This window comes from Hibiscus syriacus, unplaced genomic scaffold (genome assembly GCF_006381635.1).
Source record: "Hibiscus syriacus cultivar Baekdansim isolate YM2019G1 unplaced genomic scaffold, ASM638163v2 tig00110557_pilon, whole genome shotgun sequence".
Taxonomy (NCBI): Eukaryota; Viridiplantae; Streptophyta; class Magnoliopsida; order Malvales; family Malvaceae; genus Hibiscus; species Hibiscus syriacus.
Window position 1 is genome coordinate 1,108,743 of NW_024062780.1, and position 137,861 is coordinate 1,246,603.

Below are 137,861 nucleotides of genomic sequence, written 5' to 3' on the forward strand. Positions count from 1 at the left end.
ATAAGATTGGTTGAGAATAGTTATTACCTGTTCACAATTTATCAGACACCATTCTACCATTGAGCACCATTCTCATATAGAAGACCGAGTTAAATCCATCATGGTAAGGTAGCATTCTTTTTTTCTTTTTTTTCATTTCAAGTTTTAGCCATAGATTAGTTTCCTTGAAGGATTACCAGATAATTTAGATTAGATATAGTTCATAATATGAAAGTATTACCAGATGATAGGCCCTCTATCATCCTCTATTTTTTCAACGGTTTGCTTTCATGATGACTAAAATTTTCATTCTATAGCATCAAAAGAAATTTCAGCAGCTGCCTGCAGTGATTGATGCAGAACGATTGGAATTGCTCAGCATTACAGTAGGTTGTCTTCGATGGGGCTTGAACATATAACTGTATGAGATCAGGTGGTTAGGATATTTGCAATCTTTGTTCAGGTTTCTGGAAATGGAAAATTGTAGCAAGTGAGATCAAGGGTTATTCTTTTTTCGTTTAACAGATTTCTTGTTTTTCCGAAGTTGCATATCAGCGAGCCATCAAGTACTATGTTGCCTTGATTTGAAGAACTTCCCTTCTTCGGAAGAAGTCTGTGGGGAAATATATCTCGGATTCTTTCTCCTGCAGAGCAATATCCTCTTATTTCAGGGCAGTTGCACATGCAGGCTGAATCACAGATCAGTGCAGCAAGGTCCACTTCACCTACTAACCAACTGCCAAAACTGAGATGGACGACTCTCCTATGGAATCTGAACCGCTGAAACCAGCTACTGCAGTTAGAGGCATTAATCTATTAACTGAAGCATCCTTGTATTGTCTTATGCCACTTAATAGATTTGTTCGGATTATAACATAATCAGACAAAATCAATAACAATCCCTCGGTCTGTGTATATTTTAAAATTTTGCCTCTAAACAGAGACAAAACCAACACCATCCAGATTGAATCTTAGAATTCAAAAGATCTCATCTGGGCCAGTTTTGCTCACTTTGAACCCCAAACAATAATAATTAGGTGCCAACGAAACCAATCAACGGTGGTTTCTGTTGCTTAAAGCAGGTCTAATGAATTCTAACGCGATAGAGCTTTTGCATGTTGACCTTTCAACAGATCAACTAACCAATTAATCTTTCAAGCAAGCCAAAGAACACAGCAGTATCCGGCCTAAGCTTTTATACAGTTGATACATTAATTAATACAAAGAAGTAAGAACGAACACGAGATTTTATGTTTGGGAATTTTGAGTTTATAAAATTTTAAAGAACGAAAAGATATTATCAATATAAAAAAAGATAACTAAATTATACGAAAATTTAAAATTTTCATAGAGATACCGTTCCGTCACCCCCTTGATCCAACCACGAGTTTGCATATATCATTTAGTAAAGCATATAGGAAGGTGCCAAAAGAAAATTAAGAGCTGAAAATCAGGGAAGGTGCCGGGAAAGTGGAGACAAGAAGACACAAGTCTGGGCTTAGAATATACGCATGCTTAATCTGGTTCATTTTTATACTTCCAGCGACGCCCCCACGCCCTGGCCCTCTGTCACTCGATATGTCTCAGAACATGCCAACCTGGTTTTCCATTCGAAACTTCACTGATTGTGGGGATTTCCTGCTGGATTTTGTTTCCATGCTTGAACGGTTAATATCAATGATTCACATATGATGACATGTATACATGCATTCATGGTGATAACGATGAACACTTGAAAACATAATGTCATCTATACATACATTCACTTGAATCTTATATAATAATATAGCCTGCAAGCAGCAAGCTTCGAAAGGAATGGAACAGTGAATGAAAATGATAAGCAAAGAAACACTAATTTACTGATGCTCATTCCATAGACATGAGGGCCCATCACTTGATGAGAGTTTGGAGTATATAAAGGTAGCAGGTCACCATCGATCCCTTGGGAGTGCGAGCCAGATAATACCGTCGGCGTTTTATAAATATTCAAAACAACAAACGACAGTACCATGTAAAGCATTAGTTTAATACAAGGGAAAGCACTATGAAGTTGAACCATTCCCCATCTTATAAAACAATGCAAATAAATCGATGAAGAGACGTAGGTTTGCTGGAATCTAAGCTCTTCCCTTTATAAATATACATTGTCAATCCCTTCTGTTTCCCACAACAAAAGGGAGCAACAAAGAACCATTCATGGCTACCAAACATGATGAGAATGCTCCAACAACTGTTCGGGTTACTAAGACAGTTTCCGTACTCCCAAAATCCATACATCCACAACAAATTATCCATCTGTCCAATTTGGACAGGCAGTGTCCTTTGCTAATGTACGTGGTTTTCTTTTACAAATATTCTGGTGCTTTCCAGAACTTGTCTCTGGGTTCGATTTTCAGTTGCTTGAAATCTGGGTTGGAAGACTCTTTCCATTTGGTATCCAGCTGCAGGTAGCTAAGTTGAACTTGAATCCGAGTGATGGTGGTAAGTTTAACCTTTGGTGCAGCAATGGTGGTGCAGTTCTCGTCGAGGCAGATACCAAAGCTAAGATCATTGAACTTGGAGATCTTTCTCAGTACAATGAATTCTTCAAGCATCTGGTTTACAAGCCTGATTTTCATGGGAACTTCTCGGAGATGCCTTTAGTTGTTGCTCAGGTGAAAACACTTTTCTATAACAAATCCCATCTCGATTCATTTGAAGCACTTAGCACACCGAACAAAGTTATATTATTTGATGTAGGTTACCAGGTTTGGTTGTGGAGGCTATGCAATAGGTATTGGTGCGTCCCATTCTTTGTTCGATGGACCAGCTACCTATGATTTTCTCCATGCATGGGAGCTATTTTCTGTAGCTTTACAAAACACACACTATAAAATTTCCATAATTGGAAACATAAGCAACTAATAAGTCTAATATTTATTCATCGAAAGGAAAAAAACATTGGCAGAGCTAGAAAAACTGAGCTCTTAAGATGTTATAAGACAATAAAAAAGTACAAATGTTGCGAGGAACAGACAAGAAAAGAACAGAGAAAAGGCTGATGAAGGCAAAGACAAGGTAACTGATAGATTAGTATCAGTCTCAAGAGGCAAAATCCTTCTTCTGCTGGTTACATTCTAATCTCAGATGCAATCCCCAAGAGAATAATCATTGCATACAAAATCGACGGTGTGCTGGTCTCCGTTTATCATGGCCCTGCATTAAAACAAAGCTAACAAACACAATCATAATTTTATGCATAAATTGTCAAGACGCAGATACTGTTATCAGTGACCAACATTCGACGGCAAATAAGAGATTTACTTAAACAAATATAGTAAACCAGCAAAATTATTGGGCTCATCTAGTTTCTTTCTAAAACCTTAATTACAAAAAAGAGAACTTACCAGGAAATTATGCTATAAAATGATGGAAAGAGTAAATGAAACGGTCAATGGTATAGACATTAGAAACATTCTTACATTAGAGGAAGTTTGCTTATGAATTTAAGGAAAAGATTAATTCTCGGTTTAAAAAAATATTTGACAAAAATTTTCTCATTTCAGCATGCATTCATAGCCTTAGTTTCTATAGTGCAGGCTAATTTGATGGCTGAAACTATGAAAATATAGTTCCCACGTCAGCTAAAGAAGAAACTACTAGTGAAAAATAGACATGACTCTTACCCGATCCATCATCGAACTTGCAAGAGCTTCCAATGAGCCACCATCATCAGAAATGTAACTTCCCTGTGGCATCGGTTGGACAATAAGATAGTCTTCCTTTTCAATATCAGAAATGTAACTTCCCTGTAGCATCGGTTGGACCATAAGATAGCCTTCCTTTTCAATATCAGATGGCTCCGTAATATCAGAAATGTAACGTCCCTGGGGCCTAGATTGGAGCATAAGATGCCCTTCCTTTTCAATAACTTTAGGCAGCATAGCTAAGTTTTTTACCTTTACTATATTGGATGGATAAGGGATCAACAAAATTTGAAGGCTCAACATAATCCAGACTAATGTTGCGGTTGAAAATTGGGTTAATTTGGTCCAAGCATTGTCCCAACCGATCCATTTTACCATGAACAGGGATTAAAGAGTTTATTGCACAGCTTGTAACATTTGATTGGAAAGGGGAATCTTTCCTTGGGGCATTCCATTCGTCGGGTGCACGTCTGATTATTTGACCTGCACTACAGGTGATTGTGAATGTGTGGTCTTGTATAAAATTATTAATAATTAAATATGTAATATTATAATATATAAAAATATAATTATACCGGGTATTTGGGTAACCGGGTCGGGTTGAGTATTTTTTAGGAAAATATCGGGTATTCGGGTAACCCGAAAAATGTCGGGTCAGGTATCCGGTCCGGTCGGATATTTTTTTAAAAAACGCCCTTTTTTTAGTTATGATTGTTGGGTCGAGTCAACTGGATCGAGTATTTATGAACACTCCTAATGGGGACCACAATGGTAGGAGGGCATGCTACACGAGAGAACATGCTTTCGCTTCGAGCCAAAGAAAGTCGGGAACTTTCACGTGCGACGTCTTAGTATACGGTTAAAATAAAGCGCTATTGGTTTTGTTATTATTTTAAATAACAAAACCAGTAAAAAATGACTGAAAACTTCATTATTTTGACAAGTTCTAATTACCTATATAGGTAAACGCGATAAAAAAATCCGGTAAAAAAAATCATCCTCTTTCAACAATTCATTAGCAGCCCACTCAAAGCGATGTTGTCATTTTATTTTATTTCTATACTAATTATGGGTACCTGATCTTTTTATCGATCAATTTGAATAAGATTTTCTAGTAGTGTATTTTTTTCAACTTATTTTATAGTATTAGTAATATTATCTCATTAATTAATTATTGAGACGCAATGTTCTTAATTTGTACTCGAATAGGTTGTATCTTTAATCTTATCTCACTATATTAACTCGATGGAGTTGCATTGGAAATCTGAACCAGTCTCACCATGTTAACGCTGATGTTCAGCCAGTTGGCAAGTGGAGCAATATATTTTTTACTACAATATTATGATATTCCTAGCCATTGTAACAGAGTCTGCAAACTCTTTATCTCAAGGTTGTAACAGTTGACGAATTCCATCAATAGTGTCAACATGAAGTACATTAGTTAAAAACTAATAGTCTTATTCAAGAATGTCAAATCAACCACCCAAAGAAGAACATCTAAAAATAATAATTCGCACCAAATCCTCAAGTATGAAACAAGTCATAGATCAGCCTAACAAAGCTTTTATCAGGCACAGAGTTTCCAGTTTCCACAAACAAAGACAGCGCAGAGAAAAAAGAAACAGTCATTTTGTCAGACAGTCAACCCCCCCTACGCAATTGGGCCACTTCCAACCACCATCGTGTGGCGTTCGATATAGTGCCACATTGTTCTGTTCCTCGTAGTTTAATAAGAATTATTTTGAACAAATAATTATTCCAACCTCCAATGTTGGAAACTTGGAAATTTCCGATTACAACAATTATTCCAATCAAAAAAGCGAAGAAGAACAAAATGGTGCACGCGAAATAGCAAAATTAAGAAACAATTGCTTCTTCTCATTGAATCTGTATGACATCTTTCATTACAACCAGATGCGGGGCTATCAAAGTTGCTACAGCAAACGTACAAGGAAACCATTACAATTATGGGAACAGTGGGGAAAGGATTAGATCTATCTATGTATAAATGTCTCTCTTCGTTGTAATTTCGTTCTCCTAATGTAACATTCTTATTGTACAATGTTCAAGAACAAATGGTGTTAGCGAGAAATCGAATAGCGAGATTATCAACAAAGGATTGTAATTTAGAGGATTTGTAACGGGAAAGCTTCACTTTTTCCAGGCAAAGAGAAGCCAGTAGGAGCACTTAACTCACTCTCCTCCACGCTTGCCCACTCCATTACGGAAGAGCTGGCTCCCGAGGAAGATGAAGACAACGAAATCGATGAAGACGATGAGCTTACAGCGGTCTTCAACAAGCTTCTCCCCATCTTTTTCCACTCGGTTCCATTTACGCTGAAATTACATGAACTTTGCTGCCACAAAACGATCCCATTCTTCTTGTTGAAAGGACCGACCAGTTGTTCAGTCCCATCCTGTTGATAATCTGCTCCAAGGATCTCATAGCCTTCGTTCTCAAACTTGAACATAAAAACCGCAAGCCCATTGTTAAAATCATTATCAAACAACCGGTTATACACGTTCCACGAGACTTGTATCGAGACGCCATCTACTTGGATACGCTCATTGCCTCTAAATTTCCACTTAAGTCGCTTCACTTGCAATACCCTTTTGTTATCAACGCTAAAACACAGCTTCCCATCCTCGTCCGCCTTGAAATCAATGGAGATTTCCCTACTTTTGCCTCCAAATCTGGCTTTTGTGTTGTACACTTTGTTGCCGAGTACGTGTTCTCTTCTCAGAACAAGAGCTTGGGTTTTCCCAGGCTTTTGAGCCCTAGTTCTGGCATAAGCCTCTTTGGCAGAATCGCCAACAAGAAGCGCCATTTCTCCATCAACAACAACAATAGCAATATAGAATCCAGAGTTGGGTTCAGGCCGGATCCAAACTTGCCATTGGAAAGGTCCCAGAAGATTTGAACATTAGGGACCGTGGCGCTGCTCAGTTTTCTTATATCCACTCTTCTTGCAAAAAATTAAGTGCTTGATATGCAGATGAAAATGGAGGGTGGAGAAGGAAAGGGAGGCAGGGAGAGAGAGCGGAGAAGAGGGAGGGTAGTGGGAGGAAGGGTGGAGGTGGAGAGAGTGACCCAGAAACGCGCGTGACCAGGTGAGTGAAAAAAGGCCGAGATGTGTGTGGTAGAGACTCGTAGAAAGGTTCGATTTACCTGAGATTTGTAACGTCGGCGGCGTCGCTATGAAGCTGCTCTCGGCGGCGGCGCAGGGTGGGAAGCAAGAAGGGAACGAGGGGGAATGGTGGTGGGATTGAAGAGTCATCCTTTGTTGGCTTGGGATCGTGTGGACCGAGTTTTCAATGGTTCACAGATGGAGGCACATATTTAAGGTTGGGGGGTTGAGAATTGGAAGGCTTTCCTACCTGAATCTTTCTAATTAGACAGACTTCAAAAATTATTCTAATTTAACCACCTGCCTAAACAATGGCATGTATTGCAACGAATTAATTAACAAATAACTATTGACTAATTACATATTAATGTTTTCGAAGTTTGATCAATATCAACCCAGATTCCATCATTTTAAACACGACCATTTTTTCTTGTAAAATGCACTAGATACTCATTAATTTAATCATATTTTTTTAAAATAAATGTGTAGTGATTCTGACGTTTGGTGGGAAATTAAAAATATAAAATCTTGGGTTATAGTAATAAATAATGGTAACACAAAATTTAGGTCAGGTTGGTGAACTTGTAGAATTGGATCAAATATAATTCAGGCTTTCAATTACGTAGAATTGGAAGTCAAAATGACTCAAAAAAAGCATCCCTAACTGTCTGATTCAAATACTTGGTTGACGATCGCTTGAATTGGGCGGACATCTCTTACGTAGGGTTATCGAAAATGGAGGAATTGAAATCATGGTCCGCAACCTAACAAGCATCCATGTCCCCGCGGTTCATCGTATTTGTTTATTGGATAAACTACTGAAATTGTCTGTAAGTGTTCACTCTGAGGAAGACTTTGACCAAATTCATTATTTGCAACGAAGACAGTTGATGAAAACCAACAGTGATCAGTGATGATGGCGAGCGATGGACATGAAGTTTGATCAGATTCATGCACTTTTGTTGTTGCCATTGACTTTTCAAATCTTCCAAAGTAAGAACTCACTTTCTCCTTTCCTTTTTGGGATGTTCTTAGTCAATCAAACTAATTATAACAACTAAGATAGTTTTTCCCTCAAAGATGAAATAAACCCTAAATAAGGAATTTTTATGGGATTATTATACAGACTCAAAGGAGACGAGTGTGTATAAGATGACAATGTGGAAATTTAATAATGTGTCCAAAGCTAACTCTTTACCTAAATATTCTCCAAACTGCATGCCAGCTACGACAGATGCCTTACCATTTCTCGCTTATTTATCAAGTCACCTTAATTAATTAGGGTAACAGACTAACCCAAGAATATGAAGTTGTTGAGTGATTGACTAATGATTTGTGTGCTTCCATTTTTTTATGGCTTTATATTATTCTTCGTTTTTGTCTTCATAGAATGTAGCAATCGGCTTGCCCTCAAATACTCAAGTTTTTTCACTTGAAATATGGGTCCCCACTGCAGAGTTATGGCCATGTGAGCTCAAGTCTTTGTTCAGTGTATGATAAGGCTGAGCCCAACTTTAACATCCGGAAGTGGGTTTGAACTTGGAAGAGCATGGTCCTTACTTAAAGCTAGCTGCCCTAATTTGTCATCATGACTGATTCCATTAAGGACTGTACATTAGTCCATTATGATAAGGCAGTGGAGCTGCAGGTTGCAGCAAAGTGGTTTCAGTCACGGAACCTGACAAGCCCGTGTCGCTTCTAAGTAACTCTTACTTGGTCTGATAAAGGGATGACAAATGATCGGAACCAGTGTACTACTACCCCAAACCATTCATCAACGGCTCCAATATTGGCAGGTTCTTTACTTACCTTCAACTACACTTTTATCGCAGTCATTGATAACTGGTCGAAATGAACATTGTTAAACGCCACAGGAAAAAGCAGTCACGATCGAAAATGCAATCTAATGAAATCTCTAAAAGCTTAACCCAAGACTGCGCATAAATGTACATAATTGGAGGGAATGAGACTTGAACCATATGCATGTTAGCATTCACATGATCATCCATGTAAACGGAATGGAGAAAAAGGATGAAGGAGATGCCTTGCCGTGCAGTCGAGGCCCCTTCATACAAAAAATTTGAGCTTTTGTTAGTTAAGCAATTTGAAAAGGTTTTTCTGTGCTTGTTGAAACTAATCTTGGCCTTTTTCAGGGTGTGGGCCAACAACCTTTAGGATTTTTGCATGACGATCTCGGCACAAATAAAGCTTTTTTCGGTGATTTCTGGAAAGGGTTTTAAAGACCATATGATTCTATACACCATGATTGGTTTTTGACTACTTTTCTTCTAAGGAAGATCTCACCCTCGACTCTTGTGTTCATCAGAAGGAGCGAAACTCCACTTATTAGACCAGACAATCTATGTTATTTTCAACATCAATCACCAATATGCTCATTTGGCATCAACTCTTTAATTAGCCACCTTACAAAGAACAGAGCATTCTGTTAAAACTTATCAAAAACCTTTTCTTTTCAATTTCTTAGTTGATTCGGAACTGTATTGCCTCGTGACAAAGTTCAGATTTTCACACGAGATTTCAGATTATTGCATTTTCTGACCATGAACAATTACAATGGAATGTGATCATTTCATAATAAGGTGCAATTACACCCTCCCTCTCTCTCTCCCTCTCTCTCTCACTCACCAGATTACCAAAGAATATATGAAAAATATCAGAGGCCAAAAGGTAACAGAAGTTTCAAACTATTAATGATGGCAAACTCACAACATGCCATGATTTTTATCACCTTTGTTGCATCAAAGTAAAACAGTATAATGAGAAAGAAAACAACTTTATTTGTTGTTTTAAAATGGTTGTGGGGAACAAAACCAATTTCCCAACAGGTGACCCATCATGAAGTTCCATTGATGGAGAGAGACTACACACCAAGAACCAAAAAGCAAATACTCATTTTTATACTTAAAAATTTCTCTCTGAATCAGGTAAAATGTTTTACCGGTCAAAAAGGAAGGGGAATCCTGCTTATACATTAAAACTATCAGTTAAAAGCTCCCCTGAAATAGAAAGAGTTAAAGGTTAATTAGGCCTGTGTCTTTTCATATTCTTTGATTCCATATTTGCCAAAAAGGGCAGGTTGTTTCCGGACCACAATCATTCTCGCTAATCATGGTGTTCTAAACTAACATATATTCTAAGTTGGTCTAGTTTTCTTTCCTCCCTCTTGGGGTTATTTTGTTGGCCCTGTTATCTAATCTAGAAAGTGAAAATATTGCTATTTTTAGCTTTATATTTTGATCAACTTTGTTAACTGATTAGCCTATAAAAATCAGCAGAATACCTAGCCAATCGCATTCAGTGTCCCTTGTCTTTTATCGTTAGCAGCGACAATCCCCAACCAAGAGCGTGCTCTTGGTTGAAATGGAACCTAAAATACCACCCCCTTTCAAACCTAACAATTGAAAAATGGTAAGGTAATTTTAATATTGTATTTATGTTCGTTTATTTATTTTTATAAGTGTTCGTGCTCGATTCGTTTAACATTTTCTAACATGTTCATTTTAATGTTCGACGACCAAAACTCTATTTTTACCCTTTTATTTGGAATTCAAAAAAAATAGTGGTACGAACCAACCTACCTCAGTAGTAAAGGAAATCGTTACTATTCTTAGAGATCACAAATTTAAGTATCAGTTGTAAAGGTGATTAAGCGTTTATTTATTATCAAATAGATGAAATTACCTAGAACAAATATCACTTTATAATCAGCATAAAATGTGATTAACCGTTAGTGTCTCATTCTTTTCATCATTTATTGATTTGTTTAATAATGAAGAAATGATCCGCATATCACGCCAAACCCTGTGATAGTGACGAATAATTTGAAGCATTGCAAAGCATAATAATTGGAAATGGGAAGTCCTACATTTTCATCCTCCGAATCCATGATCCAAAAGCAAGAGACAGAGCAGATGATAACATATATCATACCAGAGCTTACTGTACACCGTAACATGGTAGACACAGGGACCTATATGGAAAATACTATCTGGGAAGGTTGAAGGCTCTGAAAAATGGGTTAAAGTAGCGAATAATGGAGTAAAATGTAAAGACTGACGAGAAAGGGGAAGAAATGTGGAGAAAGAAGGGAATTGTGGACATCCTATGGACATAGTTCAATGGAGCCATAGTCAAGCAGCTCCTCAATCATTTGTTCAATGTGATCCTCTTCAAGAGATTTGAACGGTTGGGTTCTTTCTACTTGAGCTTTTTTGACAACCCAATTGGTTTTTGTGTCCTGAACTGCCAACGGTCTCTGCTCCAGCGGGCGGACTCCCACCCCACCGTCTCTACCGGCCATGCCATTGTTGCTGATGATATGTGGAGTGGATGTGGGTGGCTCGGTTTCGGCTTCTGCACTGATTGTTGTTTGGTCATTTGAAGCGAAGCCATGTAGCATTTATGCAGTTTAGCTCTCAAAGTTGCTGACAGTAGCTTGGAACATGAAGACGGGGGTTCATTCGGATTATAAGGGAAGTTTGTTCTAGGCCTCGGTCCACAGATAAGCCTTGCAGCTTCGTCGTAGGCGCAAGCCGCGTCTTCTGCCGTCTCAAATGTTCCCAGCCAAATTCTAGTTTTCCTGCACAAACGGAACGTTAGGAGTCAGTACACTTGCTTGAATAGCGCAAAAGTTGATGGTTTTTCGGAGGGGGGGAATGAATTTAACTTACAAGAGAGGATGGCGAATTTCAGAAACCCAAGAACCCCAATGCCTTTGCCGGACACCTCGATATCGGTGTTGTGGTCTAGCCATGTTAGTGCGGCAAAAAGACGTTGCTTTTGAAAGAGAGTGTTTGTGCAAATGCCTGAACGAGAATGGTTGAGCGAACGAGGGAGAGGAGGGGGCCTTTTTGTAGCTGACGGACATGGTGAAATCCACTGTCATCCAACTTGAAAATTTTGCAGGGCCCCACAAAGTGTAAAGGTTCTTCGATCTTTTCTTCTTTTTCTATTTAGTTACAGTTGGCTGATGGTTGAATAAATATGCAGGTGAAGGGAAATTTCAAACATCAATTCACATGGTTATCAACCTGTGAAAATATATATTTTGTGCATCAATGATCGAGTCAATTACATCGACTGAAGAGTCTTGGACTGCCATAATTACCATGCAAATCCAATATCATTTCCCATTCATCAACTCAAGTTTGTCAGAAAAAAAGGGGGGTAGAGAAAATTTTATCTCGTGTGTGGTTATAATTGAAAAGCTCATTAATGCAGGCCAACATGCTGCAAGTGAAAGGCACGTTGAGAGACAGTTGCAAGCACTAGCTTCGACTATCCTCTTTCTCAGCAGCTATTTCTGACTTGATTCCATGATTAATGAATCCACATGACACAAAAAAGACACTGCAGCAGCTTCCTCACAATTTGACAATTTGGGTTTTTAACCCCTTTTTTTCATACATTTCTAGATCAAATGTTGTCAACTTCATCTCTGTTTTACAGCTAAACCTAACCCTAAATTCTTTATGAAGATTGATTCACAAGTCAAAAAATAAGAGGACCCACTCCGAAATGCAAACGCGTTAAGATAAAACAGAACATGGGTGAGGATCAGAACATCCAATCATCTGACCATGCAGGCTTCACAGGTTCTTTCCCTTTTGCTCCTACAGCCTCACATGCACACACAGTTCATTGAACAAATGAGAGAATTGTTTGCAAAATGTTTTCTCGATTTGATCCCATGCCATTTGCAAGAGAAGAGAAGAGGTGATGTGATAGCAATATGTTTTTCATCGTTAGAAAAGGATATCTCAAAATCTCCATGTGCATCTCACTGTCTTGTTTGTCTTGGCTTTTACGATCTAAACCCAAAATCCAACCGAAGATATCGAATCAAACTAACTCGGTAGGTAGCGAAATGAGGAAGACGACAAATAACGGGGAGATATGAAGAATAAATCAAAAAGTTGTAGCTGTAAAATGGTTACCAAAATATTTGATGAAGCAGAAGCACATGGTGCTGGCAAGTAAACCTCATGAACGGTGATGGTGGATTGAAGAATAATCATGTGGCTGGAAGATGAATATTGCTTTTATATATCTATAAATATAAAAGTGAGACGAATGATTTTATATCGAAATACGAACTAAAGAAATAATATTAGATGTTTAGAATCTACTGAATTTGATCATCATTGAATAATATAAGAAATATATTTAAATTATATAAGAATTAAAATCTGTAAAGATGTCATGGATTATTATTAACGGGTTGATTCAAGTGGTAAGCAGTTTAATATCGTTTAACCAATGTCTCAAGTTTGAGTCATTGTGTATGCAGAAAATTCTCTTTGGAAGACACACCCACACCCACAAAAGTAAAGTGTGCTACTCGGATTGATCCAGATTAATTAGGATGAAACCTTGGAATTGGGAGAAAAAATGTCATTGATTTATTTATTTAGAAAATTCTTGTGCTGTTTTTGTTTTTCACTTTGACATTTTCCTTGTGGATTATTTATTCATGCCCTGCTAGAATTTAAAAGTAAACGTCTATTTGTGGCCTTGTGGGTCTATGGTATAGAATTTTTAAATTTAACATATTTTTCAGATTATTTAATTAATTGAGTTTAATAATTGAAATTAAATTTTTTAAATTGAATAAATTATTTCTTTATTTTTTTACTTTTTGTAATTAATCTAAATTATTCATCTTCACTATCTAATTATAAAAAAAAAAGAGTAGCTTTGTCTCTCTTTTTTAATGTAAAGAACGAGCTACTAGCACTAGTTGCCAGCTTCCGCTAGATCACCTGTTGCACTTCAATCGGAGGAGTGCTGAATGTGCGTAAGCTGGGAGTCATCGGCCGAGTTGTAATACTCAAAATTTTGATTAGTGACTAAAATGTTATAAAGCAATAAAATTCGGTATTGAAATTGGATAATCGGATTGAACCATAATTTTATGAAAATTTGAAGGATATTATAAAATAGTTGAAAATATTATTTATATATTTTAGATCAAAGAAAATTGGCTAAAGTGCAATTTTTAGATTTGATCGAACAGTAGAATTTTAGTGGCTAAAATATAATTTTGTCAAACAAAACTTTTGAACGTAGGCCCAACATTATAGCTCCCCAAAGGACATCCTCACAAGTTAAGACAGTCTAATTCCTTCATGCTATACTTGTGATTTTTTAGTTGATGGATTGATCCAGTCTAATCTAAATAAATAAAGAATTTTATTTATATTTTATTTAAAACTTAATTATAGAAAAATGCAAATATTTATATGAAAATACATTTTTATTACGTTGTTATTTTTTGAATTAAGCATAGATATTATGAATGGATTATGCTAGAGTTGAGTCCAAACTTCATTTTTAGTAACATTTCAAAGGAAGAGTTATGGGTGATTAATGAGTTGATCAGCTTGTAAACAGTTTGAATTCAGTTTGGTCAAAATTCGATAAAAAAAATTAACTTGGGTTGACTCAATTCAAATTCGAGTTCGACCCAAAACTTTAACGACTTGATAATTTCGCGAGCAACTCGTTATTTTTTATATACTTTTTTTAGTAGTTTTCAAAAAATTTATTTCATTCAAAAAGTTATTAATTTATTAATAGAAAAAGATAATAAATAACAAATATATTAAATTTCTAATAAATAAAAAAATATGCTAAATTATTAATTAATATTCTACTATACTCAAAAATCAAATCTTATTTATTATTGTAATATATTTGTGGATTGTTACTTTAGAGTTTAGACTTTGAAATTGATTCATACACTCTTTTGATATTTTTTTTTATTAAATTTATTAATTTATGTTTATATTAATCTTTATATAGTTTTTGTAGATTTTACATATATTTTAAAAAAATAAGATAAAAATTCGATGACTTTAATGAGTAATGAGTCAAACAAAATTTTTTTTATAACAAACACGAATTAAGTACCACCCAACTCGCAATGACCAATAATAGAGTTATGCTGCCTTTGCCGGAAGTCGGACTCAGATCTATTGCTTGGAAGCCAATTATCCTAACCATTGGAATACAAAAATTGGATTCAGTAAAATTACGTTTGCCTGCTATAATTCATGGACACGATGATGATCAAGTGAAAACAGCAGCAGAAAATGATCAGGATTTATTCGAAGAATAAATAAAGTAGGGCTTAGAATGAATTTTAAAGTTTTTATTCCAATGAACATGCATAAGCCCACGGCTTGAGCCGAAAACGAGTGAAAACATATTCGTGGAATAGCCGAAACCAGGCCCAACGAAACCGAGTGAGAAAGACTGTGAACAATCAAATGATGGTGTTTCTGATTTGGGCAATGATTTTCACTGTGCAGGTGCTTAAGAAACAGGAAACATCCATTTGCATGGCTGACACAATGTGCATAGCCGACTGTAAATTAAAAAAAAAAAGATGGTAGCATTGGTCCCGGAAATGGGGTTCCTTTATTGCAGAATAAATAGAAACCATGTCCACAATTTAAGGTTTCACCAACCGAGAACCGGGCGGGATGTGGAGGAATGGTCTCCAGTAAATGGTGTTATTCAATGATCAACCCACATGCCAGAGGCTAATGGTGAGGCTCTCTCATCAATGACATGACCTCAATAACTGTCCGAGAAGTGCAGAGTTTGGTTATACATTTTGAGGGTTTACCTACTTCATTTTTGGCCACCCTGACGAATGATCCCCAACCAAAATCAAAAAAGGAATTCCGGGTTGAGTTGAGTTGAATCATTAGGCTAAAGAATTTAGGAAATGCCAACTTTCTACCTTAATAAAAGATTATTAGCTCTTGTTATAGATTCTTTATGCTAAGATGGAGTTATGAAGCCCATCCTTTTCATGCTCAAGCGGTATTAATAACTTGGATAAACTACGCATTTAGGGTTTTGATATGTTTTTGTATCTAAATTTTCAAAAAAAAAAATCAAAATCGTACATAATGTTTAGTTTTCGTTTTATTTTAATATCCTGTCGTTAAAAAATTAGTGTGTTTAACATTAAACTATCAATTTTGGTCCGTTTTAGTACTTAAACTTTCAAATTTTTCTTTAAAACTTTCAAATTTTTCTTTAAAACTTAACGTTACATTTTGAACGGTGTACTAAAATAAAATAAAAACTAAATTTTAGGTATGATTTTGAAAATAATTGAAAGTTTAAGTACTAAAATAGACCAAAAATAATAGTTTGGGTACTAAATGCGTAATTTACCCTAATAACTTTTATCCAGGATTCAAACCAGATCCGTCCTCTAATTACAAAGAAAGGAAAAATAAGAACTATGAATGTAAGAGTTAAGTTCCATCACTTGTAGATGCTTGTTTTATTCTAGTAGACGCACAAAATGCGGGTTTAATCCTTGTAGATGCTTGTTTTTGGCAATAACTGTATTTGGAGATAGTGTCAGACGAGTAGTTGATCTAATATTAGACATGACTTTCTTGTTGAGAGGTTGTGGGTAAACTTCTAGATACGGTATGTTAAAATTGTCGTAGATAAAACTATGATTCCGACATTAAATTTATAAAATTTATGTTTTGAGGTACGGGTAGAGTTTTACGTTACGAGATAAATTAAAATTTATAGAATTTTAAAAGCCGAATTTAAAAACAAATTTTTAATAAAATATATATAATAATTTTAAATTTTTAAAACCAACGACGCCGAGGTTAGTCCATCTGAACGTGTGTGTATAAGCGGACATCTTTAATTTAGTTCAGAAGTTAAAAGTTCATCACTATCGATAATTTAAAAGTTCAGAAGTTAAACTTTTAAAAAATAAGTCGATTGAGTGAACAAAATATAAGTAATTTAAAAGTTCAGAAGTTAAACTTTTAAAGAAAAAATTTATCAAGATAATTTATTTTTATTTTAGTTCATCACTATCGATCATCCTCACATCATTCGTAACTCTCATCGCTATCTCCCACCGTCATCTTTACGTTATCGTTCATCATTCCTGTGTCGCCCAATCATTTCCTAATTTTCAATCGTTCGTCAAATTACTTTTTAAAATTTAGGAAAATTTTTGTTGGCCTTAATTTAAAGTTTACCCTTTATCATAAAATCTTACGTCTGTTATTGTAAATGATATTATAAGGGATAGATAATTGGTGTACGATTGACTTGCAGAGACAATGATTATAATTGAGCAAACGGGAGACAACGACGACATTGGAAAATGGGTATTGAGAAAGATCAAGATACGAGAGAATAATTTTAGGATTTTATGTTAGAATAATTTGATATAATTTTGAAATATTAGAGATTTATTGAAGTTTTTTAAGTTATCAATTTGATAGAATGTATAAATTTCAATAGTAAAATTATTATTATGCTATATTACTTTACTATTTATGTTAAGTAAATTGCCAAATTTAATTATGGATGGAGGATTAAAATAAAATACATTATTATTTTAAAATAATTACATAATTAAAAAAACATACATGTATACATAGAGATAGATATTGAGATAAAAAAAACATGGAAAGATGAATGAACGGCGGTGGGTTATCAATTTCCCAAGCCATAGAATCCTATCACATTTGAACTTTGAAATCTGTCAGCTTCTCATGTCATCCATGGACCCTACACTCTTTTTTCTCATCTAGAACAAAACTATAAAGGATTAATTGTAAAATAAGTACTCAAATTATACTACTTTTTTAAATAGGTGTCTAAATTTTTTGATAATTCATACGCCTAGTATTACAATCGTTATTACTTCAGGTGTTTAGAGCGTAGCTACCATTAAATTTCTCCATCAAGTGACATGTGTCACGTTATGATAATTTTAAACATTTTATTTTAATTTGTTTAAAATATTATTTTATTTATAAAAAACTTAATTTCTCTAAAATTATAGAAAACCCCAAAATCCATAAAAATCATAAATCCCTAATCTTAACCCGTCGACATTGTCTTTGTAGGCCACAACCATCGCTGCGACGTAGTTCTTATCATCTTCCTAGTCATAGACGCCATACTTACCGTCAAGATCATATAGTGTATCGATTTGCTACGTAGGGTTCATCGAGGTACAAACGTTGATTGGTCGTAGATTGATTGCCTTTTTATAGGGTTATCAATTGTCATGTGAAGGTAAGTTAAGGTGAAACTTCATCGACGATTGACGTGTGTTTAGAGGTTGAAATAAGAATTTTTAAAGTTTTGGGATTTTTTTAAAGTATTTCAAAAAAATTAAAATATAACTTTAGTTTTTAATTATAAATATTTTTAAAAAAAATTATCAAAACATGACACGTGTCTTTTAATGACAAAGTTTAATGGTAATTACGATCCGATCATCTAAAGTTGTAACGTTAGATACCTGAATGAGCTAAAAAAATTTGAATACCAATTTAAAAAGAAAGTATAATTTAGATATTTATTTTATAATTAAGCCAACTATAAAATATTAAAAAAATATAAAATAGGGGTGAGAGCAACAAAAGAGGTGTGAAGTGTTGTTTATATATTAAGGTGCTGTAGAACTTCCCAAAAACTGGAATCTACTCCACCACACAAACAACTTTCCATACATTTTCCATTTTTTAAAAAATACTGTAAAAGAAATTGTTGATATTAAAACAAAATAAATACCCTAGCACAATAAAGAGAAAAAGAAAAAGGCGCCCTCGTGTATATATATATATATATATACACACCCATCCTCCTCACATTTTTAACCTTTTTTTCCTTTGTTTTTTCTCATTCCTCGCCACCCCTATTTCTTCTCTCTTTTCCTCTTACAAATTCCATATATTATCTTTTCTCTTTATATACACTCTTTGTCACCATCTGGGTTCTTATTCTTTTTTCGTTGGGTTTTGGTGATGATGATGACGATGGCGGTGAAAGATGAGTGGATTCGGGCGGCGATGAAGGACGACAACGTGGTGGTTGAATTACTGGTAAGGCTCAAACAAGCGCAGGCTGCGCCACCGGCTCCGAAATCTGCGGTGGTTGCACTCAAATGGGGGATACGTCAGCCGAGGTCTAAGGCTATGTCGATGCGATGCGAAGCCAAGAGACACGGAGATTTCAACGTCAGAGCTAGACGTAGCCCCACAACGCCTCTTTCTTGGAGCGGCGGCGGCGACGGTGCTGCCTCTCCTTACGCCGCCTATGGCTTTGAAGAGACCAGTAAACGAGTCTCTCGCTCTCCGCCTACTGTACCTTCCAGATCCAAGGTTTTTTTTTACTCATCTCTCATTCTCGTTCTCAGCAGCTGATCTTTCGGTGGCATCATTCGTTGGTACCTTCATCACATGGAAAATAACGTGCCACTATCATCAACTTTCGTTTGTATTCCGTCGACGAGACATACTTGTCTAACTGGATAACTCCTTTTTATTGTTTAAACTCCTAGTTTCCAGGTCAAATTAACCCCTCTTTAATCTCCGATTGTACTTTTTTTCTTCCTTTTCATTTTCAGCCGGATAAGCTTTCCTTCCAAAAAGTCTCCGAGGCTTAATCTTCCCCCTTTTTTAGTACGTTTTTCGTAATCTTCAACGTTTAAGGTCGGACTCGATCTATCCGATCACCGGTTTATCAGGCTAACATTTATAACAAAATGAATAAACCATTAGACAAGCAGTGTATCTTTATTTCTGTTTGGACTAAAATGCCCTGCCGCTTATAAGGAGTTTTACATTTTCCACGCGAGGACAACACTGTAAGCAGATTGGAACTCCTTTGACGTTTTCTCCTCGCCTCGTTTTTGGTCAGCTGTCATTCTATTGTTTCCTATTTCTAGATTTACTAAATTACCTTTCCAACCCCCTCTAGATTCTACTCGCTGGGCCGGACAATTTGTCAGGGGATATAAATGGCTCTATTTTGGCCCATCCACCTCCCCCACCGTGTGAGCCGGGAAACTTCCCCGTAGAGGGTCGATCTCCTTTAAGGGTATTTTGGTCATAATATAATAAGTAGGTAGGGTCCATGAGGTGTTGGTATGCGTTCTGTGTTTGGTGTAATGTTGTTAGGGGGCGGATGGTAGCTTTGTTTTTATTAATTTTATTTGGTTTGTGAGGAGAGAGATTATCAAGTGTGGCGCGGTACTGTTAAATTATGTGGGCCTTCTTCATATGCTATTTGTGACTGTGCTTGTATATGTTAATCTCGTGTTTGTCCTGCTACATTTTTTGCTTTTTCCGAGATGGGATATCTTTTATAATCTGGGCCCACACATCCCATCTTCTGTGATTATCATCTCATGGATCATGGACCGTCTGATTTGTGGAAAATTTATTCGGTGCTGGGAAGCCTAGGTTTATACACGTAGTGACCCAATAACTCTTTGCCGTCAGAAAGGTCATACAATATAAAGTCACGTGATGTCGACCGGGGTGATACACATTGAATTAAATCATGTGTCTAGCATCATTGTGATAAAGACGTGGCGAGTTACCATTGGATCAATTCTGTGAGAAGGAGCGGCTGGGTCAGTGGCATTGGCTTTCCAATTTCTACTTGGCTGTCCTCTGAGATGATCTCCAAATCCGCCATTGGAGCTTATGATCAAAGTTAGATTTTAATTGTTTTGAGGGTTTTAGTTGACCCAACTTTCCTAGCTGCGGTGGAGTATTAATCCTCTTAAGAAATTTGTTGGTTCTTGCCTTGGGCCTAAGATTGACTATTGGTTTATGTATGTTGCAGGGTACCGCTGGCAATGAAACCACTGGCACAACTACCAAGAGATCGAGAAGGAAGAAGGTAAAATAGTTGATCTTTATGGTTTATGCAAGAGCAGTAGGAAGTTGATTCATGTGGTATCTTAACTCTGAAGAATTCGTCATATTTTCAGACATTTGCCGAACTCAAGGAAGAGGAGAGCTTACTTTTGAAGGAAAGGGTTCATTTGGAAAAGGTGCGTCTAACGTGGTGCTTTGCTTGAACTCCATATGCCCCCTTGATTGCTTCTAGATAATCTTACAGTCATATTCGTGTTCGTTGGACAGGAGATGGCATCTATGCGTGCTACATTTACAGAACAGAGAGCCAGGAATGAGAACTTGAAAAGAATCAAGGTCAGCAGAATGTTTTTTAGTGTACAAGTTTTTGCATATAATTGGCCTATCAAGAAACCGCTATTTCCTTTTGAGAATGCTTTTATTGCCCTCTTCCTGATGTTAACTTGTTTTATTGCACAGCTTGATTTGAACTTGCAAATTGCAAAGAATGAAGCTGAGGAAGTACCTTCCTGTTTACCCCGTCAGAGAGTCCCCTCGACTCCCTCACATGCCCTTGATGATAGTAAAGCACTGTTAGATTCTTGCGATGTAGGGAAAGCTGTACTGCCTGATCTAAATATTATGCCCGTTGAAGATGATTCCGTCATCGATACTTTATATGGCACCACCTGAAAAAGATGATTCGACTACTTTAAACCCCCCCCCCTCTAGCAGCAAAAGGTTGTGAGAATCTGGTGGGGGACACTGGCCTAGGCAATGATCCATGTGCTGACTGATTTAACTATACGACAAGCAACAAATATCACAGTTTGAGCTTGCTTCCCTTGAAAAGGCAGAAGAAGCTGACCGGCCAAAGAAAAAGAAAAGATATGCAGAGTATTGCAGAAATCCAAGCCTGTGTTGATGGCAAAGATTCTTGCCATGGTGCCGGCCTCCTGCATTCCTCTGACATTCGTTGGGGTAAAACCTCGTTACTCGATATTTAGGAGTTTATATCGAAATGACTGATTCTGTGTAGGTGTAACCTGATGGCTTGGCCGTATAAACTTCTTGAAACAAAAAACTAATCTCAGAATTATGTTGTTAAGAACTCTGTTGAAATTTCAGCAAGGATTGATATTATTTCTTCATGACTGGTAAAATTTTTCGTTTTGTTCAATTTTTTTTTTCCGACAGGATCATAGGGCTGTATATTTGACCGACGCTTACCTGGATAACGACCTAAATAAAGATCGTGTTTGGTTTTTGGCTATTCAGTAGGTTTTGTCAGTGTTGTTCCTTTGACTGTGTCACAAAAGGTTCTAACCTGATGATTGAAATTTCCGATCTTTGAAAAAGGAGCGTTGTAAGAATCACGGCTATTAGAGTTTTGGTCAAAAACGATGCCACCACCCCAAACCTTTGAAATTGGGCACACCTGCTTTTGTTTTTACCCTTGTGCTTTGGTACCACATATCGTAATTGTCGGATTATGCATTATGGATTTGCATAGTATCTGCGTGATTATTAACCTTCCTTTTTCTTTTTTGTCTTTAATAGATGTTTGGGTAAATTATATATTTAGTATCTAAATTATTAGTTTTTGTCTATTTTAATAATTAAATTTTTATTTTTTTCAGGTGTAGTTCTTGTTTTATTCAGTATTCCACCCTTAGAAACTTACGGATGGGCTGATAGCGAATAGCTTTAATGGACGAACAATCAATCTGAACGATGGATCACGAGAGAATGACAAGTCGACCAATATAATTATGTTTTAGACCCATCAGACGATTGACGATGGAGACCAGATGATGAGGAAGTAGAATCCATCAGCGATTTAAGAGATCGAAGCATTTTTTTTGTGAAACGAAGGTTGAAATCTTGTTTAGGGGGTCGAAAAGGTACAAACTGCAATATTTGGGCTTCATCGATCTACAAATGCGATAGTCGACAACTGTAAACGTTACGGCCGACGAGCCTATCCGTTAAGTATTAAACTGTGGGTATTAAAATGAAATAAAAACTAAACGCTAGATATGATTTTGAAAAATTGAGAATTTAAGAATTAAAATAGATCAAACTTGTAATTTACCCTAAATGCTTTTCAAGTGTGAGAGAGAAACACATCCAAATTCCAAAATGGGTACCCGGCTTTTCACCCTTTCGCGGACTTGATAAGTTTTGATTTCGTATCGTATGAGCCGGCAGAAGCCTACATTAGGCAATTCGACCGGTGTCCATATAATAAGCCCATTGATGCTAGAGAATACCGTCCCATTCTGCTTTTTTTAGCCCACTTGAATTGCAATAAACCTATCATCGACAGTAGGGATGGCAGTATGACCCGAACCCGACGGGAAAACCTGAAACCCGGTCAAGTTCGGGTCGGGTTGAATGATATCGGGTTCGGATTCGGGTTTGAGTATAATATTTCGGGTCGGGTTCGGGGACGGGGCAAAAAAAATCCCCGACGATGCTCTCCGATAAAAAACCCGTCGGGGATCGGGTCGAGGTCAGGGATGGGGATTTATTTAGAGTTCGGGGACGGGGCGAGCAAAACCCGCCCCGAACCCGACCCGTTGCCATTCCTAATCGACAGTACTAGTTACCACGTGTTTTTAATTTTTTTTTCATCTGTTATGATTATGTACATTGATTATGACAGTGTTTGATTCTTCTTTTGTCAGTTCACGAAAAATCATTCATGTTTTTAATCTTATCTCAAAAACGAACCTGCAATATTCGTCAACAAGTATGTGAAAATTTCGAATCCATGGAATACAGTTTACGAGTTTATCCAAAATGATAAGATAGCATGTATATTTTTATCACTAAGTTAGTTATAACCAAACTAATTTATGATTATTATTCGATCTTTGTCTACTGTAGGGATGAACCGAAATTTAAAATTCTCTTATATTTTATATAAATTATTTAATTTCGCATCTTATGAGATTTTATAATTTCACACCCTTAAGGTTTTAACATAATATTTTATGTTTGCACTACTTGATACTAATTCCTGCGTCAGTAACTGGTCCATTGCTTTTCCATGCGAGTGAGTTTGCCTGGCCACGTTAACATCAATGGGGAAAATTCAGCTTTAATTAACTGCACTTGTCGACCATGAAAACTGTCGAGTTCTCTCATGCAACAAAAACAAATTGGTGTGTCATCGCATAAATTAATTCATTTTTTCAATAAAAGTTTACACGATAAATGAGAAAGTGATGAAAGCCACAAACTCATCCGAGTGTAGCCAATTTGTCGTCAACGTCGAATACCTTCCATAATTTGAACATATCAATAAAGCCAACAACAACAAAGAACCATTATCATAAAACTTACCTCGGATATTTCAACACATCAATCTTCACACAAATTTGATTCAAAAGCCATGCAATATTAAAATAAAACAAACGTAATAATGATTATAAATAAAGAAAAAAGGCATCTTGTTCATTCAAGAACAACTACCCAATTATTAACCTGAGCATTTTTCTTAACCATTAATTGATAACTTACGCACATATGTTACAAATATAACTGCTCAAATTTAAGACTTTTAAGAAAAACAATTCTTTTCAAATCACTTGAATCACTGAAACCATTCAATAAATACCTATAACTAAACTAAAAATTGAGTAACTTGAGTATATTTTACTCTTATTTTTTTATCGTTGGCCCAAATTTGATAGATACCCATTGTGCTTTCGGCATTGCACGATTGCTTGGATGACGAGTGTTCCTTGAAAAGAATACATCAAATAAAGTGCAAAACTAGGTCCTCAACACCAAACACTAGCCCTTCCATGATTATGATTATGGACAAGGCGAATCATGGCTCCCTACCAGTGGCTCTGCGGTTTACCATCTTCGCTTCTCCAACGTAACAACGTTGATTTCATGGACGACATGGCAGCGGTGGCAGGAGGAGGAGGAGTTGGTAGGGAACCCATAATGAATGTGAAAATACTTGTGCATTTATATATTTTAATGCATCTTTTTCCGTCTGAAGTTGGAAAAAAATTGAACCTTTAATCTGTCTTGATAATATTGTAGACGCATTATGTTCTGTTGCTATGTTCGTTTAAAGAGCAATTGCAACATGTTCGGGTCCATGCAATGGAAGCAGTTATGGCTTGTTGTGAAATTGAGCAATCCTTGCAGAGCATAACAGGTACGGTCTACAAATCTAGCAGATGATGTTTTGGAAAATATCCCAAGTTGACTGATGATGAAGAAGACCAAGTTGACGGTGATGGCAACATGTTTGATGGCGGTTTGGACGGACCAGATTCAATGGGATTGGGGCCTCCGGTCCCGCCCCAACAGACAGTGAAAGGTGTTTGATGGAGCGTGTGAGACAGGAATTGAAACATGAACTCAAACAGGTAACCAATCAATCCACGAAACATATTGATTTTGTAGAGAAATAAGGCTACGGGTGGATCCTTAACAGGGTTACAAGGAGAAGATTGTTGACATAGGGGAGGAAATTTTGCGCAGGAGAAGGGCGGGAAAACTCCCTGGTGACACCGGCTCAGTTCTAAAAGCCTGGTGGCAGTCGCACTCCAAGTGGCCATACCCGACTGTAAGTTGTAGGACACTCAACCCTCAACCCCAAGCGTCCATACCCTGAACCCTAAACATCTGGCTTTGCAGGAGGAAGATAAGGCGAGGTTGGTTGAGCAAACGGGTTTACAATTAAAACAGATAAACAATTGGTTCATCAATCAGAGGAAGAGGAACTGGCACACAAATCCATCCAACAGCAAAGGGAAAAAGTAAGGTGAATCTTCTTCATGTACCTTTTACAGCAACCGGAAGTCATGCAGAAGTTAAAACAATGGTGATCGGTGCATGTAAATGGGAGACAATCCAGATCAATCACAACATCATATATATCTTCGACGATGAATCCGGCTTCATTGAAATTACAGCAATGTAAGCTTTCAAATCGAACTGCTGAGGGGTTTAACCTGGGCAATGGGCTAACACAGAGGATCTATGCTCAGTTTTAGGCCCATTGGACTCTCAACTCAACCCTCTAACTTGCAAGATTTCCATCCATGCATCGGGGACATTTGGTTATAAGAATCTGGAATAGCATCATAGTATTTTGATTTCGAACATTAGTAGTAGGGAGTAATGTAACATTTTCAACAGTATATTTGAAAAACAAATTCATGAAATTAAAACGTATTTATACCAATAGACGACAGTATAAGTTAAGCCATAGGTATATATAATATAAGGTATATACTAGTGACGGATCCAAAAATTTAATAATATAGTTCAAAATTTTAATTTTCTTTTCTTAAAAATAATATATATGATTTTTTTTATTTTTTCTATTTTTTAACACATTAAATTAAATGTAATCATTTACTCAAAAATAATAGGATGCACTTGACCCATACAGGGCTTAATGCATCCGCCCCTGGTATATACCGAGGGACTAATCCTTCCATCACAATACGTATACTCGCGTTGGTGGAAGTTGGAACATTGGAATACATTTCAAAACAAATTAACTAGTAATGTTGCAGAAAATAATCTTTTTTGATTGATTAATTTGAACATATTGATTGAATTTAATGACAAGTACTTATTGATAATAACATTATATAATATGTTGAAGAATAAAAAGGCAGGAAGATGAAGATGTAGAAAAGTTGGTAAAATTGGTTGGGTAAGTCATAACAAGCTTAATATCGTTTAAGTAAGTTTCGAGTTCGAGATTTTATATATACAAAAAATCCTTATTGAAAGATTCACTCACAAAAATCAGATATACAACCTGAGTTAATTTAAAAAGACGAAACTTTAAAATCGAAGAGTAAATCAAATAGAAAAACTGATAGAACCGGAAATTGTGGAGTGTTGCCCTTAGTTGGAATCCAAAAACTAAGATATGGGAATGCCTGCCATGGACAAACTCAAAGCCTAATCCCTTTTCCTTGGGGAGCGAGCTCCTCATACGCGTTTATTGGGTCCATTCCCATTTTCCTCCTTTCCTTGACTTTTATGCCCCATTTTCACATTCATGCAGAGTGTAATCGCCTTAAGTTTGAATTGCAGTATTAGCAGCTTTTTATTTATTTATTTATTTATTTAAGATTGATAACCACTTCTTTCTACTGAGTTTTATTCTATTATTGTTTATGTAAAATTATGATTTTTGTTGATGGAACAAATAGGTTATTATGATTATAGATGGTGGTCGAATAATTATAAATATTTTTTAATCATCAATAATATACGTTCACCCTATCAATATAATTGTTTTGATATATGATTAATAGAAAAAATAACACCCTCTTAACCACTATTGAGACTACTTTGGTTAAAAAAAATTGAGACTACTTGATAGGATTTAATTATTAAATTTAATATACAAGCAAAATTAAATCTACAATTGGGACATATGAATCCACGAGGGTATTTCCGTCTCAAAACCTTTTTCAAAAACAACGAAGGATCACAGTACAATTACAGAGTGGTAAATCTGTAAAAATGTCTGTCGTTTTTATTTTTTATTGTGAATGTATCAATGCTGCTCATCTCTCTTTGTTTACTACTTCCTAATCCACATTCCTTAATTCCCTCTTCAATCTTGTGTCATTTTTCTTTCGCTTTCCGTTAATGATTCCTCTCTTTTTTACGAGTTAGAATGGTGAAGGATTTATCTTGGAATTCACAGCCATTTTCTCTTGTGATGATCTTTCTCTTCCTAATTTCTACTTCCTCAACATTCTCCCATGGAGTTTCTGTTTCTCTCTCTCCCACACCCTTCGTACAACTCGCTTCAGGTACTTCACTTGTTCTCCTCCCTTACTACAAACAATACATGCATGACGTTATTAAGCAATTGGGCTGAAAAGAGAATGAATGTGACTGCTATCTTGACGTTCATCATTTTCAGGGAAAGAAAATGGAAGTGACGTAAAGAGTGCTGTGGAGTTTTCAGCGGTGGAGGTTCCGGTTGGTGAACCTCTTCCGCCATTGGAGGTTCCGACTTCTTCATCCCTTGTTTTGGCTGCTCGAAGGACTTGCAGAAAAGATCCTCTTAACGGCTTCAAGAGATACACGGGAGGATGGAGCTTCAGGGAGCGCCATTACTGGGCTGTAAGTTTACTCAGACCCCACAGTCAAGATGAACCATTTTGATGATTTTTTTAACTTTCCATCCATCTTTTCGGACATGATCATGTTTCATGCCGGTTTACTCATATCCAGTTATTTTCCACTTGCCTGCATATGATGGCTGTTGGACCCTTGATTCTGGTTCAAAGTTTTGAATGTGTTGGTGATTTTACATATAGGTCCTTTAGTATGTGTGATTTTGACACGTGGGGTATTCTTGATTATCAAACATTCTGGTTAGGGTCCCACCGTTCCCAGAGCTATTTCAATAAGATCATTAGAGAGTTGGAAAGTTCACTGTATTTAGCAACACCGAGCAATGCATTTATAATTTCTATACATAGCAAGCAAGATTTATACCAGTAATTAGTGTTACCAAACACTTACAGCTAATAATTTTATTGATCCTTTAAAGACCCTTTAAGGGTCCTTGGCTTTGTACTTGGTTTTACCTCTTGTTTGCACTAAGTTTTTTTTTAGTACTTTTGATCCATTTTCATGTCCTAGCAGTTGGATTATGTGTAATTGACTATATTGCAGCCTGTAGGTATCAGTTAAATATTTATGTTCTGGCTAATCATTCCTAGTTTTGTTTAAGTGCAGTCCGTTGCTTATACTGCAGTTCCCCTATTTGCAATTGCTGCAATCTGGTTTGTTGGCTTTGGTCTCTGCTTATTGCTAATTTTGGTCATTTATTTCTGCCGCAAAAGGCGGCCGTATGGATATTCCCGAATCGCTTGTGTAACCTCTCTCATCTTCCTTGTGTTGCTCGCAGTTGCTGCAATGTAAATGCATCTTTCTCTCCTGTCATCTTAATGTTGAATATTAATGGCATACTACTTCTCAAGTTTTAATGCTTTGTTCTTCTGTTTCAGGCTCGGTTGCATTGTACTATATGTTGGTCAGGAGAGGTTTCACAGTAGCACTACTAAAACATTACAATATGTTGCGAATCAAGCTGACCTGACTGTTAGGAAACTAAAGGATGTGTCTGACTCTCTTGCAACAGCAAAGCAGGTTGGAGTTGATAAAGTTTTTGTACCTTCTAATGTCCAAACCGATATCGACGACATAGGAACAAAAATTATCTCCTCCGCAGGCGCTCTAGCTGACAAAACGGAGGATAACTCGGATGATATTCGAGATCTTCTAGATTCTGTGTAAGTGAAGGATTCTGAAATTTACCTGTTTAAGAAAAGCTTTGTTCATTAAAGCTGTGTTTCAATGCTGTTACAGGAGAGTGGCTCTTATTGTAATAGCTGCTATCATGCTTCTATTGACATATCTTGGATTCTGTAAGTTGCTATGGTTTGGAATTTCTTCTTCCCCTAAATATTAGAAAGTTTGTTGGTTAATGTATCTATGCTAATCTTCTTGTTTCAGTATTTTCGATTTTCGGGATGCAGCTTCTTGTTTACATGTAAGTTAACTATGAAATTTCATTCTCCGGTGTTTACGAACAAGGATCATTCTAAGCAAAAGGGTTTTAATGCTGTATTTATTTCAGCCTGGTGATACTAGGATGGTTGCTTGTCACCGGAGCATTCATTCTCTGCGGTACATTCCTTGTTCTCCATAAGTAAGTTCCATCATAGTTCGATCTATATTTCTGTGACTCACTTGTTCCGAGTTCGAAACCCGAGTACCCGATTGATGTTTCGTTTGATGCGCTAGTGTGGCAGCAGATACTTGTGTTGCAATGCACGAATGGATCCAAAACCCCACTGCTCATACGGCTTTAGACGACATACTGCCTTGTGTCGACAATGCTACAACCCAGGAGACATTGATGAAAAGCAGGGAAGTTACTTCTCAGCTCGTTGAAGTAATTAACCAGGTCATAACCAATGTTTCCAACATTAATTTTTCACCAAACTTCCCAACCGTGTACTTCAATCAATCCGGTCCTTTGGTACCGGTACTCTGCAATCCGTTTTTTGCCGACCTTACCGAGCGAATTTGCACTCCCGGTGAAGTGAATGCAGATAATGCAACCATGGTAATTTAATTCATATAACCCTACAACATCAATGCAATGCATTATTAACCTGCACAGGGAAGTTCTTTGTATTTTAAGGGAAGATTTTATGATTCACTACAGGTATGGAGGAACTATGTCTGTCAGGTTTCTGCAACCGGGATATGCACTACGACCGGACGAATAACTCCGGCCTTTTACGACCAAATGACAGCAGTAGTAAACGTGGGTTCGGCATTGTACAATTATGCCCCATTCCTGGTTCAGTTACAAGACTGCACATTTGTGAGGGAAACTTTCACAGGCGTTTATGTAGAACACTGCCCCGGTCTACGCCGATATAGCAGATTGGTTTATACAGGGCTGGTGATGGTCTCTACAGCAGTTATGCTTTCTTTAATCTTCTGGGTAATATTCGGTCGGGAGAGACGCCATCGCCTTCACACAAAACAGATAAGTGGGGGTCCTGAAGCTGACAAAGACTCTTGAAAAATAAGGTTTTCCTTTGAATGTGTTGTAATACAATGGCAGTTAGATTTCCCGTGTGGGATTTGTACGTTGTAACGTTAAAGATTTGCATAATCAGATGAAAGGATTTGTATTGAGGGTAGATTTTTCTTGGTTCATTTGCTTTGCCAAGATATTTGGTTTCGTCTTTTTTCCCCAGAAAAAAAAAATCTAGTCCACGTTAAATAATATATCCATTGAAGATAAATTATGGAGAAAACAAAAGAAAGATGAATGACAAAATACGTAGTTTGTCCAATATTTTGAAAGTGATATAAAAGTAGAATAATATGGGCTTTCATTTATTTAAGAAAGTGGACTTCATAGACAGAAGGCTCCTTCCAAATTAAAAAAAGGTAAATTATAAATTTCATCGTTAAACTTTATTCTTTCTTTTATTGTATTCACTGAATTTTAAAATATTTAAGTTATCTTATTTAATTTAATACATTGATTTTTTTGTTGCTCCGTTGATAAATAATTAGCGGCATTAAAATAATTCTTTCTTTAAAAAATAAAATTTTAACCGAAATGACGTTATTTTACATCAATATAAAAGATCATTTATAACGCTATTATAAAGAAAATAATGTAATAACAAAAAAAAAATCAATGTATTAAATGTAGCGAGAAAAAAAAAAGATACTCATGGAATCCAACAAGCAAAGCAAGGGCGCCGCCGCCGATCGAGCTTCCAAAGCCTTCGACGAGGACACGGCGATCTTCACCAGCATGTCTCAGGAGGTCAAAGAAGAAGATAATCGATTCTTCCAGAAACGCGACCACGAAGGCGCGATGTTAAAGTACGAAAAAGCCCTTAACCTTCTCCCTAAGAACCATATCGATGTCGCTTATTTGCGCAGCAACGTGGCTGCCTGTTATATGCAATTGGGCATCGGGGAGTACCCTCGCGCCTTCAATGAATGTAATTTGGCTTTAGAGGTTTCTCCAAAATACAGCAAAGCTTTGTTGAGAAGAGCTAGATGTTATGAAGCTTTGAACAGATTGGATTTAGCTTATAAGGATGTTTATAATGTTTTGACTATTGAACACAATAACTCTTCTTCTTTGGAGGTTTTGGACAGCGTTAAAAACCTCTATGGATGAGAAAGGTATTACTGTTAACGAAAATGAACTTGGTTTGTTTGATAATGAGCCTTCTGGGGCTACGCGGTTGCGAAAAATGGTGAAAGAGAAGTTGAAGAAGAAGAAGAAGAAAAATGAAGGAAAGAATGTTGAGATAAACAAAAAGACTGCCAATAATAAGGTTACGGAAGAGAAGCCAATGGAGGATAAGGCCGTTGTGGAGGAGAAGGTAAGTCTTGCCAATGAGGTCAAGGATGAAGAGGTTGTTGTGAAGATTGTTGAGCAAGAGAAGAAGGCTGTTGAGGAAGAAAAGGCGATTACGAAGACGGTGAAGTTGGTGTTGGGGGAGGATATTAGGTGGGCGCAATTACCTGTGAATTGTACTATTAATTTGCCATGACTTCAACAGATGATCTTAGGTTATCTGAATCAGTTGGTGGTGTATCAGGACTCAGGAGGATCCTTTAGGTTCTATATTGTTGAAGTTAGTGCAGACCAGGAACCAGCTTATGGAGGAGTAAGTAAAGAGGAAAAAAGTGAAGACTGAAGAGAAATCGAATGATGTTGTTGAGAATAGTGAAGCTATAAAGGGAACATGCATGGATGATTGGATTGTCCAGTTTGCACTACTTTTTAAGAACCATGTTGGGTTTGATACTGATTCGTACTTGATCTTCATGAACTTGGGATGAAATTATATTACGAGGCAATGGCAGATGCTGTGACAAGTGAAGACGCGCAGGAGCTGTTTGAAATCTCTGCAGATAAGTTCCATGATATGGCTGCTCTGGCATTGTTCAACTGGGGAAATGTTCACATGTCCAGGGCAAGGGAGCATGTAAGCTTAACAGAAGATGGTTCGAGGAAATCTATGTTAGTCCGAGTTTAGATTGCGTATGAGTGGGCACAAAAAGAATATGTTTTGGCGGCAAAGAGGTATGAGGAATCATTGAAAATTAAACCAGATTTTCATGAAGGTCTTCTTGCATTGGGGCATCAGCAGTTTGAGCAAGCAAAACTCTGTTAGTACCATGCAATTGCTTGCAAGATTGATTTAGAGAGTGGGCCTTCGGAGGAGGTCTTGAGGCTTTATAATAAGGCAGAAGACAGCATGGAGAAGGGCATGCATGTTTGCCCTACAAAGTATGTGTTGTCAAAGTGTTAATTTGATTTATATTATATAGTACAAACATGCTTTGCATACGAAAGGCGCGCCAAACATAACTACATAAACTTGAATTTCTTAGAGAGAAAAATAATTATTTTAATATTTGAAACAATTATTTTATTTATTTTTAAATGATATAAATTGATTTTATCATCAATTTAAAATCTTTATATAACTTTAAATTAGTATAAAAATTAACTTGTATATTTAATAAAACTTATTAAATTTAATATTTTACTATTTTAAAATTATATATATATATATATTATAAAATAAATTAATTAAAAGAACATAAAAATAATATATAAAAACAATAAACTTTTCAATAAAAGCATGTAAACAGTGAAAGAAGCTATGAGATTGTTATAATAAATAAATATTAGAGTGGGTTATAGATTTGGGTAGATTTATCAGTAATTTTATATATGTATTAGGATTAGGGTTGAAATGATAAAAGTTTATTAAATGAGAGTTTTCTGTCGTGAATTTTCTGCCGATCTCTCATGCCCTGCTGTTCTTCTACTTTTCCTGTTATCACTGTCTATCTTCTTCTTCTTTCTATTTAATGTGATTTTTTCTTATTTTCTTAAAAAAATCTGAAAAGCGTAAAGGCGCTGGCACCAAGTACCCGACACCTAAAGCCCGTAGGCGCACATCCTCACCCCTCCCGTAAACCGCTTCGTACCAACCCAGGCGGGCACTACCTTCATTGCCCGCCTTTTAAAACTCAGTGTGAGACTTATATTTCATTTTTTTAATACGAAAGAGATAACAAGCAGGCTAGCTAACTATTCCATTGGGGACCGGTATACCTCCTGCATCAGTTTGACACAGAAGCTGAAGCTCAACTGGAGGAAGCCATAAATTTTGATGACCAAAGGGGAGGCTCCAAGCTAATTTGACCATGCCATCCACGACTTGAATTCCTTCTCGGAACACATGTACGAACTCCATATGTCAGTCTCTACTCGGCATGTCAACAATATACGGTTTCAAACGAGAATTCAACTCCATTCTTCCACCTTGTTTGAGCAACAAGCAAATATCCTTACTACAAATCTCTAGAACGACACGTCTAAGATAAAAGTCCCATGCCAAGCCAAGCCCTTCAAGAACTCTCCAAAACTCAGTATCCATTACCAAGCACAGCTCAATAGCTCTTGAAAACCCACCGAGCCATGCACCTGTTTCAACTCGAATAACCTCCATCACAAATTGAAAGACCAGAATCTGGGTTTTTTTTTTGGCCCAATACCGCAGGCTGGTAAAAAATTTAGGTCATTGGGCCTACCAGTATTTTATTTAACAAACTACAACATTTGCTACAGTCCACTTGGAGGTGATGAATTTTATTCGATATTATTTTTTAATGATCCCGTGCAGTGGGCTTCATGTGAACTATTATTTAATTGAGGGTTATAATTATTCGTTACGTCGATGTGACAAATCCATTAAAAACAATATATATTTTAATTAAAAATAAAATAAAATAATTCGATGAAACTCGTCAAGTCGAGGTGACGAGCTCCTTTGAATTAAAAAAAGTTGTTGTTGGCTAGCCATTGTACAACGGGTAGTAACGACCAAGGAGATGATGAGTTCGACCGAGGATAATTATAAAAAATAATTAAAAAATCAATTAATTTAAATTTTACGAAATACAAAGTAAATAAAAAAATGTCAAAAATAAATTTTTACATGAAAATTACAAAGTAAAAAATCAATTTATCTATGTCTTCTAAGTTCTTGACGATGTCGTGGAGTGGTCGAATAATAATTCCGTGAGGCTCGTCGAGTACGTCGGGGTCATAGGCCTTGATCATTGTCGTCATCATCGTCTTGTCGAGGAGGTGTACCCAACACGCTCTTTGATCCACCTCCGAAAGACGGTGATAGATTTATGACATTTGAAGCCATCATCGTCGTAACTGTTTCGACATACCTTTGGTGACCATATAGGATATGGTCCCACTCACTCTCAACTGCATCTTCTGTCGAAGATGCTTGAGTGTACTGCAATGTATCTCATGAACCTCCAACATAATTCGGTCGAGTCTCGGTTGAAGTGTGAAATGGAGGATTGAAATCGAAACTAGACTGAGATGTGTAATAGTACACTTCAGCCACTGATGCTGGAGCAGAAGAAGACAACGACAAATGCTTTCTTCTTTGACTTGGACTTGGACTTGGTGTGTGTGGCCTGATTATGTTGCCATTCTACCCTATCTACCTATGTCGTGAGATATGGTTTGCCATTTTATTCGTAAATCTAAAGATAGTGGGAATGGTTGAAATCTAAGTTTAGCGATGTAATGTCCCAACGATGGAGGAGCGATAGTTCACACTGATTCCATAGGTCATTGTAGTAAGCGTGGCGCACATGCCAATTTTCATCATGTTTCTCACGCGTATTGATTGTATGGAGCGCGTCCATATCAACCACGATTTTCGTAGGAATCGACTGGTTCGTCGCAAACTGGAACATCACTCTATCACCCTCGTGTCACTCAACAATTGCTTGGTGTAATAACGGCGTCACGACACACCATAAGTGAGACCCCTATAAGAATCGCGTCGGCTATACGCTGTTGATCTTCTCGTCAACATATGGAAGCCACGAGAACTGTAAATATTAAATATCAAAATTATAATATATAAAGTTAAAAAGATTCAAAAAAAAAATAGCGTATGGCATACCGCGAATTGACCAACTATGTCGATCCTCATCTGTATGTCTCGTGCATAGACACTCGCCAACTTCGTCTCCGATATATTATGACGCTATCTAAAATATTTTAAAATAAAAAAATATTATAAACAAATAAAAAATTGAGATTAAAAAATGTTTAAAAAAATGAAGTTAAACAATTACCTTGTAGCAAACGAAAACTCGACTGGGGCGTCTATAATCGGAATAAAAAACGACAAGCGATACCAGGCCCAAGATTGTAGTAGTAACAGACAGCCTGCTACGTCGACTTTTCGACCACGCTGGATAGTTGCATCCTTGCAAAGCTTCCGGTAAAGAAAGACCAAAATCGTCGAGCCCCAATTGGTATTTCGGCACATAGCGAAGTTGTCCAAATATTGTAGATACTGGGTGTGCGCCAAATTACTAAATTTTTCCGGTAATAATATCCCTTCGATCACTTGGAGAAGAAATACTCGGGACGCGAAAACAACATCTGTCTTGGTAGACTCTTCTGTGACTTGAAATTCAGCTCTAACCACGTTATCATTACCCGATAGCCCATCATGAGGTCGGATGGTGGCCATTTTCCCAAGACTTGGTAAACCAACGTTGCGGGTTATAAATGTTTTGCCTCACCATAGGGGCTTCATTCACCGAAACACTGAGTAGGCAAGCAACGTCTTCCAGAGATCTGTTTTGAAAATCGGACCGGCCGGTTCAACCGGGAACCGTTGCTTAGTCCGATTCAATCTAAACCAAACAACGTCGTTTGTTAAACGAGCCAAGTCGAACTCGAGTATTGCTGAGCTCGATTCGAACTTGAAAACTTTAAAAGTAAGCTCAACTCAACTCAAACTCACAAGCTAAAAATTATCAAGTTCAACTCAAACTCGAAATATAATATTGAAACTTGAACTCAAAAAAGCTTGAACTAAAAAAAAATTAGAAGCTCGATTGAAGCCTAAAATTCGAGCTTGATTGAAGTGAAAGAATAGTTCACTCAATGCTCACCAAAAGGCTCCATGATTTTAAATGCCAAATTACCTCTATTATTTATAGAAGTTAGTTGTGATGATCTTCTATGTTTTTTAGCAATGTGAGATTGTTTTGTTCTCATATTTTTACTCTTTAGACTTTTGGGATGCTCTTCTATGTTTCTTAGCCATGTGAGATTGTTTAAAAAAAAATTAAACCAAACAATATCATTTTGTTATGATTTTTAACCCTAAATTTATTTTTTAATTATAGTTATATAATTATATTTATTATTTAATATTTTTTACCTTAAATATTATGTTGTAGTTAATTTGAATCATTTTGTTTCACTTGATTTTATGGTTTTTAACTTATATATGTTATGACTTGCTTTCAATATGACTTGTGATATAAAAAATTATTTTTTATTAAATATTTTTATTTAATTTTTTAAATAATTATGACGTCGTTTGGTTCTTCCGACCGGTCGGACCAGTTCGACCGGTTGAACCAATGAACCGGTAGCATGACCGGTTCGTTAACTGGTCCGGTTCTGAAAACCATGTTCCAGAGTAATCGTCGCCTCACCACTCAGGAAGTGGAACGTGTGCGTCTCGGGGTGCCAATGTTCGATCAGAGCCTCGATCAATACCTGGTATATCTTGAAGCCACGCAAAAATATGGCTTGAAATAGACCGAATTGATACAGATATACCATCATCCACTGATGCGACTCTCTGATTGTCATCCTTGACTACGAATACTCCATTCGTCGTCCAGTTCGCGTTGGATCGACAAAACATTGACATTATCCAGACGTAACATATATTATCGGATTCCCATTTTTCAAGATTTTCACGCAACTTATGTTTGGTAAAATATAAAAACCTCAAACTTCTATTTATACCATAAACCCCAACGATTATAAACATCTAATGTTTTAAAATGTTCGGTCGAACTCGTCACCTCGACGTGACGAGTTCAATAGATATTTTATTTTATAAATTTTATTTTTTATTTTTTAAAAAATATTTTTTTAATGAATTCATCACTTTAACTTGACGAGTCATTATAACACCAATTAAATAATAGCACACACATATCCCACTAAGAGAGCTATTAAAAAATAATATCTAAGATGAGGCCCACTACTCTGACAATAACAAATGACATAGTTTGTTAAATAAAATTCGGGTAAGTCCAATACCCTAAAGTTTTTACCCGCTTGAGGTATTGGAAAAAAAAAAACCCACAATGTGACCTATGTGCACGATCCGTATTTCAGATTTTATTTCATCCAAGTTTGGATTTGATCCGTGTAAATCATTTTTTTCAATGGTTTGAGTTTTTTTACAAGGTGAGTATTAAGTTTTAATTTTTTTAAACTGCAAAAATAAAACAAAAATGTAAAGATTGAAACGAATGAAATATATATGAGTAATCGAATTTATTAATTAAATCATTCTTGTATTCATATTCCACATATCATTAACTATAAATATTGACTGTTAATAGATTAATATTTTTTAAAGAATTATTTTTATTAAAAATAAAAGATTGGAAATTAGAAAAATAAATTAAAATGATTGTTTGTATCATCAAGAGTTTTGACATTATACGAACTAAATTATTTTAATAATTAAAATAATAATAATTTTTTTTAAAGATTACATACTCGAGCACAATAACTGTCAACATAATGATTAAATTCAATTATCAAATAGTTAAAAATATTTAAAATAAATATTTTATAATAATAATAATAAAATAGTATTGTATCTAAAAACAAAGAGGACTATGAGGAGCAATGCGGCTGAAACATAGGGTAACAATTCCAGGAACAGGTTAAGTTAACCCGTTGAAGTCTCTTTACCCTTCGCATCAGTACCCTGAATCAGTATAGTAGAGACTATAGAGAGTGCTTTTTGAACTAGAAGATTGTTTCCTTGTTCGTCTTTCTTTTGACGATCGCTAAAGCGTTCGAGTCTGAACGCAAATTTCCACTGAAAGATTAGATTAGGGTTTTCACTTGATTATCGATGGAAATCATCAGAAGAGCTTCTCATGCAGGATCTTGGTACACTGATAACCGTAAGTCCTTTAATGCTCTTTTCCTTCCTCCAGGCTCCAAACCCTTAACGATTCTCGTAACTAATTCCAATTATTGCTTTTTGCCTACCTTTGTGCGAATTATCTAGTCGAGGAAAAAATATCGTTGATTTCAAGAAAATTAAACAGTTGATCAATGTGGATTGAGGTGCTAAGCCAAGTAATTTCGAAGAGTCAATTTAGATAGTGCCATTTATGGAATGAATTAGTCTTCTGTTAAGTAAAGCTGGATGAAATTAAATTCGTTTAAATAGTTTTAAGTGTTGAATTACAATATTATTAACTGAACTGATCTTCTGAAGTTGAAAACATTGATGGTTTCAACTTGTACATTAAGGCTTTAGGTAATTCATTGTTCACGCCTTGGGTGTAGCTAATTACATTTGTAATTCAAACTTCTAAGAAAACAACATAGTGATTGTTTTTTAATATTCGAGAAATTAATCAATAAAAAGCGAAATGCTGTACTTTTTAAATTATATACATACACATTTATATTTATATATACAATTTTCTCAGCAAAAGAATTAGCGGAAGAGCTTGATGGATGGCTTATGGAGGCTGGCTTGCCTCAATCTTCTGATGTAAGAGGTGTAATTGCTCCGTAAGTTGATCTCTCACCTAGTTATTTGTTTCTTCCATAACATTACTTAAAGTTTTAATGTGTTCTCTTGCTTCTGGTTTTACCGTGACTTGGGAAATTCAGGCATGCAGGCTATTCATATTCAGGACGTGCTGCTGCTTATGCTTTTGGAAATATAGACCCAACAAACATGTGCGCCTTTTATTATACTTCTCCTCTTTGATTGCTATAGTTCAATATCACATGATGTATCTCAATTCCCAGGAAGTATGCTTGTTTTTTTAATCATTAATCATATCTTGAGCTAAATTTTGTTCAGATGGTTTGTTCTGGGTATGTGAAGGTCATGATATTTGAACTATAACTAATTACTTCATCTGCTTTGTTTATTGCTAAAACTGACTGATATGTGAGAAAATTTATAAGTGCAGTTCTCGTGTTTTCCTTCTCGGTCCATCTCACCATTATTACACTCCAAAATGTGCTCTGTCAACTGCTACGGTGTACAAAACACCAATAGGGGACTTACCAATTGAATTGGAAGGTGAAGTAATGTTCATTTACATTGAGCTAAATATAATTTTCTTCTCGTCATTTGCTTTGTTGACAAGTCCAGTAAAATGTCTTATATATTTTATTTAGCTGATTGACTGGGGTTTTTGGTCTTGGTAATTCTTTTACATTGATGAATGTCTTGTGATTTCCCCCCCTCAAATCCCTAAGCCTCTCTCGTCCTGCACGCAAAACTTAAGTAGAGTCATCTGTTTCATCTTTCAGTCATCGAAGAGCTGAAAGCTACAGGAAAATTTGAATCGATGAATCTTCGAGTTGATGAAGCTGAGCATAGCATGGAAATGCACTTGCCTTATCTTGCAAAAGTATTTGAGGGGTAATTTTTAAACATATTTTAAGTAATGCTATACACTTGGTTCTAGTTGAAGCTGATTTTGGGTGATGGTGATATAGGCATCCAGTGAAAGTTGTACCAATTTTGGTAGGTTCTCTTAGTGCTGAAAATGAAGCAACGTATGGAAAGTTGCTGGCCAAATATATAGACGATCCTCAAAATTTCTTCTCTGTGTCATCAGATTTTTGCCACTGGGGTTCTCGGTATATTGGATTCAGTCTCTGCTTCCTCTGAAATCTCACCTTTTTTGTTTGGCATAAATATCATCTTTGTTTTGAATGATACATAAGTTGTCTTTGTATGCATATTGTGATGTAGATTGTTATATTATCCAGGTTACACGAAATGTTACTTTTACTTTCAAACACCACTTGCTCAGCTGGTTCATAGATATGGTTAAATGGGCTCTATACCCGTAAAAGAACAAATACATTATTTTCCTTTGAAGAAATTTTGTTGTTCAATGGTTTTGTCCTGATTCTATTACACGATATGGACCAGCAAAGCTTATGTGATGCTTGGATGAATATAGGCTGACATTGATTATGGTTTTCTACATTGTGGCTCAAATATTAACCTTTTCTACATTGGCGCCAGGTTTAATTACATGTTCTATGACAAGAAGTACGGTGCCATACATAAATCAATTGAAGCCTTAGACAAGATGGGCATGGATATAATCGAAACAGGAGACACAGATGCATTCAAGGCATATCTGTCGGAGTATGACAACACTATCTGTGGACGTCATCCAATCAGTGTTTTCCTTCATGTAAGTGCCTCAATAAGCTTTCTTCAAAGCTATCCAATGGCTTCTTCTTCTTCTTTGTTTAAATAAAGGAAACATTCGTGATTCATCCCTTTAAAAAACTATCCATTAGCCTAATAGCAGAATGGTTAGTTGAGTTTCCTGATTTTCATTTTTTTATCGTCATGCTTATCTTTGAACTTATATTTCAGATGCTAAGGAACATCACAACAAGAATAAAGATCAAATTCCTCCGGTACGAGCAATCCAGTAAGTGCAAAACAACAAGAGACAGTAGTGTGAGTTACGCATCTGCAGCAGCGAAGGTGGATGCTTGAAGATGTGAAAAAATAAATAAAATACTCTCTCGGGGGTGAGAACTTCTGGCAATCCCAACTCATTTGATTTGATCTGTGGTATATAACTTAATTACATGCATTTTGCAAGACCCAGTAATTGGTGGGTTTACTTGCCCATAGTTTGAGACTAATAATGCTACTCTTGTTTCTGAATTGGGGTGCTTTTTAATTCGTATTGGAAGGTGTTTGCGTGCAATATGATGACTATTAAGTTATGTAGAAAGCATATTGCCTGGGCAAAGTAAGACATAAATGACTATCTCGAATGACAAAGTAAAACATATAGGCCCATGTTTTATGCTTATACTTTGCCATTCGAGATAGCCAAATCAAAATGAAAAACTTTTAAACATGAATGTAAATGTCAATTCAAATCATAATAATTATATATTCGGTGCCTCAAATCTTTAATTACAGCGTCAGATAAATCACACTGCTTAAAGTGTCTGGTTTTGTCAATTAACATATCGCCCTAGATGTGCATGTCATTGGCCTTGATTCACAGCTAACCCGATGATGCACATTCAGTCGTAAAAAACACATACCTAAGCTGCACGTATTCTCGTTCCCACGGCATTGATAAGCGTATCAACAAAATTTCAAAATTTTCAACTGTAAACAAAACATTAAAAATTGAACATATATTACTGAAGAATCTCTTAATTGTACGGTCAAACGAAACCCTTGATAATTAAATGTTATATTTTCGAGACGGTGTGATATCTGATCTACTTATGTTGCAGTGAAGAAGAACTTCCTCCCAAACCCTTTTAGTGATGAACAAGTAATATTGTTTTTTAACTTTATTATTTATTAAATGAAAATCCTTTTAAGGTCAAATTAATGTATTAATATCTATCCAAAAATAAATAAAATAAACCCATCTGTTGGGTTAAATTCAGGCCTTATGGGCCTCAAACTAAACCGACAAAAGGGACATTTTAGGAAAGAAAATGTAATAAATGCGCAAAATGTAGGCATATCCCTTTAGCTCAGTCAACGGCTACAATGCTCGTTTTCTGATCAAAATCACATAGATGCTTAACTCCACGACCGACAGGTCTCTGTATCTCTGACATCAAGCACTCCTTCTAGGCTCATGTGCTCGTGGATGCTAATAATATATTCAACTTTAAGTCTCTCTCTTCAATTGGGATTCCTTTCGTTATAGTCTCAGTTCACGATATGCCAAAAGTCACGCAAATGGAAAGTCTGACCGGAAACGATGTGTTATTGTGCTTTGCACTGCAAGCTATGGTTCTCGAGACTGCCATTGTTGTTACTAAGTCCGTCGCTTGGTTGCTCACGATGGTCTAATTTTCTTTTATTTTCTCTATTTAATTTACCCTCAATTGTGAAGTTGCTATTTAATTTTAATGGTAGTTGCTTTTATGCCTTATAAGGATTTATTTATTCTTTCTTGAATTTATTTGGAAATTGACAGCTTTTATATGATAATTTGATTGCATTGTTCTAGAAATTAGAAGTGTGCAATTTTCAGGTTCAATGCTGTTTTTGTTTTTAATCTTTTTGAGGCTAGGGATTTTGTTACTTTGCCTAATAGCTTGTGCAAAAGTATATAGTAGGATGTTAAGGAAGAATTTGGTTAGGATCTTTATAGAGGGGAAGAGAGTAAAAGATATAATGAGTGTTTGGTAGCATTGGTTTATTTAATATGGAAGTTAATGCAATCAAGAGTAAACTGCTACTTTTCTAGATCTAAGAACAATTTCAGTGTGTTGATTGCCTTTTTTTTGTGTTCTGGTACAATAATGTTTGCTTGTTTGTCATTTGGTCTAAACATATATTTTTTGTGTCATATGGCAATGGGAAATTTAATTTTTCCTGTTGTTGAAGTTGTGTCCTTTGATGTGATAACCTGGGTGCTTATTACACATTGCTCTCAAACTGCACCCAGGAAGAAATCTGGTTTTCTTCCCAGCAAGTGTTTGGTGTTTTTTCCAGATGGGAACTCTGCCTAATGGAATTGATATCCACTTGAAAGAGCCTGAAGCAAATGGAGGGTTAGTTGCTCTCTTTTTCCTCTTTCCTAACATGTTCTTGTTCTCTTTTTGTTCCGTGGGATGGGAAAATTGACTAATTTGCTTTTGCAGGTTTCCGCTTGCTCAGCTTCTTGCAGTGAGAAAACCTAGTCCTGAGAACAAGGATGCCAGTGACACAGAGGACGATGATGAAGACGAAGAGGAAGAAGCAGTGGATGATCAAGATGAAGATGCAAACGACGAGGAGGATGCTTCTGGTGAAGAGGAAGGAGATCCTGAAGATGAACCCGAGGCCAATGGGGAAGGTGGCGGTGGAGATGAGGATGATGATGATGACGGTGGTGATGATGATGACGGCGACGGCGATGATGACGACGAAGAAGAGGAGGAAGAAGAGGAAGAGGAAGAGGAGAAAGAGCTTCAGCCACCGGCTAAAAAACGAAAATGAGCTTGAATCTCTTGTTCTAGTAATTTATTGTCTTGCTGAGGTTAGGGGTATGGTGTAGTGGGAAGCTAGAATGGGCTGATTCAAGTTACGGTGGGTGTCTGTCTAAGTTAGAGTAGAGAACATTGTGACAGTTCCGGAAATCAGACTTGTTTGATATTTCCTAATATACAGTTCTAGCATCATTATATAATCTCTTTTGCGTTTCTTTTCTACTTACTATTATTTATGACTTCGATTCTTCAGGCTTACATTTATGCATGACCAGCTTAAAAATGACACTCCTATCTGGTTGTTTCCAACCATGCTCCGGCATACGACTTTTTGTTAATTCCAAGATTCCAACCGGAGGCTTGGTAATTTTGGATTAATATGTAATGTTTTTTCCCCCCGGAAAAATGGGGTGGAGGGACGAAAGGAAGAAGACTCTACCTGATCTTTGACCAACTAAATTCATTCGGGGAGTAAAGTCCCAACTGATCTTTTTCATATGTCCGCTGCTGCTGCTTGTAGCCTTGATATTTTTCATGTGGTTAGTAAAGTTGCTTATGCATCTAAAGTTTACCATACTAGAGAATTCTGCAAAGCTAGCAAAATCTTGCAACACAGCCTTCAAATGGACAATTCCCCTCATAACCCTCTTCCGTGTTGTCCGTTTTTTGCTCTGATTTTGAACCGTCTTCATTAGTAGTTCCATTTTCATCCACACTGGCTTGCTTTTCTGATATCTGGAATTTCACCAGCTTCTCAACCAACCCTGCTTCAAGCATTGCTTCAATGGCTTCTCTTCTGCCATAATACGAGATTTCAAGTAATCGCCACGTTTTCTGAGCTTAAAAGGCTTATAATTCTTGGGATTTCTTTGTGTGTTTCTAATTCATCAACCAAAGGGATTCTGATAAACTTAATCAGTAAAGAAAGAACTCGAATTCTAATCGAGCATGAAGAGTCGCAAAGCAAAAGTTCGAGAATCGAGAATATTTTGGCTTTCAAAATTAAATCTTGAAAATGAATATCAAAACCTTGTGATAAACGATTCTCAAACTCAACCAAAACATTCACTTTCTCATCCTCATCAGCTGAACTTTCAAGTGTTCCCACAAGGTTTTGATCGCTTTCTCGACCGAAATAGGCTCGGATTTCGGTCTCTATTGCATAAGCAACTTGGTAAATCTTGTAGTTGATGATTTGGCGTCCGAGGATGCAAGGGAGGCTATGACCCTGGTATTTTTGGAGCTTTTCAAGGTGAGTTTTGTGGTTGCAAAGCATCTGAGAGAGCTTGAAAAGATTAGGGTGGTCATCAAAAGCGACGCTCTCATCCTTTTCGAGGTCCAAGAAACGTTCGACGGTGGACTGGGGTTCATGTGATGAAAAAAGGGGGCTTTTCTGCAGATCTTTCGAAGCTTTTTGGAAGGATTTTAGCAGCGAAAATAAGTGCTGATCGTCTTGGTTTGATGTTTCCTCCATTTTAGCAGCTCGTTTGCAGCATGTGGTGTGAGGGGGGAAGGGAGAGAACCAAGCTAAACGAGGGAACCCTCTCCCAACTAACAGTCCAAAGATATGATTATAATTATGACCAGACCTTCAACTAATATTGATCAAGGCTAAAACCTAATGTCGATGAACGTGTGCCAGAATCTTCTTCTGTCTCTGCACACATTCCAGTTTCCATCAAATTTGTTGTTTGTGAATTAGTGGTCTAGCTGATGGCCGTGGGCCAAGCTCAAAATTTGGTGGCTGCTAAGCTCAATTTTCTTACGCATTCTAATAGTTTGCATTCTAATAGTTTAAGCTTCAATGAAATTCTTGAAAAATGATCCCTTTAAATTACTTGTTCGAGTATTAAAAGAGTGTTCCCATGTTTTATAGGTTAAACTACATATTTAGTCATCTATCTATTTTTGAGGTTTTATTTGGATCATTTAACCATTATTGAAATGCTTAGCATGGTTCTCATCATTCCAACACTCATCTAAAATATAATCAGACTAGTCGTTTCATCAAAACTTTTTGCATCTTAAACATAAAAGAAAATTGATGAAGATCGATTTAGTTTACACAGCAAGCATTTTATTCATCGGTGCCGGGGAAGGAGACGTCGGTGTTCATTGTGTATCACAGTCACGGAATAAAAGCTGAGGGCTCCATTTTAGATGGAGATTAAGCTTTCCTGATTTAGCACCATCTATTGGAAAACTCTCTTGAAACTCCCCTTCCAATAACACCCTTGTCATTGTCATCGCTATTCTTCCGATTTTTTCCTGCAACACACGTTTGATTAAACCATTGTCACGAAGCTTTTAGCTATTCATGGTTACATTTACCTTCCTAAAAGTGTCATGGTCCAAGATGTCCAAAATTAACATTTCATGCAATGCATCCTCCACTACAAAGTCGAATGTCTGGTTCCACATAGGATTCAAGGTCTCATTAGCTACCTGAGAAAAATTAAGGGAAATGAAGCTGAATTTGCATGCCAAAAAGGCACAACCAATAACAAAAAGAACACTAAAAAAAGCTCACCCTTGTCTTAGCTTTTGCCTCAGATTTCTTCATCGTGAGGACGACAAAAGGGTCTGTCTTTCCATTAAGATCAACCGGCGGCAAGTTTTCACCTGATATAACTATCACTGATAGTACTCCTCTAACAATCACCTCTTTTTTCTTTTGAGCCGCTTTTCCGGGATCGATACCCTCCAATTCGATATTCGAAGGTTTAAGGGCCTTTTCCAATGATGTCAATGAGTAATCATGGTTAAATGGGTTCTTCAAGCTGCTGTCTGTGCCAGAAGGGTTGAAAAGGAGCTCAAGCTGCACCTGTTCGAAAGAATTCATGAAATTTATCAGCAACTGCAACATTCAAGTTGGTTAGGATCATGCCAAGTGTTAATATCATCAACTGGGATACCTACCTGACCCCTGTATTTATTATCTCTTTGGACCACCAAATCCTTGACCAGCTTCAGCCATACTTCCTTCACTTTACCAGGCTCAAGGTCCTTTAATGGAAATTGAGCACAGCCAAGGAGTTCAGAATCCTGAACTCCTTCATCATCAAAGACTTTTACAGTCAAGTGTTGTGTGGAAACATCTTCTACAATGAACTCAAAGTGCTCATTCCAAATTGGATTCAATTGATTGCCCTGAATAACTAAAGAGTTAGAAAACATAAATCCTTGAAAAGGAGATCATATGCATAAGAAAGCATGTATCTTACAATGGTTTTACTGGTTTTCGTTTTATCTGGAAGTGGACGTATAAATAAGACAGCAAAAGGATCAGATTTCCCAATGATGTCCTTATTTGTTAGTTCCTTGGCTTGCACAAGCTTCACATCTAATATTCCAACTGGTTTCAGCTCCAGAAAACTGGTGAAAGGGTTAAGGGTGTTAATCACAGAAAAGCAAGAGCCGGTTACCAGGAAGATTAATGATTGCAGGTTCTTAAACTCTTCAATAACATTGATCTGAAGACAAATCAACAGTGAATTTATCGTAGAAAGAACATGGCAACCTTAGCATACCTGTAATCCCCAGGTATTATTTGTACAATATTCCTAACAGGCCATGTTATAGAATCTTCAATAGCATTCCTAATTGTCTCCTGTGAGTACAGAACTGTAAGATCAGTTCATCAGAATCACATCTCATACTCTCAGTGGTTGAAGAAATTCAATGCAAATAATACTTCTTTATGCAAACTACTTTACATATTTATGAAATACTAGCTCACAAATGATTGCTAATAAAAAGGGTTGTTCTCTTCTATCTTGGAAAATCTACCACAGATTTTGCACTTCTTTAATTTGCCTCCATGATTTATAAACTAAGATGCATATTTTTCAAGTCAATATATAATAACAGAGAAATATATATATAAAAGCAATGAGAAAAAGGCTTCTCCAAACCTCAATTGCATCAGAAACTCCTGGTATTGATGATAGATCACCTCCAACAACTTTAAGTGTAAAATCAAGAGCTCTCTGCAGGAAGAAGCATTCCAGGAAAACATGATATCAATGTAAAAAGTAAATTCATTGAGATATCTATCATTGATGAGTTATTTTGTTATAGCATATAATGTTTTGAGCTTGTCTTTTTCCGTAAGTCGTGAAAGGAGAACAACCGTAGTGGTAATGTTAACAAGAGACGTGATAGTTACCTTCTCTTTCAAGGAATAGGCAACAGCTCCAAAACAAGGAAACTGATCAACAAGTGGTTTGAAGATTAACCTGAAAACCCCAGTGAACCCAATATCTTTTACCTAAATGAACAAGTTAAAATCAGGAGATATTAACCAAGAAGAAGGGGTTTAAGTCAAATTCATTTAACACAACAATCAAGAAAGGAAATTTTGAGCATGAGCAATATGTAAAGGCTACTTGCACGGGCAGGGTAACACCGAGTTTGGTGTTGATATTAAGGACGATGTTCGGGTTACCATCCCACTGCATATCCATCTCCATTGTGATTCCATCAGCACCACTTTCACTCTCAATAATGGAAATACCTAATGAATATTCACAATATTTCAAATTTTGGGAGATAAATCTAATTCACTGATACACTATATATTTTCCTTTTAAAATAAACCAAAGCTCTAATGTACAAGAATGTACCTGTAAATTGTGGTGCAACCGTACCAAGAGTCAGCTTGTCAAACTTCATGGACGATAAGATAGCTGGTGTATATTGTTCCAGAACTGGCTCAACACTCGCTCTTATTAGCTCCGATGCTGCCTATACCATCATAGGGAAAAGGTATAAAATACTTCTCGTTTGCCCCCACATATATATGTAAACCAAAAACTAAACAAATTACCTCGTCGACCGATGGCCAAATCTTTTCAAGTTGGACATTAAGCCAAACTAGCTGTATTAATGAAGAAACCTGTATTAGTAGAGACTCAATGATAACAACGAGAGAGATATAGATTTGATAATGATGGATCTAACCCACCTTCTGGCGCTGAGAGAAGACAACCCAAGGCGGATAAAGCTGGCGCGGTAGGATTTTTCTTGAATCTTGCACCGTCATCCTCGCAAATGCAGCAACCGTCCTTGCCTAGCATAATGTGTCACCATAACACATTAGGAAATGCACGTTCGGAAAAGAGAAGGAAAAAAAAAAGCCGGTAAAAAGCTGGAATTTTGATGCATATGAAATGGGAATACCAGAAAAGCACGACGAGTGGACCGGATTTTAGCATATTTAGCGAAACTAATGATCAACCCAATACCAATGGAGAAACCAACGAACATACCGAAAAGGAAACCCATGATTCTCTTTGGTTTTCGTTGGAACCCCCGATAATAAGATTATGAATCTTGGTGAAAAATATCATCGGGTTTTGCTTTTCCCCTGGGATTTTCTTTTCAAGGCATTGAAAGAAATAGAGCCTTTTCCTAGTGAGGGAAAAAAAACGAGAATTTTGGATCGGGGTGTTGTCAGTTATAGTTGGGGAACTACGATCTACGAAAACGAGTTTGATTTAGTCTCAAGTAACGATCAAGCAATGTACTTTCTGATCTAGAAAGGGGTAATTATGACTCAAACTGACATGGATGAATTGAAAACAAATATCATTATATTAGTAATGTAAAAAAAATGGCGTTACTAGAAACCTATCAACCAATTTTAACGGTCACAAAAGAAAATATTATTATTTTTAGGTTAAGAAATTTATGAACATTTTAAGCTTTTTCCTTAAAAGATAAAAAGTATCGAATATTGCACAATACGTATCGATATTTTCGAGATAGTTGTAATCTTCCACTTCTTCATTGTTTTAACTTATCGATACTAATATTCAAAGTATCGATATTCTAAAATTTGAACTGTGACATTCTGGGGTGCAATCGTATCTATATATCAAATCGTAATACTTTAGGCACAATCGCTTTTATTTTTTAAAATGATAATATTCCAGATTGCAACGTGTCCCATAACACTCTGGGCGCAATATATTATATTAATACACAAGTTGACATTACAAGTCGCAACCTATTTACTTTAGAACTGTGATGTTTTGGGGTGCAACCATTTCTATTTTGCCTAATCGTAATACTTTGTGCTCTTAACCTATTTGATTGTCGTGCGGAACGCCAAAGCTCCATCGGCTACAACTTTCATAATATTTTATGCGCAATCACTTATATTTTTTTAAAAAATTATAATATTCTAGATTATAACGTGATTCTAGAACTTAATTAATTTAAATCCATCACGTTATTTAAAACTTGTTATGTTGCTCCAAGTCATATTATTCTGGTTCTGAGTTAAAATATTGTAGGTCACACCTTTAACCTATAACCTTTTTTACTGGTCACGTCGTTAATTAATCTTATTTTAGGCGTCGTACTCCAGAACCTCGTATGAAAGTCATGAGAAAACATTTTACGTTAAATCAATCTTTTAAGAGATTTGACATGTTCCACATGATATTACTCGTAATATAAAGACCAATGGAAGACTCGTGTTATTATTAAATCTTCAATTAAAACTTATTTGAATTCCAAATCCTGAACATTCTGTTGGAAATATTGATCGCAAAATCACACTGTTAGTACTGATAGGAAAAATAAAAAAAATGAATAATTTGATCGTTGTAAATCGTGTCACAGTAAACTACTGTCTTAGAAACGAATTCACTCCAATATATGTAATAGTTGCATCTGGCGGATCGTTCTCGAGGTTAACACGATCGCTTTGAATTTCATACATGCAGAACCGAAGTGGACTGCTGGTGGTACTGCTCATCGCCGGAAAAAATCAGAAACTTTGAGAGAGCTTAGAGATGTTTGAGTGAATTACTGATTTGAGAGTGATATGAAACTCTCTATTTATAGGCTTGGTTTAGGGGTAAATTCATCAACAGAAAAATCATGTATAAATATGATTAATTTCTGAATTAATCTCATGTTTGAAACTGCTGAAATTAAACGAATGAATCTGGACTCTTACCCGTCCAGATTCATGTATTATTTTTCAGTTGTTTGTAACCTTTGTAATTACTCATGTAACTGGTGTAATTACACTTGTAACTGGTGTAATAAACAGTCCTTTATTCACTCTGAACAAGGCTAAAAAACCATCCAAGTACATTCAAACGTTTACAAATTAAAATTTAGAAATTGTTTGCTTGAATTTTAAATATAAATTTGAACAGTTTAAGCAGCCTATAAATATCAGAAGTATTTCACATTTTCTACATTTGTTCTTTTAGAGAGAAATTCCTCACGAATTTTCTCTAAAAAGATAACAACCACACAAATATAAGCCAAGTTAAAAAGAATGACGATAATGACAATGCATGAGAAGCCTTCCTTTTCTCTATCACTCAACAAATGAGTGCAGAATGAAAACCTTAAATACCCAATCCTAAGGTATTTTCAACTCTATGTGAGATTGAGCATTATTAACATAGTCATAGGTGGTGGTGGGGTTGTAGGGAATAACCCATGATCATGTGGGATGGTATGCGGACTCATGAGAGGACTGCCTTTACGCTGCTGGAGGGCATGGATTTGCCTCGGCCCTTCCTCTTCAATCCTAGATAACGTTTCCAACTCTTTCATAGACAGTGCTTCCAGACCGGCACCATAAAGCGGGACATGTCGTGACATTTCTTCCTGAAGTGAGGCCTCGAGTGTGTGAATGTATTGCTGCACAGACAACAAAATACATTCACTTACACTTCCTCAGCAGAGCTCTCAACTTTCCATGACAGCCCGAAAAAGATGATTCAGATGCAAACTAGAAATCTAGAAGCAAAATCGATAGATAATGGCAAGCTCGGTAGTATAGTATAATCGATTTTCACCTAGCTACCTGGTCCTGCTCTTAATTTTCCGGCTTTTCACCTTCAGTTTGCCCAACTGTTTTTGTCAATCTACGAACTTTATCCTCAGGCGACTGACGAATTTCAATTTCTTCTCGAGTCACATTTTCTGTGGCATACCGTTTCAATTCTTCATCAAATCTTCTCCGTTCAGCTTCAACAGTCTTCAATCTTTCAGCAAGAGCATTCTTCTCCTTTACTACCCTCTGCCAAACGCATAGCTTGTTGTTAGATAAAGCGGTAAGATAGCCATCAACCGAAGCCAGTCAAGAGAAAAAGAGTGAAGAGGCAACACATCAAACATCAAACATCAAAATTACCTTTAATTCGTTAAGGTACGAAGATGGGACAAGGGAGAATGAGACGCCTTTATTTTAGAAGGAATGAACGTAACTTGGCCTTTTCTACTATCATATTAGAAATTTTTGGCATTTAATGCCACGACTGTAACACCCTACACCAGTACAGCATACAATCGACCAATGAAAACGCCACACAGAACTAATGGAGTGGCTAACCCAAATCTTTCTTTATCATACCCAAAGGAAAACATTCATTAATAATTAATTGCGATAAAATAGACAATAACTTTCATGCAAAACAATTTAAATGTACATACCATAATTTAAAATAAGTTACGACTGGGTTACAAATATACATGCCCTATAAGAAGAAACCGAGACATATTTTGCTCCGAAAATCTGAGTATGGATCTACTCTGCACAAAAGTTCTTCAAGTACTCCACCTAAGAATCTGCGTAAGGAAACAAATTCCAAATGATGAGCTAACTAGATCAGTGCCACACTAACAACTAAAACAGGGGTTCATTTATAACATGCTCAAACAACTGATAAAAAAGTATAATGAATCTATTTAATCTGAAACATTAGTGAGTATCCTTGTGATACTCACTCTCTATGTTATGATAGACATCATGGTGCGGCTGAGGGATATTTACATCTCAGAGCTCACACACCTCTCTAGTCTACTGAGGATGTGGCTCACAGATTCTTTGCATCGGATATCACACCCTCGACTAAAGGATATCCAGACTGATTATATACTGCGACACCCTGAACTAAAGGAACTCGGGTCTCCGATTCGTTTCCCGATCATCAAACAAGGTTAGTCTTATTTATCCCTGCTTTATCTCGTTTTTATGTTTGATTAAGCGTTATTATTGTTTCCACTTGTAATCTTATCTAAGAGTAATTATAGAATTCTTGGGAACCTCATTTCTTTATTACAAACCCCTGAAAATCTTTAACTTAAAATGTACATTGGTATCGATACTGAATTCTAAGTATCGATATTTTTCCTTAAATATTGATATTTTACCCTATTATTACAAGCTTTACAAAGAATAGTATAGACACTCGCCGAGCCTAGTATCGATACTTCCAAGCTAGGATATTGATACTAAACGGGGTATCAATACTAAATTTGAATTTGATGTTTTGAAAATAATCTCAGTATCAATACTTCTACACTGGGTATCAATACTCTCAAGAGTACCGATACAAATTTTAGCTCCGATGTTTCCAAAAATTCCTCAGTATCAATACTCTTTCAAGGAGTATCGATACTTCCATTCAAACGAAGTCAATTTTATACTTCCTGAAGAACAGTATCAGTAATGTTCTTACAATACTGATACTCCTGCTCGTAAAGACCTTATTTAGGCTCGAAATTTACACCCAAACTCACCCACATTGCTACAATGAGGTTCTCAATTATTATTAATGTTTTATGTGATTAATAAGGGTCACAAATAAGGCTTCAAAATATGCTTATAACATAAAACATTGAATCTACCATTAACATGCTCATCAATCTAAAACTTGCAATATGGAGCTTAATTTAAAGCTTGAAAGATGATTATTCACAATCTTACCTTTACTCAATCAAACTAGAATTAGAATACTTAAAATCTCTACTTAAGAAAGGAAGAGGAAGAGAAGAAAATGGAAGGAAGAAGAAGAAGAGTATGGTAAGATATTTGTGGGTTAGTTTACGTGACCTGATATAAAAATAAGGGGAAGCTTTCAGCTTAAAATAAAAATGGGTAAACTACACTTTAGGTTCTACACTTTCAAACTCATAAAAATACCATCACCTTTCATAAAAGTTTTAGCCCAACTCAGCCCAATTTCAAGTAAACTTGGTCCAAACTACTTTAATAGGTCTTTTGGGCTCCAACTATGGGTCTCGGGTTAACCCGAACTATTAACCCGAGTTTCGGAGAGTTACAACAACTATGAAAAGTTATAAAATTATATTGTTTCTCGTCATTTTTATTAACGGTATGATGTTATTGGCACAAGAACTGAAAAAACTGGCATAAAATGATTAAGATATAGATGATTACAATAAGATGTCGAGTTTATAGTTGTAACAGTTTACTACAGTAAATGAACAAAGGAGATGCTTCCTGGTTGTATGGACTGGACCAGGAAACTACCGAGCAGAACCTTCCCTGAAAATAATATTCGCCACAGGTGGTGGAAGCCAAGTCGGGTTGCCGGTGCCAGTATGATCAATATGTTGGACATCACTATGAATTACACCGCTATGTTTTGATCTCCCAATTATCTTTCCGAAAAAAGATCCCGCCTTGATTGCTGTAAATACACCCAATGCAACCAGAAGTGGTCTCACAGCCCAATGAATATCCTCAAGATGTTGATATTTTTTAACCAATCCAGGACAATTCTTGAAGGAAACCACTTCCACTTCAGCTGGATCAGCCAAGATATCGCCGAGTTCATCTTCAAAAGTTAACCTACCAGGGAAATTAACAACTAGGCATCCATTTGGCAGGATCCAGCAAATTTTCCCAGCAGCCCATGTACCTCCTCTTTTGGGAGGCCATGCAAAGCGGGGACTAAGCACATTAGATTTCAGCCTAACAAACTGACCGACGCAGAAAGTTTCCGCCATCTGAAATTGAGAAGAATTTCCTTTCCAAAGAGTTTCTAACCCTATGAATCCAACAGCAACACTTCCTTCACGATCAATGGAATGGAGAATACCTACTGATGAGTGCCTTCTGTCTTCTTCCTTCAAACGTACCCATTCCCCAGCTGCTAAGCCAAAAGTGACCCTCTCTAGTGTTGAAACCTTAACTCGTAATGGATCGTGAATGCCATGAACCCTCACCAAAACAAAACCATCTCGATCTGCACCATGTTCTACTCCCACCACAGTTCCTTCCGGGACATCCATATTTTCAGGTTTGCAGGAGTTAGGTGGCTTTCTGGAACGTACTGTATCACCCACTAGCAAATAATCTTTTGAAAGAAACCACTCTGTGTAGCCAGTGGTGCTACCTTTTCTGTCCAACACAGTTGTGCTTGTGCTCCCAAGTTCTGTCCAACGCCCATCATGTTCACCTCCAATCTCTGAGCTGAACATGTGGTCAATTAGTTACATATATAAAGCAAGTAGGTTGACATGAAATAAATACGAGAATAATAGACATTGTCATTTACAATTCAGAGCAATATTATATATTGCAATAAAGAGGAAATGGGAAGAATAGAGTAAATGGAGAACAGACCTTATTTCTATCTTAAACTGCCATATATGGATATAAGACACCTACCATTTAAACACATTAAATATGTTTTTCATCAAAGGACGACTTCTGAAGTCATGCTCGAAGCATCCAAGAAGAATTTTCTCAACAGGAGGAGGAAGACCACCTAGAATAAGTGGCTTCTTTTTTTTTCTTACAACCAGGTCATAAATTTCATCAGCTGATTTCCCATGCCAAGGAACAGTTCCGGTGAGCATCTCAACAATACTGCATGCAAATCCCCATGAATCAGTCTCGAACGATATCGGACCTCTTATTTCCGGTTGCCACTGTTCTGGAGCCATGTAATTAGGGGTTCCAAACCTGTGTGGCATATCTGAGCTGGGCAATCTAATTCCCAGTAGCAGATATGGAATACCAATATCCCCTACAACAGCTTGATCAGTTTCATTAAGAAGAAAGTTATACGGTTTAAGGTTAAGAACCAAAATCCCTCTGGAGTGCAATTCTAAAATCCCTTGAGCCAAATCGATCCCATACCTGCAAATGTTAGATGTAGTAAATATGAAATTAACTACTCGGTTACCATCTTGAGTGTTAAAAAGGAAAGTTAAAAGACACAATCTCCATCTATTCAGTACATCACCTCAAAACCAAAGGCAATGGAAGCTTTCCTCCCTTGCGGCGAGTCATTGTATCCCCAATGGAACCCTCATAAAATTTCATTACAATACATATCTGCAGGCAAAATGAGAAAGAAAGAAAAAATTTCAGCAAGAGAATCATTGACCAACCACCATCTAGCGAACCAATATCATCCATATTAGCTGCAACACTAACCTTTCCATTTATAATAGAAATTCCCTGTAAAGAACAAATATCATCCACACCATGGCACTTGGAATATAAATCATCGAACTTATCCAACAAAGTCCCGGTATCATCTTGCTTAACCGGATGCAACATCTTGATAGCAACTTCATGGTATTGATCATAATCGTTTGTCGAATTATGATAAGTTGCTAACCAAACATCGCCAAAAGGGCCCCTTCCAATTCTATGCCTAAGTTTCAATAATGAAGGGTCAATCCTTGGAATTCTCTGATTTGAAGATGAAACCATGGTTTTATGCTGCCCATCATCGTCTTCAAGAAAGTCATACTCAGAGAAACTGGCGGTCAGAGCGTCCACAACTTTCCCAGCCATTCCTTCAATACCAATAAATTAAAAAGAAAGATGTCTAGAAAATACCCATTAGAAAAAAAAAACAAAAAACACTGATACCTCAAATACAACCTTAAAGAATCGGTGAGTTTCAGAGTGGGAGAACTTACCTCAACTAATACCAATCTCGAACTTCTTCTAAAGAGTTGAAAGAGAAGGGCTCTGAGATATCAACGAATTCGGATGAAATAGAAAAACGGGAGGATCTTTGACAATTTTAAAGCTGATAAATTGGCAAATAATTACTGGGAAAGTTGAAGAGTGTGAGCAAGGTAGATTGTTACGGCTTTTAATGGTATTTTTCCCTAAATCCTTTTAGGATAAGCTCAAATGATATTTTAATTATTAAAATTTTTAATTTTAAAAATGATAATTAAATTTATCAAATGATTATTATAATAACATATTGATTATAAAAAATAATAAATTTAATATTTATTTTACAATAATTTAACAGCATAATAATTTTTATAATATTTAAAAAATTTCAATGATTATAATAATTATTTTGAACATAATTTAACAATGTCTGTGTACTTTACCCATGTATTTATTATGGCGCCAGTTAATGAGTCGGTACTAAAAGGCCAAAAAGGATGGTTTGGTTGATCTTTCACTCTTTCTTGTGTTATAATTTAAATATAGTATTTACTGGGCATCCAGTTCTGTATCTTCAACTGGAAGTTAAAAATAAAATATAATGCGTTGTTTAGTATTTATTGGCGATGACTTCCACACCCACAACTTGAGCTGCTTACCCAAAGCTTAGTCATATTTTAAAATTAAATATCTAAACAAAAAATCCAAGGAAAATTTATGCCACAAGCTCATAATGTAACACTAGCTCAAACTCGGATAAAACTATTTGAACAAAATGCAAGTTTAGTAAACAAGGGATTTTCATAAATTACTCATCATCATCATCGATGACCTTGGTGCCTAAACCCTTCAATCCTTCAGCTGGGATTTCAGCAACAGTGACTAGAGAGTAGAGTTCCTCCTTTGCATCTTCATCGTCGTTTCTCTTGCGAGCGATTCGGACCCTTATCCTTCTTGGAACACTTCGGATCCCTCTGCTCCAGATGTGCTTGTTCAGCTTGACATCAACTCTCACATCCTTGGTTCCCATGGCCTTTTCTGCAAACTTCCTGATCTCCTTTATAGCCTTGGGAGCTTTCTTCTTGAACGTGCTGCATCCAACATCATCAACAGGAAGGCAGTCAGATACACATTATTCAACCATTTCTCAGTTTCAACGCCTTGTTTAGCATTGTAGCGGAACCAATCTTTTCTTGGTTTCATCACAACTCAACCGAGTCACCCCTAAACAACAACAACAATAAGCTTATGGCTTTAAAATCTTGGTTTAGGAACACAAACCATGAAGCTACAAATAAGTACTAGCTCTCAGGTAAGATATGCCTTTATTTCCTCTCCAATTCTAATATTCCTTCAACATATTTTTAAACATTTCAATTCCCCAAGCATTTTCACAGTAATGCGAAACGTTAGAGTGTTTCAATCCGCAATTATAAACACTTTATAGCAACAATGACAAACACGCATTCTTACAATAATTCCACAAAGTTATTGCCGTTAAAGGAACAATAATACCCATAAACGAACAAAGGGAAAAAATATACATAGAATCATAAATCAGACAATCACTTAGCACATCTAACTCTGATGAAAGTAATTGCTTAACCAGTCAAATAAATTAGAAATAAGATCGATACACATCTCTGAAACACTTAGAAGAGTAATAAATCAAGCAACCAACTTTATAGAGCAAATAGCTAATTTTACAACCAGGCAAATTAATGAGGGTTTTTAAAAGGAAAAGATGAGTTACCAGCCATGAAGGCGCTTGTGAAGGTTGATGGTGTACTCTCTGGTCACCACTTCTTCCTTTCTTCCCCTCGTTTTCTCAACCATTTTCACTCTCTCTGGAGTTGGTCCTTACCTGCATTCAGTCACCCGCATTCAGTCACCCATTGTCAGTCCAAATGCAAATCTTTAAAAAAAAGTAAAAAAGGAAAGAAAAAAATAAGTAGTCTTTTGTTTAAATATTTTCAGTTTTTAGTTGGGTTTTCTCATAAACCAAACGGACGTGAAGGGTGAGAAAGACAGACCTGTTTGCAGGAAAGCAGAAGCAACAAAAGAGAAGGGAGGCGATAGAGAGGAAGGAAGCTCTGCTAAAAATGAAATACAAAAAACCCTAGTTTGCAGCGGTGTCGTTTAAGGAGACTAATCAAATCTTGATTGAGCCCATTAAAATACTTTTTTTACTTGATAATTTTTAGGGTAAAGACGCAAATGGCCACGGATTATAAGATATTATTTTACTAAGTTTATTGACTATTAAAAATTGTAAAGTGATTTTTCGATTATAGAGTATTGTTTTTTTTAGTTCATTGACTATTAAAAGTTATAAAATAACCACACGACTATTCATTATTTTGCAGACTAGTCTTTTTTGTGTTAAAAAATTAGCGATTGTTTAAACTTTATGTTGACATGATGACTGAGATATGATAATCCTTTGAGATTTTGAGAATCAAATCTTGTCATATCAGAGTCAACACGTTAACGTTAAACTCATAATATTGTCTATTTTTAACAAAAAATGAGGAGTTTGGAACATAATAAATAGTTGGGTGATCATTTTATAACTTTTAATAGTCGAGAAACTTGATAAAGCAATATCCTATAATCGGAGAACCATTTGTCTTCTATACACTAATTTTTATTAAATTTATACTTGAATTTAAAAGTTTAATGTCACACTCATTATATCATATTAACAAGAGGGAAAATTATTAAATTCAAAAATTAATGCGGATGCAAATGAATTTAGAGACTAAAAAATGCCAAATTTGGACTGATATTTACTTACTTTACGCTAAAGTGCTTGAAGAATTTAGAAATTTGAAAATAGTGAGATTTTTATGCTAAATATTTTTAAGTGTTTTTCAAATAGATATTAAAATTAATTAGTGTGACATATCGTCAAGAACTTAGAGACTGCCCGGTCGATTTATCTGTCAGCCAACTATAATAACAGCCATGTTCGCATACATCAATCAAATCAGTTATGAATGCGTATAATTCTCTATCTTAGCCCTATGTGTTGCGTTACCAGGCTAAAGTGTGGAAAACAAAAAATAGAAAGATACAAATGAAAAGAGAGCTGTATATAGTTGAACATCAATGAACAATGATCCAATCTTGCTCCTTGCTTCAAGTTCCTTGGTCGGCAAGCAATCATAGGTTTTAAACATACAGGTTCGTTAAGGCTTCCGTGAATATCTCCAAAAGATGGCTGCCAGGACTGTTATACCGGCGATGGTCGCTAAGATCTGTCCCATACGAGAGTTAGTTTTAGTTCCGAAATTAACGACTTTTCTTAGAAACATCTTTCTATAACAGAAGTCATGAATCAAGAAGAAAAATTTGGACCAAAGTGCTACAAAGATCCAAAGATCCAAATAACGCAAATCTACCATATGCAGAAGGATCACAAGGAAAGGAGAAGGTAACTGACCTTTGCATCTCTACCAAATGTATTTTGCTGGAAAAGAGATCTCAGAAACTTAAACTGAGAAGCTTGGGGCATAAGAATCACAATGGTGTACTGGTTTTTGCATGGATAAGGCAGTATCCCTTGCAGTGCTGACTGAGCAGTTGGAGGTGTCACGGATCCTCTAAACCTGGACCGTCCTTCATCTTGAACCTGTAGAACGACAAGCTTGAGTTTCAGCATTTACAAAGCCAAAGTTAACAGTCATCCACATAGAACGTATTATCTTTATCCTTTAAAAATAGTTTTAGACCAAAAGTACTTTTGAACTTTATGGCCAAATCCGTCGACTGAATGTACATAGTTCTTGTGGATATACTTGACCCTTTGACTTGAGACAGAATCATTGAAAACCAAACTCTCAGATTAGAGTCATCAGTAAGTCACACAGAAAACAAAAATTTAAAGACAGGCGGGCGAACCACCTTGAAGGAAGTGTCAACATCACCATAGTAGACCCTTGATTGGTAGCTTCCCAAAATTCTATCCAGCCAGAAATAATTTCCCTGAGAGAGAGAGAGAGAGAATGAAAATAAGCATTTAGAATTCAGTAATGCTATATTGTTTATTATTCATAGGTCGTTGTAAGGTAAAATACAGTGAGATACAATTCTGTAATGGGCTACCATCCTTGAAACTGCGAAGACTAGCACAAAAACTTCAAAACACAACACATAAAAAAATTAACCTGCAGTCCATCTTCATGGGCTCTTTGCTCAATTTCAAGCACGGTTGCAACATCCTGATCTGTAGGCCCTTCTTCTTGAAGACGTACTACTTCATCCAAAGCAAGATCAACCTGTTCCGCGATAAGCATTTAGAATTCAGTAATGCTATATTGTTTATTATTCATAGGTCGTTGTAAGGTAAAATACAGTGAGATACAATTCTGTAATGGGCTACCATCCTTGAAACTGCGAAGACTAGCACAAAAACTTCAAAACACAACACATAAAAAAATTAACCTGCAGTCCATCTTCATGGGCTCTTTGCTCAATTTCAAGCACGGTTGCAACATCCTGATCTGTAGGCCCTTCTTCTTGAAGACGTACTACTTCATCCAAAGCAAGATCAACCTGTTCCGCGACAGATTTTTTGAGATCACTGCCACCTAGTCACTACAACCAGGGAAAAATAGAAAGGGAGATACATACCAACTTTGAGGACATTTCTGGATCACAAGAAAAGTTTATACTCATATCTCCACGAACATCACCAATTCTAGAAGGTTTATTGCCACCAAGGAACACAGAAACACATGCAGAGTAAATCTGGTACATAAAGAAAGGTTATAAAATATCAGCCAAATAATAATTAAACAGATAAATACAAATCTCAGGGGAAGTGCATACCTGCCCATACTTAAAACGAAGAACCTGCAGTATTTTTGTTTCAATGAGTTTGCCCAGGAAACCGACACATTGAAGCTCTTCTTCCTGCCATATTAGTTCCAACAGAAAGGTGGACAAAATAAAAGAAAATGTCGGTAAAGATTTTCATTTATTCCTTTGCCAGATTACATGGACCTGTAAGAGGAAAAAATAAAAAATAAACCTCACACGCCGTTGTCCCATTCTTCAACACCACAGGAAAGCATAGCTGGACTGAACATTGTGCTTCTACCATGGGGCTGCGTACCACCTCTCTACAATTACAACTATGGGTTAGAAAGATTTGTCGTATGCCGGTAGAAATTATATATTACCCTATACCAAAAGTCAGTCAAATATGCACATTCCTGAGTGCTAAAATTTGAAGTCAAAGAACAATCTACTGACAGCATAACTGACTCCACCTAAAGCTTCTTGTCCATGCATCTTGACATTGTTTATCATCACCACTAGATACAGAAGTGCCTACCTAACTACGGCTTTGGGAAATTTAAATGGTAATCCTTTGAGACCATCACGGTTGTAACGGAATATGGCTTCCGAAGACTTTGGTATTCCACCCTGTGCAGATAATTGCAACCTTTGTTATCATAAGAAAAGAGTAATTTAGATCAATGTCCCTTAAAAGATTCCCAACCTACCAAATATTGCAAAATTAGAGGAACTGCAACCGAGGGATCAATATTCCCTGCTATCACAACTGTAAAAGTCGATGGGTTCTTAAAACAGCTATTGAAGTATTCACATGCTTTTACTGGATCAATTTTCCTCAGGTCACTTATTCTAATAGGCTACAAAAGAAGAAACAAAAAGAATGTCAAAGAAGGCACAGCTGCCAGAAAAAGTCAGTGATATTGATATTTAAAGCATGATATCACGTGTACCCGGAAAAAGTAAGAGTTTCCATAATTGAGCTCTGTCACTCGATTTGCGAATGCAGTGTAAGGATCTCTCTCTTGAGCACGGGCAGCTTCTTCTGCCATTTGCATCACTATTTTGACTTCTTCTTCCCCAGGAATTACATTTGTTTTAAATAGTTGATAGACAAGCTGCGAGAAAAGTTAAATAGATTACCTTTACAGTAAAGTCAGAAAAGATGAGCAAAAGTATAATATTTAGCGCATTTAATTTAGTAAACCAGGGAAGAGGTGTTGTCTGCCTGATAGAATCCTTTGTTCTAAGCAGTAAGCATTTGCATAAATGAGTAGGATTATGGTAAAAAAATAATTTAAAACATTGACAATACTCTTAACATTTTTACATTATCCAGTGAAACAAACCTGCAAGGCAGTTTCCAAGTCTGAAGGTGAACAATCACAGGAGAAGGCTCTCATATAGGCCCCAAGCTTTGTACCAACTTCTACTCTCTTTCCAGCAAGCATCTCCATTAGCACTGATGGTCTATGGCCAAATACACCAATTTCTCCGGCAATGGTTGATCCCATTGAACATGACAAATACTCACTTTCAGGAAGTTCAGATAACCCCCCGTACGAGAACCCTGTAAAAATAACCTGTTGAAATGGTGCATAAGAATAATGTTTTTAATATGTACCGGTACCCCTGCTCTAAAAAGAATAACATGCCTTGAAATCAAATAAAAGAGATATAAAACTGTCTAAGGGCTAATTTAATAGAACTAAGATTCAAATGTTGCCTCCGGCAGGAAATCAAACACCTATAAAAACTGCTGGCAGTGATCAAAGGAATTGTACCTGGTCATCAAAAAAGTCTGTACACTTATAGCAAACCCGCATGCCATTTGATAGAGTTAATTCAGTAGCTCCAATATTTGAGCACTCTTTCTGCTCTACAATGTACCTGAAGTGAATTATTAGATTGCACTTAGAATTTAGTAACCAAAGCATATAGTCAATCTTTCATGAAAGAGATCATTTAAAACAGTTTAAAAAATCATCGAAAGAGAGAAAGTTGAGATGCCGATAGGAACCAAAAGAACCAATCACATTATGATTGAAAGAAAATAAAGTGCAAAGGAAAAATAAATAGCTATCGAGGTAAAACAGTTGCAAATATAGAATACAGGGACATTTAAAAGTAGAAAGGCCAACTTTACCCTGGAGCCGGTTTCACATTAACAATTTCTTCTGGAATGTACTCCTCATCCCTTGGGATAATGCTCCCTTCCTTCTCAAGATTGTTGATCTTGGAAACAACAAATTTAAGGTGATCAATTGTAGCAGAAGCTTGAGGTTCAATTGTCTTTAGGACACAGTTGCATGATGTTTGTAATTTCTCTGCGTACTTGGACACCTCTGATCCAGATATATCTATGCATGTAAATCATAACTAGTGCAAATTCATAACACTGAACCAGGTTCATTGCTATATAACTAAATAAATTATTTACTCACAAGACAAAATAGATTTTTGGAGTTGAGCTTCATACTCTAAACCAATAACAGGTTCATTGTGGATAAAGTGCTGCAAAATGAAAATAAAGAGATAATGGGTCTTTCTGGATTCACAAACCACAAGTTAGATAAATGGAAAAGATTGTAGCCACTCTAATAGTAATAATATACCTGAATATATTCATCTCGTAAGCTAGTTGATTGCATTTGATCACGCTCCAAATAGGCAGATTCAATCTCCGACATCAATAAAGCTCGAACAACTGACACTTCATGCTCTGAAAACCCATGAAGTCGCACCCTTGCAACCTGAAGATAAGTGCATCAGCAACATGATATTATTGAGAAACAGGAAGAAGGAATATATAAAAGTCAAGAGGGAAAAAAATGGATAGCAAACCTCAAATAGCATTGATTCTAGGGCCTGTAAAGTCCCTTTTTCTTTACAAGAAGAGCTCATAACATAAGCTTTTAAGGGGCGAACAAGATCATCAGAGGCAACAGAGCATGAGAAATATGGTGGATCCTTTCCACGAGAGATTTTAAAGAACCTTTGATTCAGAGCATGTAGAAACATGGACTCTACAAGCATGTCCCTATAGTCTTTTACTGTCTTCATCTCATCAGCTGGCATCTTATAGCTAATCATCACTGCAGACTTTTACAAGGCAATGAAAAAAGAAGTGGAATTATTATTTTTCGATTTCCTACAAATATATATGCTAAAATAAGTTAAAGACATGAAGTGTACTTACCCCAGCAGCTTCAGACTCCACAAAACACGAAAAACGTGGCTCCTCATGAGAAGGAACCGAAAATAATGGTATTATTGGAGGGTCAAGTGCAGAGATTTTCTCCTCAAAATGAGTCCTTATCAACTCAACAACACTCTAGAAGAGAGAGAGAAACATAGAGAAATTGTTGAGCAATCTTGACCGGTAAACAAACTTTTGTTGAGACTCATGTCTCATAATAGAGATGTCATGCTAACAAACAAATACTAACCAGTGTATCAGGAAAATCTCCAACAGCTATCAATGCCATATTGTGTAGATGGTACCATTTTTTATAAAACTGCTTCACTGTTTCAGAAGACACTGTTCGAATAACGTTTTCCGAACCAATTGGTAGGCGCCCAGCATACTGCAATCAACCCGGGTTTAGTTGTAAAACACTCCAACGTAAAATTATAATCCACAAATTACAATGCCAACCAAAAAATATTGATGATATTACTCTTAAATCTTTAAACTCCAGCGAAATCTCAAGTCTGAACAATAAGCGAAATGAAAGGACGTCACTGCAGACACTGAATGGAACAATATTCGTATCCCCATCACTTGCTGATGCAAAATTTGCTTGAGCTCCATTATAAAAATTAATACAGAAGTAGTGCTAAAGATTGGATAAATAAATAGATCTGATAATAGCTATGAGCAGGGTAAAGATCACTCTAAGACCTTACAGATCAATTAATGCAACAACTGGTGTACAAAGTACATGAGTGAACATTAATACCTTGGAACCTTCCATCACCAGAGCCCAGTGTGCGACTTGCATCCTTCCACTAGCATTTCGATTTCCTCTATATTCCTCCATAATTGCCCCTCTTTCTTTTTCCAGATCATCTTTGGAAACTCGAATCTGCACAAGAAGTCGAAGGTAAAACAAATGACCAGAAATGAAGAAGAAGAAGAAGAAGAAAAGAGAGAAGAAAGAAAAACAAGAAAACAATGAAAGGAAGTATCCAAATATGAAAAAACATGAGATAGTTGTATACCTCTGAACTGATTTCTGCCAAGACCGAGATTGCCTGAGACAACAGATGAGGTTTATCAATAGGAACAAACAACTCATACACAGTCTCATCAGTAGAAGTGACCGCATTCTGACAAGCACCAAATTCGGCTCCAATACTCTCAAGAAACTTCACAATATCATGATTCGTGTATCTTCTAGTGGCACTAAAAGCAAGGTGCTCAACCATGTGAGCAACTCCGCGTTCATTTTCCTCTTCCAAAACTGAGCTGCCAAGAACGCCATTAAAATCAGCATACTTGACTATTCCCTATAAAGATTTACTATAACACTTAAAAATCCCTAAAGAAGAAGCTAGTCATTGTGAGGTCTTTGATTAAGTCAATCAATTCTTGTTTCCACTCAATAACAGAGGAGGAAGCAAAACAAAGGCGGGAGAGAGACTAACCCAACTTTAACGGCCAGAGCGAGAGCGGCTCTCAAACGGGGCTTAGGATTCGACCGAACGTAGTAAGTGAGTCCATTGTTGAGTGTGCCGTAGTCCACACCTAAGGGTCGGTGTTCGAACTCTTGATCTAAGTCCACGTTTACCATCTTCAAGGACCTGAAGCTGTACTTCTTCGCCATTGGTGGGTTCTCTATTGGGAGCAAATCCATCTCTGTCGACGGCGGGAATTGGAGAAGAAAATGTTTGACGTTCCGTTTTCTGTAATTTTGTATGCAGTTCTAAATTTATATTTATAATGGACTTTGCTAACGGCAATCAGTTTTAGCAGTTGCAAAAACTGAAATCTTGATCGGGAAAATTTGTTCATTTTCAAGATTGGATTGGGCCTCAAACTGAATCGTACTTTCTTTCTGTTTTATTTATGTTTAGCTTGATGCACATGCACCATCTGCCCCCACTAACGTTTGCTTGTTTTTCTCACTTTAGTATTTTTTTTTTCATAAACCAATTTACTTTAGTTATTAAAAGAATCATTGTTATTTTTAGATATCACGGGTTCGAACATTAGCGATTACAACAGGATGATTGAACGTTCATTGTCAAATGGTTGAGAATATTTAAAACATATACTACTTTGTAATTATCTTAATTTAATCATATTTTTTTTATCAATAGTACCCCTAACTTTTCCTTATTTTTTCACTTTGATACTTAAATTATATATTTAATACCTAAATTATCAGTTTTGATCTATTTTTAGTACCTAAACTTTTTTTTACTTTCAAAAAACATGCCTAAAGTTTAATTTTATTTCATTTTAATATGTATGTTCAAAATTTAACGTCAAGTTTTAAAAAAAATTAAAAAATTAAATATTAAAACATACCAAAATTAATAATGTAGGTATTAAATACGTTAAGTTATTTTACAATAAGATACTAAAATGAAACAAAACTAAACACAATAACGAAAAATCTTCCTTTCTTAACATCTGAAATATCGAGGCAAAGTTACGGTGGAACTGAAACCAGTCTCCACCGTTATATTTTCCTTTCTTAATATCTGAAATATCAAGGTGAACTCTTTTATCCTTCTTTTTTCTGTAATCTCTTATACACCTTTTTTTAGTATGGCTTTCGATCATTTAGGTTAACAAGCATGGGCTTATGCTTCAATTTAATTTCTAGTGAATAGATCTAAAGAATTGGTTAGGTTGAAGTGAACCCAGCTAACAGTTTCGAAAGTTGTTTGCTATATCTTGAAATCTCTATATGTATATACTGATTCGGTATTGTTGTAGTGATGAATTCTTATGCTTATGAATGTCAAACAGTGGGCTCCAACAAGCGTATTCATTTTTTGGGATGTCTTGTTTATTCCGCACATGAAGATGTAATATGAAAATAGTGCATCTTCCTTTGCTATTCTGGGTTCTCTTCACTGTTGCTTGAAACTCGCGTGTTTGGATTGATTACCTGTACCCATGTTTCTTTCATCAGTTGCCTGGCTATATCAATATGGGGTAAAAAGAATTATCCATATCGAGCTTAGTGCTTGGTTTTTTGGAGCTCTGAAAACCATTAGGCATCGTGTGCTTTTTGCTGCATTAGTGCAGTCGCAATCTCGTGAACTTAAGTACCAACAAATCTGGTTGTCTTGTTTATTTAGACTTGTGGCAACTGCCACTTTTGAATCTATTGATTCTTGCTGGGTCGTTGACTTATTTGTAATTCTCGTTTTGAAAGGATACATTAAGAATTTTGAGGTTCACGACCCACATAGTGCGGAGATTTGAGGTTTGTTAGAAATCTTTTTGTCTTCATTATTTATTGCCATTTTAATGTAGTAGAAACTGCTCGGTATAGAGAATGCAAACATAGCAGCTATGTCAGTAGAATCTTCATGTCATGGAACGATGACCACTTCTAGTTTGATACTCACCTTGTTTATTGTTCTTATGACATGCAGTGGGGTTATGTCGTGATTTCTACTCCAGATGGTGTTTTGGATAATGAAGAAGCCATTAGAAGGAATGTAGGTGGGCAGGTTCTGGGTTATTTTCATTAGATATGATTTAAGACCGTATAATTCATTGTAAATTTGTAACATTTTGGGTTTAATGACTTGATCTGTTTTGATTTTTAGTATAATTTCCTTTCTTTACCAGTGTTCGTATTTGAGTCTTAGAATTTCACATTATTTGCACCTGTGGTAATCTGCTAAGGAAGGTTTTTCACTCGTAATGCGTCGTGCACTCCGTTTTTCAGATAATTCAATCATGTCATCAAATCCTTCCTCTTGAAATGAATCTCTAGGCTTCATCTACCAACTGAATGGCTGATATGCCTCTCCACATATTCACATTCGCAAGAATTGAAGACATCGCAGGCTTAATATATGCCAAAAAAAAAAAAAAAGTTTTATTGCATTCTTAATTCTCTAGAGTCCCAAAGGAACAGTTTTATTGCATTACAGCAAGTTCCAAATCAAAGATTATGAAAGCAAATCAAATAATATTTCAACTCTAGTTGGCAAAACATCCCTATAAGGTTTAAAGAAGAATCTGTATAAAATGCAAATCAAAAGAAGTCGCTAATAACATAACACAACATATCAGAATGTAGAGAGTATCTATACCCTAGCGATTCTGTCTGAGAGAATTCATGTGTGCGGCCAAGGTATCATAATCGGGTAGCTTCGGATGAACATGAATAACACTCTCCTTGGATGATCCCTCCCCAACTGAATTTCTAGCCTTTGAACTTTTGGCACCACCTGATGTTGTACTCTTCCAGACAGGAGCAGGCTGTTGTTCCTTTTCTGATGACTTCAAAGTTCCACCAACTGAAGAGCCTTTGGACTCCGAAAATGGCTTTGAAGGAGGTTGAGGAACCAACCGAGAATGTTGGGAACTTTCCTGGTGATCTAAGTCCTCAGAAACTGAAGTTTTAGCCTTCAAACTTTTGGCACCACCTGATGTTGTACTCTTCCAGACAGGAGCAGACTGTTGTTCCTTTTCTGATGACTTCAAAGTTCCACCAACCGAAGAGCCTTTGGCCTCTGAAAATGGCCTTGAAGGTGGTTGAGGTGCCAACTGAGAATGTTGGGAACTTTCCTGGTGATCCAAGTCCTCAGAAACTGAAGTTTTAGCCTTCAAACTTTTGGAACCACCTGACGATGTACCCCTCCAGACAGAAGCAGACTGCCGTTCCTTTTCTGATGGCACCACCTGATGTTGAGGTACCAACCGAGAATGCTGAGAACTTTCCAGGTGATCTGAGTTCTTTTTTTGAGGCTGTCTCTTTGGAATAGCTTCATTAGCATCAGTACTCCTAGAGGTAAAATTCTTCTCCTTGCCATGGTCAGACGCTACTGCTGGCTCGGAGGAAACTGTAGTTCTGCGATTGGAACTTCTCTGTGAATTTGAAAGAGAGGCCTTTGTCCTTCGAGATAAACTTGTGTATGAATGAGCCTTTAAACTGGTTTTAGGAAGATCTTCGTCAGGATCACTATTTCCAGAATCAAAATATGGGGAAGAGGCCCTTAAGCTTGATTTTTTATTTTCTTCAAAACTTGGAATTTTGTTGGATTGGCCTTCAATGCTATTAAAAGTCTCTTTTGGTTGTTCATTCTCAGGACCATCATCACTAGAGTCAACCTTATTAACTGATGGTCTTGTCCCGAGTTTTCTACTCACTTCATCGTTCCCCTTCCTACTGTATGGCTCTTGATTGTAAGATCCAGAGTTAACCGAAGTTTCCACTGCTGTGGATGAGGAAGATTGCTTAATTCTAGTTGATGTATCACTGGCTGCTTCTCCAAACACATCGTCTCGTGGAATTTTTGAAAATGGTGGATACCTATAACCCTTATTTCGAAGGCCACCTGTCAAGTCCCCAAATTTCAATTCCTTACTTTCTTCCAGACTAGACTCGTTAGAATGTTCAGTATCTTCAATGCCTTCAGCCAACCGTGGAGTGAAACTACTGCTTTCAACCTTGTAGGAATCCGTATTCTGTTTACCACTATCCAGACTAGGATTGCTACTCTTGACATACTTAGATTTGTCTAGCTCTTCTTCACTTTCTGAACTAGGGCCATAATCATCAAAAGTTGCAGGCAAATCATCAAAAGTTGCAGGCAAGTCATTCACGTTAGAAAGAATTGAAGAGCTAGTTAAACTTTCAAAGAAAGCAGGAGTAGGCCGCTCCTCTGAGAAAATATGTAATTTTGAAATAGATTTTTCAGGTGATCTTATGTTCTGCTCAATGCTCCAAGAATTTGTAGTTGTAAATGGATGAGTAGGTGATCTTCGACCTGGAGAAGGAGAATTCATGTTGTATTCATGTACTTTATTCACTTCCTCCGAACCAAAATTATCTTCATATTCATCGAAAACTGCTGGGGCATTGTCAAAAGAATCTGTTGTTTCTTTCGTGCTTCTTGGATGGCTTCCTTCATCATTGAGAAGAAATAAATCCTCACCAGAATCATTTGCAGACTTCTGATGGTTTAAATTTGATACAACATCATGATCATCATAAGAATTCCTTGTGTCATTCTCATTCTCTAATTGCATTCTCCTTTCACCTGACTTTCTCTTGTCAATTTCTAATTTCTGCCAATTTAAATTGGAGACAACATCATGATCATCAGTAAACGTGTTTGATTGAGAATGAGAAGGGTGATAGCTTGATTGTTCTCTGACCCCGACTTCATGATGATCAAGATTCTGAGGATTCTTAATATCATGCAGTTCATTCACAAATTGCATCCTATTCTTTCCTGAGCTTCTTCTATTCACACCCGGTTCAGCAAAATGCTCCATCTGCCTGCCATCAGACATGCTCATTTGAGAACGAGCATCTGCAATTTCATTATTCACTGATGCTTCCTCATTGAAGGAAGCTGCAGTAGACTTAAAGGAACCGTGAGTGGATTTATCACCACTCCTTGCAACATTACTATAAACATTTTCAGCCTCTCCTTCCTGGTTTTGCTGTTCATGCTTGTCAGTTTGTTCATAATCCCCAGAATTCCTTCCACGACGGGAATTGTTAACCGGATGTCTGGTATGATGTTCATTTTGAGATGATGAGCCAGTATACTTTTGCAGTTCCTCATCTTTCATACCATGGTAAGATGATATGCTTGACTCCATTGGATACTGCCGGGAGATATTTCCCTGGCTTGAAAGTTCAGCAGCAGCTCGGGCAGCCATACTTGCTAGCTCTGCAGATTCTGCAGCTGCCTGAGCAGCAGCAGTGGCATCTTTAAATTCCATTTCCCGATGTTGCCTTGGTAAAGAGGAAGGTCTCTCATTCCCAGAATATGAATTCCTAAATTCCATCCCTTGATTTTCAGTTCCTGAAAACAAGGTACCCAAATATTTACTAACAATTAACATACAACAAATTATTCAAGAAGATCAACAGCAAGTTTAAATCTAATAACACATACCAGGTTTTGAATTTGGTGGATAAGGTCCAGAGGACATCGAATTAGTTCTACTAGTATTTGAATAATCAGAACTATTAGGATGAAGAGATGATCTTGAGTTGTGCTCATAGAAATTTTCTGGTGCATCACTTTTTCCAATGTGTTTTGAGTTTTGAACATGAGGTGGCCCCTTAATATTATTAGGAAGTTGAACACCTGGAGGTCTCTGCTCAAGACTGGGTGAAGCTTGGATAATTGGAGGATCTACCGAAATTTTGGTAGCCTCTATATTAGTATCTGGTCCATTCTGCAGAAGCAAAAATTCATATAGAGAGAGCATTTGTTATTGAGCAAATCAGTTGACCACTTCATAATTGAATATTCTCTATGGAGGGGCCCAACTCCCAAGTATGTTTATGTAACAAAAAACAACCTGTTTTACACCACACTAGCCTTACCAGCATGTCATCATAAATCTTTGATTCTTTAGCTCCAAATGATTCAGGATTCCAGTTGATCTTATGCTCCTCAGCAATTGCAGTCAAAATTTTGAGTTTGGTTGGACCATCAGGTGCATTAGCAGATAGCTTTTCAATCAACTAAAGGAAACAAAAGGATTTTGTTAGGGCTATATAATTCTCGTTATGGTAGATACCATGAGAGTAGTACATATGAACTACTTTTTTATTCACAAGTAGATGTTCCATATAAACTCACCATGCGACCAACACCACAATTAGGACGCAGTTCAAGCGCAGAAGAAGTAAATTCCTTTCCATATTTTGCGGTGAAATGTTTGGAGACATCCTTGAGTTCTGGTATTTCTTCACACCTTGCAGATGCAAATACGACACTTGATATTGCTTCCTTCAAATCGATGGGGCAGTTTCTGAATAATTCAGGTCAGTAAAAGCACAACTCAGTTATTAACAAAAGTAGCAATTGACAAAATTTACTTCGGCAGAAAGACCAAAAGCAATTATAAAATCTCCCTCTCCATAAACTAACCAGGATACTTTTATTATTATCCTGCCCTTCAAAGCCAATGAAATGATCAGGCACTACAACTTCTAGCAAAAGTTGCCAATCTACTAGAAGTTCGGATCAAAGTAGTTTTTGGTACTTGAATATCATTTTCCCTAGCAATGATACTTGGGATGTGTCTGACACGCATGTTCAATTTTGTAACTTTCTTTCCATATATTAGGAGGGTCTTTGCATGTCATATCGGCGTACCTAAATCCATATATGCATTGGACACGAGTGTTGGACATGGATATTTCAAGAAAAGCGGAAGATGAACTAACAAAGTACCCCAAGAGTTCCCCAGCTATCAAGGGAACTAGACCAATTCTAATTGCTGTAACAATGAAGGTCTCCTTTTCTCTACTCATGAACAATAGCAAACTCAGTAAAGTTACCGTAATTGGCTAATTCCATAAAAGGCGATTAAAATCAATATATGAATAGTAAAGGAAGTCATTGTACACACTTTTGTGATTCGATAATCGGCATGCGCGCCACAATAAGTTCACAGTATATCTCGAGAAGATTATACGCTGCCACAGTCTTTTCTTCTCTGACAACATGCTCCACCTGAAAAATTAAAAATAAACAAATTAATACCACCAGAATTAAAAACAAAATCATGATCGAGAAACTTCGAACAAACTTTAATACCCGAATTCTGGCCGTTTGATCTTTTCCCGACTCCAGTAACTGGGCTAATTCCCTCTTTAAGTGCTGAACCTGTGCTTCTCTCTTGTTCTTCATTAGCTTTATTCGCGGTATCGCTAGCTTTAAAGCTGTCTTGCTGCATAATCAAAATTAAAAAAAAAAAGTATGAATAAAAACTTCAAAAAATTATCAAAAGATGATCGTACTTCCTCTTCGATTCACCCAAAAAAAATTCAACTAATAAAACAGTTATTGAAGTAAAACGAAGAGAAGAATTTCACCATTTGGCTGGCTTGAAGCTCCGGTGAAGCATATTTCTTGGGTGGGGTGCCCGATGATTCATTAAAAATAGGAATTAAAAAGGGGGGTGCTCTGGAAATGAATCTTAGCGATGAAGAAAGAAATATATGGGGGTCTGATTGGAGTTTTCGCGTAAGGAAACTGAAATGTCTTCTTGAGGTGGTCAGATCAGCCTGATCGGCAATCGAATCCAATTACAACACTAAATATCTGGAAACAGTGTTTGAAAAGGTGTGGGTCATATTCTAGACATTTGATTAAGAGAGGGCACGTGGAAATTAATTAACGACTGATGAACTGGAATTTACCAAAACACCTCCCAAAGGTACATAAATTCCTGGATCTCCTCCTTGGTTATGATTGTAATTGTATTGTATTGTATTAGACGCTTATTGTGTACTTTTAATATAACTTTCAATATAAGATTTTTCGTGTTATTTTTATATTAATAGTTTAATGGAGAATTATTTCTTTATCAATTTAAAAGAAAAGGCTACGGTTCCACGTAATGACTTGGCACATGAGAAATTAGAAAGATTGAAATAGTCTCACAATGAAACAATCAAATAAAGAAAATGCCAACAGGTCCACGAAACTTGTAAGCAATCGGCTGATAAAGATCTGGTTTACGCATTTGGTGGTTGCGCTATCATCTTAACCCCAATCACTGGACTCAATCAATTAATTCAAGGATAATTATGAATTTAGTACTTAAATTATCGATTTTAATCTGTTTTAGTATATAAACTTTCATATTTTTTTAAAAAATCACACTTATTTTTGTTTCATTTTAATACTCACGTTCAAAATTTAACATTAAATTTTTTTAAAAAAATTAAAAGTTTTGGTACTAAAATAGACCAAAATAATAGTTTAAGTACTAAACGCGTTAACCGTTGGTACTAAAATGAAACAAAAACTAAACGTTAAGTATAATTTTGAAAAAAATAAAAAATTTAAGTACTAAAATATATCAAAACTGATAGTTTAGATATTAAATGTATAGTTTACCCTTAATTCAAATGGCGCTCTGTTTTAAGTGGCTTTTTGAAAAAATGAAGGGTAAATATGTTCCAATTCTTCATTGAAAATATCCAAAAATTACAATTATTAATAGGATAATTTCACAACTAAACATAAAATATAGGCTTTTATTTATGTAATTATGTACATGAAGTTTTAATTTAATTCAATTTTATAAACTACCATTAGTAACGTAACACCATTTTAACATTAGATATTAAACAAAATTTCTTCCATATAAATTATATCAAATCAAAGTTTATGTTTATGTAATTTAAGTAAGAATCGGATTAAAATATCTTGCTGTCATCTCTAATACATCATACCCTAATCTTAATATAATTAAGAGTAAATTACACGTCTAAACTAACAATTTTAATATGTTATAGTACCTAAACTTTCAATTTTTTAAAATCATATCTAAAGTTTATTTTTTTTTCATTTTGATACCCAGCCGTTAAAAATTTTAATTTTTGTTTCATTTTACACCCCGTTCAAAATTTAACACCAAGTTTTAAAAAATTAAAAGTTTAGGTAATAAAACGGATCAAATCTGATAGTTTAGGTACAAAGCACGTTAAATTTTTAACGATAGGTATTAAAATGAAATGAAAACTAAGCGTCATGTGTGATTTTGAAAAATTAAAAGTTTAGATACTAAAATGAACTAATTTAAGTATTGAATGTGTAATTTATCCTATAATTAACTAGATCTATTTTCTGATCGTAGAGCAAAAAAAATTCCATCGAAATGAATTATTAATGGACGCTAAATCCCAAGTTCAATCAGTAACATCATCTCCCGTGGCTTATAAAAAAAGCACATCAAATGAAATGGAAGTCTAATTTAGTTCAATTTTGAAGTTCAGGCATCAGAGTTCATCGTACCGGGCGCTGCCTAATCGGCTAAACAGGATGGCCATATCCATACCTTGCATCATGGTAGGCACAGCCATCTGAATGGGGCAGTTACGAGAAAACCCAACCTGCCCAGATTTTTCTACTTTCTTTATGCAACGCTTGAACTTCTCGTGGCATTTTATGTTAATCATACCTGTAAAAACAAGGGCTTTTCTGTTGTGATCCCGTTTTGCAATGCAAACAATCGTGTAAACAATAAAAACGTATTGAATCGAGAAAGCTAGGAATTTTTCTTCTAATTTGAACCTTTTCTCTCGACGCACTCGTCGTGGATCTTGCAACAAGCGTCCAGATCGTCGCACGGTTTTTCTCCAGGACAACCAGACCATCCCACCCCACAATATTTACCGTATCGGATCCCAACGGCTTCATTCCAGATTTGAAAATACTTTCATCAATTAATTAAGAAAATGGAACAAGTTGAATTCTAAGAAAAATAATTAATTACAGAGATTAAGAAGATGGTGCTCACAATCACAGTTTTCGGCTACGCAGGTTCTGCTACATTTTACCTGTAAAATCATACAACTTTATTGTTAGAACAATTTGGTTTTTATGGAGAGAACCAAAGTTATGAAACTGGATGCAATCGTTCAAATTCTCAGACTTAATCGGGGGAGAAAAAAATTAGGGTTTTGAGTTTTGACATTTGAGAGTACTAGACCTGGGAATCATTGGTAGTCGAATTGGCGAAGACGATGAAGAAGAAGAAGAAAATGGAAAAAGTTGCTCCCAAACGTGTCCGAGCCGGAAAAATGGCACCGGGTAGCATTTCAGTAACCGATTCGTCGTCCGATATGCGCCTGGTTACGTTATCTTCCTAGAGAGTATCTTCTGGATCGCGTCGCCCAACCCGCGGAAGGAAATGTTGAAATTACAGGAGCGCCCCGTCCAACTTTTAGTTCCCACGCACTGGGAGAGGGCTCTGGTGGAGACATCGAAATCCTTAATTGGACTGGGCCTGCAGATCCCACTTATGTGGATTCAATTCACGATCCAAATTGAGGTATAAATTAGTTACATACACATGTATTTATAGTTTTAGGTGGAAATATCTTCCAAAGTTTGTATATATATATATATATGGAAGGGAAGGGAGCTAGGCGGGTAAGGATTGTACAAGGAGATGAAAAACTTAATCGGGAACTCATATAACTATCGGATAATGAAGATTTTTCGCAAAATTTTGGCCGTGCAAGGCTTATTCATTCCAGTTTTAGGCTAAAAAGCAGAAGCTTTTGATTCTTCATATGTGCAAACATAAAACGGAGAGCAATTGGGGCATAAAACGGAGAGCAATTGGGGCACTACAATGAGCTATCACCGTACTTTAGGCAGCATGTTTCAGCAGAAAAATTGGGAGCTGCTTCATCCACAAATGGATCGAAGAACTAGCTTTTATACTGCAGACGACCACAATCTCAATCTACTCTGACCACCTAGTTAAAAGCTACTACTAGAAAGGAAATGCGAACCACTGAAACTAATAAGATCTAGTGACTCAAGGCTAGGTTGGCGGATTAATAACAGGGAATGAAACAACATAGAAGATTACAAGGGAGAAGTTTGACAGTAATTTGCACAATTATCATCAATCTTGGGTGCAGTTAATTCTGTGATGACAACAAGAGAACCAATGGCAATCCGATGGGTTGTTTGATTCATCGTAAGGGTTTGAATAATAAGCTTTCCAGCCAGCAAAATACGGAGAGTCTTCCCCCACGAGTTCCAGAAACTGCAACTTTTGACAGTCCGACACTGGGTTTCCCGATCTCAATAGCCATTTTCTTCTTCTTCTAAACCTTGTTTTTGTACAAAAGAAGGAAATGATAGAAGAGAGTGATGATGAATGAAAACCCTTGCCAATGACTTCCATTTATAGGAAGGATCCAATAACTTGCCTGGTTTCTTTCATTATGTACAAAAAAAAAATCAATGATTGATTGTATAGTGTAAGCAATATCAAAGGTCACCTTTTGCAGATAGTTTTATTTAACTCAAAGTGACAACTGTTAAGCTTCTGTCAACATGTCAAATATTTCTTTATCTCAATCTCAATGAGATCCATACCAAAAATGGTGGTTGATATAGCAAGGTAGGTGCCTATTTTTTTTTATTTGTTATTAATGAGTTTTAAATTTTTTATACTTTTTATTGGCAAAATCTCGTTGATAGTGCGTTGAAATTTTTTTTTTCACGAAATAGTGGGATCGTCAGATTAATTGCTCAAGTGGTGTCCTCTACAGTACCGGGGGTAGGTCGCCATGCACGCCCGGCGACCTACCAGGTCGCCATGCACGCCCAGCGACCTGGTAGGTCGCCATGCATGCCCTGCGACCTACCAGCCAACGACCTCCATGCCCATGCACGCCCATCTCGCCAAAGGAGCACGCCCATCCATGCCCTGCTGCATGCTCGCCTGCTCGCGACCTTACCGGGACTCCATGGCCCCGAGTGTCCCATGCATGAACCGTTCCTTGGTCGCCTCGAGTGCCCCATGCATGAACCGAGCCCCGAGTGCATGGCACGATCTCCCCATGCATGAATCCTTGGTCGCCCCGAGTGCATGGCGACCTCCTTGGTCGCCGGGCGTGCATGGCGACCTAGGAGGTCGCTGGGAGTGCATGGCGACCTATGGTTGGGTTGTGCATGTCCCATGCAGAGCAAGCCACGTCGTAGGTCGCCCGGAAGGCATGGCGACCTACGGCCACACTGTTGATTTCGTCCTATTTCAGCAAATAATGTTGGGATAACGTTATTTCGTGAATTATTTATTTTGAGGGCATTATATCGTGAGTTTAGCCCTTTTTATTCGGTTCATGGTTATAAGTGATATAATTTAAGTATTTATTTTTATAATAAAACCTCTAATAAGTTAATCACGTGCGTGTTTTAGTTTTTTGTTATAAACATGTAGGCATGTTCCAGTATGTAAGGATTAAGATTTGTGTCAAGATCATGTTTTGATTAAAGAATATTCAATAAACGAAAACCAAACACGAAGAATGTGATTTTCTTCGTGCACGATCATGGGTAGAGATCATGTGCATGAATTCAACATCATGAGATTCGCAATTAGATTGCATATTTATACCTAGGGCTGAGCAACAAAATTGAGAAAACCGAAAAATCGACACGAACCGAGTAAAACGGTTCGGTTCGGTTCGGTTTGGCTTTAAACGGTTTGATTTTCGGTTCGGTTTAAAGGCTTCATTTTTTTGATTCGGTTCGGTTCGGGTTTTCCATATGGAACTCATTTATTCCATATTGAACCGAATATGTAATTTTTGTAAAAAAAATTATTGTTTTAAGTGATTTTTTTATTGAAAAACCGATAAATCAAACCGAACCGAACCAAAAAACCCGAACCGTTAAAAAAACCGAACCGAACCGAAAAAATCAGTTTTGATTTTTTTAGTTTTTTAACTATTCGATTTCGGTTTCGGTTTAAATATTAAAAACCCGTTTATTTCGATTCGATTCAATTTTTGATAAAAAATCAAACCGAACCGAACCGAATACACCCCTATTTATACACCATATGTAGCAATGCAAATATGGAGTAGTGGTTGATGTCGACTGTTTTGCGACTCTAGTCTCTAGGGGAGAGACAAGGAGAGACAAGTATCAAACAATGATTGTGGAAGAATTCAAAACACAATCTTTTATTGTTTTTTTAATGAAGACAATTGAATTTCTTTATTAATAGAAATAATCAAAATTACAACGCATTAAAATAAAAATTTGAAGACAATAATCATCAAAATATTCATACAAAAGTAAAATATTAAACCTAAAGATATGAAGAAAAATAAAACTTTTCATTAAGAACAATGACCAACATCAAAACTCAATAACCTTCATAAAAATTCATTGGCTCTGTCGAATGAGACGTTTTACGAAGTGATAAAGGAATGAAGAGCGAATCAAATAATCTGACAGGCTTCTTCGCTACATAATTATGATTTCATCGACAAACAACCTTTTACCAAAAGAGGATATCTGACTATATGTGCATACAAACAAAAAATAAATGCCGTGATGATTTTTGTGCGATAACCAAAACGACTGCAAAGGTATGTGAAAAAAGTATCAAAAACTATAATGATCGTGCCACAAGAACAGAGAAAATGCATGTCACAAGAGCATAGAAAAAAGTTTCACAATGACATAAATTCTTATTTAAAATTAAAAGAAATAAAAAAATAAAACACATAATATAAAAAAAATAAGAGAATTAATAGTCATCGATAGTCAATAATCAATATTAAAATCGGTATCACCGTCGATTAAACAAAAATTAAAGAAAAAAAATAACATGTCTTAAAAATATTAAAAGAAAAATAGATTGAAAGAAGAAGAGGCGGCTGGGGTTTTATATCTTTTATTGTTTTTTTATCTTTGTTATTGTAATAATTGCGTTATTGTTGTGTTATACGGATTTTGGTTTAAATTTTAATTTTGTTAAATATTATTTTCATTATTATTTTAAGTATTTTTTATTAATCTAAGATAATTACAAGTGATAATATTTGTTATAAATACTCTTAATCATTTATTAATGAACGTTTAAATACATTACAGTCGTTGATGCTCGAACTCAATACATATAAGAATAACAACCAATATTTTAACTTTTAAGATAATTTGATTGGTGCTATTATTTTTAAGTAGTTAAAAGTATTCATTTAACAACAAAATTTGTAACCTTATCTAACCAAACACTGTAATATTCAAATCCTGTTAAACAAATCAAATATGATAATACAACGTTATCATAGTAATAACATTACCAGCGTAAATTATCATATCGCTAAACTGACCTAGAGTAAAACGCTCGCACGAAAACCCTAATCTTCCCAAGCCTTTCCCCCTTCCATAAATGATAAAACCCTAATCACCGTCTTACACAAAATATGGGTCGCCGAGAAAGCAGTAACACAGTTCAAACCACAGCTCAAACCACCATGAACTCTTCGAACAATTTTGAAGGAACTAAAATACGCTTCCAAGACGCCGACGACGAGGAAATCGCCAGCGGCAGCTCCAATCTCGATGATTCAATCGTTGCCGTTGATAAAGGTAGTGAAGATGTTTCCATGGGATAACCCGACGTCTCCTTTTTCGGTTGTGAAGGCGATGATGATAAAATCAGTGCTGATTATTACTTCGATTCTTACTCCCATTTCGGTATATTTTATTCTTTCTTGTCCTCTTTCTTAATATCAGTCCTGAAGTTCGTTTTTTACAGTTATTTTTCTTGTTGATTAGAAAACGAGGGGATGTGAGTTTTTTTTGGCTTACCTTTCATACGAAGAAGCTTTGATTGTGGGAAAGTTTCAGTCTTAGCAAAAGTTAGAGCTTGTTGATTTCAATAATTTTCTTATATCCATCTGATTTTTGGTTCACTGGTTGTGGGTATTAGGTCGTACATTGGATTGACTAATGTCTTAAGTCTTATACACTGCTTCTTTTACGCCCAATAAGCATTGCTTTAAATCTTATTTTGATTCCCTCCTTTTTTAATGTACAGGCAGGTATTCATGAAGTAAGTGCGCAGCAACTTAGACGCTTGAATCTTGTTTGGTTATTGTTGACTTATTGGAATTAATGCATATCACATGCTATATAAAAAAAGTTATTTTTTATGCATTTACCCTTCTACTTCAATTTATGGAAATTATTTCCGCGTCACTGTTCTTGGTTATAGTGGAAAAACTTAGTGGGATTTCATAATTTTGGTCTTTTCCTTTTTGTCTGGGAAACGTTTATTCTCTATGTTAACCTGCTACCTGTGTTTCAGGAAATGCTCAAAGATGTAGTGCGAACCTCGACTTATCAAAATGTTATTTATCGAAATAAATTTCTATTTGAGAACAAAGTAGTTCTTGATGTGAGAGCTGGAACTGGAATTTTGTCCCTGTTTTGTGCAAAAGCAGGGGCAGCACATGTTTATGCCGTATGTCTTCCAGTTTACATTTACTTTTTATTTCTGTTCTATATATTGCTAATATTCTTTCTGACCAAATTCTTACATTCCTAGTGTCTATCTCTTATTTTCCTAACTTGGTTGATATTTCTTCCATTCCTAGGTCGAATGCTCTCATATGGCCGATATGGCCAAACAAATTGTTGAAACAAATGGCTTGTCTGATGGTGAGGTTATTGAAATTGTGTGTTATTGTTCCTATCAAAAAAAAAATTGTGTGTTATTGTATTTCTTCCTCTATTTGAGGGCTTTTTTTACCCAACAATTATTTTATTGCTGCAGTTGTCACAGTTTTGAAAGGAAAGATTGAAGAAATCGAACTTCCTGTTGCAAATGTAGACATTATTATATCAGAGTGGATGGGCTACTTTATATTGTTCGAGAATATGTTGAATACAGTGTATATGCCCGTGATAAATGGCTTGTAAGTCACTGCTATGTTGACACTATAAATGTCTGCACTCAAAGCTTTTTAATGGTTGGGAATCTGTTTTTGCACTTTTATGATGTAGTTGGAAGCTATTGATGAGTAATTTAGGTTTGTGCCTTTCAGAAAAGATATTCAAACTGAAATACATGCATGCATATAAAGGCGGAAAATTCAGTATGGTAAATGCTTGGCCATTTGTGGAGCTGTATCTGTCAGGCATGGCTTATGTTTTGTTGTGAAGAGAGGTTACATGTATAGGTTTTTTTCTTGTGATTATTCGGTATGTGCAGCCAACTACAAATCTAATATGACAGCTGAGTGGTGCATGATCTAATATTCTTGTCTTCTTGACCTCTTCCTGTTTTACGCTTGCTAATATATTATGCTCTTTTTCTTGGTTAGATCATATTGAAACTTTGATCCCATCATTGTGTAAACTTCTCTTGTGCAATTTTCTCTTTGTGCTTTCATGTGAAGGGGCTGGGCCTTTGAAATTTATTTTCACCCGTACTTATATTTGCTCACATAAGCAAATTTTGTTGGTTTCTTATATGTACACGTTCTTTTTCATTCAATTTTCTTATTTTTTCACTCGTGTCAAGTCATTGATGGAGTTCGTGTTACCAGATAAGATTCTCTTTACTTGACAGCAATTGAGGATGCAGAGTACAAAGATGACATGATTGAATGTGAGTGTATCAGATTTCTGATTTGTTATTATTCTAGGTATGCATTTTCTTATGTGCTTGTATGCTTTCAACCAATTTTTCTATTGTGCAATTTGACTTCTATAATCTTATATATGCCCATCTTTTCTCTCTGACATCATCTTGCTGCAGTTTGGAATAATGTTTATGGTTTTGACATGAGTTGCATAAAAAAACAAGCCTTCACGGAACCTCTTTTGACAATAATGTGTTTGGAATGCATCTGAATTATCCATTTTGCTTTTCTGGTTTCAGACAATGGATATTTCCAAGATGACTCCTGGGGATGCTTCTTTCACTGCACCTTTCAAGCTTAGTGCAGAACTTGACGACTACATCCATGCTTTTGCTGCATATTTTGATGTTTCATTTACCAGATGCCACAAATTGATGGGTTTCTCTACAGGTTTGTATTTTCATTTCCCAAATTCCATTTTCAATCCAACGGTAGCTTACAGAATATATCCATCCTTTGTCCTTTTATCTTATCAATGGTTAAAATCAGCCAACATCCTAGAATAACTTTGCCCTGGCTAATGGCAATATGGTAGTAATGCATCTGTTAAAGCATGAAGTTTTTGGTGCAACCAAACCTTTCTTTCTAATTTCTGCAATACAAAAACAAAATACAGGACCAAAATTGCGAGCTACTCATTGGAAGCAAACAGTCTTGTATCTGGAGGATGTGCTAACCATATGTGAAGGGGAGGCAATAATCTGGAGCATGACTGTTGCATCAAACAAGAAGAATCCCCGAGATGTCGATATAATGGTTAAATATTCCTTGAACGGTCGTCGTTGTGCGGTTTCAAGAGTTCAATTCTATAAGATGCGCTGATCATTTTTGCAGAGCATTCCATCACTACTACTAGCTGTAACTCCTCTTACCATGTGGGAGGAGACCTTATTTGCATGTGTCATCAACGTTTCATTTCCATTATTTCTTATTCCTTTGCTGTTTCCTCTTATTCCACTCACCTTTTGTACCTTTTTATTTCTCTAAAAAATCTTTCACGAGAAAAAAAATGAACAAAAGTTATTGTAAATTAGAAATGAAGATGGTTAAAAGTTTAACCTTGCAAATTCTTGGATTCAGATAATGTTAAGCATAATTTTGAATATATTTTTTTTAAAAAAATAAAATATTTAATATCATCTTAATATTGTTTATAAAATTATATATTTTTTACCAAATTATAACATTATGATAATGGTAGATTGACTAAACCATGAAGTGATAAAAAGTCCAAAACAGCCCAAAAACCTAATCTTTAGAGCTCAAACATTCACTCAAACTCCATCCTCCCAGCTGCTCTCGTCTCTTCCTTTATCCAATTATGGGAGTAGCTAATTACATAACAGCGGTCCTCAATTTCATAGCCTTCCTTTGCTCGATCGCCATCATTGCCTCTGGCATCTGGCTCGCCCAAAAGCCCGACAACGTTTGCATCCACATTTTCCGATGGCCTGTCATTGTCCTTGGCTTCCTCATCCTCCTTGTCTCCCTTGCTGGTTTTGTCGGTGCCTGCTGCTACAAGAAAGCTCTATTGGGCTTTTATCTTTGTTGTATGGCCATCCTCATCGCTCTCTCCCTCATCTTGTTAGTCTTTGCTTTCGTAGTTACTCGTCCTGATGGAAGCTACGATGTACCCGGTCGGGGTTATAAGGAGTATAGACTAGATGGGTACTCCAGCTGGCTTAGGAACCGGATAGCTGGCTCTGAGAGCTGGAACAAGATCAGGGCTTGCCTGGCTGACTCCGACGTTTGTCTTAAATTAACTCAACAACAATATATGACCGCTGATCAGTTCTTCGCTACTCATCTCTCTCCTCTTCAGGCAAGTTCATGCTCTGGTTTTTAGATCTCTATGTTTCAATTATGGATTATTGTCATATTTCTCTCAATAATTCTGATGATTTGATGGAAATATCAGTGTCCTTTCAATGAATTTCGCAGATTATGGTCTAGGAAAGCCATTCGTAAACAGAATTAGTTTTTTACCTGATTGAATTCAGTAATCAAATCGTTAGCTTTTGATAATGCATCTGAAAAGAATCATGGGGCAGCCGGGCAAGACAAAACGTTAGTTGAAAAAGTTTTTCATTTTCTGGGTGGGAGAAGTTTGTGTCAATGGAGAAATGAGTGCCTACTAGATTAATTATTTGCATGGAATCATGGGGCTTTGACCCCACGGATTTTATATAGTTGCCAGCTTTGACACCGACAACCGATCATCTTCTGGTCCAATTTATAGTTGTTTTCTGATTAGTTTAAGGTTTGATCCTTTGGGTTCTTCTGTTTGACAGTCAGGGTGCTGTAAACCTCCAACAGTTTGTGGCTACACTTTTGTGAACCCAGCATTGTGGACGAACCCGACGAATCCAATGGGGGGCCCTGACTGCAATCTGTGGAGCAATGACCAGACCCAACTCTGCTATAACTGCAACTCCTGCAGAGCTGGTCTGTTGGGGAATCTGAGGAGTGAGTGGAGGGAAGCCAACATTATCCTCATCGTGGCAGTGGTCGTACTGATATGTGTCTATGTCATCGGCTGCAGTGCCTTGAAAAATGCTCAGACCGAAGAACTCTTCCGCCGCTACAAACAGGGTTGGATCTGATCAATCTTTCACAACTTCCGCTTTCTGATTCTTCTCTGGAATTTAGCTACCCTTTATTTTCTTCCATGTCTTTCGTTGAATGTATCTGTCATCAATAATGAGACGTGTATATATATAAGATTGTATGAAATAAGTACGTTAGATTAATCATGTAATAAATAGTTTGAAATTTCTTCTTCTTCTGGAATTATGATTACGCGGCATGAACAATTCAAGGAAGAATGCATATAAGATCCAAGTGTCCATGATTATGAGAGAGGTGATGTTCTTTGTTTTATAAAAGAAAAGCTTAAATAGATGCGTCCATATGAATGCACATGGATTTACATCAATGCAGCTTAAAGTCTGGTTTCAAGTTGCAAACTTTGAGGCATTTTTTTTAACGGAAGAAGTTATTGAAAATTGAAAATATTTAAAATTACAAGGGTTTATATATATCTTCGTAAACAAAATACATAATTTGGATCTTTTTTATAACATTGGAACTAACCATTTTAGTTCATATAAAGATTATGAAAAAAGGTTAAAAGCCCAATCAAAATATTCGAACAAAAAATAGATACGAACAAATTTGATTGCATTGACAAATGAATCATAAAAGGGGATTGAACTATTGAAAGACCACCTAGAATCAAAAATCAAAGTTGAGTGTTATGAGAAACTATACACGAACGTAAATCGTGCATCCAAATTTAATCAAAGGGTTTATAGCAAGAAAGATCAAAAGAATTACAAATAAGCGTTACTTTAATCGGTTGTGACGTCGTCAAATCTCACCTTAAGATAGCATAAATAAAAGAATAACTAAACGACCGAGAAAGAAAATGAAAAACGTACTAAAAACACATAATTATTCTTATTAAAAAATAAAAAAAAACAAGAAAAAAAATCAAAGAATAACAATCAACATCAAAACTGATATCATCAACTAAATAAAATATAAAAAATTGATATAATCTATAAACTCTTAGGATGCGTTTGATTCACAGAATGTAAGATTATCAGTGGGAATGTATAATTACCAGGGAATATGATTACTGGAAATGTTGTATTTTGTGTTTGGTTGGTTTAGCAGGAATGTAAGATTATCTTGTTTGGTTAAAGGAATAAAAGATTATTGAAATGTATATTTGACCAAATTGTCCTTATTATATATTTGTTTTTTAACAAGTTAGAAAATATTTATATATTTTCTTTAAAAATTTAAATTCATAAAATTTATATATTTTTTTTTATAAAATTGAAAATATAAAAAGGTTTAATCTAAGGGTAAAATTTATTTTAATCCTTAAACTTCATATAAAATTTTAATTATATATATATTTTTGTAAATCTAAAACAATTTAATGATAAATTTGTAATTTAACCTTCGTATAAATTTTATTATTCAATGGCAGAATAAGGATATTTTTGAGAAAAAAATTTAAGGGCATTTTAGTCCAAAACGTTGGTAATCCAACAATACCTAAGAAAATGGAGATAATGACATTTTCGATAATATACTCCAAAAAATTCACTATTGATAATGTAAGATTACCGGAAATGACATTCCCGACCAACCAAACAGAAGAATGTAGGTTTCATTCCCATGAGAATCTCACATTCCCCCAACCAAACATATTCTAAAGAAAAAGAAAATGCGGGGGAGGGAGAGCGGGAGCGGGTTTACTAACTTTTCTATGAAAAATATAATAATTGTAAAAGAGAATTTTGCAAACTTTGAGGCAAGTTGACTATATATTTCAATGTAAAAAGTATATTTAATAAAAGTCTTAATATTGTCCAAATTATACTTAAAATATTGAATAGGTGTCTAAACTATTTTTTTAACTTATTTAATATCTAAGGTTATAAATATTTTTTATTTACGTGTCTCAGATGTTACGGTCGTTATAAAACTTGTTAAATGATATGCTTCACAATTTTAAAATATTAAAATATTAATTTTTTAAAAAAATATTATTAAAAAAACAAATGGCCAAAGCCCTTTCTACCCTGTGTGCTTCCCCCTTTTCCCTTTCCTTCTCCCTCTTTCCATGGCCAAAGGTCAAATGGCCAATTAAACGACTGACCGACTGTGTCACGGTTGGTGAAACAGTTGATTATCACAATTAAATTTAAAGGATTGAGTGTTTGGATTTCAAGAAATAAAAATTTAAATTTAAGAATTTGAAAATTTAAAAATTTTGAGTTTTGAGATGGTAGTAAGAATGGGTAACCGGAAATGATCGACGGTCTGAGTAAATGAGACTAGAATAGGAAATGTGACATTTTTCGCAAACTTTAAAAAAATTATAAAATTATCATATTATTATAAATATCACTTAACGAAAAAATTAACGTCGTTGACGGTCCGAATACTTAAATAGATAACGTTTGTAATGTTAGACATCAGGATAAATCAAAAAATAATTTAAACACCTATTTAAAATTTTTGATATAATTAGAACACTTATTTTAATATTAAACCTTAATAAAAGGATAAATAACACCGATGCAATTACACTTTAAATACCTAAATAACCTCTATGTTTGCAAATAATGATACAATGATTAACTTTGAAGGAGGTATATAGTAAAAATATTGTAGTAAAAAATTAATTACTGTTTACATGACGAGCATAAAGCCAAATCAACCATATATAACCTCCACTCATATTCATGCCTTCCCTCTTACCGTCTCCTTCCTCATTTTAAAGAACGCTCGTCGTCCTCAATCCTCATCCAAAAATCATCCGAAGACCCGCTTGTCCTCTTTGTAAACGGGTCAACCCATCATCGTATATCTCAAAATGGATCGACTCAGATTCGTGATCGACTCCGCCGAAGCCGAAGAAATGGCCAAACAATCAGGCCAAACCGTGCTCCAGCTCCTCCGGTCGTTAGTCAAAACAACCCAGATCCTAGCCCGACCGCCAATCTCCAAATTCCACGTCGGAGCAGTCGGAATGGGATCGTCTGGTCGGATCTTTTTCGGAGTCAATCTTGAATTCCCGGGCCTTCCCCTCAACCAATCCGTCCACGCCGAGCAATTCCTGATCACCAACCTTTCCCTCAATGCGGAACAGTGTCTTAAGTACCTCGCCGTCTCCGCCGCCCCTTGCGGACATTGCCGCCCCCGATGTCAAGATCCTCGTTACTTCGTCCAAAGACGAAAAAGAAAACGAAATGAACAACAATTTTAATGATAAAGACCAAGAATTTACTCCTTTGTCCCATTTTTTACCTCACAGGTTCGGCCCGGACGATTTGCTACACAAAGACGTCCCTCTTCTCCTCGAGCCCCACCGAAACGGCTTCTCGTTTTGCGACGATTTACGCAACGGAAAAATCAACGGTGGTGATGATGGCATAAAACACGCGGCTCTTGAAGCGGCCAATATGTCACACGCGCCGTACAGCGGGGTGTCCATCTGGAGTGGCATTGCTGGACGTTGAAGGCAAGATATATAAAGGGTCTTACATGGAATCAGCTGCCTATAACCCCAGCTTGCCGCCGGCTCAAGCGGCGCTCGTGGCTTACGTGGCAAGCGGTGGAGGAGGAGGAGGGCTATGAGAGGATTGTTGGGGCGGTTCTAGTGGAGAAAGAGGGTGCCGTTATTAAACAAGAACACACTTCAAGGCTACTTTTGCAATGCATTTCGCCGAAGTGTGAGTTTAAAGTGTTTCATTGTACAAGAAACTAGTTCAAAAAAATAGAGTTCCGAGTACAATCTATGCTTATACAAGAGTGTTGGATCATTAGAAATAATGGGAATCACGGATCAATCGATGAAAAAGAAACGATCTTCGTTGAGGAAACCAAATCCAACAATGAAAAATGAAACCAGTCGGTTAATAAAAAGTTTAATCTTTGTGATGCATTGTAATATCTTGTCCAACTTTGAATTATTGCCTCTGTTCTATTTTTTGTCGTGTTCATGGATTTAGATGAGTTGCTTGAACTGTTCATAAATGAAACATGAAAATCAAGAGGGTGAGAGGCAGCTAAGCTGATATGATTGATGATGAATCCTTTAAAAGTTCAATGGATGGGGTAAAGATGCCTCTGTTTCTTCTTTGACTGGACTGTTATCGTCAGTATGCAACGTGGAAAGGGGTACATTTTTCAGCTGTGATTTTAATTGGAGTCATCCAGCCCCTGAAATTCACCATTGTCATCTTCTTTTGAGACAGTCTACCGATCTATGACTATGCAGGCACATAGGAGTCTGGCCGGGAGGACAAAATCGAGACTTCGCTTAAGCGCATTATCCTTCTTGTTACTTGACCCAACCGGCCTCAGTGCAATCCGAAACATGGTGATTAGGTTATAAATTAGTTGAATTTATCATCAGAAAGTGGGATTGCAGAGATTCACGTTTATCATCCGAAACATGCTTGAGCTAGATGGTAAGGATTCCCGGTTTGTATTCTTCTAAAGATATAAAAAAATGGCAATATGCACAAATATCTATATACATGGCATTAATGCACATGTATAGAGACAATCTTATAACATGTATTGTAATACTCTATACCAGTACAAAACACAATCGACCAATCAGAATGCTAGACAGAACCACGGAGTGGCTAACCAAAATTTTTCTTTTTAACTATCAATTTAAAACAACCGCTTGTAATACTCATGATAAGATAAATCAAACACAGTTTAAATAGAATAGTTTACATCAGGAGTCCCCAAAAATAATAATTCAAATCATATAGACCACTGTTTAAAATAAGTTATGACTCGAATATACAAAAACGGAGTTTTCAAATATACATGCCCTTTAAAAATGAACTCGAGACATACTCAGCACTAGTTGATCCTAATCACTGGTGGCAAAAAGGTCCTCCGACTGCTCCTCGACTAACCTACGTAAGGAAACAAAATTTCAAACGCTAGCTAACTAGTCCAGTGGCCAAACTAACAACTAAGTCATACTAAAAGTGTTCATGACATGCTTGAGCTAGCTGATAAACTGCAATAATGAGTATACTCATATACTGCACTCTCTACTCTATAGTAGACATCATGGTGCGGCTGAGGTGTAACACCCAATCCCGTACCCGACCCGAATACGAGTCCGAGATGTCACATTGACTTTTAAAAATGATATTTTTACAAAATATCAAAACATTTGAACTCATTTTAAGAAAATACAATCATATATTGTTGAATTGTGTTTGTTATAAAATTTTTAGTCAAAAACGTATTTATGAACAGTAAAATACGGTATGAACAGTACCGTATGAACAATGATGAACTATACCATGAACAGTACCTGTTATCCTCATTACAAAATACATACTATACATTTCTTTTCTGATCTGACCTTTGGAAATGAGGAACTGACATGTCTTGCATAACTTTTATCAATCTTCCTCTTCTCGGAACCTACGCGTGAAACAATCACACGCTAAGTCAATGACTTAGTGAGACATATAAAACATAAACTATAACCATATATCATTTCATATAAACAAAAGGTATACATATCCAAATACTATCATATCATATAAAAACTTATATCATTAACATGCTTTTCAATACTCATATTATTGTTACTAATTCCTTGTGATCATATAAGCATATGTTGAACATTTCTATACATATCATAGAACACATATATTTCACAATGAAACACACATAACATCCTATAATTCATGCAATACCTTTCATATCACCACAAGCATATGCATCTTATATATTGTATTTGTTATTGTCTCTTTATTAGCCCATGGTACATTGGTGAGAACTAAGGATATGTGAGTACATTGAGGTTGTGCACTAATACTGCACCACAACTCGTATAAGTCCCACTGAGTGGCATATGAAATTTGTCCCGAAGGATCACTGTATTGTCCCGAAGGACCACTATATTATCCCGAAGGACCTATGAAACCCTCGACTCTTGACATGCCTACTATACCTATAGCTCTCGTATCATATAACATGGGCATTATAATCCTATAAACTAACATGCACTCATAAGAATCATATCAATTATATAACATTTTACGAATTACTTCTTACCATAGTAACTCCGTCACTGGCTCATCGCAAGCCAATGTTTTTCGATAGCATAAGTACAATTAAATTGCACTCACCTTAGCCTTGCTTTGATTCGATCCTAATCCTTTGAATATTCCGGAACTTGTTTAGGCTCAATATCTACATAAATATAACATTTCAAAACAACTATCAGAAGCCTAAACCTTAAACTTGATGTTGATAACTTATGCCGGTTTAATGAACCAAAATTACATTTTTCATTTATGGGGGAATCGATACCCCCTCAGGGGGGGAATCTGTACCCCCTGCACAATCTGGAATTTTCGTTCAAGCCTAGAAAAATCATTGTTCATGCCCAAAAATTCACTATATCAACTTAAATTCTTCATGTTTCATTCCCTTTCATATTCTTAATTCAAATATACATACTTAAACTAATTTATATCCATTTATTTCATCTTAAACCTCAAAATTCTATTCTCCATATAGAAATCAATAATCATACTAAATTTTCCATGTTATCCAAACTTAATTCTAACACTTCTAACTTCTTATTCTCATAGATGACAAGTCAAATTCAACCTCCAAATTCATTTAAACATTTCTATTCAAAATTTCACTTCAAAACCCATTTTCTTTAATATGTCATAACTCCTTTATCTTTTGAATTTAAGATAACTTAAGCTTTCCTTAAGCTTAGTTATCATCTAATGATCAAAACCCAACCTTTAATTCAACAAATAATCAATAAAAATCGAAAACTCACCTTTGCCTAGCTTCCACGGGGAGGAGGAAGAAGAAAGAAAGAAAATGATGAAATGTTTTCATCTCCCACGTTTTTTTTCTCCTATTAAAGGAGATAAAAATACCTTTAATGTCAATTGACCATTTTGCCATTTAATTCCTTGAATAATTACTAAAAACTTTCCGGAAATATTCCCAAATAAATCATTGAACTATTCAACTTTTCTACTTTAATTACCAAATTCTAAAATTTTATAATTTAGTCACTAACTCATAGTTTGGGATGTTACATGATGGTTCTGCATCTCGGAGCTCACACACCCCTCTAGTCTATAGAGGATGGTGCCCGAAATTCCTGCATCGGTCAACACCCTCGACTAGCCCACTCCTTAAGTGTTGGACCTTGCGCCTAAGCTAGTCAGCTTAAAATGCCTCGTGCACTACCTAAGGATATATCCGGACTGATTCTATACTTCGACAAAATAATCTTACCAAAGGAACTAAGGTGTCCTGATTGTTTTTCGAGCATCAATCAATGCTAGTTTTATGTCACCCTAATTAATCACGTTTCTAATTGTGATTAAACATCATTAATGTTCTTACTTGTAATCTTATTTAATGATATATTGAAGTGTTTGGGTACCTCGAGTCTAATTCCCTTAAAAACTGAAGTGTTTGGATGCCTGTACAAGGCACTGTTGGGTGTATTTGTTAAAGACCAAAGATCAGACATTCATGCTTTTCTGTTATTCAACAGCATGATTAAAACACAATATAATGGAGTGATTAAAGAATTCCAATCGGATTAGGGTGGTGAATATCGAGCGCTCACCACGCTATTAGCTACTTTGGGTATAAATCATCGGCTGGTGTGCCCACACACCTCCTAGCAAAGCAGGGTTGTTGAGAGGATGCATAGGCATATTATTGAGTTGACACTTGTTTTAATGGCACAAGTATCTCTTCCTTTTCGTTTCTGGTCTTATGCAGTGTGCTCGGCTGTCTATCTGATCAATCGCTTATCCATTCAAGTTCTTCAAGAGAGGTCACCGTTTGAAGTCTTGTGTAATAAGCTTCCAGAGTATGAGTTCATGAGGGTGTTCGGGTGTAAATGTTTTCCACACCTTAGAGCGTATCAAGGTCATAATCTGGATTATAGATCAAAACCGTGCAAGTTTCTTGGTTATAGCACGCGTCACAAGGGTTACCAATGTCTTGCGTCATATGGCACGATTTACCTTTCTAGACATGTATATTTTTTATGAGAGCTATTTTTCATTTGCAGGAAAACGAGATGATGTTCATGATACTGTTCAAGGTACAAGGAAGATTTTTGCTACGTTCATGGTATTAAATTACGGCCACAACGTAGCGTAATAATCGTATCATAATGGTTATGAAGGTTACTGTGATACAATATCAATACAACGCGACAAGAAATATTTTAAAAATATAATAATTTTTTAAAAGAAATCACGCCTGTAATAGCAACGATTCGTTAACATCTACAGTATCCCAACCATGACGCCGGGACAGCGATATTGACAAATTCCACAACGGCATTTTGATACTATGGCTACGTTACATGTTATTAGTGGGGATCAGAGAGTATGCATGCATCGTAGCTTTGTGAGCACTGAACAGTCCAGTGGACAACATAATGGTGTCTTGTCAAGATAGGTTAGCAGCATGGACATCTCACATCAAGAAACCAGGAGAACTGGACAAGAGGTGGAGTTGAATTCGGGGAGTCCAGATGTTGGCCAGATGCATGGTCCACTACAACCTAACCTATCCCAGTCAGGTTAAGGGGTAGAGTTCGACTCGAATGATCAGGCGGTGATCAGACAGGTGCTCAACAACGCACAACTCACTTATATCCTGCAAGTTGTACGACTGATGAGGGCAATAGAAGACACGAAGGACAAACAGGTGTTGCCGCAGCGAGTCAGAATGCTTTGGAGGGAGCTGTCGAATCTGTCACTGTTCCTGGAGAAGAAGTCGAAGAATCTCATGCTATACCTGGGCATCAATGATCACACACGGTAAAAGGGGTATATTTAAGCCAAAGATGTATGTTGTTGAACAGGGTGAAGAAGAAGAACCTCGTTCGGTTTATGATACTTTAAAATCTGCTAATTGGAGAATGGCAGTGTAGGAAGAATATGACGCATTAGAACGAAACAAAATCTGGACGTTGATGAGGCTGCCTGCAGGACGATCCACTGTTGGGTGTAAATGGTTGTTTAGGGTTAAAACGAATGCTGATGGCTCCTTGCAAAAGTATAAAGCCAGGCTTGTTGCCGAAGGATTTTCCCAGGTCCCTGGACTGGATTTTCAAGATACATATAGTGCAGTTTTCAGATCGTCTACTATCGGCGTGATTCTTGCTGTGGCGGTTCATAATAAGTGGATCTTGAGGTAAGTTGACGTGAATAACGCATTTTTGAACAGGGAGTTGCGTGAATAAGTGTATATGCAGCAGCATGAGGATTTGAGAAGACTGATTCCGATGGAACCATGCTTGTTTGCAGATTAAATAAAGCGTTATATGGACTAAGGAAGTGTATATCCAAGCAAATTGGCATGCAAAGTTACGTGAACATTTATTGAAAATTGGATTTAAAGGATCACAAGCAGATCCCTCGTTGTTTGTAAAGAAAGAAGAAGGAAGCATCTTATATGTGGTAGTTTATGTCGACGAAGTAATAGTCACTGGAGGAGCAAATGAGAAGGTGGAAGAAGTGGTGAAGCTTCTCGGGGAAGAGTTCTCACTTAAAGACTTGGGGCAGTTGAGTTTTCTCTTGGGTATTGAAGGTAAATATGAAGGTGAGTCTATTTTTCTAAACCAGAAGAAGTTTATCATGGAGCTGCTGGACAAGGTTCAAATGAGCAATGTTGTTCCCACACCTATGCCAATGATCACCTCTCCTAAACTTTCTAGAGAAGCAGGAAGTGCTCTTGCAAATCCAACGGAATATCGGAGTCTGGTTGGGTCACTACTATACGTGTGTCACACTCGGTTGGACTTATCGTATAATGTAAATAAACTAGCACAGTTTATGCATGATCCCTGTGAACAACACCTAATTGCTGCGAAACGGGTGTTGCGATGTCTAAAAGACACCCTGGATTATGGTTTGTGTATGACAGGTAAAACAGAATCGATGCAGATTGTAGCTTTTGCAGATGCAGACTGGGGTGGAAGCTTGGACGATAGACGATCCATCTCAGGAAATTGCGTTTTCTTGGGAGGCAACTTGGTAATGTGGGGTTCGAAAAAACAAAAAGCTGTATCTAGGTCTACCACAGAGGCCGAATGCAGGAGCTTGGCTGATGTTGCGTCTGACATAACATGGGTGAATGCGCTGCTGGACGATCTAGGGGTTGAACTTCAAGGAACGCCGACCAATTCCAATGCCATTGCCATGAGTGCCAATCTCGTATATCACTCAAAGATAAAGCATGTGGAATTGGATGTCCACTTTGTAAGGGAGAAGGTGGCTGCTGATAAAATGAGAGTGAACTATGTTCCTTCTAGACACCAGGTAGCAAACGGGTTAACAAAAGCTCTTTCTAAGGACTATATTTGTGTGTTTCGTGAACGGCTGGGGGTTATGTCTAGCAGAAGTCAAGGAATGAAGAAGAAGGGAGCATGTTGAATAATGTAGCCTAGCTTGGCTTGTGTCAGGTGGTTTTTCAACAAAATAGGGTAGGTCAGCTAGTAGTGGTTTTTGGGCTAAATTACATAACTGACACGGTTTGTTTTTAATTTTACTTTTCTAACACCGTTCGACCAATATTTCCAAAACTAGCACCCTTTCTACTGAGTTGGCAAAGGCGCGTCCCCGGGGACGCGCTTTACCCGTGTTTTCGCTAAGTTGGATGCCACGTGTGATAGGCGGTTGCAAACTCGAACCTGTCCTAATTTCTGCACTGATTGAGAGGTGGAGGCCCGAGACACACACTTTTCACCTTCCATGTGGAGAGGCAACAATTACATTGGAGGATGTCTCTATGCATCTGGGCTTCCCGTCGACGGAAATATGATGTGGTATGGCGGATGGTGATTGGCAATCAATGTGCATTGATTATCTTGGAGCTGCTCCGCCATATTTTAATGGAGGTAGAATAGCTTATCTTGGTTGAAAGCTAATTTTGAGGTTTTAAATGGAAATGCTTCAGAGGATCAAGCAAAGGCATGTGCTCGGGCATATATTATACGAATAATTGGAGGAATATTGATGCCCGACAAATCTCGCAACCAGGTGCATTGTATGTGGTTGCGGCATCTGATCGATTTTGATGAAGCTGAAAGATATAGTTGGGGTGTTGCAGTTTTGGCATTTCTCTTTAGAGAAATGTGTCGGGCGACGAATTATAAGAAAACTGTTATCGGTGGATGTCTTCTGCTTCTACAATCATGGGCGTGGTTCCGCATGCCTTTCTTATGCCCGATCGTGAATGAACCATACGTATTCCCCTTATTGTTGAGGTAATTTTCGAACTAAATTTTGATTTAAATATTTTCAATTAAATAGGGTGATATTTAGTTTATATTATATTTCATAGGTGGTCGATGAAAAGAAAGGACCATAAAAGTATACCTACTGTTTTAGAGGAAATTCGTTTACTTATTGATACGAAAGCTGGGTCTGAGGTATGTCATTTACCAGTCACGGCGTTGGTCAAAACGACTTATTTTCGTTTGGGTCAACTCTTTGCAAAACTCGGTGGACAAGCTCTTACTTGGATGCAAAACGGACATATTTACCACCCAAGACTAGTAGCCGATTTACAGAAAAAAGTGGCTACATCAAATGGGATGTTAGTTACAAATTTTTCTCGCACCCGTGAATTGTTTCGTGTAACCGAAATGCCACGTCCGCTGCAAGGGATTGAAGCTAACTCTTTCAGAGTTAATCTGCAAGAGAGGTGGTGCGATTGTGGTTTCTTTCAAGCACTCAAATATCCATGCTCTCATGTCATTGCTGCTTGCTCACATTCGCATTTGGACTACAAAAATTATGTTGATCCCGTATACCAACTTTCACAAGTTTTCAAGGTATATGAATTTGAGTTTCCGCCCATAGGAAACGAAAGAGACCCAACTGAGATTCAAACTTGGCTTACAATTGTACCAGATCCATTGCTATTGAGGGACTCAGGTCGTCCAAAAATCTACTAGAATACATTGTGATATGGATATTCGGGAGAAATCAACAGAACAAAAACGATGTGGGCATTGTAGAAACATCGGGCACAATAGAAAAAAATGCCCAGCTCTGTTATCATCATATAACCGTTAACTCTTATGTAATTAAAGTTTTTAAATGAATGTTTTTATTTCTAATAATTTAATGTTATTGCATTTATATAATTTGTCAATGTATGTACACCTAAATAAATTTTTTTAACTTTTAAATACATAAATATTTAATATAATTATTTAATATAATATTTAATATTATTAGTTATAATTTTTTCGTTATAACTTTTAAATTTATTAAATTAAATTTTCAATAAGACTAATTTTATAAAATATGTAAGTCTTGAAGATTAAATATGTAATCATACTAATTTATTAACTTATGCATCAATATTTTCGTTAAATATTGACTAGATTGATAACATTTAAATAATTAACTGATAAAATTAATAGATCGATAATCAAAATCAAAAATACTCGAAACTTGATAATTCTTACATTATAATCGAAACATTTTACATAATATATTATTAATTTATAATAATAATAAAATAAACTATTTATTATAAAAAAATACGTGTCTGCTGAGTTGGCAAAGGCGCGTCCCCGGGGACGCGCCTTTCACACGTGGCATCCAACTCAGCGAAAAACACGGGTAAAGCGCGCCCCCGGGGTCGCGCCTTTGCCAACTCAGCAGAAAGGGTGCTAGTTCTGGAAATATTGATCAAACGGTGTCAGAAAAATAAAATTAAAATCAAACGGTGTCAGTTATATAAAAACCCCGTGGTTTTTGTTGTTTACTGTTACTAAAGTGTATATATAGCTTTCTACTTCAGATGTAAATACACGGTTTTTGCTTAAATAATAGAACTCTATTCTACTCATTTCTACGATAGTAGGCTGTCCTAACAAATAATGATTAGGGAAAGTAAGGTGGGGTTTGATCTGTTAATGAATTAGAATGCGAAAGTATTAGAATATGAATTTGAAAACTGTTTGGTCGGTAGTAAATTGAATTAGAATTTAATTTTATATTTTGTTTGATTCGTAGACATGTCAGATGAAATTGATTTCAGTAATATAAAATGATAGAGTTATCTTTTTTATTTTTTTACTTAATTTTAGTTTGTTTTATAACTTACATGTAGTAATATATTATAAAAATTTTAAAAATATTAAATTTTCATTTTATTGATTGATTATTCATTTTAATAAATTATAAAAAGCATACTAATAAACATCATAAGTTAAAATCATCCCAATTAAGGATGATCATGTGTCGGGTTGGGTCGGGTGTTTGGTCTACCCGACACGAGAATAAGAGAACCTCCACCCGAGACCTGACCAAAATAAAATTTCATCAGACCCGACCTGACCCGAATATATGAATTAGAAATCTGACCCTAACCCGAAATAATAGTAAAAACCCTAACCCGACCCGAATATCACACTTAAAAAAATTATATATTTTTTTCAGGTCGGGTCGGGTATTTTTCGCCATAAATCCAAACCAACCCGAATATTACATTTTAAAAAAAATCCGACCCGAACTCAACCCGAATACTACACTTACCTAAACCCTAAATCTGACTCGACCTAAATATCAAACTTAAAAACCGACCCAAACCCAAAATTTTTTAAAAAAATCTAACCCTATTTTTAAATTTTTTCTAAAAAATACGACCCTAATACCAAAATATTGATGAGAGTATTATGGTCAAATTTCACATTCTCTCATCCAAAAAATTTTAATTATATCATGTTATGAATGTAATTTACTTTTTCTCTCTCTATAGAATTGAATTTTAATTTTCCATTTAAAAACTTGAGCCAAACCTGAGAAAGTTGTGAAATTAAATTTCAATTCTCCTAATTTCAAGAAATTTCAGTGAACCAAAGAGAAGTAAAAATAGGAACCAAACCCATCTCAGCTTCGGTTCCGTTTCCAATCAAACGGTGGATGTTTGGTGTTGGGGTCTTGAATTGGTACCCAAATCGAAACCCTTTAGAGGAAACCAAAAGAACCACTGGTTTTTCCAGTTTTTTCAAGGCACGAGAGAAGTTGGGCGCTGTAGCTGGAGATATAGAAGAGTAAAAGAGGAAGGCAAAGAAAAAGGCCGCGGAAAGAGCAACGCATGTGAGGAGTATTAAAGAGATGAAGATGATGGTGGTGCGTTTTGGAGGAGATCCTTTAACTTCCGGTTCTAAAGAAGCGTCGGTGTTGAAAGACAGTAACGCCTTGGATTGGGTTGAAGGATCTTCTTCTTCCGTCAATAACGGTATCGGCTTTGTTTGACTCGAACAATCGGTTCCCATCATCTATTTCTTCTCCCTTCTCCACAGTGAATCAAAGCCTCGTGGAGAAGAAGAAGAAGAGAAATCAAGAAGAATTGAAAAGGAAATTGGTAAATGATAGATTGGAGCGTAGAATGCAAGAATTTTGAGGCGATTCACCGATGGTTGGTTGACAAGTCAGTGAAAAAAGTATTTGTTGTGATGGTGAGTCGAACCAATCAACAATGGAGTTCGATTGGAGATAAAAACAGGAGGCTTTATTGGCTGTAAAAGCAGCATGGGTCCAATCGCACAATTTGGTCGGCTTTCCATTAGTACGCTGTTATTTACAATGTCAGTTACAATAGTACAACTATCGTTTATTTGGTCTCTTGGTTACGGCAAGTAAAAATGATAGTCTGTGAATTAAATGGCGTTATTATTTAAAAAAAATTCCTAAAAACTCATTTATTAAAAAATAAACTCAAACAACATTAATTGAAAAAATATATTCAGATTATCCACATAAAATAATTTCATATTATGTGAAACATTCTACGAAAATTAAGTTTCATACATTTATCGTTGATTTTACCTAAAATAAATAAATGAATTTATCTAAAAAGTTAATGAAACTCGCGGTTGATAAAATGTGAGCTCCATTAAATTCATTTTGTAAAACGTAAGATAATCCCACGTTGACATTGTTAATAAATAATTTTTAAGGGTTTTTTTAAATAAAAACGCCGAATTAAATTATATAAGTGTATTGTTGGATTGTAATTAAAAGGTGATGACGTAGATACTTTTTTTTAACCGAGAGAGCCACTCAAATTTTGTGGACATCCTATTTTTTATTTTGAAAATGTTGACGCCTTTCATTTTTCGTAAATTATGAATTCAATGTTTATTAGAAATAAAAATGAAAATTATTATTTAAATAAAAATTATTTAAAACGAAAGACATGATGAACATTAGAAATTGAAGTGGTAAAATACAAATAGTAATTTTAATGATAGAGATATAATATATTTTTAAAATAATTTCAATTACATAACATTATTTATTTGCTAACGTGAATTTAATTAAATTTATGTCTTCTAAAAGTTGAAATCGAAGTGGCGTATCTAATTGTGGAAGACACACATACATGAATGAATATGGTTGTAAACGAGTTGAGTCGAGATCGATTTAATTCGAAAATTTTAAAATGGAGTTTGATTAGGTTTGAAAAATTACGAGTCTAAAATTTTTAAGTTCGACTCGAATTCGAAACCATGAATTGAAGCTCGTAAAAGCTTGAAATGAAAAAAAATTAAACTTAACTAGATTCAAGCTTAAACTCAAACTCGAACCCGAATCTTAAACACATGAAAATCGGAAAACCATATATTGTGTTTAAAAAAAACAACACATAAATGTTAATATTTTTAATAATTTATTTAAAAAATAAGATCTTAATATATTTATATTTTCGAGTTGCTCGCGGGCTTTTCAAGTCGATTATTAAATAACTCGTTTCAGCTCGTTAAGAAATCGAGTCGAGTATTTATCAAATTTTACTCGAATCAATATCGAACATCTTAAGATCTATCTCGTTTCATTTACGGCCGAAATAAACACAAAAAAATGGGGGGAAAGACTACAGCCTAGGCCCAAATGGGCTTGTAGAGGTTAATGCAGTAAAAAAGATGGGTTTCTATCTGTTTCATTCTAATGGATTTAGGGTTTAGCCATTTCATGCTTCTGGTCATTGACAAGGAAACAACTTAAACATCTACTACTTCCCAATATAGTACAAATTAATATTTGTTACATCTTGCAAGTCTATTTTCGTTTGCTCATGTAGATATGTCACTCAGGGTGAATATTCAACTACCTAACCCTCGTTTAGTCTTATGTATTAAATTAAGGACGAGTTACGTTTTTAATATGTAAACTATCAGTTTTGATCATTTTTAATATTAAAACTTTAAAAAAAATCAAAATACTTAACGTCTAGTTTTTCATTTCATTTTAGTACCCCATCGTTAAAAACCTAACGCGTTTAATACCTAAATTATTAGTTTTCCTCTAATACTGAAATTAACTTTCAATTGTTTTTCAAAATTTAACGTTAAATTTTGAACGAGAATATTAAAATGAAACAACAAAATCTAAAAATTTTAAAGGTGTGGTACTAGAATGAAATAAAAACTAAATGTTAATCATGATTTTGAAAAAAATAAAAATTTAAGTATTAAAACGAACCAAAACTAATAATTTAGGTACTAAACGCGAAATTCACTATTATATTAAATAGGGATAACATTATAACAAAAAGGTTGTATCGAAATATTTTTTAAAAAATAAAATAATTATATATCGTGATAGAAGAATGGTATCACTAATTTACAATCTATAATTGCCCGTCCAGCTCAGTTGGTAAGAGCGCAAGGCTCTTAACCTTGTGGTCGTGGGATCGAGTCCCACGGTGGATAATTCATAGTTCTGACTGCCGGAGGTCTCCCACTGAAGCTGCTCTCAACCTAGCGTTTGGGGGCAGTCTACTATCCTACCTCCCCCTTATCTCATTACATATGGGAATAGGGTCAGCTAATTTACAATATAACATATATATCATGTATTATATTATATTACCGTAACAAACATCTAAATAATCTATCACCTTTTAATGGACCTTGCGTTTTATTGGACGTGAGACCTATCACCTTTTTCAAATAAACTCATTTAATTTTAGACAAAGACAATAATAAATTCATGAAACTAACTTTACTTTTTACTAAACACAAGGTCATCATATGTAAATAGTTTTGAGAGTATTTTTTTAATTAATATTGTTTGGGAGGTATTGATCAAATAAATTATTTTTCAGGAGTTTTTTTGAATGATAATGTCAACGATTTTAGATTCCGGGAAAGAAAAAAAACTAATTTAATATATTATGACATTTAAAACAGATAAATAATAATAATAAAAATGTGTCAGGTGCGAAAACTGTTGTTCACGTGACTCCAATGACCGGAGTTATTTAACTAATTACGTACATTAATTTGTTCAGACATTTATGATGTAGCTAGCTACTAAAAAGACAACAGTATATATTTAGAGAGAGAGAATTTTCAACCATGAACAAGGCCATATGATAAGGCCATCAGCATGATCGCAGCTTCTTCCTCGTCCTGTGGGAAAACTCCATGAAAAGCTGAATTCTTGCTCAACATTATCCTTAAATCCTCAAAACACGGTTTCTTTCTGCTTTGAGATTGAGAATTAAGCTTTCTCTTGGAACGTGGAACACAATCGTCGCTTGATCTCTTCTTCTTGCGTTGAACCTTGTTCTCCATGCTTTGCTTTGTCCTTGTTTCAGCTGCAACAACAGTGTCATTGGCCGCTGCACTTGCCATAGTTCTTCTCGCTTTTCTTTGTCGAATTCCGCAGGCGTTGCAAAGGGACTGCAACAGAAAGTCCAAAATGAAAACAAAAAAAAAAAGATCAATTAATTATCATAAACTGCAGGTCAGTACTTAACTTTATACTCTATAAGTTCGATTTTCGGTCTAGGGTTTTGATAAAAAAAAGACTGGGAATTTAGTACCTTGGGGCCTCGAGGTCCACTCCTCCAAAGAGGAGTCTTAGTTGTGCTGCAATCAGCACAAACCCTAATTGTGCTGCTGCTGTTATTATTATAAGAAGAGTTGCTGCTGTGATCCGGAGATGATGATGGCTTCTGCTGCTTGTGTTGATGTTGGGATTCCATCGTAGAGTTATTCAATAATTCGACGTGATCCGGGTTCATCATCTTCCTCAAGATTCTCATCTTCGAAGGGATCCACTTCACAGAACTAATATTCTCATGACTTTGATGAGTTTCACCTCTCTCCTCATCTTCTTTCCATATTGATAGCTTGAGCTCAAAATCACTCTTATGTCCATCTTGTGGAACATTTACTTTTTTCTGGAATAATGCATATGAAAGTGATCATTAAACAAAACAGAAAAGAAAAGAAAAACCTTAGTTTATGAAAGAAAGAGAACACGAAAAGTACTGAAAGAGTGATGATTGCTTACCTCGTCTAGATCATGGAACTGCGACTGACTATACACCTCTTCGTTAAGGTCAATAGGAAAAGGATAAAGAGATGAATAACAATTAGTAGAAGCCATGACGAGATTATCGGCAAAGGGAGATCGAGGAACCCAGTGATGAGCACGGCGTGCGCCGTCCAGTAAAGATGGAGAGATCTATGTTTATTGAGATTAGGGAAGGGATGAGATCGGTGATGAATGACAGGGAAAGGGAAAAGAGGGCCTACGACATCGAGGGGTGAATCCCTTATAAAGGAATATCAGCAAAGGGGCAATAAGAGGTTCACGTGACTTCATATATATGAATGGATGCCCAATTCCCCGAATAAACAAAGTCAAAATATCAAAAATGTGTAAGTTTTGGGTTTTTATTATTAATTTGGGACAAATATAAGGTAATATTTTGTTTAAAGATGATTTTTCACTTAGTTAGTTTCATTCGTGTTGAAATTTTGATCTTGGATGCTACCCTAATGTGCTGCTCCCATCATTAGCTGACCTTAATCCTATATGTAATAGGATAAGGGGGAAGTAGGATAGTAGGCTACCCCCAACGCCAGGTTGAAAGCAACTTCCGTAGGAGACCTCCGGATTATGAAATGACCTCCGTGGGACTCGATCCCACGACCTCAAGGTTAAAAGCCTTGTGCTCTATCAACCGAGTTGGATGGCATTTCGAAAACACAGGACATTCTTCATTTCATTGTAGCCACACAAATTAGTTAATCATGAAAACTAACTCTAGTCTCCACATTATTCTTATTTTTAATTAATTATGAATAAGGTTTAGTTTTAATAAATTATCAATAAATTATATTAATAACGGGAGATCTTATGCTCAAATATTTTTTATTAAGATAATGTGATTATAAAGTAGTATATATTCTAAATATTTTTAATCATTTGACAATGAACGCTAAATCAACTGCTGCAATCGTTGGTGTTCGAACCCATAATCTCTAGATCAATCGACACCGATTCCTTCTGAACTTTGTGTCCTCAAAGAAAACAGCTTCAAGAGCTAGAGAATACGAAGACACATGACCTTTTTTGTGTGGTTATTTTTGCTTAATAAATAACAAGAATAAAGACACTAAATTATTCATTGGTCCAGTTATGTATCGTAAAGTTCATTATATATATAGAGAGAGAGATCTCAGATACACACAAGAAGTATACCTTTCTAATAAGAGTATTAGGGTTTCTTTTTCTGGGTAAACATTGGGTATGTTTAAGGAATATATGGTGTGCGCACGAACACACACAAATGTATCTAATGCGAGAAGAGAAGGGTTTGAAAACTTATCACGGGAAAGATAAAAATATCTCCATTCTTCAGCACCCCCAGTCTTGCCAAAAAGCATTCAATGCTTTACGCAGGCAAGAGACAAATGCGGCATCCCCATTCTTACACATTTTCTTACACTACACGGACTCATGTTTCATCTTTGTATTTTTTTTTTTACCTTTTTTTCATAAATTTTCCCAGTTGCATTTTACATACAGCTAAGCAAAGAACCGTGCAGCTGGGTAGATTTCATTTTAGGGAATAAAAGAAGAAGAAATATATTATATTGCTACTATCGACTGCTCAGCTGGCTTGAAAAATTAGGAATCTCTGAATGTGAATACTATGGGGAAGGCAAAAGGAAGATGAGAAAATATAGTCAAAAAAAGTTGGACCAGGAAAGGAACTGCACAGAAGAAAAATATGCTTGCCGAAAAGCTACACGATACAATACATAGCTATCGTTCATACTAATGCTATCTCAGAACACAAGTTTTTGAATTTTCAACGAATTCCAAAAATTTCCGTGATTTACCTCTTACCCTGTATTTTTAATTTTTCAACTCAATCGAAGCAGATCTCTCTCTCTCTCTCTCTCTCTCTCTCACTCACTCATCGTAATAAGAGCATTTATTACTCTCTGTCATCGTGTTCTACTGTTGTCTTTGGCAAAAGACCGACAAGTGTTATAATTATTACGTAAGAGTCGAGTTATTGACCCTAATAAATAGTATTCTGTCGAGTTATTTGTGAATATTAATTATTAGTATAACAGAAGCTTTATATCATATAAGGAAACGGTGGATAATGGATCGTATAAGATATGGTTTTGAGGTGGAGACATAGATGGATAGAGACTTGATGATGTATGTATGGTGAATTTGTGTCAGGTAAGGTATGTATGTCCAACCATTGGTTGTCTTCAAGGATCGTCAAATGGTCCATTTGCCCTTAACCCCTTCGTCGCACTGTTCCCTAATGCCAAATTTAGGTCCCAACGTCCCATCCCTCTCCTCTCTTTACAACTCGTGGTACCAACTGCCTGCAATAATTTCATGGGCAAATGGATACCCTTTTCTTTTATTTTCGGTCAATATTATTTTTAAAATTTCATATATATTCATAAAAATTAAATGTCGTATACTTTTTTGATGATGTGTAAACTTGTAAAGAATAAGAGTAACTTATAAATATAATAATTGAGCTTTACTCTCTCTCCTATTTCTTTTATTGTACTTTAAATTTTTATTTATTTTTACTGAATTTAATACATTGAGTTTAATTTTTTTGGTCACTCAACATTTTTCTCACTAATAACATTATAAACGAGCTTTTATATAAATGCAAAACAATATAGTTTTAACGCCGTTAACTATTTAACAAAAGAGTGACCAAAAAAATTCGATGTATTAAGTTCAGTGAGAAAATTAAAAGCTTTTAAAGTTCAGTGAGTAAAATAGGAGAGAGAGTAAAGTTTAGTAATTAAATTTGTGATTTACCCAAAGAATAAATATGCCTGAATGGGATATGGTTAATTTCTGGAAGAAAAAAATGAGGTTGGGTCATTGGGTTACCAAACAATTGGGCCACTAGATGATGAGCCATACCCAGTCACATTGAATGCGTGCAAAGAGGGTTAAGTTAAATCAAACAAGTATTGTTGATTTTCCAGGGGAGAATTTAAATAAATAAGAAAATGTTGTCCCTAGCTATTGATAAGATAATATAAAACATCAATAATTTTTAACAACTTAAACTTTTGTGATGAAAATACAAAGCTCTTTAAATTTGTCTCCAAAAAGTTTCAGGAAGGCTTAATATTGGAATTTGGATGACTAAAATTAGATTTTATCTTTAATCTCAGTTCGTTATATTATAATAATTACAAGAAGAAGAAAAAAATAAAGCTAAATCAAAATGCTGATGGACTTCAAATAACCCAATGAATCAAAGCAATCAGATGGCAATAAGCATCTCTGATTTTTGGTATGAAAAATGCTGATGGACTTCAACTCACACTCAGGGCTGCACTGTTCTCCTACATGAAGTTGAAGGTATCCTATTAATGACTACTACAATCACAGCCGGACCGACATTTGGAGCCACGCTCATGACTGTAATTTAAATCCAGAACTCGTCGTTGATTATGTTTTTTTTGTTGGCGAGGATGTTTTAAAGTTAGAAAAAGGAGCCTTGTTTAAGATTCCTAGCAGGAAAGAGCCGGGTTTGGTGGATCTTGTCCGGTGGCCAAAAGCCAAAGCAATGGCCAGTGGGATCCTCTATTTGTTCTTTTAACTCCCCAACCATCACACATAACAACACGATCTTGTAATGGTTTTGCTTTGAATATCAAAGCAAGATTATATGAAAAGGAAATCCCCGGGTACTCACACAAAAGCTAAGAGATTGAAAAGAAGCTTCTTGAATTCATGCCAATACATCTAAAATTGTCCCCATTTATCTCTTCCATAATTTCATTAAACCCAATGCCCCTTTTTTCTCTTTTGCTCTCATTAACCCCTTTGCTTTGCTTTAAAGGAAGAGAAAGAAAGGTTTGATTAGGGTATTCAAGAATAAATCAAAACTAAAGTCGTCAAGCCTAGTCCCCAACGCAACTATAGTGTTGCAGAAGCCTATTGGCTTCCCTGAGACCACTAAAATAAGCTCCATGAGTTGTAGAGTAATGGGTTCTATGTGTAGCTTTCCCAGCAAACAAAATTTGAAGTGGATAATGCAGACCCTGGTCTAACTCGGAGCTTCCAATCTTTGGTAATGGCCCAGCCATTGTGTCTAAATAAGCACCACTCGATCCAACAGCAACATAGCTGTAAGATCCCAAGAATAATGGATCACTGCCCCGTTTGATCTTCAAGACCTTGACAAATCTTCACCATCTTCACTAGCGCTCCCATTGCATAATTCAGGGGAACTATGCTTCACTTCCTTGTGGGGTTTCGGCGCTGGTAATAGACCTGCAACCGTTGCTGAAACTCCGTTTATAATCTCTTCATCAGTAAGGGTTTCGAGCTCAAGAGCTTCTTTCCCTGCAAACCAAGATAGGAGGACGTTTGAATTGTTGTAAATAGGAGACAGAAGCTGTACTCCTCATCCACCATGAGATCTTTTCGTGCCTTATCTCGGATTGTGGGGGGCTGAAAACAAGTTCCAGGGAAGGGAACTTGTCTTTGTCATTGGCGGTTCGATTACCATTTGGGCTCCATTGGAGGAACCGCTTGTTAACAACACCATATCCAAGTCTCGAAATAGCCTGTCTTGAAAGAGGGGAGTGGAGGATTGAACATACCTGAATCTTGACCGGTTCCAGCTTTTAGGAGCCCTAATGAAACTGTGCCTATCACATGATCTGCTAGCACAACAGATCCATCACAAAAGTGAATCTTCACTAGTCTGGAACTGTAATCGTAGCCATTTGGAATTTCTATAGATTTTCTACTCTCGGGCTGCCACTCGATTCTTGAGACTTTGCGGCCTAATTGGATGACACGAGGAAGAACAGATGCTAGGTGTTCAATTACGCTCAAGTAGCCTTTAGAAATGGTGATTTCTTCACCTGGGGACATGCGGTACTCCCTTTCTGCTTCGAAATCTAGATTGAACAGATCACCGGCAGAAGTATAAGTCCTCTGGGTGTTTTCATGCATGGCAAAAATGGATTCTTCAAGCAATGTCCTGCTCCATTTACCATATCCACTGAGCTCGTCACGGTACTTGCAAGGATCCCAATAAGCATCGAGGCCTTGTCTAAGGAACGCACCGACACTTTGGTTGCCAAACCCACCGTTGCATTCAGGGCTGCTTTAGCAGCAAAATTATAGTAACTAGCATCCTCTCCACGGGCTACTTGAACCATCTTCCCTTGAGCGAAATCTACGAGGTTCTTGAAAAGTGTGGATACAGGGTCAATGAAGGAGGCATTCAGCTCGAACCCGCCTTCGGCAACAGTCTTTAGGCTCATCCGAGAACCCATCCATGAACTCCCATGGCTGGTCAGACTCAAGTGCATGGATTTTCCGAGCAATTTTGGTGAATCGGGCTATCCTTTATTCCAGGGATCCAAGTAGCACCCATCTCAATCCTGTCACCACAAAACTCTGAAGTGTTTATCCTGCCACCAATTTTATCGCCACCTTGACAACAACTAGCTCAAACAAATCGTTGGAGCTAGTGGAAGTATAGAGCTTGTTAGCTGCAGCAAGACCAGCCATCCCAGCTCCAACTATCACAATCCTCGGCTTCTTTGTCATTATAGTTTTCTACCTTAGCTTCACTTGCAGCAACACAAAGATAAAACGAAAAAAAAACAACAATTGAAGAAAAAAATTGCAGTAAGGAAGGAACAGAGTGGAGAGTGGAGAGTGGAGAAGAACTGTGAGGTTCTGTTTGGGGTTAGTGATAAGGAATTTATAAGGGGGGTATACTCTGTATATTTTATATTGTACAGCGAGAATTTCAAGTTCTTTCTCACATTAAATTTGTCTAATAAAGACAAGGCTCTACTTTTCTTTATCTCTACACAGTATATAGTTGAATCATAAATCATTTAAATATTATGATTAAATCATTTTTTTACGTAACCCTACTACTGTCTACAAACGTAGATTATACCTTAAAAGACCACTCATTCAGTCTTCCCCATGCACACTACTGTTTGTATATCCCTATTTTGGCCCTTGACTTTACCAATAATTTCAAGACCATTATGAGTGGCGTTGTTTACTAGATTATTATTATTGTTAAATCAAATACCTATATATATATAGAGAGAGAGAGAGAGAGTGACAGTTGTGGGAAGTAGGGGTGTGCAAAAAAATCAGATCCGTTGATTCGATCTAAAAATTCGGATATTAGATCTATTTTTCAATTTTCGGATAATTCGGATCGAATATCCGAAATTTTTTTCGGATTATCGGATCAAATACGGATCGATAAAAAATCATATTTGGATTATCCGAAAACCCGATAATCTTGCTTCCCATACAATCTGCAAGAAACCCTGTCATTACCTTATCGCTGACAGGCATCAAGCTTTGTTAATTAACATCAATGGCTTTCCCCTTCCTTGGACAATCTCCTAGCTTTTCATTGATTTGAGAATCCTTTGTTTGCGTTGCTTGCCTCAAGGCCTTCCTGAGATCTTCGCAGTAGCTTTCTAAATGCTCCAGCTTCTGCTTGAGCAGTTGAGCTCTCCTAGTGAGGATCTCATCTCGGCAACTTCCATTAGGGCCGCATCTCGATTCTCATGTGCTTCTATCAACTCTTTCTTCAGCGCTTTGATCGACAACATGCCAGAGTCCTTTAGTACTTGCGCAATCTCCTTGGATTCTGTTTGGTTCAGTGAATTCTCATTCTTCTGTTTCTTCTTTAACCTCGGGAATAACCGTGAAATTATCCCTCGTTTCCTTGGCTGTGATTTGAACAGATGAATGAGAATCCGATAGTGCGCAACCGTATCCGAATTCTTGACAGTCCTAACCACATTTTCGGATTCAGATGTAATGACAGCCGGCTTGCATCTATTGCAAGATGACACCGATTTGAAATCCCCCAAACTGTTCCTCCTACTTCTAGCGGACGGTGATGTTGGTAGGATATGTAAATATGAATATTTTAATTTCTGTTAATTTTTTTTGAATCTTTTGCAAAAAAAAATCTGATTCGGATATGGATATTTGGATATCCGATCCGAAATTTCAGATATCCGATTTTTTTTGTTCAGATACGGATCATTATTTTAGGTATCCGAAATTTTCGGATATCAAAAAATTCGGATCAGATAATATTCGATATCCGATAATGCACACCCCTAATGGGAAGGACAATAATGTAAATTAGGGTTGATGACGGCCCACCAAACTGAGCAAGTCATTCAATCTTCATCGCTCTGATTAGGAAATCATACAAATGTATTAACATATTATTATGACCCTTCGGCTATGTGTGCCTTCATATTCGATTCTACTTGTGAACTTATTAAGTGGATTCATTGGTAAAAAGGTGGTATGGTTCTCTATAGAGATTTTGAATTTAAACGATTATTTTTATGAAGTGTGTGTATCCATTATCAATTTTTGGATAACTTTTTTGTATTTTAAATTTCTCTCAATAGAAGTGCGATAATTTTTGTTAAAACTAAAGCACCCCAACTCTTTCTCTTTCTTTAGCGTTATAAAAGGGGTTGGTATACATAAAAATTAAAGAGAAAATTACTATAGAAGCAGTTTTTTCATGTACGATTTGACGACGGTGATTGATGATGGTTTACATGAAGATGTTGGAAATCATTTAAGATCATTTTGATAAGTTTAGAGAAGGAAAGATTTTTGAGAAAAGTTAAATAATTATTTTATATTTAAAATAACGTTATACGATAATAAAGAAAATTTGTGTAATTAATGAGATTGATATAAGTTCTTCAAATAGATAGTATCTTGCTCAAAAAAAAGTTAGCAATAGATTTGCTATATGTGTGATTTGAGAATTTGTTATCATGTTATGATATTCTAAACGAATCATGTTATAATCTAGGATAAATCTAAATTTCTTATCAAATAAGTTCACGTGGTAAATCAAGTGAGTTCGTGTACATATATTTTCTCTCTCTCAAACTTTCCTAATTTTTACAATGATATTTTAGAAACAGGTTTAGTCATGAAAAAAGTTGATGTATAGTCTTAGGCCTCGAAATCAAGCTTGTATTCCCGGGTTTAAGCATCAGGAATACCACGGGTGTGAGAGTTCAATTTTAAATGATTGAGGAAAGTTCAACCTTGAAAACACTACAACCAAATCATGATAACCAGATACTCATCGAGACAAGTATTTCTGGAACCAAAGCAGACATGAAACTCCATGACTCCAACTGATAATTCTACAAATTAAAGGGAAGCGAAATGCAGGACTGTAGCAACAAGAAACATAAAGGGCAATGATAAAATTAACATTGGTATTCTTATTCTCATTAAAAAGAAAACTGCACATTGTAGCATGCAAATTTGCCTAATTAAAAGGGAAAGAAAATTTTCATATCAATTCAATGAAAGTACCATTCTAAATAAAAATATCGCAGTCATGTCATGCTAATGTTATACCGTTACCCTATTGTATAACAAATCATCAGTTTATCTTGTACCAAAACAGCCAGATCTACTTGTAAAACTTTCATAAAAATAAGGGCAAACAAGAAAAAATGCCTCCAAAATTTAATATAACAAGAGCAAAAACACGAAATTTGGAATAGTAAAAAATGAAGAAATGCCGCAAAGGAGAAGAAAAGATGAAGGTTGTTACATGAACAAGGAAGCGGTGAGGACAAGACCAATGGCGAGCATGAAGACGGCTAGGGTTGGATACCACGAATCAGACACTGGACTCATTATTGGCTTCGCAGAAGGAGCCTGAAACAAAATCATAATCAAACTCAAATGAACAAGAGAAAAGCTTCGATTTGAACTGTGAGAGATTTACCATGGCTCTTTTGTCGCCTTCGGATTCTGGTGTTTGATCAAAGAGAGTGAAAATAACGCGCGACTAAGAGGTTATGATGAAGCCTTCAAGTCTTTGCCCGTATTAATACTTTTGATTCTGTACACCGTGGCGTATGAAATATTTATGTTCTCGTTGTTGTGCGAGTTTTTCCATCATTGATCTGATAATATGATAATGGTGATTTTGAAAATTAAAAATTGATCATTTCAGTATTTTTGGATTTCCAAAATTCATTTCAAACAAATATTTATTCTTTTATTAAATATAATTACGTGCAAGTTGTAACAACTATTTATATTTCGTGATCCATTAGATTAAAAAAATTCAATTCAATTATTTTAAATTTTTAATATAATATTACTTATATTTAGGGGTAAACAAAATTCGATTCGACTTAAAAACTCGATTTTTTCGACTAAAAAAATGTAAGTTCAAATAGAGTTGTAAAATACATTTCGAATAGTAACTCAAATAACTCGAAATTTTTAGTCTAGTAGATTGAGTCTCAAGTTTGAGTCAAACCCCTCAATTATGTATGATGTATGTATATCATATATGAAAAAAAATATGAAGATATATATATATATATATATATGGTTATAAAAAATTAATTAAATTGGAATAAGATAATATCATAATATTACAAATATTTACAGTTAAATTTAAACAAAAACTCAAAAATTTGACTCAACTCGAATTTTATAAACTCGACTCGAGAAAATTTAAGTCAACTTCGAGTTGTGAAATACGACTCATTAACTCGAATAACTCAAAAAAATTTGACTGGACTCGATCGAACGCTCACCCCTATCTATATTATCAAGTTTTATCTCCATTCATAAATTAAAATTTGAAAGGATATTAATGCTTAAACATGTTCGATCTCTTATTTTCTTATATAATATATTAAAAAGAATGGAGATTACAAGCATAAGTTGGAAATTTCTCAAAAAAGAAGGGGAACAGTAACACCGGGGAAATGATCGCACCGATGCCAACGGAAGAAAATGAAAGACTATTTTAATCGAAGTAATATAATATTAATATTTAATTTATTATATGTAATACACACCAAAATAAGTTAATATCATAGTTTTGGTAACCCTAAACATGTCCCCAAACACTCACAACTAAAGATTTTACTTGGCATAAAAGGTACCCGGGAATTCCCTACTCTTGCTGTAAAGCTGCCTTTAAGTAATTCACCACCACCGATGCTAATTCGGTTTGATGTTTCGTGTAATTATGATTGGCGCCTTCTACGACGTGCAATTTGTGGTTCGGTATGATCTTGGCAAACTCGAATGCATCTTCGACAGGTATTGTTTCGTCGGCAGATCCGTGGACTGTCAACACCCTGCAGATAATCGCTTGATGAGATTTGTTCTTTTTATACCGATCATAACTTCGGAAATAATGATATCCTAACGGTCATGTATAAAATCCGTCAAGCCAGTAAAAGCCTTTAAACACCACGAGAAAAACTATGGTTGAATATGATTCGTTCTCACCTGCATTCCCTGGGGATCTTAAAACATGTTTCGTGCATGTCTAAACTTAGGCGATCCATCAAACTTTCCTTTGTCACACGAAACTCGACACTTCCTACAGACATAAAATCTCGAATACTCGATCAATGTGAAATGAATCCGTAATGACAAACAACGAAAGGAACAAAAGAGGGAAAAGAAAGATTTCAGTTGGAAAGAACAGTGGCTTAGGTATCAGTTAACATGCGGAAAGCAATAGTGAGGACCGAAGAACTCATTCACATTATAATCATTCAACCAAAATAACTGTTACCTTCCTTATTCTTAATATCAATGTATCCGTCGTCCTTAATCTTGTCCATAGAGCCTTTCCCGAACCGTTCTTCAACTCCTTTCTTCAGGTCATAGCGGCCGGAGACGTTGACAACAGTATGGATATCATCATACTTGGAAGCATAGACAAGCACTACATCACCTCCTGCATTTAACATAATTTAGCTATACAACACTTGCAATAGTGTAGATATGAAAACTTGGTATTTCGTTATTGTTTCGAACACTGCAAGTAGGTTGCTAGAAAAGAAAATTGCATCCAAATAAAGACTAATTAAAGCAGACTACATAAGCCTTCATAAATCCAACATGGAAAGAACACGAAGTCTGAATCTGTTCCTTCCTACTCTTCTTCAATCTTCATATATGCAATTGTAAGGAAAACATCAATCCACTCACCTTTGCTATGCCCAACAATCGCATTTACTACGCGGTTTGCCCTGCTAAAGTGTCGGATGATGGAATGCAAATCATCGGCTTCTCTCAAGTAGTTACCAAACTCAAATGAACCTTCGCTTTCTCTGAAATGCGGAAGCTCACGATTAATCATACGTTAAGCAGCAAAATTGTGTACAAGGCTCAGGTGACATAAGAAGCTATGTCACTGGACAAAGATCTGAATGCGGAAGCTCACGATTCACAGCACATGGACGGACACAAGGTTTTATGGCACGGTGCAAACTTCTATAAAATTGTATCAGTAGTTCTAGTTCTGCAAATACAAATAAATGCCCAATGGATTCATCAACGCAATAGTGATGAATCCATTGTATCTCATCCAACCTACCCATTTCCAGCAAAGTCGAAACGGAAGGCTGCGATTCCTTCTTTCTCTAAAGCAACAGCAAGGGTCACCATAGTACGATCAGCCTGTAGCACAATCAGATTCGATGAGTGGGCCTTGGAACCCCCAAATACGAGCGCTGCTACATAAAGAGTTATCTTCCCCAATACTTGATTAAAGTCAAAGTGCAGAAATATGAAAAGGTTTCAGCTAGAGTTTACCAACCTTGGTGGATCTGAAACCATGGCATAGGATTACAATTTCTTTAGACCCAGTTTCATGTAATAACCCCACCAGCTTTTCACCATGCTTGTTTGGGATTACAATTCTCTGCTGCTCAGTCACTGAAAATATAACAAAAGTCAATCTCCAATACTCGATTAACTTAAAAAATCAATAAAGAAATAAAGGTGACCTGGGTTTTGGGAAGAGAGAGAGTGAGACATCTTCAACCTCAAGTTTGTTGCTGCTGTGATACAGTAGTGGACCTGGTGAATAGGAAACTTACGAGAAGAGATAGTTTGAGAATTTGATAAATTTAAGAAAAATGAGTGAAAATTACAAGCAAGAGTTCCCATCTCCTTTTACTATACTATTTTATTTCCTTTCTACACGACAACAATAAAGCAAAGCTACTGGTCCAGTGAGGTTAGAAAGTTGAAGGAATTGAAGAGCTATCATATTTTATGATCAAAGCCCATGTTATGTGATGAACTTGGGTTGTAATCCCCTTTATATCTTTACAAAAACTGGACCCAACTTAACCTGGCAATGAATTAAACCTAATATAGGCCACGGAAACATGGGTAACTCTATGATCCTGCCAAAAAATATAATCTTTTTACAGAAATTTTTATCTTTTTTGGGTTGCTTTTCCATTTCCAAGGTTTCATATTGACCAATTCGGATCGATCCGTATCGCACACTTGATTGGTGGGTGAATCTTTCAGGGAAGATTTTCTGCGTGCACAAGAACTCGAACCCAAAATTTTGATTAAGCGATATCAAGCTACCACTTGAACCAACTCTTGTTGGTAGAAATTTTACTCTATTAATGTAGATTAAATTTTATATTTACAAGATAATATATATTCAAATTTTTTCTTAACTATTACAAGATAATATATGTTCAAAATTTTCCTTAAATATTAGCAATGCACATACACACATTGAAGACATAGCTACTCGAACTCAGTATATCTAGGAAGAACAAACATTTTCTTTAACCACTAAGACCACTTGATAAATTAATATTTAATAAATGAAAATTAATTTAAATTAAATATTAAAAAAATTATTATAAGATAGATTTATCAATTTTATTTTTCTACTCTTAGCATCAAGATTCAAATTTAATACAGATATCTACCAAATTATTTATCAATCAACTGACAAGTTAAACAAAACTAATATCAAACAGTATTTTAAGATAAAGTTAGCTGCTAAAATGCCTATCAAAATATGCCTCTACTCTCTACTACCTTATAAAATTTGTGTCTGTACATTTCTTTCATTTTTTTATATGAGCAACTATCCATTTTTAATCATATATATATATATATATATATATATATATATATATATATATATATCAACATCGTTGACCCTTAGATATGAACATGTTAATATATTGCTAAATAATACCCATCAGTTCTAGTTCATACCTACTAGAAAAATGAAGTCCTTGCTTAATTTTTTTATGGATTTTGTGCACCAGTCGGGAAAGTCGGCGGTTTTACATTAAATAATCATATTATTAACATTGAGGTTAGTTTGGGTGTTACAATATTTTTGAAGTATTATAATATCATTATGTCAGTTTTCCAATAACAAAAGAATTTTAGTGATTTTTTTTCTCTCTGCTTTAATTTTTTATTTTTCATATCTTAGTTTTTATGTTATTTTGTTTTACAAATCTTATCATTTTCTTGGGAAAACATGTTTCTTCTTATTTTGTAGGTCAGATTTATTGTCATTCTCTTATTGATGTTTATTTTATTATCTTATTGATATATCGATTCATACATATAGATAAACGATCTTAATCACTCTAAATATGTTATATTTGAGTTATAATGTAATGAATGTGTTATCATGATTTATTATTATGTTAGTATTGACGATGTTTATCTTTCATCATCGACTGTGATGTTTGTTTGTATATTTTTTTTTTGTTACTTAGTTGAGTTTTGTTTTTAAACACTTTCGATGTTATTGTTTACAATTAATTTTCGTTCTTTGAAATTTTTAAGAGAAGTGATTAGTCTACCTTAAATTTTGTAGTTTCTCCTCATTCGAGATTATTAGTTTGTTTTATTTTTTTATTTAATTAGTAAAAAATTGTATAATGTCAAATCAAATTATTTAATAAAACCAATGATTTATAGCATACAAAATATAATTTTTTAAAACCAATAATGTGGAAATCAGCTCACTCACCGTGATAGGTATATTATAATATAGTAAGCTCAAAACCTTCACAAAAATGACCAATGAAATCTTGATTTAACGAAGAAACAAAAGAATTTCAAGAAGACTGAAACTTAAGGGTGCGTTTGGTTCACGGAATGTAAGATTACCAGTGGGAATAAAAGATTACCAGAGAATAGGATTACTGGGAATGTTGTATTTTGTTTTTGGTTGGTTTAGCAGGAATGTAAGATTACCGTATTTGATTAAAAGAATAAAAGGTTATTGGAATGCATATTTGACCAAATTGTCCTTATTATATATTTGTTTTTTTAACAAGTTGGAAAATATTTATATATTTTCTTTAAAAAAATTAAATTCATAATATTTATATAATTTTTTTTACAAAATTAAAATATAAAAAAGATTTAATGAAAGGGTAATTTTTTTTAACCCCTAAACTTCATATAAAATTTTAATTATAGATTTTTTTTTTGTAAATCTAAAATAATTTAAGGATAAATTTGTAATTTAACCTTCGTAGAATTTTTATTATTCAATGACAGAAGAATGATATTTTTGAAAAAAAAATAAAAATTTAAGGACATTTTAGTCCAAAACGCCGGTAATGTTACAATACCTAAGTGAAGGGAGATAATGACATTCCTGGTAATATACCCCAAAAAATCTACTATTGGTAATAAAACATTACCGGGAATGAGATTCCCGGCCAACCAAACATGGGAATGTGGGATTCCCATGGGATGGAATCCCACAATCCTTGAACCAAACACCCCCTAAAGGTATATATTATACTATTATCACAGTGTTACATATAATAAAAATAAAGTAGGTATATTTTTGTCCTCTGTCACGTGTGATCAGAAAGAATATAAAAATCTTTATTGCAAATACATTAATATTTTTAATATACTACAACATATATGTGACGTTAACGTTAATATATAATTTCCACATGCAGCAAGCTGCAGTCATGTTCTTGTGGAGGGACGATGAAGACGGACAGACAGACAGACCTTGACGAAATATGTTCACATCCATGAGGAAGACTATAAATGGGAAATCAACGCTTTCACATTCATGTTCACCATCATGCATGCCTGCCTGCCTGTCGAGTGTTGACCTTTGGCTCGTTATTATTATTTTTGAACAACCAAACGTTAGTGCTGAGTAACGAAATCGAGAGAAATAAAAAAAAACCGATCTGAATCAAATTATGTTATTCGGTTCAGTTTGGGTTTTTTAATTCGAGGTTTGATCTTGGTTCTGGTAAAAAATAAATATATAATTTGGCTCAGTTCGGTATTTTTATATGAAAACCGTTTGAGCAAAATTTTAAAAATTAAAAGAAAATAAGTATCCAAAATAAATTTATTATAAGATAAATTTAAATAAATAAAATCTTAAAACTAATATATTTTTTTATAAATTTAAATTAATATACTTCTACTCAATTTAAGCTTTAATTTTGTTTCTATATTTAAGGTTAGGTTGAAAAATAGTAAACATTCAAAAATCATAAAATCGAACCAAACCGAACCAAAAATCATAATTTTACCATTCGATTTTGGTTTCAATTTTTATGCGGAGATAAATGTTATGTATGGTAATATTATAATTTTACCGTCAAATTGGATTTTTTTTATTTGGAAATATTATAATAAAAATAAAATATTTGCTGTGATGGCATTGAAAAATCAATACACACTTTATCTGAATAAAATATAATTTGAGTTGGACTGAGATCGGTTGAGTAAAGCTTGGAACGTCAAAATAATTTATGCAGAGACAAATGTTATGTATGGTGAAGATTGGACCAAGTTTTATGCATTAACATCATATTGATGTGCCCCCTGCTTAACACATTAATTTATTGTTGTAGAGTGAAAAAGGGATTATGTGACTTCATTAGGTAGTAGTTAAAGAAATAGTCGGTCCAAAGTTTAACTGCTCAAAATAGATTTAGAATTAGGGCAAAAAATTTCGACATCACCATACTTTTTTTCAATATGTTAGGTTAGAACTTTGAATCTTCAATGCATGTGAAAGTTCATAAACGTATACGCATAATATTTAAATTATTTATATCGATGATATATTTAAGAGATGATGATTAAAGTACACAAATGGTCCCTTGACAACAAAGAATTGTTTTATTGAGTCCTCCGAATATTAAAAGTTATTAAAGGGTCCCCTAATTATATGACGTTACTTTTTTAGGTCATTCGACAATTAAAAGTTACAAAATGGTCACTCGACTATTCATCGTATTCCAAGCTCGTCATTTTTCGTTTAAAAAATTGATGGCAGTTTGAGATGGACATTTACATGCTAACTAGGATATGATAGTCGTTTGAGATTTTGGGATCATATTATATCATATATTAGTCAACAAGCTAATTTCCAACTCAAACTGCCATCAAATTTCTGACGGAAAAGGATCAGTTTGGAACACAGTAATAGTCGGGTGATCATTTTGTAACTTTTAATAGTCAATGAGCTTAAAAAGCAATGTCTTATAGTCGGAGAACCATTTTATAACTTTTAATAGTCGAATAACTCAATAAAACAATACTCTATATACGGGGACCATTTATATACTTTACCCTTTATTACTTCACTTTTATAAGTTTATACAGAAAATTGTTGTATTGTAAATCAGGAGAATATAATATTTTATTATATAATGTGACGTACTATTGATAGATAAATCAAATTGAAGAGATCAACAATTAAATTAAACTTTTATGAGATTTATTTTTACTTATTTGACAATAAAACCAATGAATGATTGTGAATTAGGGTTTGTGTGGTTTTAAAAAAAAAATTCCTCATTTTTTTAAGTGTTTTGTTGACGAAAAAAAGATGGTTAATGTAATTCATTTTCTTTATTAACTTAATTTCCTTTGCATTTTCTAAAAAATGATTTACGTTGTGATTTTTCGTAAGTCATTTTACGAACTTTTCAATTCAAAGCATATACACTCAAAATATTATTATTTTTTATATTTAATATTAATATATTATTTTAGTATCATTTTAATAAAATATTAATTATTAAATTATATTTATCGACAATTTTCATAATATAATATTATATTTATATTGTTATAATTATATCATTATAATATATAATATTATACTTTTATTTTAATAATACATAATAAATTATTAATTTCATAAAAATAAAATTATTGACTATTTAAAATATACTCTTTAAAATATAATATAATGTTTTTATTTTAATATTATCATTTTTAATATTTTAATAAAATTATTATTTTTATAAGTAATTAATATAATTAATAATATATTATTATTGTTTTAATAAATAATTAATATAATTTATAATAAGTTTATTTTAATAAATATCATAATCTTAATATTTTTATTTATAAAATTGTAGATATAAAATTTTAATAATAATAATATTGACATAAATAATATTAAATAAATTATTTTGATTGTAGATATTTTTAAAAAAATATTATTTTGTGAATAAATAATATTAGTTATTGTATTTGATGTTTATCATAAAGAAATTTAAAAATTTACCAATCAGTGAAAAATGAATTATACGACACCATCCAAGCATCGTAAAATGATTTTCAGAAAATATATTTTATTTTACGGAATTCATTTTTTAGCCTTAATTTTATAATTAATAACATATCCCTCAGTTTTGAAGCAAATGTAAAAGTATAGTGTCATGGTCATGAATTCAGGTTTGAGATAAGTGCACAAATATATGTATACAAGATTTTGCGCAGAGAGTTGGATCTACCTAAACTATAACTTGCTCATATCCTTCCCTCCCACGTTGACACTTCTCAAACAACGGCGTGGAGGAGAGACTTGGAAGGTTGACCGACGCTTTACTTTTCTCTCTTGGTTGGCCGTATGAGTTCTTCGTCTCTTATTCATTGTATCAATTAAAATGGACCACTTTCTGTCCTTAATACTTTTCTCAGTTCTCACTTTACCGGACAATTCTTTCCCCTATATATTTGGATCACCTTTATTACCATTCATTTCACCACAGGCTTCAATAACTCTCTCTCTCTCTCTTCTCTTCTCTTCAATAAGATGATTCCTCCTCCATTGTTTTCCATCAAGCATGTGCAGTTTCTCAGCAATGATGAACTTTTCTGGCAATCAATATGATATGAGAGCCAGAAAACCAGCAGTTTAGGGATAAAAAAGAAGGGGGGTCTTCTTCGTCTACATGGACGCTGTCTTCAACCTCGATGAAGCTGCCCGTTCTAGTTTTCTCCAATTTCTCATGCGGTTGACTGGCTGCAAATACATTTGCTTATGGCTGCAGCAAGCAAAGTGATCTTCTTCATCACTTTATATTGTCTCTTTCGAGAGCACCGGGCACGTGATTTACGAATTGAGAAACTAATATTTTGGTTTTTTTTTTTTGCAGTTGTTTAATTGGTTTGGATGGATATTATAATGACGTAAACACGATCCAACCCGAAGCTCTGGTTCTGTTCATAGAATATCGTCAATTAATATTCCCTCTCGAAAACAATCTGTATGACAATTTCGCTTCTTCAGTTCTTCTCCTGCTTCGATCGGCTAAAGTACAGTTTTTTCTTCACCATTAACGAGTGAAATCTCTGTGCTACAGTGGCACCGTTCCGGGATTTGCTTTCAGGAATTACAGTCCTTACACTGAGCTGAGGGAACAGGAGCTTCAAAACCGAGCATCTCATCACACACAGCGACAGTTTTATCGGGTAAGTTAGTTAGATCAAATGCAAATTTGATGACAAAAAATAAGAAGAAGAAGAAGCAATTTAACGAGAATGAACATGGTAACCTAACCTAACACCTTTTTGTCTTTATTACAGGAAGCAGGAGTTAAGGTTTGTTCATTTTGCAGTCAAAAGTTATGGTCCCTATAGTAATGAAATAACCGTGACGTGAGCTTTTTTTCGTCTGTTTATGTATTGCAGACTGCTGTTTTCATGGGATGCAGGAGTGGCGAGATTGAATTAGGGTCTCCCAATGAGGTAAATAATATAATTCAATAAATGATTATATGTGGGGTGTGTGTGTGTTTGTCGCTGAAGTAGTTCGTGATCTTTTTAATAGCTTAACATGGAGATGGAGATGAGAAGTTTTTTCCCAGAAGACTTTTTGCGGCTGTCCCCGGTGGCTATAGGAAATCAGCTGCTGCAACCCACCGACCCCAACAGGCCTTCTTCTTCTTCATCGTCATTAAGGTCACGGTCCACTGGTGGTAGTCAGGATTCTTATCTGATGCCCACCGCCGCCCCAAGTGCTCCTCGGCCTCAAGTTCAGACCGGTGAAACAATACCCTCATCACTGCTAGCCAAAGCGTCATCTTCTTCAGCCTACGATCCACACCAGCAAGCCGTGCAACAAGCCTTATCCGAGCTTCGCAGCGATATAAGATTACCGACTTTAGAGAGCGAAAATGCAGTGATGACCAAAGCGATCCTTGCTGTTCTAACCTCTCCTTCTTCATCTTGCTCATCCAAATCCCATCAGCAAAACCCCAAAGCCACCGCGTTTAAACTTTACGGCTCCGTCGTGTTAAGCGCATCCCAAACAACAGCGGCGAGGACGAGCTTACGGCCACAAAGCATGCTGAAACGAGCCATTTTATTCTGCAGAGAATTAGATTCGGTGAGGCGTAAACAACTGCCGCGAAGCCGGCCCACCGCCAATCAATTGCAGCACATGTTTTCGGAACGTAAAAGACGAGAAAAGCTCAATGAAAGCTTCGAAGCATTGCGATCCCTTCTTCCTCCCGGTACCAAGGTACACCCCGCCATTGAATTTATTTCAAGCATCAAATGATTTAATTATTCGAAGGCTTTAACAATGTCGGTGTACTCGGGTTTCATGTAGAGAGACAGAGTTTCAGTACTCGCTAGTTCAATGGAGTACTTGGCCTCATTGAAAGCTCAAATCATGGAGCTCAATCGGCAAAACCAGTCATTACAAGCTCATCTGTCGAGTGATGCTGCCGAAGAAGACAATGGCTCATCAAATGAGAGGATAAACATTCGGATCATACCCGAATCCGAATCGACATCGCAACAAAGAATCATCCACATGAGAATCACCTTTAGAGGGGAAAATTTGATAACGGATATCTTAATCCAGTTGCTAGAATTCTTGAAACTCGACAGAAATACAACCTTGATGTCCACTGAGTCTGACACTCGGATAACAGAACTAGGCTCGGTTAATCATGTTAACGTGAGATTTAGAATTGAGGCAAGCAATTAATATGGATTTTTTTTAATGTAAATAATCTCCAATTTTAATTGATGTTTATTAAGATTTTAATATATTTAATGATGTGTAGGTCAATGACTGGGATGAAGCCACCTTCCGGGAAGCAATTAGAAGGATATTAGCTGACCTGGCACGGTAATCCAACATAATACTCATCATCTAATTAATACAAAGAAAATACGTCCTACATATCTTTAATGGTGATGATGTGTGCCCCGTCATCAGTGATGGACGAATTCAATTTTGATATATGGTAAGTTTTATTTTACAAGATTGAACGCTTCGATTTTGTATATCTATAATACTCCGTAGTTATTATATACATTGAGGAGAGAGTTTTATAATTCTATCAATGTATTCTTAATAATTTGAATAAATAATGGATTAAAGTTATTTGTTAGGAAAAATAACTCATAATCATTCACTTAAATATAAATTAGAATTTAAATAATATATAAAAACAATAAAATTATATATTAATTATTTTTATTCAGTTTTAAGGGGATAAAACAACAAACATAACTAATCAAACTTATATTCTATAAAATGAATAATACTCTCTTTTACCTAAAATTATTTGTAATATATAAATATTATTTAAAATTCTCTTCACTTATAAATAAGAAGATAATACATATTTAGTTGCATTTGAACGTCATTACTTAAGATTAATTAATTCATAGACAAATCCTTTTTATGAAAACACTAAAAAAATATTTTAGTATCACTCATCTACTGTATATGAACAGAATATTAAAATATTGAAGATGTGGAAATATTTGTGAGGCTAGAAATTAGTAAAAGGTTTTTCTCGTCGTCACGTTATGATTCCAGAAATCCAAGTTTCGGGTCACTCTTGAACTGTGGAGACGCCGATTTTGACTTTTGACTGACATTGTCATCGGAATGGATTATTAGTTGTCGAAGTCTTCGACCATGTATTTGCTGTCTTGTCCTCTTTTGGCATTGTAATTAGGGTAATTTATATCTAAATTATTATTTTTGTTTTGTTTTAGTATCTAAATTATATGAAATTATCAGATTAATATAAGGTAAAAGAATTTAATAAAATTATACATCTAATTAAAACTTAAAAACATACTTCATCCCATTTTATCCTAAAAAGTTAAATTTTATTTTATTGAAAAACTAAAAAAAGATAGAAAGAAAAATATACCTCCTGTTGATTTTTTCAAAAAGGATAATTTTAAAACATAAAGGGGACAACTTTAATGGACCAGGAGTATTAAATATTTCTTATAAACAAAATCTCTCATTTTTAAGGCAATCAGATCCTAAACTAAAAGTTATGTAATATCTAAGAAACTAATAGAAATGGCATTCCCACTATTTGAGGAAAAAATACTACCATTGTTAAAAAAAATTATTACCTTAAACAACATTTTGAAGCTAATATTAGAAGAAAAAAAGTTCAGAATCTACACTGTTATGAAATAAGAAACAGAAAAATCATATTTGGAGACGGCTACAACTCACTGATTTCACAGTCAAATCAAGGCTGCTTCACCTAAACTAAATGGATTTCTAGAAATAATAATTGGTAACCAGTTATCACAATAATAGAATACTAAGGCAGACGTGTTCAAAGGAACATACACGTAAAAATATTCTCAACACAACTCTACCAGACTAGACCCAAAGGAAAAATAGGAGACACATGGATTCCCCAAACCAATCATTCATGGTAGGACATGAAAAAAATGTAAAAATAAAAAACCAACAAAAATGCAAGCTCCAATGCCCCCTTCCGAGGGGGCTTAACACCGCCACACATATATGCACTCCAGCAATTAAAATCTACTGCTGCTTGCATTCTGGAGGCCTCTCACCTTGTTGCTGCCCATCCCCTTGTTCTCTTCCATTCTTCTGCCGTAGAAGAAAACTATAAGCCATAATTTCAAAAAGAGGGTGCTAAAATAAGGGCCTAAGTGATATGAAAGCGTACCTTCCGTGAAGATGAGGACTGTAACGGCATTTCCATGAGATTTAACATTGAACAAACAAACAATTATCACTCGATTTCAGAAAGAATAAAGGTGCATATATTATTGCTGCAATGAAAATCTATAACATTCAACTTTGGGGAATTATTATGCAGTCTGGTACTCTCTGGATTGCCTGGATTAATTCCCTATTTGTTGAGGGATTAGAAATATATGGCATATCCCAGTGACTCTAAATTGTAGCTGGTGCTGGAAGAAGCTAATGGGCTTAAGAAAACAAAACAAAAGTTCTTGCAAAAGGATTCTTGCAGCTAATCATAAGCTTCGGATGAGTAAAATCTGGAAAGAGATCAGGCCAAAGTCCCCAAAGGTTGCTTTCTGCAGAGTGATATAGTGTCCTTTGTTTATTCCTAAGTGCTCTTTCATCTCTAGGTTGGCTTGTCTCAGCATGTTGCCTATGAGGATAGGCTTAGGAATTGGGAAATGGACTTCGATGGCGACTGCAACTTTTGTGGTAAGAGATCATCCTTTCTAAGTGTGTTCTTTTTAGAGAAAGGTCTGAGAGGATATATTGAAGCTTTACTTTATGAAGTGAACCTGGTAATTGGGAATAGGAAAAACAATGGCTGTTACTAAGCTTGGAGGGAGAACCCTTATTACTGTTACATTGAGATTGACCTGCACTGCTCATGTACTAGATGTGGTGAGACAGAAACAATCAAAGGAGAACTGAGGAGTAATTACTTGAATTGATGAAAGAATGTGAGAATCAAGCTGGACAATGCTACTTTCAGAAGGACTGATGTTGTTAAGACAATTATATATAGATTGGGGATCATTTAGTTGTATAGGAAATGTACATTTTTAGGTGGTTTTGTGAACATTGTAGCTGTTTACTTTTTTCTTTAGGATTTAATAACTCATGGATTATCCAAAAAGAAAAAAGAAAATCTATCACACAACCATACCTTCTTTTTAGGCTTAGTTTCTTCTTCCTCATCCTCCTCATCGTCATCATCCTCATCCTCATCCTCCTCATCGTCATCATCCTCATCAATTTCGTCATCATCTTCTTCATCATCATCATCATCTTCTAACTCAAGCTCATCTCCCTCCATAGCTTCTCCTGTGAACCATGACACAGCATGTGGAATAATCTTGTCTCGAATCGTTGAGCTACACAAATAAACAGATACCATAAAGAACATAAGTATTTAATACATGTAACATTGAGCGCTAATATCAAACTTATAGTTTGAGTGATGAATAGCTCATATGAAGCATGCAGATCAGTTCAAACACAGAAACAAGCCTATGGAGATGAAAAGAGAATGCACCCTATGTCATAATCCTGTTCCATTAGATTTTGTAGCTCCTCAGCCTACACAGCAAAGTAAAAAAATGAGAGCAAAAACAAAAAAGCAGATCATTAAAGTTTAAACAGATATGGTGAACTTGGCCCTACAGTATCTTCATCAATATCTTCATCATCATCCGGTAATTGAGGAGGATTGAAGAAGTTGAAGAAACTTTCACAATCTTCAGTTTTAGTAATTTGCTTGGCATTCTTTGATCCCTTCTTAGGCTTCTTTTTAAGGAGTTTTTGTGTTAAGCATTTTCCTGGATACCATTCAATCTCAGTCCTACAAATTAGGTCAAACAATGTTCAATTATATTATGAATTCAAATACAATAAAAATTCCAAAAGAACAATTGGCGGGCATTTACCCAATAGCTTTCTCAAGAATTGGTTCATCTTCATCAATCATGTGATAGGTCTTTGTCAACACAGTATTCTTGAAATAAGGATTTGTGTTGAAGTAAAAATCCAGCTTGAATCCTTTAGGATCCTCTATCCTATACCACTTAATATCTTTGAGATATTTGAGAGCTCCTTCATCGTGCTCAGTGATCTTATTCCAAACGAAAGAGAAGCAAAATCAGATTCCAGCAAGAAAAATGTTTTAAGACAACATTTATAAATCAATAACAAACCTCTTCAGAAAGCACATCATTATTTTTCATTGCAATAAGCCAAAAATCAGGTACTCCTTTCTCTGCATAGATCATAATTCCATAAATATACATACACGTGGAAAGAAAGGATACAATGGAGAAAAACTGAGCGAAAAATTAATAAAACAAAATCATACCTTCAGCATTTTTTTCCTCTCCTTGGTCCATGGCAGATTCATTTGAAGTTGCTTCAGCTTCACCAACACCATTCACAATATCGTATCGCTAAAATGTATGACAAGTAATCAGGTAATAAAACAACAGTAACGGATCAGGAAAAAATCCAAAACAAAATTTGAAAGGCAAACCTTGGCATATAAGGGTTGATATAGTTTCTGGTATTTAGCTTCAAGTGCTGCCCTCTCCTCGAAAAACTTAGCCTCTAACTCATCATGCTGACCCTGTTAAGAAAAATTAACAGACCCCAGATTTCTTATAAAAATAAACAAAATGAGTTTATCATATGCATTAGAGGGCACTCAATTATTTACAGAAGCAAATCAAGTATCAAGTTCTATTGATGGAGAAAACCCAAAGTGAGACGAGAGTGATGTCATAGTAATAGTACAGATGACAGTAACAATGATTATAAAAGGTTAGCAAGAAGGAATATGCCTGGATCTCCCTGAGAACTTCCACACGCTTCTTGACATTCGGCGACAGGCGCTCTAGTATATCGGTGTGCTCTCGAGAAAGATTCTGAAGTTTATTCTACATAACACCATCAAAAGTCAACAAAATCGAAAAAGATAGTTTTTTAATGAAAGAGAAAGAAACCCGAGTGTCACCGACCTTGAGAGCGTTAACGAGATCAGCTCGAGCATCCTCGTTAAGAGCTGCAACAAAAGAAAGAAGATAACGAGGGAGCGAAGCGAAGAAAAAGTGAAGCAGTAGATATATGGGTTCTAATGGAGAACGAGATTACCATCGCCGAGATCGGACAAATTTAAGTTGCTCATTGAAGATTCTCAAGAGAAGAAAGTGAAAGAACTGATTTGGAGGAGGAGAGAGAAGATGCTAAAAACCCTAGAATGAAGAGCGAGAAGCAAAAAGGGAGGAGTTTTGAAGAGTTTGAGCGAGAGGCGTGTGAAAGTGAACTGAGTCGACTCACTTTCAATTCACTTCCCTTTTCGTTTGTAATTAAAACCTAAACCGCGGTGAGCAATAGCTTTTAGGGTAAAGTACATTATTAATCCCTAATATATGATGAAATAATCACTTTGGTCTCTCCCCTTTCAAAATTTATTAATTAATCATGACATGTATCAAAATATTACAAAATAATCGCCTATACATTATAAAATATCATTAAATTTATTATTTTCTAATAAAATCATTAAATTGTATCATATTATTATAAAATGACCATTAAATATTATCAAAAAATTACAGTTTGTCATTTAATTCATCGAATATTATTATAACGTCGCAATAGACATTTTATGACATATTTATAAATTTAATGATCAATTTATAATTTTTTTTAAAAGTTTAATGACTAAAAACATTATTTAATTATAGTTTTAGGATATCCGGTGTATTTTATCGTATATTTGTCATTGATATATTTTTAAGGGTTAAAACAACTTTTGGCCCTTGAATTTGACAAAAGTTTTAAGTTGATCCCTAATTTTTTGTTTATATTGTCCCCGAATTTAACGATGTTTCTTAATTGTAGTTCTTAAGATAATGTGAAACTTCAATATTGTGCAGCGCGAAATTTTCTTAGCGTGTTTCATAATTAAAATTAAGGTAAAGTATAGTAATGGTCACTGAACTTTTCTAAAGCTTTCATTTAGGTCCCTCAACTTTTAAAACTTACAATACAGTCCCCCAACAGTTAGTCCATTTACAATATGGTCCCCCAACAATTACGTCGGGGTCCATATTGCAAATGGACTAAATTTTGGGGGACCATATTGAAAATGAACTAAATATTGGGAGACTGTATTGCAAGTTTTAAAAGTTGGGAGACCTAAATGAAAGCCTTAAAAAATTTCAGTGACCATTACTATACTTTACGCTTTAATTTATAAAGATCTTACTGTCCTAAATACTATATGGTTAAAATATGCTCAAAGTCCATGTACTCTTCATTCATTTAGAATTTAGTTCTTTTACTTTTATTTTCAATCTTTTAATCTCTTTACTTCTCATATTTAAAAAGTCAAGTTTGATTGTTAAACATTGTTAAGTTTTTTGGTGAAATTTGTTGATGTGGCAATTTTAAATAGAAAAGGAAAATACTAATTTTGTAACTATGTAACAATAAATTGACGTTGTAATGAACTTTGAATTTAATAAAAGTAAAAATTATAATCAAAAATTTAAATTTCAAAAAATAAAGGGTTAAATTCTTAAAAATAGAAGAAGAATGACTAAATTTTAAATGTGCAAAGAACAAGGACTTGAAGTGTATTTTAACCATTCATAAATAGTCTCCAGTATTGAGTGTATTACATTGCTACTAGGATGATCACGGACCGGATTGTGTTCTTGATCTTCCCGAATTCGATCTAGGTTTAAGAAAGCTTTATTCAATCTAAAATCAGATTTAATTTTTAAGTAAAAACTTGTATTTCACTCGACCTTATATATATCATTTTCCTTTGTATTAAGTAAAATAGGGACTTAATTATATATACAATAGAACCTCTATAAATTAATGCTCGATAAATTAATAACCTCTTTAAAATAATATTTTTCCCGATGTGGTAATTTCTGCTTGGGGCCTTTAGGCTGAATTCTCAGAGGCCAAGCTTGGTCATTATGATAATTTTCCCCAGACTAGTGCTACGGCCACAATGTAAAATCCTTCAGCTCCCAGAGCGGTATCGTGGCTATTGGAGTGGTGGCACGTGATGCTAATGTAAAATAAAGTTAAGTGGCCATTACTATACTTTAACCTTTATTTTATATACTCTTGATTTATGTCATAAATGGCCCTAAAGTTTATGAGATTTGTCATTATAGTACTTGTTAATGGTAACAGTTTAACCTACTCTCACTAGTAATTCATTTTTTCTAATTTAAATGGAGATAAAGGTATAAATAAAAAGACATAATAGAGAAGTCAAGGATACAAGTGGTTAAAATCATCTTCTCAGTGGGAATTCTTTCTGAATCAGGATTACTATAGTTAGACATAGGGTTATTATGATTATTTTGTTAAATAAATTTAATAATTGAACTTTTAATTTTGTTATAGTAAATCACGTAAACTTATTAGAGGTTGTATTTTATACATTATAGTTTATTCGAGAGTTATAATGCTCCTTAATCCATAAGATATAAATATTTAATACGATTTGATAATATAGATAAACTAGAGTATTATTTATAATATTATATATAATTGTTTCCTCTCTTATGTTCAATCGGCGAATGGATGATAATTATTATGTATACATATAAATGTATGTATTTATATTGAGATGCTTATACACTAGAGACTTAACATATTCACATAATTGGGTTAAATCTTAAATTATATCATAAATTTTAATTTTTTATAATTATATATGTAAATTGATTTTATTCCAACTTTTATAAATTACTAATATGATCATGATAATTACTATACTTTACCCTAAAAATAAATTAAAAGTATATTATATAATAATTAATTATTTTTATCTATTTAATGTTAATTACAATGTCAATAATGATATTAGTAATTTATAAAATTTGAAATAAATCAATTTACATATATAAGGGTAAAGTATAGTAATGGTCACTGAACTTTTCTAAAGCTTTCATTTAGGTCTCCCAACTTTTAAAACTTGCAATACAGTCCCCCAACATTTAGTCCATTTGCAATATGATTCCCGACATAACTCTTGGGGAACCATATTGCAAACGAACTAAATGTTGAAGTATTGTATTGCAAGTTTTAAAAAGTTGGGGGACCTAAATGAAAGCTTTGGAAAAGTTCAGTGACCATCACTATACTTGACCCTTAAAATTATTATTAATAATTAGCTAAAACCCTAAATTTAATAACCAATATGATAAAAATCATTAATTAAATTATTAAATTTTAACAAATTAAAAAAAACTATTGATGACTAAGAAAATTGTATTAAACACATTTTATTTTTGTTTTTTGTTATAACAAAACAAAATGTGCAACGTACATTCTCTTCGCATGTTTGGAAAATTCAATGAGTATTTCAATAATGCTTACTTGTGATATACTTCCTATCTTGCAACAACAACAACAAAAATCACATCATTGTTGTTTTTACTCCTTTGCTTTTTATAAAGCTTCCAATTATGTTTGATATCACAAAACAAATTATATAAGTATATAACGTTGTTAATAAGCAACGTAATTACAAGTTCGTTGGTTAATTCAATGGTTAATCAAATTTGTCAACTTTGTTTTGCCTCTTATAATTTTCGGTATTGAGTTAAAATTTTAATTTGGCTTTGGGTTTAGAATAATTTATTCATGTATCGGGCTTGAACAAGAAGATTATAGGGTAAATACGTGACTCATTAAAAAAGTATCACTTTTTGGTAATCTTAGTAGGGTAAAGTACATAAATGGTCTGACTATAGGGTGTTAATTTATTCAATTATCTGACTATTAAAAGTTACAAAATAATTATTGACTATAAGATGTAATTTTTTTAAGTCCCCTCACTATTAAAAGTTATAAAATGGTCACCCGACTATTCATTGTGCCCCAAACTCGTAATTTTTCCATTAAAAATCACGACAACATCAGTTGGTCGTTAACCTTCTAACTGATATATGATATAATATAATTGTATAATCTCAAACGACTATCATATCCCAATAAGAAGGTTAACATCCAACTCAAACCGCTATCAATGAATAGTCGAGTGACCATTTTGTAACTTTTAATAATCTAGGGACTCAAAAAAGCAAATCGCCCTATAGTTGGAAGACCATTTTGTGACTTTTAATAGTTAAGGAACTCAATAAAACAATATACTATAATTGGGGGACCATTTGTATACTTTACCCATCTTACTATACTATCATTAGGGTGTTAGTTTTATACACATAAAATGTATCACTCAACATGATCTTAATAAAAAGATTAAATCTCTATTATTATTATTTGATATGGAGCAAAGCAAATTACACTAGTCAAGCAGCAAATATTATGCAGGAAGATAGTGTAGATTCACTAGCTACTGTTGCCCACATGATTATAAGCGATTACCATAGAGAAACAAGAAACCAAACAAAAAATTCAAGATATTTTGGTTTAGTGTTCTAACGGGAAATTCAGAATCCAAAATAGTAGTCACCGAATCACATTTAACAGACCTAACCTTCTTGACAGGGCCAGGCCACTGGCGTAACGAACTGGAAATGAGATGCTGCAGTTTCCAGCTTTCCACAGAAGGCAAATGTTATTTTCTTCAAATAAACACTTAATCAGTCAATATAATCCACAATTGTTTCACACTCTACCTGCAGAGCGAGTTTTATGGGATGATATGAAATTTTCATTCAGAATTCGACCCATCAACAGCGTCATCTCCATCATTTCCTTCTTGGTTATCGGTATCTGGCTTCTCCAAATTCAAAACACGTCCCGTCATAGTATCAATGGGACGTATGTCACGTTGTCCACCCTTGCGTCCCATTGCCACCATAGGAGGTGGGGGCAATAATCCAGCTCTGAAAAGAATACGTTGGACTGGTTCTGAAGGCTGCGCCCCAACCGATAACCAGTACCTGTAGAAAACAATAACAATAGATGTTTTATCGGGTGGTTTCACAGCCAACTTGTAGAACAGGACTACAGTAATTGCCAAGAGTTTGCAATTAAATCGATTCATCGCCAACTATAAGAAAGTACGAGGCTGGTACATTTTTTTCTTCTCAAAAATTAAACAGTTTCAAGCAAGCAAAGGGAAACATCGTTCAATTACATGAGTCCAAGGAACTATGTCTGTAAGGAGCAACTACCGTTTTCCCTCATATAAACAAAATCCTGACTTGTTTCTCCGTTCTAAAAAAGACATATTCCATGAACTAATTCTAAGTGGAGTTCTGCAACTATGAAATACTCCTCCCATGCAATTTCTCACGATAGTTCACACAATCGTAAGTTTATAACAGCTACGAGCAAACCATTCGCCCTAATTAGTAATTACCTATCACAACCTCTTCAAATGTTCATATTAAATTTTTTAAAAAATAATTAATTGATTCCCATTTTCTAGCAGAGCACAGAGGTTCTTCCTACAATGTTCAGACACACAAAGCAATAAGATCTATGTTGTTTCTACTCGAAAAAATTTGAAAACACTGCTCACTATTGAAACCGATTCCAAGGTGTTTGCAGTTCCACAATACCTCACAAATTCAGTAATCCACAATAAAAGATATTTCCAATTCTCGACAATGAGAAAAGAAAGAGCAAAACGGTAACATCTACAAATGAAAAAGAAAGAAAGAATTATATGACCAAAAGGTAGAGTGCGAGACTGAAACTTACTTCACTCTTTCAAAGTTAAGACCCATTCGTTTCCCCCCGTCCTGACCTGTACAAAAGAATCAAATTCAATAAAAATGTATTGGAAAATGGCAATTTCGATAATTAATTCAGTTGCCCTTTCATTTCAGAGCGGGGAAATGGAAAGAGGAAGAAGACCTGGCAAAGGATTGTAGTAACCAAGGACCTCGAGATGCTTCCCATCTCTTGGGGATCTGCTATTGGCAGCCATCACCCGATAAAATGGCTTGTTTTTGCATCCGAACCTCGACAATCGAATCCTCACAACCATTTTTCCTATCTCCCGCAGTATCTTTAGCTTCTTTCCGATATGATTCGATCACCGGTTGCTTTGCTAGGGTTTTGGGTTTTGTTCTCTTCCACCAAAGTCTTTGTTTAAAATTTTGCGATTAATTTACAAATTTCACCACTCAACTTTTTTATTACACCTATTTTGGTTACTATAATTTAAAATATTTTAATTTTTCTTTATACTTTTGAGTTATTCTTATTTTGATCCCTCAATCGGTAAATACAAATGGTATTATCAATGAGCAACTTTTAAAAAAAATATAAAATATTCTTCATATTTTTTAAAAAATCTAATTTTGAATTTCATTAATTTTTTGATGGTCGTATTTTCTTTTAAATTTCAATGACGGGAGATAGAAAAGAAGAAAATGAAATGTATATATTAATTTCACATCAGTTAAACAATTAATATTATAGATTATAGTGGTTTGAGGTTTTACGATATTTGAGGTTAGGGTTTAATTTTATAAATTTTTAAAGTGAATTTAGATAAAATCTAAACTAATAAAGTGATAAGTAATAATAAGACAAATTTATTAATTTCTTGAGTTATCGGAAAATGCGTTCGAAAATAATAATCATAATGACTATGTGCCACATGAATAAAACTATAAAAATTTTATATTTAAAGAAAAAGGTAAAAGAGAAAGAGAATGACATTGATTTCTTGTTAATAAAAAATAATTCACATAAGATAATTATCATATCATCTTTTATCTTTTATTTGTGATTTAATATTCGAATGATTATAATAGGAGCAACATAGATTTTAATAAGTAAATTAATAAAATATTAAGTTTTAATAATCAAAATTTGAATTAAAAATTAAGTGTTTAAATTTATATTTTATCCCTTATTTTTTAGTATCTACTTTCAAAAGTAAAGCCTTCCAAGTCTAACCGCATCTAAAAGGCGTATCTTTTGTGAACTTTGAAGAGAGCCTTTTAAAGGCGGTCCCGGTCCCGGTCCCGGTCCCGGTATCCATTTGAACTTCAGATTTTCTTTTAATTTTTTATTTAATTTTGAAAGAGTCTGCGTTGAATTAAAAGTTGTTTTGTTTTGTTTTTTTACTGCGTTGTGAAAGAAATTTGTTTTTTTTTTTCATTTGATTTTTGGAAATTGGTCTTCATTCCATTCTTTTTGTAGTTAAATCTGTTTGAAATTTTGTTTTCTAATATTCATTCGTATAATTTAAGTAATTGATAATTGTTGTTGTTGTACACACGATAATGATTAGTGTAGTATTGAGGAGGTAATTATCGGGTGTAAATTATCCCGTTCCACACTGTGAAAATATAAGTTTGAGTGATGTTATGTGTAATTGAAAAGTAGATAAGACTTTCGGTTATTTTGACCTTTCGATTATTTTATGATTTAAAAAACAAAGTGAAATCAGTTTTTTAAAAATTTACATAGCTGATAATTTTTTGAAAGCTCTCTTTTTTCTCTCTTAAAAGAAAACAAAAACACGTTCTATTTTGAGTCATAATTCTTTCATCAAAAATAAAAAAGGTTTTAATATCATCACAATGCGAATTTAAGATTATACAATATTGGGATTGAATAACATTTATTATTTCTTGTTTTTAAGATATTTAACTATTATAATGGAATCATCAAGTAAGATTTATTTATTTTATTGTAATTTTTAGTAATTATGTCTGATTGATTTAATCACTCTGTCAAAATTCTTATGTATTAATTGCTTCCGCATTCAAGATTATTTGAATTTAACATTTAGTATCGGAGTCGGTTTCTCTACAAACTTCAGGCCAATCCGCAGTGTGTTTATCACATAAAAGCAGACCAAATTCTGCTCGGGAAGCACTTATTTCTACTCTGGCAATGGCGAAAAAGATTGATAATGTCAAGGGTAAATCTGTTGGCGCAAGTCAACCGTCGTCTAACAAACAATACAACTCCAATGCAAACCCGTGGAAGATGCCAGCTTCCCTGCTCACTGCAGGTCAATCTCCAGAGAAATATAACACCTAAAGTCACACCAAATTCGTCTCAGAAAGCACTGATGTCTACATTAGCATTTGCAACAATGTTCGAGTCTGGAATGAAGAAAAATCATTCTGCGATTAGAGCATCAGTTCGTAGAGAAACAGGGGATAACAAAACCGGTGAAGGATCAAAAACTGACGAGGCAAAATCTTCGATGCTTTTGGACATTTTGTCTAGTGGTGGCAACAAAATAAAGCGGCAGTGATTACCCCATTTTACAATGGTCAATAAGGCAGAAGCATTTGAAAATGGGTTGAATTTGGGGGTTATGGTGGGTGATGGATATTTCTCAAGTGATTATCCGTCATGGACATTCATTTCAGTTGCATTAGGCACCAACATCTCGGTTCCAGCATCAAGAATATAAAAAGTGTGATTTGTACTGGGAGGTCTCTTATTTGTTATCATTTTTAAATCTCCATAGCATTTGTTTTACGTGAGAATTCGCTTTTTGTTTGATTTGTTTGTCGGACTAAAGCAAGAGGTGTGCAGGTTTTCGTGACCTTTGCATTATCCTACTAGATGAAAAATAAGAGGAGCATATTAAGCCACGATCTTCCCAGTTTATTAAGCTAAAGAGGACCCTACCAATAATCCCAGCTATCTAATCTGGCACTCGGTCATCGGTGCCACTTGTTCAGCTACCACTTTTGCCTCTTCAACATCCACCACTTGATGACGTGGCATCACATTATCGGTAGAATTTTATATTCCACTCGTCAGTGACGATTACACGATTCGGTCCCCTTTTTTCTCTCGATGAAGATATTAATACAGCTAAACGTGGCGTCCATGCGGAGGAAGGACTGAATGCATGCTTGTCGTATAGCGACCGCATGATCGTGTCCATCTAACGGCCAGGAGACGCCATTGCACGGCGAATGAGTTTTCATCACAAAAAGAAAATAACAAGGAGCTCACCGTTTCCCTTTCTTAGTCTTCCACGTGGCATGATATTATTGGATCAAATGTTGAATGAAAAAGGAATTCTACAAATGGCGAAAAAGCGAGCAAAGTAAACGCAACGTGTCGGCATATCCTTGCGCTATGGAGTTTAGAGTTAAGACAACTGACAGCAATGTCGTCATTTTAACCTGCATGTTTCTCTCCTATTAATTTCATAATTTTTGCTGCCGTACCCAACTTAAAAACATCTAAAAAAACTAGTCAAAATTCTTCAAAAAAAAAGAAGAGTGAACATGGTGGCGCTCGACAATGGAGGCGGAGAAGGGTTTAGTTTGAGTTACACGACGGCGTTTTTGAAGAAAATGGGAGACGAAACAGTTAAAGAGGAAGAGCCGGGAGCTGAAAGTAACGGAGAAGATTATCAGGACGCTCTGTTGAAGTCAGTTAAAGAGGATGAGGATGGAAAAACGGGAGCCGTGGACAATATAATGAACGGTGGGGATTTGATCAACTTCGTCACTAATAATGGTTCGTCTTCTTCCAGTTCATATGATCATTTGCCAAAATCAATGGGATCAGGATTAAACGAGTTGGGTCCGCCGCCGTTTCTGAGAAAAACATATGACTTGGTCGAGGATCCGGAAACCGACCCGATCGTTTCCTGGGGCAGTAACCGCCACAGCTTCATCGTTTGGGATTCTCATAAGTTCTCAGAACATCTCCTTCCCAAATACTTCAAGCACAAGAACTTTTCCAGCTTCATCCGCCAACTAAGCACTTATGTAAGCATCATAAATACCCCTTTTTTCCTATCAAAATTCATCTGTATTTTTCTCCTAACGTTTTGCTTATTTTTTCTGGGTTGTTTTAGGGGTTTAGAAAGATCGATTCAGATAGATGGGAATTTGCAAATGAAGGGTTTCAAGGAGGAAATAAGCATTTACTGAGAAACATTAAGAGGAGAAGTAGATATAACAGGCAACGACAAGGAGTTTTCTGTGCTAACAGTTCAACAAATAACATTGGGTTAGAAGCTGAGCTCGAAATATTGAAGAAAGATCGGAGTTTATTGCAGTTGGAGGTTATGAAACTGAGGCAACAGGAGGAAGAATCAAATCGTCAGCTGAGTGCTGTTCATGACCGGATTCGCTTCGCCGAGTGCAGGCAACAGCAAATGTGCAATTTCTTCGCTAAAATAGTTAAATACCCCACTTTTATTCAGCGATTGACCCAGAGCAGGAATCAGCAAAAGAAAGAGCTGCTTGATGAAGGAGAGTTTAGCTTTAGCAAGAAGAGATTG

At 35.4% G+C, this 137,861-nt stretch overlaps 17 protein-coding genes, 1 long non-coding RNA gene and 9 pseudogenes across 24 annotated transcripts in view; 12 read left to right on the forward strand and 15 right to left on the reverse strand.

The window, feature by feature from the left end:
- Positions 1-3,052: 3,052 nt before the first annotated feature.
- LOC120132218 lies at positions 3,053-4,180 on the reverse strand. The gene is made up of 3 exons (XM_039149030.1): positions 3,797-4,180; positions 3,645-3,736; positions 3,053-3,174 (listed from the first exon to the last, which is right to left on the reverse strand). Exons 1-3 carry the CDS (start codon positions 4,041-4,043, stop codon positions 3,127-3,129), a joined length of 387 nt encoding a protein of 128 aa, XP_039004961.1. The 5' UTR covers positions 4,044-4,180; the 3' UTR covers positions 3,053-3,126.
- Positions 4,181-5,686: 1,506 nt separating this feature from the next.
- Positions 5,687-6,990, reverse strand: LOC120132215 (annotated as a pseudogene).
- Positions 6,991-10,664: 3,674 nt separating this feature from the next.
- On the reverse strand, positions 10,665-11,682 carry LOC120132217 (annotated as a pseudogene).
- Positions 11,683-18,480: 6,798 nt separating this feature from the next.
- Positions 18,481-22,369, forward strand: LOC120132216. 2 transcript variants are annotated; one of them, XR_005516982.1, is made up of 6 exons: positions 18,481-18,990; positions 20,462-20,518; positions 20,610-20,672; positions 20,764-20,832; positions 20,956-21,456; positions 22,116-22,369. XR_005516982.1 is itself a non-coding variant. In XM_039149029.1 (5 exons), the coding sequence occupies exons 1-5, from the start codon at positions 18,634-18,636 to the stop codon at positions 21,166-21,168; spliced, it is 759 nt and encodes a 252-aa protein (XP_039004960.1). In that variant the 5' UTR covers positions 18,481-18,633; the 3' UTR covers positions 21,169-21,583. The 2 variants fall into 2 exon arrangements, 1 of the variants encoding a protein (XP_039004960.1); XM_039149029.1 differs by lacking the exon at positions 22,116-22,369 and having other exon boundaries at positions 20,956-21,583.
- Positions 22,370-24,588: 2,219 nt separating this feature from the next.
- On the forward strand, positions 24,589-25,269 carry LOC120132092 (annotated as a pseudogene).
- A 1,798-nt stretch (positions 25,270-27,067) lies between these two features.
- LOC120131986 lies at positions 27,068-30,229 on the forward strand. 2 transcript variants are annotated; one of them, XM_039148841.1, is made up of 10 exons: positions 27,068-27,293; positions 27,407-27,609; positions 28,231-28,412; positions 28,503-28,787; positions 28,864-28,922; positions 29,011-29,047; positions 29,135-29,206; positions 29,302-29,626; positions 29,729-30,102; positions 30,141-30,229. In XM_039148841.1, the coding sequence occupies exons 1-9, from the start codon at positions 27,155-27,157 to the stop codon at positions 30,092-30,094; spliced, it is 1,668 nt and encodes a 555-aa protein (XP_039004772.1). In that variant the 5' UTR covers positions 27,068-27,154; the 3' UTR covers positions 30,095-30,102; positions 30,141-30,229. The 2 variants fall into 2 exon arrangements, with proteins under 2 accessions (XP_039004772.1, XP_039004771.1); XM_039148840.1 differs by having other exon boundaries at positions 29,729-30,229.
- Positions 30,230-30,760: 531 nt separating this feature from the next.
- Positions 30,761-32,363, forward strand: LOC120132093 (annotated as a pseudogene).
- Positions 32,364-37,892: 5,529 nt separating this feature from the next.
- On the forward strand, positions 37,893-40,935 carry LOC120132140 (protein MEMO1-like). Its single transcript, XM_039148962.1, has 8 exons — positions 37,893-38,124; positions 38,662-38,746; positions 38,849-38,917; positions 39,157-39,269; positions 39,503-39,614; positions 39,692-39,835; positions 40,230-40,404; positions 40,593-40,935. The coding sequence occupies exons 1-8, from the start codon at positions 38,073-38,075 to the stop codon at positions 40,716-40,718; spliced, it is 876 nt and encodes a 291-aa protein (XP_039004893.1). The 5' UTR covers positions 37,893-38,072; the 3' UTR covers positions 40,719-40,935.
- A 795-nt stretch (positions 40,936-41,730) lies between these two features.
- On the forward strand, positions 41,731-43,376 carry LOC120132142 (phosphopantothenoylcysteine decarboxylase subunit VHS3-like). Its single transcript, XM_039148964.1, has 3 exons — positions 41,731-42,050; positions 42,705-42,763; positions 42,854-43,376. The coding sequence occupies exons 1-3, from the start codon at positions 41,925-41,927 to the stop codon at positions 43,188-43,190; spliced, it is 522 nt and encodes a 173-aa protein (XP_039004895.1). The 5' UTR covers positions 41,731-41,924; the 3' UTR covers positions 43,191-43,376.
- A 1,916-nt stretch (positions 43,377-45,292) lies between these two features.
- LOC120132094 (synaptotagmin-4-like) lies at positions 45,293-48,488 on the reverse strand. The gene is made up of 13 exons (XM_039148927.1): positions 48,362-48,488; positions 48,147-48,251; positions 48,009-48,059; positions 47,806-47,926; positions 47,569-47,696; positions 47,349-47,450; positions 47,095-47,169; positions 46,711-46,790; positions 46,405-46,555; positions 46,100-46,330; positions 45,711-46,004; positions 45,512-45,625; positions 45,293-45,448 (listed from the first exon to the last, which is right to left on the reverse strand). Exons 1-13 carry the CDS (start codon positions 48,464-48,466, stop codon positions 45,293-45,295), a joined length of 1,713 nt encoding a protein of 570 aa, XP_039004858.1. The 5' UTR covers positions 48,467-48,488.
- A 2,096-nt stretch (positions 48,489-50,584) lies between these two features.
- On the reverse strand, positions 50,585-52,741 carry LOC120132095 (annotated as a pseudogene).
- Positions 52,742-53,346: 605 nt separating this feature from the next.
- Positions 53,347-56,063, reverse strand: LOC120132137 (E3 ubiquitin-protein ligase KEG-like). Its single transcript, XM_039148961.1, has 5 exons — positions 55,901-56,063; positions 55,407-55,774; positions 55,213-55,304; positions 54,633-55,106; positions 53,347-54,434 (listed from the first exon to the last, which is right to left on the reverse strand). The coding sequence occupies exons 2-5, from the start codon at positions 55,770-55,772 to the stop codon at positions 53,486-53,488; spliced, it is 1,881 nt and encodes a 626-aa protein (XP_039004892.1). The 5' UTR covers positions 55,773-55,774; positions 55,901-56,063; the 3' UTR covers positions 53,347-53,485.
- A 629-nt stretch (positions 56,064-56,692) lies between these two features.
- Positions 56,693-58,009, reverse strand: LOC120132145 (60S ribosomal protein L31). 2 transcript variants are annotated; one of them, XM_039148966.1, is made up of 3 exons: positions 57,923-58,009; positions 57,643-57,753; positions 56,693-56,980 (listed from the first exon to the last, which is right to left on the reverse strand). In XM_039148966.1, the coding sequence occupies exons 2-3, from the start codon at positions 57,723-57,725 to the stop codon at positions 56,698-56,700; spliced, it is 366 nt and encodes a 121-aa protein (XP_039004897.1). In that variant the 5' UTR covers positions 57,726-57,753; positions 57,923-58,009; the 3' UTR covers positions 56,693-56,697. The 2 variants fall into 2 exon arrangements, with proteins under 2 accessions (XP_039004897.1, XP_039004898.1); XM_039148967.1 differs by lacking the exon at positions 57,923-58,009 and having other exon boundaries at positions 57,643-57,778.
- Positions 58,010-59,753: 1,744 nt separating this feature from the next.
- LOC120132096 (zinc protease PQQL-like) lies at positions 59,754-65,551 on the reverse strand. The gene is made up of 20 exons (XM_039148928.1): positions 65,343-65,551; positions 64,917-65,163; positions 64,655-64,780; positions 64,142-64,279; positions 63,892-64,026; positions 63,537-63,794; positions 63,308-63,445; positions 63,137-63,206; positions 62,839-63,052; positions 62,477-62,582; positions 62,042-62,275; positions 61,646-61,810; positions 61,403-61,552; positions 61,231-61,322; positions 60,934-61,015; positions 60,723-60,806; positions 60,525-60,641; positions 60,315-60,446; positions 60,059-60,169; positions 59,754-59,876 (listed from the first exon to the last, which is right to left on the reverse strand). The coding sequence occupies exons 1-20, from the start codon at positions 65,549-65,551 to the stop codon at positions 59,754-59,756; spliced, it is 2,931 nt and encodes a 976-aa protein (XP_039004859.1).
- Positions 65,552-66,331: 780 nt separating this feature from the next.
- On the forward strand, positions 66,332-67,408 carry LOC120132147. Its single transcript, XR_005516975.1, has 3 exons — positions 66,332-66,417; positions 67,088-67,138; positions 67,311-67,408. It is a non-coding gene; the product is annotated as an uncharacterized LOC120132147 (long non-coding RNA).
- A 572-nt stretch (positions 67,409-67,980) lies between these two features.
- LOC120132097 lies at positions 67,981-72,882 on the reverse strand. The gene is made up of 8 exons (XM_039148929.1): positions 72,740-72,882; positions 72,462-72,594; positions 72,274-72,377; positions 71,499-71,670; positions 71,240-71,380; positions 70,803-71,088; positions 68,587-70,709; positions 67,981-68,433 (listed from the first exon to the last, which is right to left on the reverse strand). Exons 1-8 carry the CDS (start codon positions 72,799-72,801, stop codon positions 67,981-67,983), a joined length of 3,474 nt encoding a protein of 1,157 aa, XP_039004860.1. The 5' UTR covers positions 72,802-72,882.
- A 1,632-nt stretch (positions 72,883-74,514) lies between these two features.
- LOC120132144 (probable phospholipase A2 homolog 1) lies at positions 74,515-75,573 on the reverse strand. Its single transcript, XM_039148965.1, has 4 exons — positions 75,367-75,573; positions 75,175-75,214; positions 74,949-75,068; positions 74,515-74,835 (listed from the first exon to the last, which is right to left on the reverse strand). The coding sequence occupies exons 1-4, from the start codon at positions 75,472-75,474 to the stop codon at positions 74,654-74,656; spliced, it is 450 nt and encodes a 149-aa protein (XP_039004896.1). The 5' UTR covers positions 75,475-75,573; the 3' UTR covers positions 74,515-74,653.
- Positions 75,574-79,508: 3,935 nt separating this feature from the next.
- Positions 79,509-82,808, forward strand: LOC120132146 (annotated as a pseudogene).
- A 278-nt stretch (positions 82,809-83,086) lies between these two features.
- Positions 83,087-84,505, forward strand: LOC120132141 (tetraspanin-2-like). The gene is made up of 2 exons (XM_039148963.1): positions 83,087-83,666; positions 84,136-84,505. The coding sequence occupies exons 1-2, from the start codon at positions 83,166-83,168 to the stop codon at positions 84,445-84,447; spliced, it is 813 nt and encodes a 270-aa protein (XP_039004894.1). The 5' UTR covers positions 83,087-83,165; the 3' UTR covers positions 84,448-84,505.
- Positions 84,506-87,085: 2,580 nt separating this feature from the next.
- LOC120132139 lies at positions 87,086-88,338 on the forward strand (annotated as a pseudogene).
- Positions 88,339-101,762: 13,424 nt separating this feature from the next.
- Positions 101,763-102,935, reverse strand: LOC120132138 (annotated as a pseudogene).
- Positions 102,936-106,547: 3,612 nt separating this feature from the next.
- On the reverse strand, positions 106,548-108,410 carry LOC120131997 (annotated as a pseudogene).
- Positions 108,411-112,652: 4,242 nt separating this feature from the next.
- LOC120132009 lies at positions 112,653-114,767 on the reverse strand. The gene is made up of 7 exons (XM_039148859.1): positions 114,579-114,767; positions 114,389-114,507; positions 114,167-114,249; positions 113,779-113,900; positions 113,360-113,524; positions 113,068-113,161; positions 112,653-112,913 (listed from the first exon to the last, which is right to left on the reverse strand). The coding sequence occupies exons 1-7, from the start codon at positions 114,739-114,741 to the stop codon at positions 112,727-112,729; spliced, it is 933 nt and encodes a 310-aa protein (XP_039004790.1). The 5' UTR covers positions 114,742-114,767; the 3' UTR covers positions 112,653-112,726.
- Positions 114,768-118,937: 4,170 nt separating this feature from the next.
- LOC120132133 (heat stress transcription factor A-9-like) overlaps positions 118,938-137,861 on the forward strand; it is a 19,318-nt gene continuing 394 nt past the window's right edge. The window contains exons 1-3 of one of the 2 annotated variants that reach the window (XM_039148956.1): positions 118,938-118,944; positions 136,946-137,343; positions 137,433-137,861. The exon at positions 137,433-137,861 is cut by the window's right edge and continues 392 nt beyond it. In XM_039148956.1, coding sequence (XP_039004887.1) covers positions 137,050-137,343; positions 137,433-137,861 — 723 coding nt within the window. In that variant the 5' untranslated portion in view covers positions 118,938-118,944; positions 136,946-137,049. Of the gene's footprint in view, positions 118,945-136,662; positions 137,344-137,432 lie in introns of those variants that run through there. The other variant, XM_039148955.1, reaches the window with a different exon arrangement.
- Positions 120,808-123,011, forward strand: LOC120132098 (putative transcription factor bHLH041). Its single transcript, XM_039148930.1, has 8 exons — positions 120,808-120,925; positions 121,023-121,133; positions 121,230-121,338; positions 121,453-121,467; positions 121,558-121,621; positions 121,698-122,389; positions 122,480-122,851; positions 122,943-123,011. Exons 1-8 carry the CDS (start codon positions 120,819-120,821, stop codon positions 123,009-123,011), a joined length of 1,539 nt encoding a protein of 512 aa, XP_039004861.1. The 5' UTR covers positions 120,808-120,818.
- Positions 124,555-127,969, reverse strand: LOC120132135 (nucleosome assembly protein 1;2-like). 2 transcript variants are annotated; one of them, XM_039148957.1, is made up of 12 exons: positions 127,778-127,969; positions 127,645-127,688; positions 127,468-127,563; positions 127,161-127,253; positions 126,990-127,077; positions 126,832-126,893; positions 126,565-126,749; positions 126,302-126,479; positions 126,174-126,217; positions 125,805-126,012; positions 124,839-124,856; positions 124,555-124,759 (listed from the first exon to the last, which is right to left on the reverse strand). In XM_039148957.1, exons 1-12 carry the CDS (start codon positions 127,809-127,811, stop codon positions 124,691-124,693), a joined length of 1,119 nt encoding a protein of 372 aa, XP_039004888.1. In that variant the 5' UTR covers positions 127,812-127,969; the 3' UTR covers positions 124,555-124,690. The 2 variants fall into 2 exon arrangements, with proteins under 2 accessions (XP_039004888.1, XP_039004889.1); XM_039148958.1 differs by lacking the exons at positions 124,555-124,759; positions 124,839-124,856 and adding an exon at positions 124,869-124,957 and having other exon boundaries at positions 125,788-126,012.
- Positions 132,058-133,708, reverse strand: LOC120132136 (30S ribosomal protein S16-2, chloroplastic/mitochondrial-like). Of its 2 annotated transcripts, XM_039148960.1 has the most exons (4): positions 133,493-133,708; positions 133,337-133,382; positions 132,304-132,570; positions 132,058-132,222 (listed from the first exon to the last, which is right to left on the reverse strand). In XM_039148960.1, exons 1-3 carry the CDS (start codon positions 133,623-133,625, stop codon positions 132,339-132,341), a joined length of 411 nt encoding a protein of 136 aa, XP_039004891.1. In that variant the 5' UTR covers positions 133,626-133,708; the 3' UTR covers positions 132,058-132,222; positions 132,304-132,338. The 2 variants fall into 2 exon arrangements, with proteins under 2 accessions (XP_039004891.1, XP_039004890.1); XM_039148959.1 differs by having other exon boundaries at positions 132,058-132,570.

What these genes read in the sequence shown, in the direction of transcription:
- LOC120132218 (XM_039149030.1), bottom strand. Translation starts at nt 4,043, where the DNA reads ATGGTAAAATGGATCGGTTGGGACAATGCTTGGACCAAATTAACCCAA. An exon ending in ATCTGATATTGAAAAGGAAG is followed by an intron (nt 3,737 to 3,796) that starts GCTATCTTATGG and finishes TTGAAAAGGAAG; the next exon opens with ACTATCTTATTGTCCAACCG. An exon ending in CAAGTTCGATGATGGATCGG is followed by an intron (nt 3,175 to 3,644) that starts GTAAGAGTCATG and finishes GTTTTAATGCAG; the next exon opens with GGCCATGATAAACGGAGACC.
- LOC120132216 (XM_039149029.1), top strand. Translation starts at nt 18,634, where the DNA reads ATGATGATGACGATGGCGGTGAAAGATGAGTGGATTCGGGCGGCGATG. An exon ending in AAAGGGTTCATTTGGAAAAG is followed by an intron (nt 20,673 to 20,763) that starts GTGCGTCTAACG and finishes TTCGTTGGACAG; the next exon opens with GAGATGGCATCTATGCGTGC. An exon ending in AGAACTTGAAAAGAATCAAG is followed by an intron (nt 20,833 to 20,955) that starts GTCAGCAGAATG and finishes TTTATTGCACAG; the next exon opens with CTTGATTTGAACTTGCAAAT.
- LOC120131986 (XM_039148840.1), top strand. Translation starts at nt 27,155, where the DNA reads ATGGTGAAGGATTTATCTTGGAATTCACAGCCATTTTCTCTTGTGATG. An exon ending in TTGCTCGCAGTTGCTGCAAT is followed by an intron (nt 28,413 to 28,502) that starts GTAAATGCATCT and finishes CTTCTGTTTCAG; the next exon opens with GCTCGGTTGCATTGTACTAT. An exon ending in ATGCAGATAATGCAACCATG is followed by an intron (nt 29,627 to 29,728) that starts GTAATTTAATTC and finishes GATTCACTACAG; the next exon opens with GTATGGAGGAACTATGTCTG.
- LOC120132140 (XM_039148962.1), top strand. Translation starts at nt 38,073, where the DNA reads ATGGAAATCATCAGAAGAGCTTCTCATGCAGGATCTTGGTACACTGAT. An exon ending in CTTACCAATTGAATTGGAAG is followed by an intron (nt 39,270 to 39,502) that starts GTGAAGTAATGT and finishes TTCATCTTTCAG; the next exon opens with TCATCGAAGAGCTGAAAGCT. An exon ending in CAATCAGTGTTTTCCTTCAT is followed by an intron (nt 40,405 to 40,592) that starts GTAAGTGCCTCA and finishes CTTATATTTCAG; the next exon opens with ATGCTAAGGAACATCACAAC.
- LOC120132142 (XM_039148964.1), top strand. Translation starts at nt 41,925, where the DNA reads ATGCCAAAAGTCACGCAAATGGAAAGTCTGACCGGAAACGATGTGTTA. An exon ending in TCGCTTGGTTGCTCACGATG is followed by an intron (nt 42,051 to 42,704) that starts GTCTAATTTTCT and finishes TGTTTTTTCCAG; the next exon opens with ATGGGAACTCTGCCTAATGG. An exon ending in GAGCCTGAAGCAAATGGAGG is followed by an intron (nt 42,764 to 42,853) that starts GTTAGTTGCTCT and finishes TTGCTTTTGCAG; the next exon opens with GTTTCCGCTTGCTCAGCTTC.
- LOC120132094 (XM_039148927.1), bottom strand. Translation starts at nt 48,466, where the DNA reads ATGGGTTTCCTTTTCGGTATGTTCGTTGGTTTCTCCATTGGTATTGGG. An exon ending in CCACTCGTCGTGCTTTTCTG is followed by an intron (nt 48,252 to 48,361) that starts GTATTCCCATTT and finishes ACATTATGCTAG; the next exon opens with GCAAGGACGGTTGCTGCATT. An exon ending in ACCATGACACTTTTAGGAAG is followed by an intron (nt 45,449 to 45,511) that starts GTAAATGTAACC and finishes CGTGTGTTGCAG; the next exon opens with GAAAAAATCGGAAGAATAGC.
- LOC120132137 (XM_039148961.1), bottom strand. Translation starts at nt 55,772, where the DNA reads ATGGCTGGGAAAGTTGTGGACGCTCTGACCGCCAGTTTCTCTGAGTAT. An exon ending in TTTCTATTATAAATGGAAAG is followed by an intron (nt 55,305 to 55,406) that starts GTTAGTGTTGCA and finishes TTTTGCCTGCAG; the next exon opens with ATATGTATTGTAATGAAATT. An exon ending in CCATTGCCTTTGGTTTTGAG is followed by an intron (nt 55,107 to 55,212) that starts GTGATGTACTGA and finishes TAACATTTGCAG; the next exon opens with GTATGGGATCGATTTGGCTC.
- LOC120132145 (XM_039148966.1), bottom strand. Translation starts at nt 57,725, where the DNA reads ATGGTTGAGAAAACGAGGGGAAGAAAGGAAGAAGTGGTGACCAGAGAG. An exon ending in CACAAGCGCCTTCATGGCTG is followed by an intron (nt 56,981 to 57,642) that starts GTAACTCATCTT and finishes TGTTGGATGCAG; the next exon opens with CACGTTCAAGAAGAAAGCTC.
- LOC120132096 (XM_039148928.1), bottom strand. Translation starts at nt 65,551, where the DNA reads ATGGATTTGCTCCCAATAGAGAACCCACCAATGGCGAAGAAGTACAGC. An exon ending in CCAAAAATCTATTTTGTCTT is followed by an intron (nt 63,053 to 63,136) that starts GTGAGTAAATAA and finishes TTACATGCATAG; the next exon opens with ATATATCTGGATCAGAGGTG. An exon ending in CTCTAATTTTGCAATATTTG is followed by an intron (nt 61,323 to 61,402) that starts GTAGGTTGGGAA and finishes TTATCTGCACAG; the next exon opens with GGTGGAATACCAAAGTCTTC.
- LOC120132097 (XM_039148929.1), bottom strand. Translation starts at nt 72,801, where the DNA reads ATGAATCATCGGGCACCCCACCCAAGAAATATGCTTCACCGGAGCTTC. An exon ending in AGCTTCAAGCCAGCCAAATG is followed by an intron (nt 72,595 to 72,739) that starts GTGAAATTCTTC and finishes TTGATTATGCAG; the next exon opens with CAAGACAGCTTTAAAGCTAG. An exon ending in AGATTTATGATGACATGCTG is followed by an intron (nt 71,089 to 71,239) that starts GTAAGGCTAGTG and finishes TTGCTTCTGCAG; the next exon opens with AATGGACCAGATACTAATAT.
- LOC120132144 (XM_039148965.1), bottom strand. Translation starts at nt 75,474, where the DNA reads ATGCTACCCGGTGCCATTTTTCCGGCTCGGACACGTTTGGGAGCAACT. An exon ending in CGACTACCAATGATTCCCAG is followed by an intron (nt 75,215 to 75,366) that starts GTCTAGTACTCT and finishes ATGATTTTACAG; the next exon opens with GTAAAATGTAGCAGAACCTG. An exon ending in CGTAGCCGAAAACTGTGATT is followed by an intron (nt 75,069 to 75,174) that starts GTGAGCACCATC and finishes TCTGGAATGAAG; the next exon opens with CCGTTGGGATCCGATACGGT.
- LOC120132141 (XM_039148963.1), top strand. Translation starts at nt 83,166, where the DNA reads ATGGGAGTAGCTAATTACATAACAGCGGTCCTCAATTTCATAGCCTTC. An exon ending in CTCATCTCTCTCCTCTTCAG is followed by an intron (nt 83,667 to 84,135) that starts GCAAGTTCATGC and finishes TCTGTTTGACAG; the next exon opens with TCAGGGTGCTGTAAACCTCC.
- LOC120132009 (XM_039148859.1), bottom strand. Translation starts at nt 114,741, where the DNA reads ATGGGAACTCTTGCTTGTAATTTTCACTCATTTTTCTTAAATTTATCA. An exon ending in TCTCTCTTCCCAAAACCCAG is followed by an intron (nt 114,508 to 114,578) that starts GTCACCTTTATT and finishes TTATATTTTCAG; the next exon opens with TGACTGAGCAGCAGAGAATT. An exon ending in GATTGTTGGGCATAGCAAAG is followed by an intron (nt 113,525 to 113,778) that starts GTGAGTGGATTG and finishes TGTTAAATGCAG; the next exon opens with GAGGTGATGTAGTGCTTGTC.
- LOC120132098 (XM_039148930.1), top strand. Translation starts at nt 120,819, where the DNA reads ATGGACGCTGTCTTCAACCTCGATGAAGCTGCCCGTTCTAGTTTTCTC. An exon ending in TTCCCTCTCGAAAACAATCT is followed by an intron (nt 121,134 to 121,229) that starts GTATGACAATTT and finishes TCTGTGCTACAG; the next exon opens with TGGCACCGTTCCGGGATTTG. An exon ending in GTCTCCCAATGAGGTAAATA is followed by an intron (nt 121,622 to 121,697) that starts ATATAATTCAAT and finishes CTTTTTAATAGC; the next exon opens with TTAACATGGAGATGGAGATG.
- LOC120132135 (XM_039148957.1), bottom strand. Translation starts at nt 127,811, where the DNA reads ATGAGCAACTTAAATTTGTCCGATCTCGGCGATG. An exon ending in ATCAACCCTTATATGCCAAG is followed by an intron (nt 127,078 to 127,160) that starts GTTTGCCTTTCA and finishes CATACATTTTAG; the next exon opens with CGATACGATATTGTGAATGG. An exon ending in AGAGGAAAAAAATGCTGAAG is followed by an intron (nt 126,894 to 126,989) that starts GTATGATTTTGT and finishes TGATCTATGCAG; the next exon opens with AGAAAGGAGTACCTGATTTT.
- LOC120132136 (XM_039148960.1), bottom strand. Translation starts at nt 133,625, where the DNA reads ATGGTTGTGAGGATTCGATTGTCGAGGTTCGGATGCAAAAACAAGCCA. An exon ending in TTACTACAATCCTTTGCCAG is followed by an intron (nt 133,383 to 133,492) that starts GTCTTCTTCCTC and finishes TCTTTTGTACAG; the next exon opens with GTCAGGACGGGGGGAAACGA. An exon ending in CTTAACTTTGAAAGAGTGAA is followed by an intron (nt 132,571 to 133,336) that starts GTAAGTTTCAGT and finishes TGTTTTCTACAG; the next exon opens with GTACTGGTTATCGGTTGGGG.